This window comes from Rhipicephalus microplus, chromosome 2 (assembly GCF_043290135.1).
Source record: "Rhipicephalus microplus isolate Deutch F79 chromosome 2, USDA_Rmic, whole genome shotgun sequence".
NCBI classification, from domain to species: Eukaryota; Metazoa; Arthropoda; class Arachnida; order Ixodida; family Ixodidae; genus Rhipicephalus; species Rhipicephalus microplus.
This window is the reverse complement of record NC_134701.1, coordinates 75,203,096-75,324,991: the sequence shown is the minus strand read 5'-3', so window position 1 is coordinate 75,324,991 and position 121,896 is coordinate 75,203,096. Positions and strand designations below refer to the sequence as shown.

Genomic DNA, 121,896 nt, shown 5'->3' with positions numbered 1-121,896 from the left:
ACACTTTCCGTTCTATTACACAACAATATATCTTATTTTTAAATTACATACCGCACACTACGCGGTTTTCTTGGTGCGAGTAGACGGCCTCATGCCAGCAACAGTGAAGTTCGCTCGCTGAAGCCGTCGCGTGAATGAGGTTTGCCTGCGCTAGCGACTGATCGCGCGAAGACGATCTACGTCGCATCGGTCGTCGCTATCGCGTGCATTTTCGCGCTTATGAGGTTTGGCCCTCATTTCTTACGCTCTCACCGTTTTATCACACCCATCGTAGTGATGCACTCACCATGGTGCCGTAACATGCCGCGTACGCAACCTAATGGACATACAGCATCAACGCATCTGCGTGTGTTCCGGTGGCTATCTGTTACACACCACTTGATCCAATAGGTCTACTCTCCTGTGGTTGTGGCATCTTCAAGTGAAATATCTTTTGAGCATTTAAAACGCGGCTAGTTGCAGGCCACTCTACAGCCGTGAGGTATTCTTTACGTTTTAGTACTAGCGCTTGTAACACTTGGCCATGATTTTGCACTGCACGAACATCAATGTGACGTCGTTTAGTCGTTGCGCAGTACCTTAAACATTTTAAAAGCACTTCGAATGGTAGATATACGATGAACTTAGCGTAAATTTGTAAAGGAATCATTAAATAGTATATTGCAGTGCTCAGGATGGAGGAGAAAAGGAAGGACAGGGAGTTTAGCCATTTCTCAAACCGATTGACTACCTTGGGCCGGGGAAAATGGTAAGAGAAAAAAGATGACAAAAAAGAGGCATTAAAAACAATACGATATAGAACACTGTTTACAGTCTGTCTGAGAGGCCACTTGCCCGCAGAAGCGCAACAACGCTCTCAATGCCTAGCGTGGCGAGAATGGTCTCTGCCAGCGTCGAGACCCTTTCTTCCGACAATTGACGATTGTCAGGCGTATCTAGAGCTTTCAACAGTTTTTTTTATCAGTGCACTAATGCGAGGCCACTCACAGAGAAGATGGGCAAGTGTCTCTGCGCAGTCACAGTTGTTGCATGTCGGGCTGCTGGTCATTCCGCTTTGAACCGAATAAACATTCGTAAAAGCCACCCCGAGCCACAGACGGCACAAGAGCGTCTTTTCGGTTTGCAGTGCTGACAGCCTTGCTAAGCCGCCGTTATCTCTCCACCCTAAATCACAACTAGGCTGAGGCGATCGTCCTTGGTTATAGAGATTGACTCGTATAAGAGATACGGTGTCTCGCACACTTGACCCTCTCCTATACGGATGCGATCCCGATGCTGCGCAGAAAGGAAAGAAATCGGGGTTTTCGGAATAGTTACATCCGCGGTAACTTCACTTGCCAAGTGGGCGTTTTGGCACCTTAGCCAGCTTATCATTGATTCTGCTGGTCAAACAGCCGGTGATGCTGATAGCGTTCGTGATAAATTGTTATCTCGGGCTCTCGTCCTATATATACCGCGTTTCAATTGTACCGAGGGCATTTTCCACGGTGCTGTCAGAAAGTGACTGTCAGAAGAGCGCACAGAATATGAAGGCCCCTATTAAGGACGGCATTGTCTTTTCCCCGTACCCAGAAGTTGAACTCGACAACGGTTCATTTTTCGAGGCTATCAAGAAAGCCTGCCTTAACGATGGCGGAAAACCTATTTTGGTAAGTGATCACCTGTGCTTCCTGAAAAAAAAAATTTGTTTTTCACATTTCACGTGCAGCTGGCGCCCGAATCACATGTTGATAATTTGCGCAGTTTTTCAAATAGTGATAAGACCGCAATATGAACTAATTAGTTTACAACTCACTTCAGACAATTATTCATTTAAAGAGCCGATAACAATCAACAGTAAGTGGTCACGTGCAAAACAGTCGCACTTCAATGAATATCTTATAATATTACTTACCTAGCTTCTTTCCATACCTCTCAATCAAGTACTGCATATCGCAGACAAACTTTCTCTTACATCTGTGCGCGTATACAAAGAAGTGCTTATCTAGTGGCGTAGCAACGGAACAGGGGGGGGGGGGGGGGAGTTCAATCTTTTTCTCAAAAAAACAAAAAGCTTCTGGCACCGCTCCTATGTATACGACTCGCGAATCCAAGGTACGAACATACACCGCACTGTTTTTGGTTTAAATAGCACAGGTATGACCTGTTTGCTTGAATATGCGCTGTTGAAAGACTTGGCTAGACATGTCTTAGTTTAGTGATATTCAATTACTTAACACAATAAGCCTAAACGTTCGATTCTCTCACATTTTCTAGCACTTTCTTTCGTCCTGTTTATCACCAACCTACATAACGCACTGAGTGTCACAACAAATAATTCTGTGTATTGAAACTAGTGCAGCCAATAATATACAGAATATTGTTAAGAATTAAGTGCACTACCATACTAAAAGACCTGTGACATCAACTTCACGCATGTCGCGTTTTTTTGCGTCAACGCGTAGTTATTGATCCCATAATAACGATTCAGTGCTACTAATGCAACAGAGGGACGAAAACCATCTAATATTCAGTAGGACCATTGTAGAACCCAATTCGAAACGGGTGCAAAGCCCGCCAATCTTCAGCGCTGCCAAGCGGTAACCTCCTGCGGTCCCGCTCATGAAGGATGAGATCACGTGGTCACATGAAATGGTGACGCGGCCTTCGTTGACATTTTCGTCTGCTCGGCGCACACGTTTATGGGCATGTCTTCGCCACCCCATTGTCGTCGCCGCCGTTATTAGTGTCCACAAGCGACGATGAAATCAACGAGGCATATGGAATCGCGCTGATTCGTGCCAGTGGCGAATCATTTTTAGTTCTATCCCGTTCGAGCAGTAATTCTGAAATCAACGGCAGTGGCAAGGCAGCTGGAGACACGCGCCTTGGTCATGCTGGCTGGTAAGACGCATACGAACGCTGCGTGCGTGTTACTTGGTTGTGATGACCATAGCTTCTAATTGCCACATTCGCAATCACGGCTCCACGACAGATCAACTGAAGCGGCACAACGAAAACGCTGGATTCTCACGAAGGAAGTGCAACAAAGCAAGCGAAGCCGCTGCTAGGCTGCGAAGCGTCGCCGCTAGACGGTACCTGTAGACACTGCGATGCAACAATAAACAGGGCAAGCAATTGTTTTGCGAATTCAAATTTCGTTCTCTCCTAGTTAATGCGGAAGAGGAAGGTAAAATTTAAGTATTTATGACTGCAAGGCTCTTCTAATAGTGCAACGAACTTCTATGCACTAAATAATTCGAGACTCCTCATTAACGCCTATCTAAGATTGTTCATGTTTATAATTTGCAACACAACAAGCCTGCAAGTTGCTACAGTTTCTCCGCTATCAGCTTCCTTCACATTAGTGTTATTTATGGTTTATATGCGCCCAGTGGTAGCCATGACAAAATACTTCCTCTTATTGCCGAATGTTTCCAAAGCGAACAATGAAATCTACAGTGCGCTTTAATCGGCCTTGTTTCTCGTAAGCTTCACCTATATCATTTCTGCAGCAATTTCTTGTTGCTACATTTTCCCTTTACTGAACTGCTCTTTACTGGGTGGTGGCTCGTCCGACGGCCAGTCATGGTAACCACATTTTGATGAGGCTAAGAGGAAAGGAGGGCTGCGCACGTACACGTAGCTACACGTAAAAGAAAGTAATAGTAATAACAATATTTTAGCGTAAACAAAAAAGAATACAAAACAGGTAAGGCTGCAGGGTGCTATAAAACAAAAAAAAAGCATCTCGCGGCATGATAAAAGCCAGCTCCCTCTTAAAACAAATTATACAAGGCAGCACATCAGTGACCAACAAACAAGCGCAAATTAAGAATTTGTAGACTCCTTTAGATGACAGAACTAAAATATGGACGCATCAATTGCACTTATTGAATATAAGTTCAGTAGTTATGGCAGGCTATTCCACTATTCAGTTCCTTTACCAGCGGAGGAGTGCCCCGCTGCGGTGGTCTAGGGGCTAAGGTACTCGGCTGCTGACCCGCAGGTCACGGGATTGAATCCGGGCTGCGGCGGCTGCATTTCCGATGGAGCCAGAAATGTCGTAGGTCCGTGTGCTCAGATTTGGGTGCACGTTAAAAAACTCCAGGTGTCGAAATTTCCAAAGCCCTCCACTACGGCGCCTCTCATAATCATATGGTGGTTTTGGGATGTTAAACCCCACATATCAATCAAATCAACTAGCGGAGGAGTTTAGAGCGTGCGGCAGCAAGTACATAAGCATCAACTACACCGCGCGTAGTTCTGGTATCGCTTTGGGCGTGTAGACGTCTGCAGTTATTAATAAGGCAGAAGCGCCAGATGGCTTATCAATCGCAAAAAATGAAAATTAGTGATGTGAACACAAATAATAAAAAAATCAATGTCATGCGAAAAGGACACTCTATGATGACATAGTGACATCACATAGCGTGACGCGACAACACGATATTGCTGTTTGGTCCGCGCCGATCACGGGGCACTGCGAAATTACTTGAAGTACAATCCAGGATGCCAATCGAAACATTCTCATGTATGGGAAGCTTATCAAACCCAGGTTTCATGGACGACAGCTATTAGCACATGCGTCTTCCGCCACATGTCACATGGCCTTCTCTCTCTCTTTTTTTTAAAATCAAGAGTTGTGTCATGGCCAGAAGAAAGATAAAGAAAAGTAAGAATACCTAACTTCACCGAGTCAACTTGTCCACCCGCTGTTCGTGTTAATGGATGTGAACATAAGACCGAAGACCCACAGTTAAAAATTGCCCAGGCATTTCAGGATGTGATGGCAAATAGTCGTTTGACGCTTGAAAAACACGGCGCCCAGCTTTACCGGGAATACTTGAAGGGCAACCAGACGTGTTGAATGGCTTCGTTATAATTTGTATCTTTGACGTGATCATAGGCCCGCAACGGTAGTCTAGTGGTTGTGGTGCTCAACAGCTGCCCCGAAAGTCGAGGGATCGAATACCGATAGTCGTGGCAGCATTTGAGATGGCTTTCAAAAAATTTTCGCTTCCATCAAAAATATTTCGCACTCGTGCACTTCAATGTAGATGAGATTAAAAAAAAACCAGTTAGTAAAAATTTCATGAGCCCCTCCACTACGACATTCCTCGTAATCTTATCGGCATTTTGGAAAGTCAAACCCCAACACTTATTAGCTCTTCATTGCAATCAAATGGATGTTGTAGTGGTTGTTTTGAAAAATATGGGACCTTATCAATTTTACCCCACCCGATCTGAGAATATGGTTGTCGAAGTGTGCATAAGCTGCACCTATAGCACCTTTTCGGAAATAATGTTTGCGGAATTTACGTGTCAAAACCACGATGTATATTTATGAAGTATGCAATCACGGAGTGTTATAGCACTGTCGGCCAGCTGGTGTTCATTCAAATGCACCTAGCGCTAGGTAAACTGGGCTCTGGCGTTTGGTGATCAGGTGCGTCCGTTCGTCTATGTGTCTGTCTGGCCATCTATGGATGGATGGATGGATGGATGTGGCTGTACCCTTTATATCGGGCGGTGGCTAACGCCACCTAGCCATAATACTTAGTGAACTAACCATTACATTTATCTTTTTTTTTCCCTTTAAATAATGAAGTTGAGGATTCGTACTTCGCAGTGAAGGGTTTAATTTTTACTCGTGCCTTGACTTTAGCCACCAATCAGATAACCTCCTTCTAGTTAAGTCTACCCGCTTAAAGTCTATTTTGCCCTCGCTGTCCCTAAATCCCAGTGCTTTGAAAAACTCTGCGCCATCATCCTGAACTATAGGGTGAAGCCCTCTACAGAACATTATCAAGTGTTCGGCAGTTTCTTCTTCCTCTCCACACGCACTGCATACTGTGTCGACCCCTTCGTATTTGACCCGATATGTCTTGGTTCGCAGTACTCCCGTCCTGGCCTCAAACAGTAGAGAACTACCCCGAGTATTATCATAGATCCTTTCCTTGGCAATTTCCTGCTTAAAAGTTCGATAGATCTCTAGTGCGGACTTCTTAATCATGCCCATTCTCCACATGTCAGTCTCCGTTTCCTTCACTTTTTTCTTAACCGATAGTTCTTTTTCTATCTCACTCCCACTAGCGCCATCTGCTGAGAGAGTCGTACAACAAGGTGGTTATGAACCAGTCACAAAAGACATGCATGGACAGACCCACGGCTTTGAAAGCTTCACCTCTAAAAACGCAGTCAAATTTGTTCGGTATGACTCCCGAAATATTGTGGTGGTATAGTGTTCCACAAGGCCACTTGCTTCTATTTTCTGTTCCATAATTGTTCCTTGTGAGAGGATTGTTGCCTGATGTTTAGAAGAACACTTTGGTAGCAGCAAAAGTACGCCAAGTGCTTCAATATTGGTATCTCTTAGTCCTAAGGCCCGGTATAGAGCTGCGGGCATTAAATTCAATGTTTAGAGTCGTTGCCGTGACTTCCTCGAGGTACTTTTACTGAAAGTAAAATAGTTGTTTACACATCAACAGCGTTTTCAATGCCCATAGACTGTCATGCCGTCAAGCGAAATTCAGGAGCGTCCTCTAGAGGATGGTCAGTCTGCTATATCGGGCATTGTAGCCCAGTTTTAACACGTTAGCAAAAAAAAAAAAAAACGAGCACTACAGTTTTGTATGTTTCCTGAATCAATGAACAAACCTCGCTGTCAGTGACACAATAAATATGATTTGTTTTTGTGAGACGCGTAGTTTTTGTGGAGACAAGCGATAATTTGCGCTGCGAATGACAGACCGCACATATTAGCTTCGCCAGGTTTCCAGAAGCCACGTAAATTAGTTGAATGTTTCGTATAATCTTTCCAGCTGAAGCTTGCATTGTTTAACTTGCACATAGTCACAGTACCATCTGGCCATCTATGGATGGATGTGAACATAAGACCGAAGACCCACAGTCACACAGAACTAAAATATGGACGCATCAATTGCACTTATTGAATATAAGTTCAGTAGTTATGGCAGGCTATTCCACTATTCAGTTCCTTTACCAGCGGAGGAGTGCCCCGCTGCGGTGGTTCAGTATTCTTCAGTGCTTTTGTACTGCATAAATTTCATAAAACTTGCCGTGGAAAGTCGCGCGTGCTGCTCACCATGTGCTTTTCTCTGAAAGAGCAATCTCAAGCCGGCCAGCGCTGCAACGCTTGTTTTTGAGCCTTTGTTGATATGTGATAGCCCACAGGAAGAGCTTTTTTGTTGTGTAAATAATTGACAGCACAACGGGTCAGATACGAACGGAGAAGGCGCACAGTGCTGTACTCAGAACTGAAACTTACTTGGAAAAGTAAAGAACATACATAAAAAGCAATCCCGCATCAAAACTGTGAACATATGTTACAACACATGATTTATGTCTTGACTAGCAGATAATTATATTCGTTGGTTATAGTATTTATATAAAATTGATAGATGGAAGACTTATTCACTTGTTGTTGGATCTAATGAAACAATCATTCGGCTATTTCACGCGTGCGCTGATGAAGATATCTGTATCTGCTAGTTGTTTTCTGCAAGTGGGGCCCACGCCCGCAGGATCTGCAATGAGCTAACACAAATGACGGGGCTGCAACACTTCATAGCGTCATCTCATGTTCGCGTAAGCGCAATTTGACGCAATTCCCCGTTTGGCCATGGTATTCGCAGCTGCAAGACAGGGGAATGGCATATTCCACGCCAGTAGCACAAGACGCATATCTGTGTGCATGATTGAAGACACATTTGTTCCCTTTACCTGGCTGCTGACACAACACTGTATCCTCGAAATCACGCACATTATCCCATTTATTACGCGCTGAAGACAACGCAGCGAATAACGAGCACTAACGTTTTTCAAACCATGCGCGGTTTGTGTATGTATGGTGCAAAGGCGTGCCTCTCCTTGTAACTTCCGGAGCATTATAATCACGGCGGTGAACCTTCTTGAGCTTTGATATTAGTTTTTCCGACACGGAGCACATCGCGTCTCTCAGCAAGCCATAAAGCGTCAACAACGCCTGTACAGTACATAGTGCAGAACTGCTTACTCTTACGCGAATTTTCTGTGGCGCCGTGTGTTTTCCTGCTCCCTGTCAAGAATAAAGCCAAGGCTGCCGATGCACGAGTACTCAACCTAAGCCAAACGCCACTTCTCCGGTATTATGGGCTTAAGCTCGCCCCCGTGTCCAAGTTTTTCTTTTAGCGTCTTATAACCACATTGAAAATGTGTTGATGGTGAGGGGTGTTTCCGGCGCTGCCAACGAGGATGACCGTTTCAGGGGCGTCTCGGACTGCATGGAAACGGTTTTGAGGACTGACTACGCTACGCACAACAAAGACAAGCGGAAAAAGATAGTAGACTTTCTTTGTGAAGCTAAGTTGCATGTGTTGGGAAGGCTTCTTTGTAACTATGAATGACCTTGTATAATTATAAGGTAGCCGCTACTTCGCGACAAAGCTTCACGCGTGTTGATGAAAAAGTGGGTGAATAAGGGAACAGGTCCGTGCCTTGTTGATAACGCTTAATTTCGAACGCTTAGAGGCAAGTGCGAAGAAGGCGACCAACGCCAGGCCTGCGTGGAAGCCGCAGCACAGTCACAGCCAAACCTAGAAGAGCGGTCTATCAGAGCCTTTTCTGAACACTTATTGGGTAACTTCTGCAAGCACATTTGCTTGATACCCACTACGACATTAACAATCAAAATTTTTGGGTGGTAGGCCGGCATTTGCTATGCTATTTTTTGTTATTCTTTCGAGAAGTGTGGTATCTGCTAAACACTTGCACAGACACGTCTGTGCAATTGTTCATGCAGTGGCTGACGATGATGAGGAATTATGCCTGAAATGGGTATGCGCCACACTTAATAGCTGTACAAAAACAAGCTTTTGTATGGGTTCGAGCATTGGACGACCCACTCGTTATACGCTATTCACATTATGCGACGACTGGTTGTACTTTCGCTGTTTTAAAACTCTTCATAAGTCGGAATAATGCGATTGCTCTCGCGACATCAAGTCTGCCAACAAGTCCCAAGCATCGGCGTGGCTCAGTGGTAGAATACTGGGCTGGCACCCAGCGAACCCAGTGCACTTTCGCTGTAAAAAGCAAGATCTGTCTGTTCTCTTCTCGGCGAAGACGCGCAAGGTTGGAATGCTAGAGCAATAGTGTAAGAAAAAAATGACCACGGCAATAAATGGTTCGCGGTATATTGAAAGAAATTTTGAGTGTTTGAAGGTTTGTATTCTGCTAACAATTTCCAACTCAAAATCTGTCATCACATTACTAAAAGAACAGCTTTCCTTGTACCGCTACGTATTTATCATAGACGTGGACTACTTGTATCATTTTTTGCCCCAATGTGAATTGTTGAAGCGTATCAAGCAGTGCATAAAAGAGGATAACGATAATTTGTTGTATCAGAGCCAGTGTGGCATCTCTGTTGCGCTGCGTCTAGAGCTCGTGTACCTGAATTCAACTGTTGTGTTTTGGGAGGAAAATCTCTTTGTCCCATGATTTAGTCTTGTCATTAGCGATATTTGTTTTGGGTTTAGATAAATACAGCTGGAAAAGCATTGGAATGGGTTAGTGTCACACGGTGTTCAATATGTCAGGTTTCTACTGCCCACTAACATTTGCTCCGGACTGGTTGGTAATTTTATGAAGGTTTTTAAAGAATATGGGATGAGTCTGCAGTTCACTTTGAAGCTGCTAAAAAACTATGGGCTGCAGTTCTTGCACTTGAGAGTGCCTTTCGTCAAAGATCACGTTTGTTGTCAATACCAACTTAGATTCAAAAAGGTTGATGGTAAGTTTTAAATCTGGTCACTCAAAAACAGTAAAGAGGCATTGTGTCCACTGTGCTGGGTGCCACTCTTCGGCTGTCATGCGAGCACTTAATGGCGCATACGTTTGATACGCAGGTTGCTCGTCTTGCGAATGTTGGATTTGGAAGTGTCGTGATTTGCTTCTTCTCGGAAAAACTTATATGAAAGCTCAAGGGGATTCACTGCCGTGATTAGAGTGCCCCGGACATTGGCAAAAAAAAAATCAGGCATGCAGTTATATCATACATACAAAGAACCGCGCATTGTTTTAAAAACGCTGGTGCTTGTTGTTGAAAACAAAGTGGGGCCAGCCTCCCTCTGCGCTGGTGCAGGCGCGGCAGACGTAGAGAAACAGAACAAAGTAAGGAATGCGCAGCTAGCTCTGATCGAGTGATCATCGTGTTCCTGACCTACGGTTATCGTTAATGTTACCCATTTCACACGCGGCAACTTAAGTGCACTTCGTGCGAGTGCACTTAGCTGCTAGTGTCATTTGCGCGCTGTCACACGAGAAAGTGTATTGTCATTCGCTGCAAAGTACACTTGCCGGAAAGTGCGATCCCCAAACTCTTTTCGCTGCGATAGTGTGTAGCCTCGGTACCAGTGGCTCTCGCAGAAGTATATGCTGTTGCCTAAAGCGGCGCTCATATTATTTAACTATTTCGTTATAAGAAATTCTGCTATCTATTGAAACAAGTCGTAAATAAATAAAAAAATCTAGCTACTCTAACTTTCGGCCAGTTTGCGGCCACGTCCGCTAGGCAGACGCGGCAGCACATGCTGTGCAATGGCTGCGTCTGCCGCCTTGTTTACTTCCAGTATGGTCCCTAGTACTTCCAGGCACACTTGCACATGTGTAGGCGAGTCGTTATCTAGTCAGTTACAATGGCGTGTATCACTGGTGCTACTTTCACGAAGACAACGTGGTCCGACGATGAGACGCGGGTGCAAAAGTAACAAATATAAATTGCGCTACAAACCCAACAATTGCCACTGTCATTTCCAAAGTACACTTCGCTTTTTCGTGTAGCAGTGAACCGCCAAAATGACACTTTGAGAGCTTAAGTGCCCTCGTTCAAAGTGCGCTTAAATTGCCATGCGTGACTGCGGTATAGCACTCGTGATGGCGTAAAAAATGTTGTTTTCAGCGCGTAATAAAGCGGGTAATGTGTGTGTTTTCGTGGTTAGTATTGTCAGCAGCCACAAAAAGAGAACAAAAGTCTTTCTAATCGTGCCAACAGATGTGCGGTTGCGAATACGTAGGTCGAACGGAACATTGTGTAAATGTGCGCTTACGCGAGCATGCACTGAGCTACCGGTTGCTGCAGTCACGTCTCATTTGGCAGCTCCTTACAGACCATGCGGCTGTGTGTCCCACTTCCAGAAAACAACGGTCCGACACAGACATGCTGATCAGCACAGGTGTGAAATAGCTGAATCATTTTTCATTAAATGCAATAACAAGTACAAAAGTAATACATCTATAACTCTTCTAGATAAAGAATATATCTACCTGTTCGACAAGACACGAATAATGTTGCGTTCTAACATGTGTGCACATGCGCGCATTTTTGATGGGTCATTGTTTCCTACATATTTTATTTCTTTTTTTAATGCGAACCATTGCTTAACAACCTTTTGCGACTTTGAGCGTATCTACCCCCTTAACTGGGCGCGAACCAAAATAAGCATGGGCGGGTCGGATGGTTTGTTAAATATGACGCGCTGGTTAGGAAATGAATGTCAATATCCCGTCGCGTACGTCGTGAAACGCTTCCCGCCAGGCAGTGGCACATCCCCACAGGCGAGTATGTGCCGCTGGTTTGTGGGTATGTGCCAAACACTTAGTGTCTATCCGGGAACGACAAAAACACACATCGGTATTTTAACGTGCGGGCGTTAGCGAATACCCCACATCGGTAGCGTCGACCTAACGAATGCAAAGAATAAATGTCAGGGTCCCAGCTGAAATCGAATCCAAACGTTCTGCGTGGGACTGACGCGTTTTACCACATAGCTAAGCCACATCTCGGAAATAATTTTGAAATAGACGCTAGTCTTCGTGAAATGTCAATAGTGGTTGCAGTGCTACCTACCCAGTTTTATAAACATTATATATGTACTCCTTTGATACAGCCGTCGCGTCAAGCTATCGTCAATTGCGGTTAGTTGCCATGCGCAGAAGTTGATTTATATAGCAGTGTCCAGGGCCAGCATCCTCGCGAGCATAAGTGGTTCATATCAGCTTCTTGTGTTGCTAATACGCATGTTGCAGTTGGCATCGTTGCGCAAGGGCAAACAACTGGTTATGTAAATATCTGCAACTATTCAACGCATACCTGTGCGTGCAACATTTGCACATATATTTATCGTCACTTACTGACGCGTCGCTCAATAAAAAATGCAACATGGTCACCTTTCCTCCGCACGCTTCGCATAAGGTTGATTCCCAGGTACGCGAGACCTGCTGATTTTTCTTATTTATGAAATACTGTCAACTCTCTTGCGAGAGTCCTTACAGTTGGGTAACATAATCAAGTAAAAAAACATCATTAGCAAACACACAACTGCAGGTTAGATCAAGCGGCGGTATGAGTCCTGTACGCTTGCATTAGCCCTGTTGTAAATTCTTCTGCAATTCTGTTTACCTGGTCGTGGTAAAGTATACCTTTTTTGCCAATAATAAGTTTGCCCTTCTCTATCTGAAGTAATAGCTTCAGACAATTTTTGTGCCTGCGAGTTTCTAACCATTGCAAGCCAGAAGAATGGAGCATTTCTGTAAGTGACTGTGTCCTTGAATACCGGTATCATATAAATCGTACCACATACCTCTGAATTTTCTTTGTTTGTTTGTTTCTTTAAATAATATTAAAGAGGGCTTCATACCACCGACAAGTACTCAAAAACTGGCCCCAAAAAGATTTTGTAAGCAGCAAGTTTTACATCGGCTGTTGCGCCTTCCAGTTTTTTTCATCGAAACATAGCCTCCCATATGCCTTTGAACAAACATATGAATGTGCATGTTCCAGGAAAAATTTAACGTTATCGTTAATTGTAGATATTTAAATTGAGTAGTCTTTAATAAAAATTTGTCTCCGATAGCACATGAAAATAAAAGATGGCACTTCGTTGTAATGTGTGTATGAAGATTTCAAATACTTTTTTTCATATTTCATTTTTTGAACCATTTTCTCAACGCCTGCAATTATCTGCTATTTTTACTTCAGCTTTTTGTTTCGTACAGCAGATTAAAATAAATCATCTGCGACTACATTAAGTTGCGCACCTGGCTCCCTGATTGCAAAAATATCATTGATATACACAAAAAATAACAGTGGTTCCAGGACAGGTCCCTCCAGGACTCTTGAAAGCATGGACAGTGAGTTGGAGACACTACTATCCAATCTTACCTGCTGGTTGCGATTAGTAAGGTATGCCTTAATCCACTTACAATGGCACAAACTTCGACTGCTTCCAGCTTGTAAATTACCTTATTGTGTGGCGCCTTATCGAAGGCTTTGGCAAAATCTATGGCTATAGCCATAGATTTTGCCAAAGAAGGTCGGTGTAATAAATTACACCAACCTGCTCTCTCCATACCAAAATTTCCGTACCGAAATCTTGAATCGTCTGTATCAGTTGTGTGATAGTGGAGGGGCCCGTTTTGAATCCATACTGGTGGGTTCGAAAATTTCGGTTGCGAGTTCCGCGCTGTGTTCCTCACCCTCCATATCAAATCCGTTGCGGCTGTAAATATTCTACGATGAACATCTACCAACTTGTCAAACTCGTGATTCGACTTTTTTGTTGTTGTTGACTGGTTTGAGGGCAAAACGTTTCCCGCACACAGACGTAGTGATGCCAAGGGGCCCAAGTCGTTTGTCGGAAGAAATTCTTCAGATTGCTTTCAGCAGCAATGCTAAAAGAAACTACTTTGTCGGCGAGAATAGGAGGATGTGAGCGCATCGACAGATATAGCATGAAGGATCAGCTGCAAGCTTAACAAGAAGAAATTGCACTTCACTGCCATCGTGCAATAATGTTTTTCACGCTCATAAGTCACTTTGATTGTATACAATGTGTAATACCATTCAGTGAGACCAGAATAAAAGCATACTTTTTCTTGTGCATTGAATTTAGCGTAACTATTGAGGTAACTTGAACCGCCACATGATGTCATGGCGCTGAAGCTCAAACAGCGAAACGAAATGGTGAGAGTGATGAAACGTGCTGTGACGGCCACAATCCACGGTTCTGTGCGTACTATAGTGAAGTTCACTGGTGCGTTACGAACGGCGTTGTTGATCCATCGTATTTTTTACGTTGCGAAGAAAACATGCGTGTCTATTATTTTCGCTCTTCCTGTTTCGTTTGTGCATCAAACCTCCAATATCCTTGTGAAGTCAACATCCTTGCGCTGTCATGGTTATTGACCGTTCGAAGGGGCGCGGAGGACCGGACTGGCGGCTACGAGCGCTTTCCTTTTTTCTGGCTCGTGACAAAGGCGTGGCTGATGATTGGATGAGAGGCGTTTTCAAAAAAAAAATTAGCATGGTCAAACCGTGGTTTTTTGTTCTTTTATTTGGATGTCAGCCAGCGAGAGGTCAATGGAAACCACTGTGCTGTCTTTGGCTGTTCCAACAACTACAGATAAAAAGAGAACTGCCATCTGAATAAGCATGCGACTCGCTTCACCATATGCGGAATTTTTTAGGGTTGCATAATCTTCAGCGCACATCGTTTCCGGAATGCCCAGTGTTTTATTCCATCAAATGATAATCAGATATGGTTATATTATCAACCAACCATAGCGGTAAAGTACGGCCCCACCTGTTTAAGTGCAACACAGTTAAGCACCATGCGATTAAGCACCAGTGTTGTTTACACTTCGTTCTGCTATGTTTGCATACCATGTGTTTGGGCAAAACAATTAACCTCGTAGCTTTATTTAACACGGCGATTACTGCAGTTTATGTAGCTCTATTGACACAGATGCGAAATCTCTCACTTTGCAGCGTGGTAACTGGCGTGACACATTTAATGTATACTCTGCACCACCCTTGAGAATTCTGAACATTCACTGCACTCTACGTAAAAAAGACGCGGCGAGGTCCCTGTCTTGAGTGCACAACTTCCGTCATCTGGTAGAATGAATCGAGTACAATGTGCCATGGGAAGGAAACTGAATAGTGAAAAAAAAGTTGCCGTATTGTATGCAGATTAACTACCTCCGGAAGACAATTTTTTTACGGGATCAAGACTGTTTCCGACAAGTCGTGCAATGTTATAAAACGTAGTGAATTCTCTTCTAAGAGCAAAACAAAAATCGCCTTCCTAAGAGTTGACTGTTGGGTGAGTTGGTGCTTTGACATAGAAACCATTGTGAGGGCGCGACTAAGCACAACACACACGAAGAAACAGAGGAGCACAGGCGCAAACTACGAACTGACGCCATTGAAGGAATATCGACACCTTTATGCATCAGGGCCCTGCGCAGGGGCATCGCCACAACAGCCAAGAACATTCAAACCAGGCGAGAAAGAAATTATAATTCAGAATTGCGCTCTACAACCACCGTTGCGCTGCAGTGTACAATGCTGAATTCCAATTTCTTTCTCTCCTGGTCTAAGCTTTCTTGGCTGTTAGCCCCTGCGCAGGGTGTACATGCATAAAAATATCGATCTCCCTTCAATAAAGCCAGTTGGTAGTTAGCGCCTGTCCTCGTCTGTTTCTCCTTATGTGTTGTGTTTAGTGGCGCCCTCACAATTATTTTTACAGGAAAAAAAAAACAAGTTGTTGTGGTGATCCAGTGATCGTGGCTTAGCTTTGCGAACTACAGCCAGAAATTCGCTAAAACAGTACATCTGGTAAACGAAGTTACCAAAGAACTAAACACCTCTCATGCCGATCATAGGCTCAAGCTTCCACGTCTCTTTTCTCTCATCTTTCATCTCCCTTACCCCCTTCCCCAGTACAGGGTAGCCAGCCGGTCTGAGAACTGGCTAACCTCCCTGTCCTTCCTCTTTCAATTCTCCTCCTCTTCCTGGGCACGCTTCGTGCCTCACCAGCATATATTGCGACTGCATTCACTGTATTGCCGCCGAAACCTAATCAAACGCCATCACTCTAAAAAAAAAAGCGCGCCGGCATGTAAACAACAGCAGCACTTTTTACGTACCAGTCCCTCCAGATCAACTGTTCTGGTTTTGTCCACACCAGTGGGTCATGAGAGCTTGTAACCTAACAGTCGAGCAACAATAGTCAAGTTTGTGAGCAACAAACGGGGGACGTAACCACCGCGCAAGTATTAAAGGCATCTTCACATATTTGCCTACCATCCCAACGTGAAAGATTTAGTCCCGTGAAGCGGCGATGGCGTTACTCGCTAGCAGTCTAATACTACGACAAATCTGTCAGGCTGGCTCGGCACATACTACCATGGAGTACCGTTCAGCACATACGTCAATTTTAATTCAAGCAGTTTTCTGTAACACGCACAGGATTTCGCAAACCTTCGCTCATACACGGCAACAGACCAGAAATATTACCTTTCATACTGTGGCAATCAATTGGGTGGCGAGCTTCCATTGTTTGGGAAAATATCTTGCCCTCATAGATTTGGGAGCAGCTTATGACTTCAACCGGTAAAAGTGGCACGGCCTGTACGTTCACACGTCTTATCTGTTCTTAGGCATGGGTTGACTCTCCTTCAGGTGCCATCTTAAATTGTGCGGCGCACCACCCATTATTCGTAGATATCGTGAATAGTAGACAGGGGAGTTAGTTGGTAAGTATTCATTCTGAAATCAACATGGAAAGAGTAGCATGTTGTACCTTCAGAGTAGTTACTTGGTGTTTCTGGTGTCTTGGTTTCTTTCTTGCACATATGGTTACACGCGAAGTCCTTAACAGAATGTTCATACTGGTTTCTTAGTTCAAAAACTTTGATGTTGGCGTATGCCAAGGGTTATAAAGCAGCTTATTCAACATTCGCGCAATGAAAGTTTCGTTATATGGAAGGAAACAAGACAAAAGAGTTTATGAAGGAGCACGGTTGAATTGAACGCCATGTTGAATGCCATACGGAAACATGTCGTTTCTTGATAGAACACGCAGAAGAGTCAAGAAAACTCTAAAATTGGCGAACTTTTCTCATTAGTAATTTGTTTCGTTAGCTCGTTGGGAAAACGAGAAGAGCTTGTAACAATATAAAAGCAATGATGCCGTAAATGTAATTGCTGCATTCAAATATTGATTTACACAAAATATAATTTGTATCTGACATGTTTCTTACAGATCGATGATTCTGTCACGCTCACAAAAACTGAGTTTGTCAGTCTTCTGCGACGCTACGCCGCGGGTTTGCAAAAGCATGGAGTGCAGCCTGGTGATCGCGTCTGTGTGCACATCGGCAACAGTGTGGACAACTTCGTGGCAATGTGGAGCTGTGTCGTTGCTGGAGCGAGCATCACCATGGCCAAGCCATCGCTCACCGAGAGTGAGTTACGGCAGCTCCTATAACTTGTTGCTTCCGAGAGCACATACCTTTTGATAAGCGCACTCAAATAGTGCCGCATTACGGTTGAAATGACGTGCAGTTTGTTTCAATAGCTAAATGGCCCCAGTAGCTCATACGGCACATATTATTGTCAGTTGACTGCGTTAGTTGTGTGCATCTATAGGACAGGAATCTGTTGACGTGAGACTTCGACACAGGGAAATGGGGCACTTATATCAATGCGCTTACAACTTTATACCAACATTATTTCAGAGGTATACATACAGTAGAATTGGTCATGACTGACCAGTTGGTAGTAATTCATCTTGTAACTGGCACGGTGGTTATCGTGGTCTACTGTCAGGTCGGGGGATCGAATTCAGGCCGTGGCTGCCGCATTTACGACGGAAGCGGAAATGCTTGAGGACCGTGTTAGATTTTGTTCAAGGTACAGAAGCCCATGTCCAAACTTCCGGAGCTATCCACTACCAACGTCTCCTATAATCATGTAATTGTTTGAGACATTTAATCCCAGCAATGGTTATCATTAGTTCTTCTTGTAGTCGCAATGCATACAACAGCAATACCATACCCAGGGCACATACCGAAATGCCCAATGTTTTATGTCACGGGATGGAATTCCGGTGGCGGTGGCTGCAATTTCGGTGGAGGCGAAAATGCTGTAGGCCCGTGTGCTCAGATTTGGGTGCACGTTGATGATGATGATGAAAACATTTATTATAAAAGAGAAAGGTACGGGGCCAAAGCATGACCCCGCTACATGGTCGGCGTCCTTAGTCCGGGATACCGCATGACGAGGCCCCTACTTGCGCCCGTCTTACCAGAGCCCGTTGACTCTAGTGATGAGCAGTTGAGGAGGGCAGTCTCCCATGCCTCTCGGGTAGGGGTAGGGGAAAGGGGTAGGTGGGGATTTTTCGGACATGCCCATACCATGTGGAAGATATCACACGTCTTCCCACAGTGTTGGCACCGCCCATCTGTGTTCGCATCGAAATGTTTTAGGATTGCAGGACAGAGTAGAGTATCTGTCTGCAGGCGCCTTAGAGTTCACTCTTCCGCCTTACTCAGCCCCCATTGTAGGAGCCGGGTAAAGGCGGTGAGTGTCGCGATAATAGGTCAGAATTTCTTTGAACCGCAGCAGTGGTGTATTGGCCTCCGCGTCATAAGAGCCAAGGTGAGGTGCCCGGTGGGTAAGCGCTCGGGCGGCAGCGTCAGCGGCCTCATTACCTCGTTATTCCTGATGGCCAGGAGCCCATAAGATGCGTTTCGTGGCTGGATCAGCGAGAGCCCGTTTTAGAAGTTGAAGAACCGCAGGAGGTCGAAATTTCCGAAGCCCTTCCTTACGGCATCTCTCACAATCGTATGGTAGTTTTCGGATGTTAAACCCCACGTATGAATCAATCGTTAGATTTTTATAGAGAACCTGTAACTATTAAGTTCTTAATGCACTTGCATATGCTTTTGAGTCAGTGCGCTAATAGGAAAAGCTGCGGCAGTGTGAAAAATGTCCAAGAGCGAGGACCTGGTACAATTTAGTTTTGGCCAGTGATATACATGACTTTTACTTGAAGAAAGCGTGACAAAAAGTGGCCCCGTGTATGAATATTACACTGCAAATCTTGTCAAAAGACGATAGTCTTGCATCTATAGAGAGAGAGAGAGAGAGAGAGAGAGAGAGTGAACGAAACGTTTATTTGGTGTTCTGCGCTAGAAAACTGGTGAATGGTATTCTGGAGGCGCTGCGTTAGAGTGCCTCGAGCGTGCAGCGGAGGCGAACGACCGCATCAAGTCACGTAACACGTGAGACACGAGCGCTATCGGGCAGTTATCTTGGAAAACCAAGCACAAGTGGGGCTCTAAGACGGGCGTGCGCCTCTCTCAGAGGTGATAAGGTGTCGAACGCAAGGCGACGGGTAGGTGCCACCACTGTGTCCTCTTAGCAAAGCGTTGGAAACCCTTGCCTTTTCGTGCAAGCGTTTCATGGTCAGCGGAGCGGGATAAACAACATACTGCGGTCTTGAAAAGACTAAGCAGGAGAGGCACAAAAATTAAGTGGAAAACACACGTAAGCGTGATAGATGAATGATGTGCACAAAATACAGAAGATAAGTACTATATACAGAGATATATAGATGAGCTTAAACACAGGTTAATACGAACTTCAGAACAACGGAGATGGGTCTATCTCCATATTATACATTCACAATTACGATAAACAGTAAAGCAAGTCGAGTACAGACTACAGTACAGGCAATATGGCACGCTCAAAATGTCAAATAGGCAGAGATGTGAAAACTACTTCAGGCAGTGAATTCCATTCCGATACTGTACGTGCGAAAAACGAAGTCTTGAACATGTTTGTGTGGGCTCGATACAGAAGCAAATTGTGCGTGTGCCGACGTCTCGTGCGGCGCGATTGAAATGGCTGAATGTATACCGATGCATTTACCATTGTGGAACCAGTAAAAAGAGCAAACAGCAGTTTCAGCCTATTGATTTTTCGTCTATCTTCCATGGTGGAAATGCTATTCGCCAGCATTAGAGAAGTTGGTGAGTCGGTGGTCCGATATTTGTTGAAAATGAAGCGTATAGCGCGTTTTGCACCATTTCAAGCCGGTACTTATCTTTTTTTGAGGAAGGGGTCGCATACGACGCTACGGTCCTTAAAATTACGCATGGATGTCTTTTCTAGTAAGAGACTCGCATACATAATATATACGAGTTGTTATGGTGCCTAAGATATGCGCAATAATTGGTTTTCAATTGACCGTCGCACAAGTATGAACGCTGAATATTGAGCAATATGCCCTTCTTGCCGGTGGCGTCAATGTTTCTCTGCAGCCCCGCCGTTGTAATCTAGTGGCAAAGTTACTCGGCTGCTGATCCACAGGTCACGGCATCAAATTCCGGCTGCGGCGGCTGCATTTTCGATAGAAGCGAAAATGATATATGCCCGTAGGCTCCGATTTAGGCACACGTTAAAGAAGCCGTTACCCTTCATGACCAGCGGTTATCCTGCCTGCGCATGACATGTCCGGCCCATGTCCATTTCCTCTTCTTGATATCCGTAACGACGGTTTGTTCCCTGACCCACCCTGCTTTCTTCTGGTCTCTTAATCTTGTCTTCTTCTCTCCCAGAGAAGGCAAGCTGGTTCGGTAGAGACAGAAAGTTAGAGAGTATAAAATGTCATCAGCAAGAACAGGACCGAGTTGACTGGTGGAACATGGGAGAGCCATTTGTCCTGCAGTGAACGTTGTCACGATGATGATGATGATGATGATGATGATGATCATGAAATAATCGGAGGTGGTCGAATTTTCCGGAGCCCTGTACTATAGGGCGTTTCTCATAATCATGATAGTTTTGGAATGTTAAAACCCCACATCAATCGAGGTTACTTTGTTCTGGGTCCTATCTCATGTGGTAATCTAGAGAAACTAGCGGGCCAAAAAAAACTAGCCGCCAAAAGAAGCATCACTCCGCCTTTTCTGTGTGCCGTGCCATAGTCGCCTCACACTTTCGGAGGCTCAGATTGAGGAGGCTGTTGCTACGCTGCCACCCTGACGATCGCGTGGTCGGGACGGAGCCACTAACCCAGCTGCCTGACCGGGCTTTCGCCAGGAGGGAGAGGACCCTTCTACTTCACTTACGCATTGGCTGCTCCTGGTCTGCGGCCCGGAGTCATCGGCTTGGCAGAGCTTCATCCTCTGCGTGCACTGCGTGTGGGGCAGATGAAATTATCGAGCACCAGTTGTGTTTGCCCAGCGCTTCGCCCACAATGAGATGCCTTGGTCGTCGCACTCCATCGCCATTGTCTGCCCGTGGCTATACCTCCTCTTCCCTGCACGGCACTACACCCAGGTCTTGAAAGCGGTTCTTCACTTTCTTGGTGACATTGGGCTGAATAACCATCTGTACAAGCCGCCTGCCATGTCCTTGGTCATGGACGCCATCTCTCTCCTTTCGACATCTTTAAACCCTATCCGACCTCTACAGACGCTGACTGTGCTACCGATTAGAGCTGCATAAGTGGAGTCTTCTTCTTCTCTCAACTTTTGTCTGCATAGACTGGTGCATGAAGCCGCCGGCTATTAATCCTGTACTGCATGCGCGCGCCTGTTTAACGCCGTGGAACATGTAAAAAGGAACACCGTTCCCACTGCCGTTCCGTCATAGATGTAACCGTTATATTTACACAGATCCTGAATGGAACGGTTGTGTGCTTTCCAAAAAAAACAGTAGTTCCTAGAACCTTGTTTCTTGGAAGGCCGTTCCGTACATCACTGTATCAAATATCGAAGCATAACTAGACTCAAAATAAAATCATATCAACCGCCACAAAATTGATTAAATGTAATAGGTTGAATTCATACAACAATCGCGACAATTTAACGTGACACTTGGCCAGGCATATCTCAACCATGGGCTTGTTTTTACCTTGTCCAGATGCGTGCTTGCAGTGCCTGGAACACGAAGTTAACTCGAAGAATAAATACCGAAGGGAACGCAAATAGCATTACAAGGCAACTGTCTTGCATTATGTCCCCCCAAAAGTAAAAAAATAAGGTCAACATATAAACGTAGTATAATTAGCTTCATAACCTCTAAACCAAGGATCGGCCACCAATGGCCCTCAAGACAGCATTATGCGACCTTCGGCATGAAGTCCAAACTCTCCCGCTTCTCTTATCACTTCTCACATAAAAGCCGGCATGGTCGTTTCGACCAAAAATGGCATTTTTGCTGCCTACTATTTTTGATTGCAACTTTGTGATATGCATGCTGAAAAACACGTGATCTATAGTACAGCTTGGCGAATCATTGTCAATTAGCTGAACTTCTTTGTTTTTGCTTGCAAAGCCCTCCTACACCCCCCTCCCCACTGGCCGTCGTGCGTCGTATACATGCAAATTTGTCCCTCTGCTTGAAAGAATTGCCGAACCTTGTTCTAAGCCAAAAAACCACGAAATGTTCTAGTACCCTGTAAGCATCGGACAAAACAGAATAGGAATAAAGTTCAGGAAGGGAGGGGCACTATTTGTTTTCCTATGGTGTGATTGTAATCATATACTTTTCTTTTTTTTTTACCCGCGGGTTGTCAGTAGTCTAGCCGATCAACAAGCGCCCCAATTTGTTCCCAGTGCGAGATCTTGCACATACTTTGTAGCTGTTGTCCCTAAAAGATAAATACATTAAATTGCAATTCGATCCCATCTGCAAATTATTTTAAATGTGCAGGAGAACTACGGTACCAGATCACAGACAGCGACAGCACGCACCTTCTTGTGGAACCCGAGCTTTCAGAAAAAGCACGGAGGGCATCGTCCGAGCTTGGACTAAAGGTAATTTGGTAGAAAAATGCATGTATATGGCAGCAAGTGATAATCAAGATTCCGTAGCCAAGACATGACACGGAAGTAGAGCAGCGTAGGAGTGCATCATCGTCCATGTCGAGTTGGATGCTGTAATCCTAAATCGCGGATACGCTGTAATAAGAGTGAGGGAATTAAACGTGTTTGCAGCTATGAATGCAGCAGTTAATTGAGTTAGAGCTCCCGGTTGGTTAACTAATTGCTTTCGATCAGCTTCTCATAATGACATCTAAAAATGGCCACTGCGTGGGAGATCACGCTTCTGTGCCATGTTTTGCACTGTACCTGAGCTTGAAAATTCACTATACCTTTAGCTCAATATTCATACAGTGTTTTCGTACGTGGCGCCTTTAATAGAAATTGGAAATGTTGTTTTCGGGGAAGTACCTTCTGGAAGGAGCTAACGGTACAAATGTTCACAAAATATTCTTGTTGTCTCCAGGGCCTTTTCACAACGCGGTCCACTGAAGGATTTATTTCGATGGCACCATTTGCCGACATGGCAGAAAGTGAATTCCAGGAAGTAGCCGTGGATGACCCGCATGAATCTATCTTGGCTATTGTATACACCTCAGGTACCACTGGTCTTCCCAAGGGTGTTCAAATTACGCACTACGGTTTTCTGGCCAACATTGGAATGTCAAGGTATGACCGCCTTCATTGCGTCAGAGACGGTGGTAAATAAACAAATAGGGGTCCGATTAACAAAGTTTCTCCTTTGTAAGTACGTTTACCGTTGGTCTGCCGGCTACACTAATAATATATCTCGCATCGATCGTGTTTATAATGTAGTTTTTAGCTTAAGACGTTCTCGGGGTCATAGTCTGATACCTTTTCATCATTCTATGTGATTGTGAGAAAACCAGGAAGGATAGTTCGATGATTTTGTCTGCCCGTTGCTGTCTTACTTTTGGAAAGTAAATGCACTATCAACTTACAAAACATCAACTCGTATTTAAGAGCAATCTGTAGCTGGAACTATCTACAGTGCGAATAGCCCGGACGAATATAGTATTAACATTTATGCTCCATGAATTTCAAAATCGCATGAAACGCAACCAAATCATTCAAAACACTTATTGATAGCCTCATTCGTGGCATAAACGATCCATAAAGATTTCTTCAACTCTGAATGCAGTATCTAAGTTTCATCTTCATATTAATCTCTAAAAAAAAGTTAATGCGGTGGGTGGATGAAAACTCGCTTTGCTGCAAAAAAGTTCGAACAATAACAACAAACAAAATTCTGCAGATTGCGCGTATCGTGGGCAGGAAATATATGTGAAGCATTCCTCGAGACGTTTTCTATGTGGCACAATTAAAATGAGAGTAAAGTTACGAGGTGGACAAATGTAGTACTCGGTGAACATATGTGGACGTTTTATGCGCATAGGTGAATGTACAAAAAGAAACGGCAAATGTGAGGAATGGTTGTTTATATAGCTGTTTAATGACACGCGTGTACTCCTAACGTGCGGAGTATCCTAACACCGGTGGCAGAGATAGGCTGAAATGTTCTTGTATTAGCCTGTGTTGTTGGTTAAGAGAAGCCGAATGCTGAAGCGTGCACTGAATTTGTTTGTCTTTTGTAAAAAGAGAAAGCACACGAAAATAAATGGAGGAATGGCTTGGACGCCTCTCCCGGGTCACAGTCCCAGAGTCGCGAGAGCATGGTGCGTGGTGCAGCGGCTCAATTAAGAACCAACCCTTGGAAGAATATGCAGGAGGCACGGCTGTATGCGAAATAAGGCTTGGCTTCTTGATAGAGGGAGCCTGTCCTGTTGGGAGAGGAAATAAAATTGAGGAGGAAAGTGTCGAAGTTGAGGAGTGTTGCTGCTTTCTGTAATAAGGGGTTCTCTATAATCCTCATTGGCAGAGGAGGGCTCGTGGCATGGTGACTCAGCTGAGAGATGGTACTTTCAAACATATATTCTGAGGCTTTATCGTACGCATGGTTGTACTGGGACATGCGAGATTCAGACTCGACTCAGATTTGTATCGTTGACGTATAGCCTGGACGTCTCGAACACGCGTGGTGCTGCAGCGCGTTCCTTGTGTGAATATGGCGATTTCGTACTAAATTGAGGAGCATTGCTTTTTTATGTTCGTGCAAAAAAATGTTTTCGTTTTCCCAGCGTTGCAAGACTTGTGCGTCTAGGTAGCATTTGACGAAACGTAAAAACTAATGAACGGCCACACAACTTGGAAGGCAGCCAATGCCAGCGTTCACTCGGCCACTGTTCGTTGTCTGCTTTTTTTTTTTGCGCCGTTTAGTTATGCCGTAAACGTGTGTGGGGTTTTATTTTAGAGTTTAATACGCGTGATTGAAGCCCCTATAAAAAAGCTCTGTTTCAGAGAAGCTTTATTTGTAGCCGTAATCGATTTTTATTGAAAGGCTCACTTGACATCGGTGTACTCGAGCCTCGCAGAGACGATACCGCCATTCCTATCTTTCCGATGACTCCTTTTAAAGGGACACTCAAGATCAATAAAGTCTTTGTCTTATTAGTGAATTACTCTACTGGAATTCTAAAACCATCACGCTCGTCGCGAAAAGGCACTAGTAAGCGAGAAAACATACAAAAAAGATAAGGGAGGGGACGATGCTACATTGAAATTCCTGCACCAAACACCGTGTTGTCATGAGTTCTGACGCATTTTGCTAAGACTAAGTAGCTCTTCATAAAAATGAAGTACATTGTCTGCTGTTGGAGCCAGAGACTTAGCATACCATGTTTCGACAAATTTCATCGAGCCAGCGTAAAGAAAGGTTAAGTCTACTTTGAAATTCATGACGTCACGTGTGGTGTTCCACTTTGGTGTTTCTTTTAAGATATTCGCATAAACGGTAGTGCCAGATTCCCCTCTAGCAACTATTGAGGGACTACATTATTGCCAGCTATTATCTTGTGTCTAGGCTTTGCCCTGGCACACACAGATGACTGTGCTAAACACAATTGCCCACTATTGCTCGTCAAAACAAACATTCTGCCCTCGTACCTCGAAAACCTATTTTTGAATTGCAGAACAATCAGAAAGCTCGCAACAAAACCTACCTCTGTACGTAAGACATGTTGGTGTTATGTGGTCGCGCTCACATGCTGAGTGTTATGAAGTGCTAAATGTTGAAGTTTAGTTCGCCAGTACTAGATGATAAATGGCAGATCAAACACTTGCGGCCACTCACTTTCTCTGGCCTGAAAAAGTGCCGCCGTTAGAAGCTCTTAGCATTATATATCAAGCGTTTCATAATCTATATTCTAGAAGCGGCCATAAGCTTTTAAAATTGATGACATGATATTTTACGCTCTCTTTATTAATCTATCTTGGGCAGTTTGGTGGAAATGGTAATTGTACTATCGTGAGCAATACGAGTCCGAACACGCGAGCGCGTGTGGAATAGCCTCGAATCCTACATTAGCTGATTTGCCACTGTCGAAAGAAGTGGAGCGGGTTCCGCGCCACCGCTGGCTGTTGGCACTCAAGCCTCGATATCGTTGCTGCACAGAGGGTGCTTGTCAGTGACCGTTATCAGTGATATAAATTGACTTCAATGAGCCCAGCCTGACGCAGTGACTCATCAGGGTATGTAGCAGCTGAGGTATCGCACGTAACGAACCGTGCCATCATGAACAGGCCATACTTGTATTATAACTATGCGATACTGACTGTAGATTTTCATATGCCTCTCCTACTTTTATTTTGTTTTCGTGGAAATTGTTCTTAATTGCGTTATCATTGCTCGTGGTTGATGACACGCACTCAGCAGTCGTTTTGCGGCAACACTAGCGAATTGGGACTGCCGACAGTAAACGAAAGAGTGTCCCTCCTTTCCCCTCATCTTTGGCAGCGCCATCCACGTATCACACTATCTCGGTTTTGAGGCTATGAGCCACGCGCTCGCGAGTTCGAACTCGTATTGCTCTCAATGGGATAGTTTTTTTTAGATGCTAAGCTGCCTTTGCTCAGGATTGCGTCTATCCTTCCCTCACACGTCCGCTCCCCCATTAGAAATGCGCATCCTTTCTCTTTTTCCTTTCCTATGCTCCTACCTCCCTCTCCCGAGTCGGCTGCGAAGGACACGAGTTGCTTCCTCAGTACACGCGATCACTTAGTAGCCGTTGATCGTCAGTCTTGCGGCGCTCCACGTTTCCGTGAGACAGAGTGCGTCTTTGGTTAACACGGGATCCCGTTCGATATCTCTGGCGTATGCCTTGAGAGACCGGCCGTTTAGAACTGCTATAGTCATGTTTTTTTTTGCGGCCGTCGCCGGCATCAAGCGATGGTCTCCAGCCGCATTAGTCTGGAAGAGGTTCTGAATTGTGGTGCACCTGCTTCAGGAGGCGTAGACGAGTTTATGTGGGTGCCATTCACCCCCCCCCCCCTGCCTCAGCACATCCACACATGCCTTTAGTGGAAGATGCCGTAGCATTTCTCAATGGCTTCATAAATAAATATTGCGGAATAGCACAGGATACATCATGTTGAGCCTGTTCACGCATAGCTACTTGAAAGACGTGACGTGAAGTTACGAATGAGAAGCCCTGTGTTTCTCTTTTTCATTCAAACCTTGCAACATGTCTTTAAAATAGTGCGAAGCATATTTTTCGTTGAATGCTACGATGCTGTTCTTTTATCTCACCAAAGCAGGGCTACAGAGTGCGCCGCTCTTTGCTATCCCAGGTGGACCTGTCCGTGGGACGAGCATGACGTGATCGCCCTGCCGACTCCGATAACACATGGAAGTGGGCTAGTCTTCATTACGATCGGCGTGCTTCTGGGTACAACGTGCGTCATTATCCCGCCAAACTTGAGCCTTCCTGATATGGCTAAGGTGGTGGAGCAGCACCAGGTATAGAAAAAGCAGTATCACATTATCTCGTACTGATGGACTGAAATTCGTTTACATTTTGTAACACTTGTTATGACAGAAGTACAATGGCAGATGAAGCGATGAGTATGAGCATCGAATGTCGCCTGCACATATTTCTCACTTATAGTTGGAACATGATCTGGTACCATCAACAGGCACCAACAGGTGCTGCCACCAATGCTCGTATTGCAGATAAAGTAGCCATTGGGTACCCAGTATAGCACAAACTTGGAAAGCACAGATCACAGAAAAGAAGTAGGAAGGAGCAGAAACGTCGGGCGCTCTAACCCTACTTTTCTGCTTCCGCCTACTTTCTTTTTCTGGTCTGTGTTTTCCCAGCTAGGGCTACTATATGCCCCCTTAACGTCAATAAAATCACTTAAAACAAGGGTTACTCAAAGTGGCCATCTTTCTAAAGTGGACAAATGGGCGCGTTTTTCTAAAGTGGGCAAATGGGCACAAAATGCTTATTGAAGTTTAGCTACTACAACACACGCCCACAACGTGTTCAAGCGTCGCCGCGTGGGCAGCCTAACCGATTATTCTCGATTACCAATGCAACAAACTCCACAAACTATGTGAAGTATGTTCGTTGTATGTAATGTGTTCAAAATCTGAGCCAACGACTGCTCATCAGCAAGAGGGGATGCATTCATTGTATTTTATAGCCCGTTGCCGCTAAAGTTGGTTCGTTCAGCATATTAGTAGTCACGTGTACATTTCCTTAGCATCTGAAAGTCTTGAACACCTTACAGATTTTATTCGCAACTTACATGTTCCGTAGCGCCGTTGAGCGGTACCGACTGGAAGCTCTATTGAGATGATTGCTTCAAACAGCAGACGCCTCAGCTTGTTGTCACGCGTTTGTGGTCATTTTTAAACGTTGCGAATGGTCGCGATATTACTGTAACCCTTTGAGTTTCTCTAGTTGAAGGGAACGTAGAAAGAAAAAAAGTAAAAGCCGACCAATTTCCCGGCGAGCCTCGATGCTCACGGCCTATATATACCGCTCAACGCTTAGCCTACTGTGAATGGGCGGCTTTTACGAAACTTGTGACAGTATTGTACCGAATAGTAGCCAATTTCACAAATCCTAAGTAGTAGGGCATTGCGCGGAAACTATCTGAACTGTGGCGCTTGCCAAACATCAGTTTCTATCAAAGGGTCTGAAAGAAAGGGAGAGGGGCAAAACTTTATTCTACGTTCTTGCTGGAGGAGGGGGTTGGGAGACTAGCCCCACAGGGGTCCCCCTTCGTCATACGATGGCCAGACCTTAGGTCTTGGCGACGTCTTCAGACAAACGGACCGCGCAGAACTGGTCATCCGGGAACGCGCAGAGCAACACAGCCTCCCACAACCCTGGCATGACTGCTTTATGTTGGATGTCACTGCGCGACACGCTCGGAGAATCTGGTCGAGGTTGGCGTGAGCCGCTCTGCAAGCCTTGCATTGGGGTGTGTAAACGTCTCGGCATATGCGGCTAGTGCCTGGGTGTAGGGTATGTTCGAGTTTGTAATTGTCACCATAATAATGAATGGTGTTTACTTAGCGGCGTGTTAGGAAGTGTGTAATCTATTCTAGCTTTAAGGTAGTGCAGCAGAATTTCAACCTATGTGCCCATTCTTCGTGTGGCCTCACCGAGGCTCTTCGTCATTAGCCTGCTGAGTTTGTCGGGATGGTAGCTGCTCTGACGATGTGTGACGCACCCGGTGTGCTATTTCTCGGGGAGCATCGTGAGCGCCTGTGTTCCGGCAAGGCCCGAATGAGTCGCTGCCCAGATGAAATAAACTTCCTGGCGACGAGGTGGATGTGGTTCGCTTGCGGTGGGATAAAGCCTATGTTAAAGTTGTGGATAGAAGTCTTGCTGTCAGTAGCGATGAAAGAGGTGGTAGTCGTCGCGTAGGCTTAAGTGATGGCACCTTATTTGCCTCCTTCGGCTTGTGGAGTGAGTAAGGAGCTTATAGTGGCAGCAACATCATGCTACTCCGTGACGAGAGCGTCCACTATGGCTGGTTTTTGCGGAAACTACGCTGCCTTGACATGAGCTACAAGCGTGACCCCTTGTAAGTGGATTTTGTTTGTGGGCTCCAAGATGGCGGGTGCGCAGTATGTTTATCTCGGGCCATCCCATCGCAGCGCTCCTCAGCAAAACCAATGTGCTACACCTCGTGCGCCCGGCTACCGCAAGAGGGCACATATACTGCGGATTCGAAGAGGTAGTCACAAATATTTCATAGGATATCTATAAAGGTAGCAATGTAGTTATAAAGTGGGAAAAACGGGTATCCAACCCTGTAGAGGTAAAACGGGGGCTTAGACAGGGGTGCCCCCTGTCACCTTTATTATTCATGATGTACCTACAAGGATTAGAGGCCAAATTAGAAGGAAGTAGACTAGGCTTCAACCTCTTTCGTCAAACAAGGAAAACTTATTGAACAGACACTACCAGCATTGATGTACGCAGATGATATAGTGCTAATGGCTGATTGATTGATTTGTGGGGTTTAACGTCCCAAAACCACCATATGATTATGAGAGACGCCGTAGTGGAGGGCTCCGGAAATTTCGACCACCTGGGGTTCTTTAACGTGCACCCAAATCTGAGCACACGGGCCTACATTTCCGCCTCCATCAGAAATGCAGCCGCCGCAGCCGGGATTTGAACCCACGACCTGCGGGTCAGCAGCCGAGTACCTTAGCCACTAGACCACCGCGGCGGGGCATAGTGCTAATGGCTGACAACAAGGAAGATTTGCTGAGATGGGTGGGCATCTGTGGTAATGAGGGAGATAGGTTAGACTTCATATTCAGTAAGTAAAAATCAGCAGTCATGATTTTTAATGACAATGAAGGTAGTGAGCTTAGAATACAGGAGGTCACACTAGAGATAACTGATAAATACAAATATCTGGGCGTATGGATAATCAAAGGGGCCGAGTACCTAAGGGGACACGAAATATACGTGTCGACTAAAGGTAACAGGAATGCAGCGGTGATGACAAACAAGGCACTGTGAAATTACAATAGGTATGATGTTGTGAGAGGAATATGGAAAGGGGTCATGGTTCCTGGTCTGACGTTGGGCAATGCGGTCTTGTGCATGAGATCAGAAGTTCAAGTAAGATTAGAAATTAAGCAACGTGGAATGGGTAGGCTTGCCTTAGGAGCTCACGGGAATACACCAAATCAGGGAGTACATGGTGATATGGATGTACATCATTTGAGGGCAGCCCCGCCGCGGTGGTCTAGTGGCTAAGGTACTCGGCTGCTGACCCGCAGGTCGCGGGTTCGATTCCCGGCTGCGGCGGCTGCATTTCCGATGGAGGCGGAAATGTCATAGGCCCGTGTGCTCAGATTTGGGGGCACGTTAAAGAACCCAAGGTGGTCGAAATTTCCGGAGCCCTCCACTACGGCGTCTCTCATAATCTTATGGTGGTTTTGGGACGTTAAACCCCACAAATCAATCAATCAATCATTTGAGGGCAGGGAAGCTAGCAGCTAGATAAAATTTGAGAAGCGATTGAGAGAAATGGGGGAGGAGCGTTGGGCTAGGAAGGTATTCAGCTACTTGTACATGAAGAATGTCGATACAAAATGGAGGAAGCGAACCAGAAAATTGACTAGTAAATACTTAGAAGACAGCAGGGGGCCAAACGAAAAAGAATTATCGGTTAGGAAGGTGAAGGAAGCTGAAACCAATATGCGGAGAATTGGCATGATTAAGAAGTCCACACTAGAGATCTATCGAACTTTTAAGCAGGGAATTGCCAAGGAAAGGATCTATGATAATACTCGGGGTAGTTCTCTACTATTTGAGGCCGGGACGGGAGTATTGCCAACCAAGACATATCGGGCCAAATACGAACGTGTAGACACGGTATGCAGTGCGTGTGGAGAAGAAGAGGAAACTGCCGAACACTTGATAATGTTCTGTAAAGGGCTTCACCCTATAGTTAGGGATGATGGCGCAGAGGTTTTCAAAGCACTGGGGTTTAGGGACAGGGAGGGCAAAATAGGCTTTAAGTGGGTAGAATGAACTAGAAGAAGGTTATCTGATTGGTGGCTAAAGTGAAGGTAAGAGTGAAAATTCAACCCTTCACTATTACGAGTGTTCAAACTCGCTATTTAAAGAAAAAAAATCTGGTTTTTGGTTCACTAAGTACTACGGCTTGGTGGCGTTAGCCACCGCCTGGTCTAAAGGGTACAGCCATATCAATCCATCCATCCATTGGAGTTCAGGATGATGGCGAAGAGTTTTCAAAGCACTGGGGTTTAGGGACAGGGAGGGCAAAATAGACTTTAAGCGGGTAGAATTAACTAGAAGGAGGTTATCTGATTGGGGGCTTAAGCCAAGGCACGAGTGAAAATTAAACCCTTCACTGCAAAGTACGAGTCCTCAACAGCACTATTTAAAGGGAAAAAAATCTAGTTTTTGGTTCACTAAGTGTTACCGCTTGGTGGCGTGAGCCACCGCCCAATCTACAGGGTACAGCCATATCGATTCATGCGTCCATCCATCCATCCATCCCTTCATTTATTACTAAAATCGCCGATTAGATGACGCTAGGGGCGCTCTCTTCCCTCCGATGCGTTAGGGACGCATGCCCTTGGGTTTCGCGCTCTTGCGTGCGTTCGCTCTTGGCGCACTTCCTCTTTGCGGCAGTCGCTGCGCTTGTGCACCTCGTAAAAAGCGAAGACAAGGCGGTGGAGTGGATGGCTCTGAAAGCGAGCGCGGTGTGCACTCGCCCTCTGCGAAACGTCCACAAAGGCAAGCGGATCCGGAGTTGAGAGCCTGAGAGGCGGCGGGGAAACGCGTACAACGACACGCAGATCTCAAGCTGAGAAACCGCGAAGGTTCGCCTTACTCAACATCATCCACTCCATGAATATGCTGCGATTTTTTAAAATTCAAAGCATTGCTTAGCGAACTTCGGAAACTTTGAGCGTATCTATCTGTCTGTCTGTCTATCTGTCACTTTCAGCTCTCCTGGCCGTTTAGATGATAGTATCGACACCAAAGTTGGCATGGCGTAACCTGACTGTATGTAGAACATATTTGACTAGCCATGACATGAAAATCTTGATATGCGTGTCATGTAAGAACATGACTTCACATTGAACCTAGCTTCACATATACCAAACTTGGTATTACGTGACGCGAATGGACGACATAGGTAAATGACACATACAAACATGATAATCACGACATGCATGTCATGTAACAATGCTACATGCCACACGCATGATGCGCTCGCGGCCGTTTTGCTAGCTCTACATATACCAAAATATGGTGTAAAGTGACGTCAATGGATGCAGAAATATATCACTGGTGCAAACATGATAATCCTGACGCGCATGTCATGTAGGAACATGATTACATACCACGCTCATAGCGTGCTCGCGGTCGTTTCGCTAGCTCCATATATAATAAATTTTGTATCACGCGACGTGAATGGATAACGAAGGTAAAGGACACATCCAAACATGATAATTATGAGACGAAGTCATGTACGGCATCATTTACCTCCACCTCGTAGTGTTGTGCTGAGTTAAAATGACATATTAAGCTTTCACGTTCGTGTGTAAAACGCTTCTAATGAGCAGTGAAACTATGTCGCGGTGCGGTTGCGATTATATCACTACGTCTTCTAGAGTTTTTAAAATGGTGGTGCAATGAAAAGCAGCGCTACTTCCATGAAACGAAAGAAAAAGGCACCCATTTAACAGAGTGGAACCCATTAACGGAAAACGTGGCCCTCTTTTAACTCTACTTGCAAATCGGGCTGTAGTTTTTTTTTATTTGCCAGTGACCCTCCGCAAAATTTGACGTGTAATAATTGTCCAGCACACGCGGATCTGTTTAGAAGCATCGCCTTGGGCATTGGGCTTTGCGTGGAACGATTTCGTTGTAGTTACTGGGCGCACAAATGTCGCCGCAATCACTGCAATATTCGTTGGCGAAAAGCGCGCGCTTTGCAGACACAGAAGTAACAACTTAGACGCTTATTCGCGTGCATCTGTATACCTGTTAATGCGTTTCTTGCGTCTCTTGTGCGTGAGAAACGCGGGGCACGTTTTGATTTGCTTTCTATGTTGCACGTGATCGTGCAATTTCTCGATATCGTGTTCATTGCTTCGCTTTGCGGTAAAGTTGCGACTTTTTTAGGGCATCGTGTTTTTATATGGTAGTTTTGATGGTAGCTTCAAAACTTTCACTTTTTAGCACGTAGGAGAAATAGAGTACATTGTAGCGTATTGAGAATTTTTTTGCAAAAGGCGATTATACATAAGGTAGATTAATCGCTTCTGTGAAATTATTTATAGGCTGTATTATTTTGACTTTTATTTTTTGCCTGCGTGCGGCGCGTACGCTCTCAAATATAATCCTGAAATTGGCAGAAACGCCACATTGGTCTATGTTGAGACATCGGTAGTACCCCAAGATTGTCCAAGGAAATATCAGTGGAATATCCTATGTGATTAAGGGTCATAACGACTTCGTTCATGGACAGTTAAAAAAGTCATTTTATTTTTGCGGAGGAGTTTTTCTTTTAAAATTTAGTCTGCCATTGCATTCTTTCCCGTAGGGCCATACAAAGCAACAGCATTCGCTAGATTAGAAAGAGTGGATATGACTTGCAGCACATAGTTCTAAGTTATTTTTGTTAATGCTTTATCTTGCACGCTACTCATCATAGTGAAAACAAACAGCGCTAAAAATATAACAATGCGAATGGGTTAGATACCACTATATTCCCCGCAACAAAGCGGTTACGAAAATTGGCGTAAAAAGAACAACAGAACGTTCTTGCAGATTTGAGGAAGTAGGCGTTAGCTTGGTGATGTATAGCTGATCTACACGAAATCCATCGACGTATTCCGCAAGGAAAGGTGCACGATGTGACCATGCACCATGAATTCACGCTTTTTCATCATTGTCGACGACCGGAGTGGTTGCTGGTAGCATGCCTGTTCATTAAAGTAACGTTTGTCAGTCTTGTAACTGTACTGTTCTGTACCTGTTATGAGGTCACAATAGGCAATTTTTCTGGCGTAGTGGTCGGCTAGCCCCATATGCGCGCAAATGCAAAGGTAACACGAATAAGTATTGGGAATATAGAGGCAGTTGGCTATCGATATCAATGCCACAACTTACAGAAGTCCCACAAAGCAGACTTATCATACGATGAGCCACACAGTTAGTACGCCCAAGCACCTTCTGTTCAGTGATGATCAACGTATAGGGGAAAACATGAGGAGATGCCTAGCTTGTCTGATGTACTAATCCAATGCGATGAACCATATGCTATTTAAAATAGAGCCCTGTTTGAGCTTACGTGTGTTCTACTTCACCGTCGATATTCATTGGCGAGAACCTCTTTTTTTAGGTACCAATGATTTTTTTTCGTTTTCCAAGACGTACCCAATTTTCATGTGATATTTTCTGACGATCGTTCTATGACCTTTTTTCAGATGCTGCTTCGGTAGTCACAGTAGAAAACATTTCTAAAAAACTTGTTGGGCTGTTTCGTAGATTCTTTCTAAAAGCTTAAATTGAACGCAAACACGCGACCCACACACGCAGGCATGAAACACGCACAGGGCACACTTCCAACTAATTTATTCATAGCACACAGGCCAGATTATATACATGTCGCACATGCACGCAATAACATCAGAGAAGGCAAACAGCACACGCTATCAAGACATAAAAGTTTCCCTCTCACGGCCTAGAACTGATAAACTGGCATTCCCTTGGAAACAAAACTAGGGAAGAGACGCTTATTCAGTAGTCCTTATTTTTTTTCTATGAAAACACCCCGCCTCCTGTTTTTTTCTTCAACTTCTGCTGCTAATTCCTGTGTAAGAGATTCGTGCGTTACAGCCACACAAATCTTTTTGTTAGAGGCATCCGCAACAAGGTGCGCATACTTGTAGTCTCGTTTTGGTAATTTTTGGGCGTGCTTCCATATTCCGTAATTCGCACATATTTCTGTTTTACCGATGTACACCTTGCCGCAGGATAAGGGTATCGTGTACATGGTCCCCGGAAGGAGCACGTCAAAAATTAACAAAACGAGATGGCAAGTATGCGCACCTCATTGCGCTTTCTATGTTGTGTGGCTGCGATGCATGAATCTCTGAGACAACAATTTTTGGCAGAAGTTCAAGAAAAACAACACCTAAAATCTTGAAGACTTTTTTCATAAAAAAAAAACTTGGACCCCCTCCCCGACGGGAACCTTGATCGGATGCGAAGCAGCAGCATTGCGGACAGGTGGCGTCATCGGTTGAACAGCGCCAACACGTGTGCTGCGGAGAGCGTTGGAAGATTCGTTTGAGGGGACTAATGGCGTAGGTCTTGTAGGTATAACGTACAGACATGTTTTAACGCGTAAGTTCTGCGTGAGTCAGGTTTATTGCGCGTGAACAGACGAGTCGGTGAAGAAGCGAGCGGTGGTCGCGGCAGGTGTTGCGGGCGAACAACCAAGGCGGCAGCTGCGGGGGGCCACGAAGAGCACGCAGCAAGCGAGCGAGAGTGACGTCAGCGCGCACTGCGAGGGGAGCGTGACCTCAACGCGCAGCAGCATTGTGACCTACTTGGCACCGCGCCAACAGCTGCTGTGGGCGGCGCGTTCACATGGAAGCGCAGCGTTACACAGGCTAGCCAAAAAGCTTCTTCGAATCTGAAAGAATAACTGTGTAAGCGCCTCTTCACTATCTTTGTTTCCCGGTGAATCCCAGTTTATTAGCTCTTGGCTGTGAGAGGGAAAATTGAATGCCTATATTGTGTGCTGTTGGCCTTCTCTGATGTTCAAGGGCGCATGTGCGACATGTATATAATCGAGCTTGTGCGCTATGAATAAATGTGTTGGAAGCGTGTGCTGTGCGTGTTTCATGCCTGTGTGTGTGTGTGTGTGTGTGTGTGTGTGTGTGTGTGTGTGTGTGTGGTGCGTGTTTGAGTTCAATTCAAGCTTTTAGAAAGCACTCTTCAACACTTCGAAGCTCATTGACCTTCATAGCATAAACGTGTTATTTTCACATTCTTGTATTTTAGCATCACTCTCACTTGACGTTGACGGAACTACCATACATAACTCTACATGTCTCGGTCATAAATTCATGGTATATGCATATTCTACGCTTCCAAACAGCATGTGTTCTAAGGCCACTTTGCCTACATATGTTACCTAAATTTAAACCATTAGTGGTCGTATACACCACACTATTTGTAATAACGCATCTTCTTGCACACCTGTTCACGTCGGTGAAAAAGCAATTACGGTACTCGAATGCTGACCCAAAGGTCGTGGGTTTTATTTTAGCCATGGTGGTCACATTTTGATGGAGGCGAAATGGTGGAGGCCCATTTACTGTGCAATATCAGTGCACGCTAAAGAACATCAGATAGTCGAAATTTTCGGAGCGCTCCACTACACGTCTCTGTTAATAATATTGTAGCTTTGGAACGTAAATCCCCAGATACCGCTATTTTTGCACACCTGGGCCTTTCGCAATCAAAAACCACTTATCATCAAGAGCTCAAACTACAGCGTTATTTGGCCTATGATACACAAAAGGCCGACCTCCTGCGCGACAACTAACGGTACTACTAATATATCCCTATGTACCATGCAGGTAACGGGAGCTATTTTGTTGCCTTGGCACCTCCGGACAATCGTGAGTGAAATGCAGAGCACCGGAATACGGCTCGGAGGACTACGACGTGTGTGTACAGGAGGTATGGTGCTCTCTCCATCTCAATACAAGGCTGTTCAAGAAGCCTTCGGGGAGGGACTGGAGGTGCTTGCGAACGTCTATGCCATGACTGAAGCGGCATCGCTGCTGTGTTCTCCGTCACGGGATCACGCAACCGGTGTAGACATGGGCTTCCCAGCCCCCGCGACGATGTTTAAGGTATGCTCGAGCATTTTGTGTTAGTCTCTTTAGTGTGGTTAGACATAGTTCAAGTGTTCCCGGATTTTGTCTTCAACTGAATGCAATTGAAGCAATACGCACGCGCTTCGTATTGCTCCCTTTCCCGCTGGCAGGGTAATTGAATTGTGCGATGGTTTTAGGACTATGTGCATACTACCGGCGCTTTATAGGCCATTCTTTTTGCCAATTGCCGAACCACTTGGTCGACTCACCACAGACGACACACCGTTCGTTAGGAGCTCAGAACAAGACAGAACATTCACCGAGCTGCGGCATCTCTGGGCATCGCCCTCTGTTTTTAGACACTTCGATGATGAAGCCGAAACAGAAGTTGATAAATACGACAATAACATCGGTTTGGGCGCACTACTCATACAGCGGCAGGATGTAGTCGAAAGCGTTATCGTTTACGTTAGTCGCACCAACTCACGCCTGGGGTGCAACTACAATACCGCGGAGAAGTGGTGTCTTGCTGTTGTATCGACACTTGCTAAGCTTCGACCTTACCCTTACAGCCACCCATTCAGAGTAGTGACTAATCGTCACTCACTGTGCTGGCTGGTGAAACTAAGATACCCTTCCGAATGACTATACCAGTGCCACCTACTATTTAAGACGTACGACGTCACTATCGTGATTAAGTCAGGTCATGCGCACGAAGATGCAGACGCGTTGTGACGCGTGGCACTGGAGCCTGTCATTTAAAACCTCAAGACTACTGCCCTTTGCGTAGAGCCGTAAGCACAACAGACATAGCTACAGGGCAGTGAGTAGATGATGAATTGTGACCTATATTTTAACATCTAGAGGGCGGCAACCTGTCTCTGCCTCACACATAGCTTGCACATTGTCATCGTTTTGTCCGCGACAGCACATGTCGCAGAAAAAAATGCGGCTGCCAGCCACAACACTTCACTATTGGTCGTCCCAGCTGGGATTCATCACGAAATTTTGTTTGCCTGAGCACTACGATACTGGATGTCACCACCTGGGCACCACCCGAACTCTCAGTGAGAAACTCGAGTTTTACTACTGGCCGAAACTTGCCGCTTGCGTTAAGCAATACGTTCAAGCCTACCTACCAGGAGTGTCAGCGCTGAAAGTCCCCATCTGTTAAGCCTGCGGAATTACTTCACCCTATTGAGCCACCCAAAACACCCTTCCTCGATCACCCTTGCACCCAGACCTTGATCAGGTCAGCATGGACCTCTTGTGTTCTTTTCCCTAGTCGTATTCATAAAACAAGTCGATAATCATTGCTGCGCATTATTTCACCCACTGCACCGAAATAAAGGCAATTCCAAAATGCACAGCTTCTGAAGTTGTTCAGCTTTTTGTGGAGAGCGTTTCCCAGCACCACGGCGCTCCATCCTGCGTCATCCCAGACCAAGGAACAACGATTACGGCGCGGCTCCTTAACACGTCGTTCAGTCAAGTTGTTACATGATGCATCGCAACCACTGACAAATGGACTGACCGAAAGGCTGAACATAACGATGACTGATATGTGGCTATGTACACAGACGTACAGCACAAGACGTGGGATGAGGTACGGTCTTGCGCAACATTCGCGTATAATGCCGCTATGCAAGAGACCACTCGCTTCACGCAGTTTTACCCTCTGTATGGTCGTGATGTCGAGACAATGTTGGATACAATACTCCACGCGATGTAGACAATCTTGAAGAAGGTACCGAGTGTTCCGTGCAAGGAGCCGAAGAAGCACGCAATCTCGCTCATGTAAACGTCATTAACGAATAGGGCATCGACAGATTGTGCTACAAGGTCTGCTACAGACAAGTCGACTACCAACCGGGTGACCAAGTGTTGGTTTAAACCGTTGTTTGCAGCAAAGGTCTTTCTGAAAAGCCTTTTGGTAGGCAGTTGGAAACTTGCAAGGTCCTAAGACGAGTGAGCGCAGTTAACTACGAGGCCCTTCCGGACAGAATGTTAACCACCACGACGATCAGAGCCGCGACCAGAGTGCTGTATCTGTGCACGTAGTACGGTTAAAACAGGATATTCATTGTTTTCGGAACATAAAGTGTAAATGCGAAGCATTTGCTTGCGTACTGCAAGCACTGTCGGCATGTGTCTATCTATCTTTGTACGTCTGGGTGCACTCGTCATCACCCCTTTAACTTGGGGCAAATCAAAATTATTATGGGAGGGTAAGGTAAGATCGTTTGACGAATACGACTCGGTGATCATGACATGAATAATGTGACAATACTGTCGCGTACGTCGTCCAACCCTTTCCATTAGACAGTGGCACATACCCGCGAGCGGTTATGTGCCACTCGTATGCGGGTATGCGCCTCTGGTGATTGACACTCCGCATCTATACAGGAACGGTGAGAATACACACGGGTATTTTAGCGCGTGAGTGCTAAGGCAAAGTTGACATTGGTGGCGTTGACCGGAAGAAAGTAAAAAAAAAAATCGCGGCATATACGTGCAGTGACTTATCATGAGTGAGGCGTAGCGTCCGTCCGTCCATCTGTCTGTCTGTAAAAACATGCTGGACTGGCTACGCCGCCGGATAGACGCGGGGTCGCCCTAGACCATAAGGAGCTTCGCCTCTAAAATGTCAATGTTCCAAGAAGGATCGAACCCCAGAATTTTAAGTGGCAGCCAAATATTCTACTACAGAGCTACGCCTGGTCTCGCAACTCCTTTTCGAAAAGACCGAACTGTTCTTGAAGTGTCTTCAGTGATGGCTACCCAATTTAATAAACATTACACACGTACTCCTATGATACAGCCACCACGTCTAGTTAAGATCAACTGTAGTTAGGCGCAATGCACTGCATGTGAATTACACTTTATGTCAACCAAGGATTGGTGTAAACAAACATTGGTAATAATTATTCGAGAGCGTTTAGTGCATCTTCAGAAAGTGAATGACGACGAGTCGTTGCAGCTATAGGTTATAAGGTCAATATTGTATACGTTACTCACCGACTAGTATAAAGGGTGGACGAATGCACGGACGGGTGGACAAATGCACGGACGGACAGACAGGTCGAGAGGAGGATGGTTGGATAAACAGATGAATGGCGCGGGTGATCATGCATGTTCATGCATGATTACACATGTTTTTGTTTTTGTTGTGCAGGTGTTGGGTTTTAGTTTGGATTTTATGGGGCGTGGTGAACGCCAACCAGATCGGCCCTAAGGAGAATTGCCCCTAAAAGCTGGCATCACCAGCGTTGACCTAACGAATGCATAGAATAAATATCATGGTCCCAGCATGAATCCAGCCCCAGCATTCTGCATGGCAATCACCTATTCTACCACAAAGCCATGCCAGGTCTGGGAACCACTTTTGGAATAGACTGTAATGCTCGTTAAACGTCCATTGTAGTGGAAGTTCAAGCTATCGAAAATTATAACTAGTACATACCTACTCCCATCATTGCGGCTTCTCGTCGGGTTATTGACAATCGTAGGGAAGCGCCATCCTCTAAAGCTCATTTATGTAGCATTGTTCAGGGCCACCATCCTCTCTGGCAAAAGTGCAAGATATCAGCTTACCACTTCTTATGTTGCTTATACCTATGTTGCTGTTGGAATCGTTACGCGAGAGTAGATATGCAACTGTTTACCATATGTCTGTTCGTACAATATTTGTGCATGCCTTAGCGCCATTTCTTGACGTTTCGCTCACTTAAAAGATTACACTACATTTATACCTTCTCCGCGTGCTTCGCGCAACATCAATTTCTAAGATACGTGGGACTTGACAAATTTTTTGTTGTTCATCATTACCGTAGCGCTTGGGTTAGCATCAAGGTGATGCTGTTGCAGGAGGTGGGGAAATGCCACGGGCTTAAACAGAGGCAAACAAAGGCGCGGCAGTCCTCGGGCCAGTGCCTTTGTTTTGTCTTTGCTAAGACGATTTTTTTTTTACTTGAGCATTGTACCGCCACCATATAAACGTCGCGTTTGGTTTTATCGTCAGAACCTCTGCGTCGTGACTACAATGCTCCATGCAGATTAGAAGTGTCTCTGCCGAATTATGGGCCTTATGTCTCGAGGATAGCCACAGTCGTTTGCGGTGTTGGCCAGGATGCCCCTACTTTTGCGACTGTCACATTCTGCTGCAGTTCAGGTCAACACTCCCTTGTTAATAATCAGGTCTTTACTGCGTTGTGTCGGAGGGATGATGATTCTTACTGTACCGCTTGTGCATGGCAGAAGTGAAGGATCATTGCGTTTCTACCCGGTCACTATTGCAAGGTAATGGTCGTGCAAACCTGTGTGTACCTATCCGGCAGCCCAACAAGCCCTCCTCCAGAATCCGTACCAATCAGAGGTGCCTCTTTAGAAAGTGGAATGACGGCACTCTCATTCGCGTTTTTTGCGGGAGCACAGGTCGCCACCCCTCGGCCATCGACCTCTTCCCATTTCTCAGTGGCCCCATAACATCCTTTCTTCACAAGGGCGAAAGCGCCATGCTCATCCCCTTTGCAGTTTCTTTTTTCCCGAATGTAGTTACCAACAGCGGCATGCCAGACAAAGCAATATGACGGGGACAGTCGACTACTGAAGAATAACATCACAAGGCGCCTGTGACAAAGGTAGATCTTCTCATTGAAACACCAGCAAACATACCTGAGGCAGTTCCTCCTGCTCATTGATCCTACGTAAACTATGCATTTCAATGCGTTGGCTCCCAATTTGATCTTGTATTATCGTCAGCCGCAGTTTTCTAGTGCTAATAATGCTCTATAGACAATCCGCAGCCACGACAGCCCCATTTCTGATAGAGGTGAAAATGTTTCAGGTTTCTTTTAATATTTTGCTCAATATTTAAACATGAAGGTCGCTCACTTCAAACTAAGCTTTATTTGGAAAAATTGGCTACCTGTTCTCCTACACCAAAATGTGTGCATATTACGCCCCCCCCCCCCCTACAAATTCTTGTTTTTGCCATCGTTGCATATTCGAGCTGGTAGTTCTTTAATCTTTTAAGTTACTGTGCACGCTTTCGTTTGCCTGTTGCTTTCGCCGTGTGGTGCAGGAGTAAACCTGGCGGCTTCTTATAAGTCATTTGGGTCATTTTCTAGTCATTCTGCATTTTGTGTTTTATGCCCACAAAACCTTCTTGGACCTTATTGGTGGTTGCTGAAACATTTAGATAAAACACCTAAATGACGTTGCATTTGGGTGGCTTTGTTATTGATCGCGAGAGACTGGAATATGCAGCACTCGGCGTTGGTGTCTATCGGCCCATTGACGGCTACGGAAACTGTCAGCGGAAGGGCAAAAAGACAAACTCCTTCCTCTCTAAGAAATAGCGCTTCACAGGAAACCTGAATATCCAAGTCACAGCATGCGGCTACGAGGCGCAAGGAACTAAAATTAGAAAGGCGGGCCCCGTTAATTGCGACTGCAAAACCCCCTTTCTCATCCCCCTTAGCCTGGTAAGGAGTATGTGCTTGGCGGGGGGGGGGGAGGGCTAATATGCGAGCGTTGTATGTAGAAGGGAGAGGAGATGATAGAACGGAAGAACGAGAGGCCGCAAACAGCTAATAGGCGAGCTGGGAGAATTCAGGAGATGCTTTCAACGCGCGAAAGCATTAAAATTGACAGGCGTTGTTTTTAATACATGAGAGTGCAGAGCGAGATGATTTTAACAAATTATTTGTCTTAACATCTTCCGTGTATGCTAGGTGGTGTCTCGGTTTGAATCGGTGGTATGCAAAACAGGCTAATTCGATTCTCCGGGTTGAAACGCTTATCGCGAACTTCACTAGTAGATCCGGAGCGGCCACCGAAATTCTGGAGCGAGCACTCGAATTGCGCCAAGCCAGATCTGCGAGTGGACCACGTTAATGCCCAGCTTGAGGTCGCGCCGGAAGGTTTTTCACATACGTCACTAAACCAGTCCTGAAAACTTTCTCGACATAGCCGATTATGTTCGGTCGAGACTTCGGCCATGCACACGGCGGGAAATCACGCGCGGCTCGTCCTCGCTGTTGCTACTAGTGCTCTCGCTGTCGCTCAAAGCGAAAAGCAAACCAGCAGCAGCACATCCAACAACATCAAACAATGCCGTTTGAGAAATGTAAACAGCGCAGAAGGCACCACCTCGAAAAGGAAAAAAAAACGCTCATGGTAGCTGCAGGCAACAGCACTGCCTTACTGTGGCGGAAATGACAGCAACGCATTCTCGGAGTTCCGGCGAGATCTGTCTCTGCGAGACGGAGCACGTGGAATGCTCCATCACGGAGTGAGTTGTTCTTAATCTGCCAGTGAAGCACGAGAACACGCTGCGAATCTACCAGTGGAATGCAGTTTCTCGGCCGCGGAGCATGCTCCCGCTCGACAAGTAGAATTCGCCATTACATTTCAATCCAACGCACATCGTCCGGATACCGTTTTGTATTCGTTCAAATGATAGAACCGGGCATCCACCCGTCTGTTCTCTGCACATCGCGTCGCTATTCTCACGTCTTGGTCGTGCAAATCGCCATGACTGAACCGGAACTCCCTCTCGGTCTTACGTTCTATCCTTCCCTCCGTTCTGGATAGACGGCTTTCAAAGTAGCCCCCCTACACATTCTATGCACAAAGCTCCGTGGTGGCACGTAGCGGGCAGCGGCCGTCTCCAACGGCGCCCTTGACTAATGGCAAATTACATTGAGAGAACAGGAGTAGAGGGGCAGGGCAGTGAGGAGTGGGGGGCAGAGCACTGAGAGCAGGGCCACCCAACCTGCCACTGGAACACGCCGTGCTCCCGGAGGGCAGGTGAAGGAAGAGGGTGATGAGTGGGGGACCATGTGACTGAAACATTCCAATCCCTGGCATATTCTTTGGGGGGCAGTGGGAAAATACGCGTGAAATCGGTCAGCCACGTGTTCATTATTTTAATACCTAGTATGTTTGCGCAATGACGCATTCGGCAGACGCCCAGCTGTCATTGTAGCCACCCGTACAAAACAGTGGTGTCAAAGTACACATAGTTGCTACCATTGCCGCCACGCTCGCCGGCTGAAGAAAAATTCGGAAACCGTGACGTTCAAGGGCCACGTGACTAGTCTAGGTACTCCGCTTTTCAGCTGCGAGCACTACAAACGGCTCCTGGCTGCTCTTGGCGCAGCAAAAGCACTCTCGCTCTACCGATGGATGACAGTGCTCCTGCACTTGTTCGACCACTGAAACACGCCGGCTCTGAAGAGAGTACTTTCAGCGTGCTTTTAGGTGCTCCGGCTCTCTCAATGGAAATCGCCGTAAGGACCATAAGTGTACGCAGGGTTTTCCTTCAGGAGGAGAGGGGAAGGTTCGTCGCGCCCCCCCCCCCCCCCCCCGTTCACTCACCTATATGCCCAGGACAGCCACTGAGGCGCGCAGTAACGCTCTGGCGAATTTCTGGACAAAATTGTTTACCACCCCTACCCCCAGCAGTGTTTTAAAGCAACTTGACTGAAGTCGGCTACGAACGTTACTTATAAACGGAAAGCGATTATGCGGCACTTAGAAGGAGGACAAACCAATAAAATTAGCGATGAGTGAAAAATCGCTCACTGATGTCACAGAGCCGAAACCATAGTGTCGGTTTAAAGTTAGCCCTGCTGGCTATATGAAGCGAGAGGCACCTCCGCATCTGGCTTCTTGAACGGAATTCGAAAAGTCGCTCACCATCATTTTAAATTGCGCTGAACCCATAAGCGCCCCAGGAAGACATTGGAAAAAGAGACTGAAAGCACGCCATAAATCTGCAGAAAAAAAAAAAACAAGACAGGCGCAACCAACGCTGCCAACGTGTAGAGGTCGCCCTGCATAACACCGCAATTAGAGCCAAGAAAAAAATAAAAAAAAACAAGCCAGAGAAAAGGGTGCCATGCACATATGACGGAGTTCGGCCAACTCGGGGAACCGAGCGTATAGACTTAATGACCCGAAGAAGAAAACGGGAAACTTATTTATAGTTGAGGTCACTTTTTTTTCATTCAGAGGTTTTGTCAATAAATCTGCGATAATGATAGTGTTCACGTGGAGAGCTTCACTGAGCCGGATCTGTGACGTCATAGCTAGGTGGCTCTAAGGGTGTTGCTGATGCCCCACTGAAGTGGTCATAATCTTTGCGAGAGGCAGGTGTTGCGGCGGGTGCAAAGTCAGCCTTCGGAGTGCTCGTGCTTTGCTGTAGAAAACATGTACGACAAACGACCGATGCTGGTTGCAAGCGCAGTAAGGCTCACCTTGTGGCTACTACTCCAAGTAGATCAATAATCAAGGTCGAACAAAGCGGGAAGTATTGAAAGAGATGCCTCAGCGTCTCTCGTAGATGCAAGAGCCCCAAAGGAGACGTCCTTTTGACCTTAACGTTCTAGAGAGACGCGAAAAAGCCGAGTCTCTACATTGCTTATATCGCTCGTCCGATCTGCTGGATTGCAGGTCTCAAACACGCGGGCCTCGAAGCTTATACGCTTGCGGCTTCACAATTCGTACTAGCCTTCGTGACTTCGATAAATGGTATTCAAATTATTTTCTCACCTATTCTGGTCAATAGCACTTTGTTCGAAAGAACAACAGAAACAAAACTAGTCTGGGGCATTTTTTAAATGCACGCGATGCAGTCACTATGGGTTGGATCATTTGTGTAAATCGAATTCGACAGATCCTACCTAACTTGGGAATCGATGTTATGCGAAGCATGTGGAGTGAAGGTGACAGTGTTGTACTTATTTTGATCAAGCGAAACGTTACGAAATGACTCTACAGGTATGAACAAACGTTGATCGTTGATTTGCTGTTGATTTACTAAACAGCACTTTTACTAAACGATTAAACAATTGAGTTACTGTTGTTCAACAATTCCAATAGGAGCATGGGCATTAGCAACACCAGATGCAGTAAGCTTGTATGTCGCGATGTGCCAGCGAGGACGACAGCCCTTGACACTGCTAGATGAATGAGCTTAAGTGGATTGCGCTTCTCTACAATTGTCGTTAATCTGACGTGACGGCTATACAATACTTTGATAGGGGTACACGTGTACTTCTTGTAAGTTTGAATAGCCAGCACTGCAATAACAATTGCTATTTCACAAAAATTACGGTCCACTTCCAAACCAGTTCTGTAACCAGGCGTGACTCTGTGGTACTCCAGAGTCACGCCCCCTAGTATACATGGTTGCTGCTCAAAATGCTTGGGTTATTGGCAATGGGGGTTATTGGCAGGCAGGGAGCATTGAATATTAGAGATGACCGACGCAGTAGCAGTGCACAGACTGTGACGACATGGTGGAACGAGGTTAAAGATGTGGTAAGGCCATGACCACAAGATGGCGGATTATACTTTGATGTCAGTATAACTCATCCCCTGATGAAGGGAGGACCCCTCCCGAAACTGTTGTGAAATAAATATATTTATCCTCATTGACAACGCTCCCGTTGTGCTATATCCCATACCTTCACGAAGACTAACTGGCCCATTGAATTATTACTCCCACTATATATATATATATATATATATATATATATATATATATATATATATATATATATATATATATATATATATGCGCTTTTAAAGAGGACTCTCGCCTGCCCCTCTTTCTTCTGTTAACGCTCATTATGGCACACGCCTGGCTAATTTAGCTGACGTCACTCGTAGCACATATTCAGCCATTTATTGCCTTTGTGAGGATCTGCCTCCTGAGTAATGTGTCACGAGAGCGCAACCCCCATTCCGCAAACAATCTTCAATGATCTTTGGCGACCGACGATTGTGAAGACATGTGATATATACACTTAACGTGGCAAGCGCAAGGAAACGGAGCATTTGGGAAGCTAGAAGTATTCTCCACTCATGCATCATTTAAATTCGTTACTGATTACCTGCAGAGAAACGTACGAATGCCGCCTGCGTTCACAGCCGCTACATAAATTTCGCAGAAGAAAGTTAAAGCCTGAAGAAGCAGCGACATAAAAAGTGAAATTCGAGAGGTACCGAACGCTTCATAAATTTGTATTTATCGTTCATTTCGGTGGGAAGTATAAATTGAATTCGCTACGCCGAAGTTATCTTATTTTAGCGAGAACATCCGCACGACAGCTCAACGGAGCGTAGCACCCTGCGACAACCACATGCCGACACTGAAATCGACATCGACGGCTCAATGGAGCGTAGCACCTTGCCACATTGACATAACTTCGACATGGTCAGTGGGCCACCAGACCACTCGCCAGGTGCTGAGTGACGATGGACCATAGTTGTGATAACAGGAACGATCTGAGCGTTGTCATCACTGTGCCGAATCGTGCAGGTTGCTGGTAACATCTTTACTTTCTTTGTGTTGCTACGCTCGAGTGAATTCATGAGAATGCGCTCGTGGAGTAAGACAAAAAGTACACAGATGTGCATTTCATGTCTTCATGTTACGTTGCTATTTGTCAGCGGTGCGCACTAGAATTCGCAAACAACGTGATATTTAGTAACTCAACAGGTGTTACGACACATTGCTTATGCATATGGTTGACGCAAACACAACAGCGACCATTCGAAGTGTTTTAGCAGTACGCAACGTGGGGTATAGATAGGTGTCATCGCGAATAAGTAACACGCGTTCATGTACCTCATACAGGCATTACCAACCAGCATGATCCAAGCGTGCGCCTCAAGGGGCATATTTCTCGCTGCTCAGACGAGCACTGGTTTCAGAATCGCTGCTTTGCAGGGGTATGAAGCAAAAATGATTCTTGATGGCGTGAACTGCTGCAATTTTATATTTTTCTATTTTTTGTCACTTGTAGATGCTGGTAACGGTGCCGCCTATGGTAGTGGTGACGAAGACATGACTGAAGAGGTGAATATGCTAGCAAAACTCAGTTCAACAGACTTAATGCAGCAATATGGCGGTACAGCAACAAACTTCGGAGGAAGCAATGGGCAACGTTTTGTGAGAGTTTAAGCGTATTTACTCCACTGTCAAGGATATGGCGAGTAGTAAATAGGGTCGGAAGCACGTTCGAGCCTTCTAGACCATTTATTGCCCTCGCGTTATTCAAGAATACATCAATGCCGTCTCTAGCTGAAGAGTTTGCTGACGTGTATGTATTTGGAAGAGAAAATGAACCACCTTACCCACTTCCGCCTCATTCTACATCTGCCATCGACGCACCTTTCACGCTGCGGGAACTTACGTCAGCCATCAGTTGTCTTCGTCGACGCTGTGCTCCTGGACCTGACGAAATTACAAACCAATTGATCTCAAATCTGCCTGCAGAAGTGAAGATCATGCTTCTGATGCATTTCAACTATGTTTGGGAGTCGGGAAACAATCCTCAAGCCTGGAAAATAGCCTGGGTCGTGCCAGTGCTGAAGCCAGGTAAAGACAGAACAGAACTGGCCTCATACAGACCAGTATCAGTAACTTCGTGCGTAGCGAAGCTGATGGAGAAGCTGGCCTGTGTTTGGCTGACATGGTTGATGAAGAATCACAAGATCCTTCCAGCATGTATGACTGGGTTTCGGCAACAGTTGAGTGCACAGGACAACATCTTGGACTTGGTGAGTCACATAGAACACCAAAGAGCATACGGCTTTTCAACTCTGGCAATATTCCTGGACGTTTCAAAAGCATACGACTACGTGTTCCAAGGTGCGAAAATTTGTGGTCTTGCATCTATGGGAATAACGGGGAACCTTTTACGCTTTGTTCAGGCGTTTCTTAGTGATCGCTCGATGCAGGTGAAGTTAGGGACAGTGCTCAGTAGCTCAAGGAAAATCACCAGAGGAGTGCCACAGGGCAGTGTCCTGTCTCCGATGTTGTTCAATGTGGCCATGGCTGGTTTACTTAATGCTCTCAAGACTGTGAGCAAGACAGTACAAATATCAATTTATGCCGACGACATATGCATTTGGCTTTCTGGATATCAGCATAAGAGATTGGAAATGATTGGCCAAAGAGTTTTACACTCTGCACAAACCAATCTTGAATCTATTGGACTAACAATATCAGCAGAAAAGTCTCAATTCATGCTATTCCCAGGTATGCGAAGACGAGAAACAAGGATGAAAATATTACTTCCAGGTGCATCAGTCAAGCCATGAGGTTCCTTGTATGTTCCTTGAGGAAGTCCATGAGGTTCCTTGGAGTCACACTTGACAGCAGGATGAATTGGCGACGAGCAGTAGACAAGACGATGTCGGCACTGACGCCCCGTGTAAACATTCTTCGAAGGATGGCAGGAACAAGCTGGGGGAGTCACCCAACATCAATGATAGTTACACGAGGCAGTAATTGTCAACCGTGTGCTTTTCCAATTGCCCCTGATCTCTCCGAGTGAGTCACAGTACGAACGGCTTGAAAAACTTCATCGAAAAGGCCTCAGAGTTGCTTTGGGAGTGCCAAAGTTTGCAGCGAGCATAAAGGTGCTCCATGTAGCTCGTTTTCCACCGTTACGTCTTCTAGCCTCTCAACGACTGCTGACACAGCTTTGCCGACTTGGCGAATCAAGCCCAGGACGAGCACTACTCAGTCGCCTTCGGTGACGCACGGAATCCCGAGCTTTCGTGGCCCTCAACACCCTTCGCCATCTTATCATTGATTTCCCCAACAAAGACAACTTCGACAAGACCCACCTTGGTCACATGAAGATGTCGATTGCCAGGTGACGATTCCACGGATGCAAAGCAAGCGTTGCACATCCACAGCAGAAATACTTTTATTGGTACTTGAATATGTTGAAGAAAAGTACGCCGATCATTTGAAAGTTTTCACCGATGAATCAGTCGACATAGTGCGCGGAGCAAGCGCTGCAGCGTTTGTGATCCCATCTCTAAATGTTTCCTGGGCAGCGAGACACGAGTGCGTTGTTTCATCGACAGCACGTGAAAGCGTGGCAATTCAGGCAGCCCTGAAAAAACTGAAGTTTTGTAGGCAGCAACAAGTTGTGCTGATCTCGGACAGTAAGCCCGCTTTGCAGCGGCCAAAACATGGATTGATTGTGGTTCGATGCACTGAAAGATCACTGCGAATCCTTAAAGACCTTCATGGCATGGCTATAAACATTACGTTTCAATGGATTCCATCACATGTGGGTATAGCGGGTAATGAGGTGGCTGACATACTTGCCCGGAGTGCTCTGGAGGTTACACCAACGAAGAAGGCTCCAAAAGACAATCGGCGTATCTTACGAGAAGCGGTAATCAAGCATTTTCACTCGTTATGGCTGACGCCTCATCAGCCATGTGTGACACAAGGGCTATCAAAGGAAGAGGCCTGCTTGCTTCATCACATTCGCACGGGATCAGCGCGTACACCAGCATGGCTTCACAAGATCAGACTGTCCGCGACGCCCTTGTGCCCGAAGCGCAAGTAAAACGGTGATATAGAACACTATTTGCTTAAATGTTGTGCGCTTAAGAAGGAACGGCAAGGTTTATTTGAGGAACTGCAACAGCTAGGCTCACCATGCGACAGCGTGACTGATATTATGTTTCCGCGTGGTTCCTCGATCTTCAGGAAACAAGTGTCGCGACTTCTCTTGAAGTTTTTGATTGCTACAGACCTCGCATGTGACTGGTGATAAGTGACAATTATGTTTGATGTATAGTTCAGCGAGATAGAGTACCGGCACAGTACTGCACGTGGAATAGCACAAAGGCCGCTGTCTAATGCAGGCTTACGTCGCGCTATAAACGATTTTTATTTTAAGAGCCTGCTCGTGATAAGTTAAAGAACAAACAAAGGACACAGCTTCATTTAGTAAAGAGGAAACCGGGCGGGGCAATTGCCTGCAAATTATGCAAGGCTAGATCCGTCGGCTACCTACAACATCTTTAATCTTAACCTTGAAGACATGACTAGAAGTGTGAACCTAGCGCACAAGATGTCAACTAGGCCTTCTAGCGTCGGCACATGATCCCATAGGGGGCTTATGGGGGCGCGACCGTGGCATGTGACCAAGTTGCAGCGCTGCAAATTGGCCGCCTTTGCACCCATATTCACTGGCGCTAGATACCGGTCATGCTAATTACTATTACATGTATTCGTAGAATTGTTGCATTAACAGTAGTGATGGGACTCCTCTTTTGACACTTGTGAATTATCAGCAACCCACAAGCTCTAACAGTTAAGTTATTAGGAAACGAATTTAAATCTCGTACAAAGAGCAACGTATTAACTTCACGCTGTTGTTACGTCCTCTGTGGCAGCTTACGCTTGTACTTGTCGTGAAAACTTTACAAGTGTTAAAATCTCAACATTATTTGTAAGGGATTTGATTTTACCTTAAAAGAATGCTGTTAGACACTAGATGTCCTGTTTACGCACCTATACACCAAGAGATGTGCACATGGCACGCTCGCTATTCGGACTTGTTGATGCATAATTTTCTCAGAGAATAGCGCTGGGCGAACAAATACACAAGAATAGAGGCAACACACAACACGAGTGTGATTGTGTGTTCTTATGTCTCTATTAGTCCAGCGCTGTTATACCAGCTTATATATAAACTTACGTATCATGCATATTCTTGGCCATTCTATAGGTGGTCGACAAGTTGACTGGAAGATGCTTGGGCCCCTACAAAACGGGAGAGCTCTTGTTCAAAGCACCTACAGTGATGAAAGGCTACTACAAGCGACCAACGGAGACGGCAGAGTTTTTCGACGAAGAAGGGTGGTGCAAATCAGGTACACGAGGCAAACATTACTAGCTCTTCTAATGACCCAATGGACGTTTACAACCGAGTGCTTTGCATAGCAATTTCTATTCCGCATCATGTCGTGTATATATAAAAACGGCAAAAAGCTTGCAAGATGAGCAGCAGGTTAAGTGAATATACTATGCTATGTTCAAGTGTACCTGGGTGGCCCGTTTTAAAGTTGTTCGTATATTCGTTCTTGAAGGTTATTTTTGTTTATTTCATCTCGCTTCTCTACATTCCCTTTGTCCATTGGTAAACGTAGATGATTTCTGTATGTACTCGACCGACATGCAACCCTTGTGTGCCACCAACGTATGATGTGATTCAAGAACGAGTATACAGTCAAACTCACTAATAATTATACTGCTTTCAACAATGCATCTTTAATAACAATAAGAAGGTGGGGCGCCGTTAACATTGGTGTGTTTTCTTTGGTGAAATAACCCACCTATAGCAATACCCACATGTCAGCTTACCGGTTTTACCAATAAGCTCAAGCTGTTAGGTGTTCATGCCGAAATATAGTGGAATGTGAAATCCTTGAAAAGAAATGAGAAAAATTGGCCCCATATTTGCATGTTTCACTGAAAATGTAGTCGAAAGACGATACTATTGCGTATGGAGAGAGTGAAAAAAACGTTTAGTTGATGTTCTGCGCCAGACAATCGGTGAATTGTAATATGGAGCCGCTGCGTTAGAGTGCCTCGATCCGTGCAGCGGAGCCGAACGAGCGCATGGAGGCACGTAAGACACGAGCACTATCTGGCAGTTATCTTCGAAAACAAAGGATGGCGTGTGCGCCCGCCTCGTAGGTGAATAGGTGTAGAATGCAAAGTGACGAGTGGGTGCCACCATGTTGTCTGAGCTGAAGAGTTACTGTATATGATAGAGTAACTCTTGTCATAGCAAATCATTGGAAGCGCTTGCCTTTTGGGGCATAGCATTGCATTTTCAGCGCAGCGTGATAAACGCTGCAGTTCTTAGAATTACTTATGTATGCCTTCTTAGAATTACTTATGTATGTATGATGAATGTATATGACTGGTGCACACACCGTAATCATGAGATGCGTGTCATAGAACATGATGACATGCAACGCTCATAGCACGCTCACAGCCGTTTCGCTTGCTCCAAATATACCAAATTTGGTATCTGGTGACGTGAATAGATGACTATGGTAAATGTGACACGTCAAAACATCGAAATTATGACATGGAAGTCACGCACGGCATAATTTTCCTCCGCCTCGTAACGTTGTGGTGCCGATTTTAAAGCGACACATCAACTTTCCTCATTCGTGCTTCGCGAATCAATTCCTACTGTACGTGAGATCTGCCAATTTTTCGCGCTAATATTATCAGGACCAAATTTGTGTGGTAATGAAACCGTCATGCTCCCTTATACTAATTTTGGCCTACGCGAAATACGCGGTCTACGCGAAAGGGCTGAACATAGGAGCACCCATACGTAGGCGGATAGGTGGACAGATGGATACGTGACGGGGAACAGTATTAAAGACATCTAATATTATTGTCAAATTGAAAGCGGACATCCAATAGGAGTGTCTAAAATGTACGACGCCATTTTATTTTTGTTTAGTTTTTTCGCTCCCATTTATTGCCAGCGCGTTTTTTTCCTCGCTGAAGCGAAACCATTTAGAGATGAAGACATCACTGTAAAAGTCATTTGCGAGTCATTTACACTTGGCTGCACCCCAAAGTAACGCAACGCGGCTCCGCAAAGACAAAACGAGTGGAACCACTATGTCTTGGGTGCACGTTAAAGAACCCCAGGTGGTCGAAATTTCCGGAGCCCTCCACTACGGCGTCTCTCATAATCACATGGTGGTTTCGGGACGTGAAACCCCACAAATCAATCAATGGAACCACTATGACAATAGAAGAACAAGTGCCGATGGCTGGGCAAGATTTGGAATCTTGGTAGAAACAATGATACAGCTATACGAGAATTGTTGGAAACCTGTCATACCAGGAGATTAGGCATTTCGTGTATCAGCAACACATCTATGTTGCTATTCCTTACAGAGTATCGTTTTTTTAGAAAGTGTAAAGACGGTGATGTGACGCGTAAAGGCATGCTGTTTTGCACGTCGTGCAGGAATGTGGTTGTCATATAGCCTATGTACTTGTTGGGATAATTCAGTCTCGCATTGCCCCTCTGCGTTTCTATGACTCCTCTGCCCTTCCCTTTTTAGTCGGTATGTGCTCAGCATCAAATCGCAGCTGGTGAGCAGCTAAGCACCACTATGCACTTTTGGCGGTCTTGGTCTTGACTGTCTCCGTACGCTGGGTGTGCTCACCTTGCATCGCACACGATGAAGAAGGAAGGGTACATACAAGACATAGTAAAGAAATTGAGTTTCATACATCGCTAAGCAAAGGGGTATAGAGAGAAGCCGGGTAGCAGAGCTACGTCAGTCCCGAATACATTATGGTCCCCGTCAAATCTGCACTCTTCCAGTCTTTCCTCTTAAAAGGTTCAAGACACTTGTGCAACGTCAGGTTTCACTCTCGGGGCATGCTCTAATTTAATAGGAGACTGATAGAAGGTTGAGAAGGTATATATATACCTGATAGAAGGTATATAGAAGGTGATAGAAGGTGTATATATATATATATATATATATATATATATATATATATATATATATATATATATATTAGTGGGAGCAATAATTCGATGGGCCTTTTAGTCTTCGCGAAGGTACGGGATATGGCACAACGGGAGCGTTGTCAACAAGGATAAATATATTTATCCTTGTTGACAACGCTCCCGTTGTGCCATATCCCGTAAATATATATATATATATATATATATATATATATATATATATAAAGAAAAAATCAGCAGCCAACATCATCAAAGAGCAATCAGCAACCACCAGCAGCCAACAGCAGGCGTCTACAGGCCAGCTCGTCACGGGAGGCACAACGGGGTGGAGCTCCAACCCAACCCAGGTACGACCTCCGGGCACCTTGCGGCTCTATTCGCCGCGTCTGTGCAAAGTGACATACTGGCTGTGCGAGTGGGCAAACACCGTCCGTTTCAGATGAACTAGGCCATAGAACGGGTCCAAATGTTCTTAAACTTAGAAAAGTTCTTGACAAAAAAATACGGCACGAACTTCACGTGCAAAGCCTCGAACAATATGTGCTGGCGGGTACGGCTCCGAAGGCGCTGCGCTTGTCGCTAACACCATCGATGCATAACTTTGCCGAAGGGGAAATGAAATGGTGGAATAAAATTCTCGATCACGCCACACAGGAGCTAATTAAGGTCACCATCGAACACTGTAGAAAGACTCTAAACACACTGACAGACGAGGAGCGGTATTTAAGAAATAACTTTTCTCTTTCGGAGTGGGAAGCTAAAGAACTCGACGTATTTGAGCACAAAAAAACAACGGAGGAAATTGAAAAACTTAAGAGAAAGAAATTTGCGTGGGACAATGTGTCACAAGCTATATCCACTGCTGCTTACAGAAAAAATACCAAACCATCTCACGTTCAAAAAAATTTGCCACCACACCCTAAAGAGCCAAACGTTATTAACCTTTCCGACAAAGAACTTAGCAAAGAAGAATTGAGTATACTATCACGCGGACTTGCATTCTGCCCTGGCAACGGAAGGTATGATGAATTCACGCTCCTAAAAGACCTAGACAACTTCGCACGAAATTTACGATTGGAGGAATATTTCTTTGATAAACCCGAAAAAGATAACGCACTTTTTTGTGGGGTAATCGGACGGCAATGGACCCCAGACGCCAACAGAGATCGACATCTGGATCTCTATATAGACGCGGTTCAAAAAGATGTTATACATGCGTACAAGGTGCACAAACCAGGCATGAATAACATATCAAAAAGAGAAAAAGAGGCACTACTCACGTTGAGCAACTGCGAAGATCTCGTCATTAAACCAGCAGACAAAGGAGGCGCGACTGTTGTTCTGAATAGATCGAACTACATTGAGGAAGGCAAGCGACAACTAAATAACAAACAATTCTACAAACACCTCGACTTTGACCCTACCACGGAGCACAAAAAGATCATTGTAACAACCCTAGAGGATCTCACACGTGAAGGCGCCATTGATTCAAAGCTTAAAAAGGCACTTATCACGGTACATTCGGCGCCTGGTCGTTTTTACATGCTGCCGAAGATTCATAAAAAGAATAACCCTGGCAGACCCATTATATCAGGCACGGGAACGTTAATGAAACCCATTTCCAGTTATATTGATTCTTTAATCAAAGACATACCACCCACACATGAGTCCTTCTTGCGTGACACAAACCACTTCCTTCGGGAAATAGCAGACGTGAAAATTCCAGACGATGCATTTCTCGTAACATTGGATGTTAGCTCACTCTACACAAATATCTCACATGACGATGGTGTAAGGGCGCTTGTTGAATCGTATGGCACACACAACCCTGTCGCTTATCCAAGCAAAAAAAGTAATTGAAATCTTCACAAGACTTGTACTCGATTTGAACAGCTTTGAATTTAACAACCAGTACTATCTTCAAATCAGTGGCACGGCAATGGGTACAAGAATGGCCCCAAACTACGCTAACATATTCATGCACCACATAGAGTCCAATTTTCTTTCATCTTGTAATATCAAACCATTACTCTATAAACGGTACCTAGATGATATATTCATAATATGGACACATTCGAAAAACGAGCTCCTCAAATTCATACTGGCATTCAACCAGGTACGCCCCAGCATTTATTTTACACACTCCTACTCTAACACTGAAATAAACTTTCTTGATGTACTCATTCGAGTGGACGATGGTGCGTTGGTAACTAACGTATACAGAAAACTTACGGACAGGCAACAATACCTGCACTTCAAAAGCTGCCACCCGCGACATTGTAAGACCAGCATTCCCTATTCCCAAGCACACAGATTCCGACGAATCTGCTCCCGCACCGAGGACTTCCACAAAAACAGCACACATATGCGCGAAGTACTCTTTAATCAAGAATACCCGCCAGCTATCAACGATGACGCCATCAAAAAAGCTGAAAATCTGGACCGCCAGATTCTTCTCAACCAGCAGAAAAACGCCGACCAACACCGCAACAAAAACTTGCTATTAACTTTCACGAGCAACCCACCAAACATAAACAAGGTCCTAAGAAAACACTTTAACATATTGGAACAGAGCGTGCGACTATCAATAATTTTCACTTCTCCTCCTTGTGTTGTATACAGACGGCCAAAAATATAAAGGATCATTTAATAAATTCAAAGATAGGTGTGAAACCTCAAATTGGGTGTCACCCTTGCGGAAAAAGCAGATGCAAGGTATGCAAACACATGCAGACAACGACAGTGGCGAAAAGCACCCACTCGGATTTTAAGCACAGGATAAGAGGTGCACTAGACTGTGACTCAGACAACGTCATATACCTCCTGGAATGTGGGGTATGTAACAAGCAATACGTGGGCCAGACAGACACTCCGTTTAGATTTAGATTCAACAACCATCGGGCACATGTACGATCTCTGCCAGGCCTTCCACTTTCAATACACTGCACATTAAAAGACCACAGCTTTGATGACATCAGGGTTACACTACTAGAAAACAACTTTCGAACAATCAGAGAACGGGAACAACGGGAATCTTATTTTATCTACAAATTTAACACGATAAAATCCGTAATAAATGAACACCCAGGCACTCTGTCAGCGTTACGACCGCTAAAAGACGCAAACGCTTCTCTTTAATCAGTCCGGTTTCATTACGACAATAATATTACCCGCTAACAAAGCTTTTGGCCTATGCATCTGACAACACAGAAATGATTTGCCTCATCAAGCACAGCCGGAACGCACAGATAAGTTGTCCCGGATGTCATACGGTCCCCCACCCCCTTTTTTCTTCTTTTTTTTTTCTTCTTTAAGTTTTAACGCGCATTCTGTTCCTTCACTGACAAGGAGCTGACAGCTAGGTGGTTTCGTTGACTTTTTCATGCATGCGCCCATGTCTTCCCAGTGATCCGCAACTGAGTGGTGACTGTCCGGGATGTCGTACAGTCTCACTCTCCCCCCCCCCCCCCCGTTTTTCTACTTCTTTTTTTTCCTTCTTTAATTTTTAACGCACATTCTGTTCCTTCACTCACAAGGAGCCATTGCATATAATGAATATCGATGGCGGTGCCTCAATCACCGGCTTTTTCATTCCTCCCGACGCCACCAGCACGCACTCGACGCACTTAAGCCCTCCCCATTAACTTATCCTAAACTTCAAAGAGGAACGAGCCGCCAGCGGACTACACGGAAAGGTGAAATACAGGAACGGCGGCTCACTGCCCACTTGGGGAAGAGTGGGTGCGGGGGAGGTATTGTTGACAATGATGACAATGCTCATCTACCTCTGCCCTACTCTGTTGAGATGCGGCCCCTTTCTAATTACGCCGTGTCGGTCTTGCTGCTTCTCCTAGATTTTCTATATTTTATTTAATGTTTGTCCTCCCGTTTCGCTGTTTCTTCTTCTCCCTTTTTTTCTCTCTTGCTCTTTTCTGTGTTTTTTCTCTTTTTTTTACTTTTCTTTTGACCCCTTCCCTCCTGTCTCGAGAGGCTATAAGAAGACACGAAACATGTGTAAATAGTATTATGCCTTGAAAAAGACGGGGTTCCCGTCGAAACGTCGGCACAATAAACAGTTGTTATCTGAATGCGCATCTACTTTCATATTTATAACCTTGCGGCAACCAAAGGTATTCTTCTATATATATATATATATATATATATATATATATATATATATATGGCGCGCCTTGTTTCTCTTTTGCCGGCCTTCGATACTGCTAATCAGCTTCAAGTATGAACACCGAAGAAGCCAAAGCACCGGAGCGCGAGTGTCAACTAAAACTATCTACAGCTCGACTATCGAAGCGCGCTGCTCAAACACAAAGGGGGGTGTATCAAGAGAACGCACAAGCATATGCATGACAAGTGTGAAATATCAACGGCCCCACTAGTTACTTCTTTGTGTTTGAGCAGTGTGCTCCTTTCACGATCTGAGCCACTGCGGCGAGCAAAGCGACTTTCGTGGGATCGGTAGCATCATGCAAGCTTTGTGGTGAAAACACAGTATGGACAAACCAACACCCTCACGAGATGGTCGTTCTTGTGCGCGGTGACCCTCTATGACAATGTGCACTTGCGTAAAGCGCAAGGAGCCGAGTAAACACTTTGAAGGACCACTCCTTCGCGAAGTTCGCGTCATCTTGCTGGAGTTGACCAGAGCGCGCTTAAGTGCTCATGAGCTTTGTGTACTGTCATCGCTAAAAGAAGTATATAAATCACTCGCGGTGAGTGTGCTGAACAGAGTACGCTCTGTGGCCGAGTTGGTTAGCGCCATAGAAATGTTTATGCATTTGAAATTGAAAATTTTCATGGAAGATAACTTGAAACGTCGCTTGCCTGGAGCTCGGATCTCCACAATATTTGAGTGGAATTTAGCAGCTAAAAGGATATCTGAGTTTCCACTCGTATATCGCTTGACAGAAATCGACTTGAAGGTTCATATCGCTTCTTCGAGTATTTGATGCAACACAAGGGAGGTGCACGTTACTTGTCTTTTTATTCTTATTTAAGTGATAGCAACTTCATACGAACATTGCTAATAAAAAAGCTACACGTAGTTAGTCGCCTAGGCTACTTACCCCAAGGCTCCAAACCTCCGATAGACGATAGAGGGCCCTTCGCCGTGCACTGTTTCGCGAAATCGCTCATATATGTATTGATTTAGTCGTAAGAATAATTTTCACAAAAGCATCTGAAGGAATCGGGCACAAGGCAGGTGCTTCATTTTTGCACACTTGAGGTTGTGTCTTAAACTGACGCTTTTTTCACTCAAACCAAATAGCTGAAATTATTACCAGGTATACATTCAACATTATGCTGTGTATAATACTAATGCAAAAGCAGAACAAACAGCTGTCACGATCATAAAAATGCTTTAAATGAAGCAAGATGTGTCGGCTCCCATACTGGAGCCTTGTTCAAAAGTTGAGCTCTGTGTCTCGATTTTTAAAAAGTGTTTTTACTAAGGCGGGTGTTTCTTATGCAAGGACTCCTCCCCACCAGACGGGACTTCGTGAATTCCTGCAATTTAAGAAGCTATGTGTAATACCATAGGATTTTTTTCAGCTAAGGCCCATAACAACGCTGGTTTTTTCTCAAACGCAGTCTTTTATGTGACCTATAAAAAAAGTTTTCGTATTAGACGTAAATGTCTTCTTTTGGTAGTAGATGTAAATGCCTCACATAATTTCTCTGTGGGGTCTTTTTCGTGTGTAGTCAACAGTGAATCTGCGCATGCTATGATTTTCGGAAAATTTTCTTTGCAGCATTGCCGATTGTACATGACGTCATTCACAGAATGAGCAAACAGCAGTGATATACCCGCGCCCGCATTAGTCGTAACGTGGTCCCCAGTGGCGTCCTTTGTTGGCCATCATCGATGGCTTTCATATGGAGCTTGTCCTATATGTATGGTTTATCCTGTGCGCTGTGACTAATGCTATACTTCGGAGTCACATGGCAATAACTGGTTTCCCAGGTGATGCAGGGTACTACGACGAGGACGGACGGATTTACTTTGTTCAGCGGTTCAAGGAAATGATCAAATGTATGGATAACCAAGTGACTCCTGCCGAGCTCGAAGACCTGCTGCTGCGGGAGCACTCGAGTGACATTGCTGACGTCTGCATCGTCGGCATACCAGATACAGTCTACGGTGAAGCACCAGCTGCCGCTGTCGTGACGCGGTGTACGCAAGCGTCGAAGGACCTTGCAGAGCTGTCCAGGAGGATAAAGAAAACAATAACCGGTAGGGTAACTCTTGTTTAAGCCCCTAAAATTGCAACTGTAACTGAGGTGCATTAGCATTACGAATAGAATATATAGAAGAAAACGCATTTTTGCTGACAGCGGATTTCTTCTAGTTCTCTTCGTAAAGTTGTAGCAATGAATTGATTCAGTATGTTATTAAATTTGATTTCACAGTGCCTTGCAATTACCAGATTTTTTGAAGATGTTGAAGTAAAAAATGAAAGATAGTGTGATCGGGCCTTGTGCGCCCATTAGACATGGCGCAATAGTTCTTTAAATTACTTCATTCGATCAACCTGTTCTGTTTGTTTTCTATGCGAAAAGGGGGGGAGTACTAACGTAGGATGACTAAAAAAAAGAACGACACAAGCAATTGATTGATATGTGACGTTTAGCGTTCTGAAATCACCATACTTTAGCGATGCTGAGGCAGGCAGGCTAAAAAAATGGCAGCATATCCACGGAGTGAATGATGGAGAGTGGGGTGAAGAATTCATCCGTCTATTCGTTCTTGCTTCCGTCCGTCCATGCGTCCGTCAGTGTGACCGTCCATGCGTCCATCAGCCCGTGCGTGCGTCTGTTCATGCGTCCGTCCCTGCGTTCGTCCATGCAGCCGCCCCTGCGTCCGTTCTTGCATCCATCCATGCATCTGTCTATGTGTCCGTTCGTCCATCTATTCAACACTCCAAGTACCACCATCTGGCATCTTTTCATCATATATTTCCTATATAGAAACACCACCATCCAGCGGACATTCCAAGGACTAAACGAGAGGTGGCACACGCACACTTTCTTACGGCTTGCGCTTCGGGTCCACTTACCACCTTTAACCACCTCGAGTTCATGGTATATACTAGTTCACTGTATTCATGGCACTGCGGCCGAACGCTCGCTAAACCTTTCGAAAACCAAGGAGGTTACGCCCAGTGAGTATAACGTAGCAAACTTTTTCAGTCAGATAGTGCTCAATGTACATGCCAATGGCTGCTAATGGAAAATGAGAGGCGGAGAATCCGGCTTTTACTTTCTTACGGCTTGCGCTTCGTATCTACTTCCCATTTTTAACCACCTCGAGTTCATTCATGGTATATACAAGTTCATTGTATTCATGGCACTGCGGCTCAACGCTCGCTAAACTTTTCTAAAGCTAAGGAGGTTACACCCAGCGAGTATAACGTAGCAACCCTTTCTTGTAAGATAGTGCTCAATGTACATGCTAATGGCTGCTAATGGTGATCGCAGCCTGCGCGTTAACTAAAAGCCGAATGCTCCTGTCTCTCATTCCCAATTAGCAGCCATTGGCATGTACATTGAGCACAATTTTTTATTATTCAACAACGCACAGAAGTTTCTCACCGGCACCCTCTTGGAGGTCAATATGTTATACTTGTTACATACTACGGGGGACTTCGCTCCTAAAAACAAGCGTCTTTATTGGGGCGAACTCGTGCCCACGAGTCTAATGACTATGGTCGTCGAGTCCGAGTAGCCGAAGACACAGATTGCCCTGCCGTGGTGGTCTAGTGGCTGAGGTACTCGGCTGCTGACCCGCAAGTCGCGGGATTGAATCCCGGCTGTGGCGGCTGCATTTGCGATGGAGGCGTAAATGTTGTAGGCCCGTGTGCTCAGATTTGGATGCACGTTAAAGAACCCCAGGTGGTCGAAATTTCCGAAGCCCTCCACTACGGCGTCTCTCATAATCATATGGTGGTTTTAGGACGTTAAACCCCACATATCAATCAATCAATCGAAGGCACAGATTACACTATCTTCCTCTTCTTTGTAGCCCAAGCGCACGAACGCTTGGCGCATGCCAGCCGGGTCTTGCTGGTGCTCCCGCCACGATGATTGCGGCGGGCTACTTGAACGTGGCCAACCTGTCGCGGCATTATCCCTCTCCTCAGACGCATCATCCCGATACTTGAGAGAGTGAAAAGATACATGCACACTCTCACTCGTTTTTTGACGAACTTTCATGATAGGGCTTCACGCGGACTACGTGTACCGCTTCCGCGGGATCGCGGCGTCTTGAGCTCACGTGTCTCGCGGATCTGACTTCATAAGTGACGTCGCTGATATAGTTGAGTACTTCATAAGGGCCGAAGTATCGACAAAGAAGCTTTTCAGAGAGTCCGTGACTGCGTACTGGGATCCATATCCACACTTTGTCACCGGGATGATAAAGTGCGTCACTGCGTCGCTTGTTGTACCGACTAGAGTTGACGTGCTGTTCACGGCGTATTCGGTATCTTGCCATTTGTCGTGCTTCTTCGGCTCTTTACAAGAAGTCATCTAAGTCAGCTGGATAGCTTTTTTTGTCCTGTTGTGGTAACATGGCATTCAGTGGGGTGGTCACGCTTCAGCCGAATACTAGTTCGAAAGGGGCAACGTGGGTTGTTTCTTGAACGGCTGTATCATATGCGAATGTTACGTAGGGTAATATTTCATCCCACTGTTTATGTTCAACATCAACATACATTGATAACATGTCGGTCAGAGTTCTGTTGAGGCGTTTGGTTAAGCCATCTGACTGAGGGTGATACGCCGTTCTTCTGTGACCGGTATTTGTCATGCGCATCAGACATTGCATAAGGTCTGCAGTAAATGCAGTGCCCCGATCCCTAATAACGACGATGGGCGCACCATGTCTGAGCACTATGTTGTTCACAAATAACTTGGCGACTTTGGCAGTTGTCGCACTGTACAGAGAGTCAGTCTCAGCATAACGGGTCAGATAGTCTGTGGCTACGACAATCCATTTCTAGCATGTACACGATTTCGGGAAAGGTCCTAGGAAGTGCATGACGACTTGTTGGAATGGGGCATCCGAAGGGTCTATTGGCTGAAGAAGGCCGGCTGGTTTTACGGCAGGAGTTTTACGCTGTTGACATTGACAAGTTTTGACGTAGCGCTGCACTGATGCGAGCAAGTTAGGCCAATAGTATTTCAGGCGAATCCTGGCGAATTTTCGGCTCACACCCATGTGTCCAGATGTTGGCTCGTGGTGGCATGCATGCAGAATTTCCTGTCGCAAGGCTGTGGGCATGACTAGTCAAAACGTTTCGCCATTAGTTTCGAAGTTCCTCCTGTAAAGGACACTTCCTCGAAGGCAGACCATGGAGAGCCCTCTGGAGAATATGCGAGGGACTTGAACGTCGAGACCCTGCAGGTGTTGTATAGGCTCCAGCAAATCCGGGTCATCTCGTTGTTGAGTGATTTCGGATGCGTCGACAACGCCTATAAACTGGAAGTCTTCCTCTTCAGGTACACTTAGATCGACGGGAGAGCGTGACAGGCAGTCGGTATGACTGTGTTTTCTTCCAGATTTGTATACGACAGTAATGTCATACTCCTGCAGCCTAAGGCTCCATCTTGCTAGTCGACCTGACGAATCCTTGAGATTTGCCAGCCAGCATAGAGCATGGTGGTCACTGACAGCTCTGAACGGTCTACCATAAAGATATGGTTGAAACTTATTTATTGCCCAGATGACTGCGAGGCACGCTTTTTCAGTTGCAGAGTAGTTTGCCTCAGCTTTTGAGAGTTTGCGGCTGGCATAGGCTTACACTTTCTCTTGACCACTTTGCCACTGGACCACGATGGCGCCGAGGCCGACATTGCTGGCATCGGTATGGACAATATTGTCGGCTGTCTCATCAAAATGGGCAAGTATTGGTGAACCCTGTAGCAGTTTTCTTAATTCATCAAAAGCTTTTTGTTGTTCGCTTCCCCATGTGATGGGCACGTCGTCTTTCGTTAGTTTTGTAAGAGGTTTCGCAATCTTTGAGAAGTTTTCCACAAATCGCCTATAGTAGGCACAAAAACCCAAAAATCGACGCACTGACTTTTTGTCTTTGGGTGTAGGGAACCTTTGAACAGCGGCTGCTTTTTCAGGATAAGGACAAACACCGTCAGAACTAATGACATGTCCAAGGAATCGCAGCTCTTCGAAGCCGAAGTGGCTTTTTTCGGGTTTGATTGTTAAGTTTGCTGACCAGATGGCTTGTCATACTGTGCGCAGTCGCTGTAGATGTTTGTCAAACGTTGCAGAGAATACCACCACGTCATCCAAATACACTAGGCATGACTGCCATTTCAATTCCGCGAGGACAGTGTCCATCATTCGCTGGAACGTCGCTGGCACGGAACAGAAGCCGAACGGAAGCGCTTTGAACTCGTAGAGGCCTTTTGGTGTTACGAATGCCCTTTTCTTACGGTCCCACTCGTCGACCTCTATTTGCCAATATCCGCTTTTCAGATCCAAGGAGGAGAAAAACTTTGCGGATCGCAGCCGATCTAGTGTACCAACGATACGTGGCAAGGGGTACACATCTCGTTTAGTTACACTGCTGAGTTTTCGGTAGTCGACACAAAATGTAAGCGTGTTGTCTTTCTTCTTAACGAGCACTACGGGGGACGCCCATGGACTGCGTAGTCTCTTCCTTTTGTACTGTAAGTTTTAGCGCTTCTTTTTCAGCATACAAGCTTATCAGAGTTCATGTTGGTATACGAGTTTTACGCCAACAGGGCCTGTTGATTCATCTGTCGAAACTTCAACTTCGAAACTGCTCGCGGCTTTGTGCTCCTTTGTGACACAATTGCACGAAACGGAATCCTAGGTGTGTGCGTTTTCGTCATGAAAAAAAATCTACTTTAGTTTTGAGAGTTTTCTTACATGTGTGGCGAGTTTTTCCAGGTTGTGCAGTTTAAAAAGAACCAATGCCCCCCCCCCCTTTTTTTTTTACTTTCTGACGCTTTGCGTCCACAAGATCGAAGTTCTTCTTGACGAATGCCAGCTCTTTGTGTGAAATGGCAATCCCGGAGGCGACGACGAAGACGCTTTCTTTTCACGAATTCATCATCTGTGATTCGTTATTTACAGAATGTTTGACCGCGCCTTCGAAATTTATGGTTCCTCATCGTTTCACCTGTCGTCCTGCTGTCGCGTCCACACCATCCGCGATGCACTACGGACGTTCCACCTCCGACACCCGCCCCAACACATGGCAAGTTTCTCCGGTGGTGCGAACATTGGCTCGCTGCAGAACTTAGGCCCCAGTCATATAATTTTCTTGTGGTGGGTGGGAACACTTTCATTTCCGAGCAAGATCACGCTCGTTTTCGTCCCATTGGATTTCTTCCGTGTAGGCTGTGCAGGACGTACATTGTTCCACATTCACTCGGCCACTTGTCTTGAGGGCTGGCGGTAGTCAAAATAGACCCTTGCGGGGGAACTACCATTGTTCTGAGAGGCGCAGTTCGCAAGCCCTGAATCATGCAACACTTATTTCCAGTGAAGGCTAGATTCATAGGCCGTAAGATAATAAAGGCCTGACACCTGGAGGAAGTTAGACACGTTCATCAGCGCTCCCTCTATCAGTCTCTCTAAAAAAATTCTAATATCTGCGTTCCACGTGCTTCAGGTAACTACGCTGCGGCGATTGTTTCTGGAATCCTTGACTAGTGTTTTTCTTGGTTACGGTGCTATTCAATGACAGGGACAAATCATCCATGTTGCGCCTATTTACCGTTGATAAGTTTTGTTTTTTAATGCACTAGTTGTGGGCCTGCCCAAATTTGTGGTTTATATCTTTTTCTGGGGTTCCGTCTTGCCACGTAGTTTTCGGATGTTTAATTGTGAAAATTAATACTGGTAAGCAGCCATTGGGCAACCACACGAGCGTGTGCCCACAACTCCACGAGGAAGATATCTGCTTCAGCGGAGCGCTCACTGAGACAGGCACACCTACACGATGGCCGGCTAATGGAGACCTTCTCTTGAGATGTTCCCTCCATCAACCCCAAAAATTTGTTTCCCTCACTCTGAACCTCACGTCGGCCCGTCTCAACCTAAACGGTCTTCTATGGAGTCGTGTGTATTGTTCTGGGAAAGCTGCCGCACTGCTCCATCCTTAGATGCAGTTTCCCTACCAAAATTATTGGTAGGGTTGCGAAGAATGTTGCGCATAAAAATTTTTGATTGCTCTTTTTAAGCCTCGTTTTTACTCCGATTCGCAGCCACTGGTCTACGGCTCATGCGATTTCTTATTTACTAGCGTTGTTTCAGAGCTAGTTTTGTTAGGGTATATTAGGTTATATTTTGTTAAGCTATAGTTTTAAGATATTTATTCTTAATTTTTTTTGTCTTCGCGTTGCCACTACACACATTTCGCCTCGTATATAACTTCCTAATGCAAAACAGAGGCGAAGCAAATTAGGATTCACGTTTTGAAGCTGTATATCCTGGCATGTTGGAAAAGGAGTGTTTGAAATCAAGTTAAGGAAGAAGCCAGGCCATGTGCTCTCGTTTGTGTGAGCCCCAGCCATTGAATGTACAATACTACAAAAAATAGCCTTGGTGAATTTCTTGCTGCAAATACCGACAAATAGGCTGCGCGAAGTACCACTTAAAAATAATAAAACGTCGAATAACAAATATAAAAAAAAAACGCTGAATACCCACGGAGATCATGGGGCGAAGCATCTGTCCTTCCATTTCTTCTTGCTTCTATCCGTCCTTGCATCCATCTGTGCGATCGTCCGTACGTCCATCCGTCCGTGTATGTGCGACCATACATCCATGCGTCCGCCCACCCGTCTGTCCACCCACTCGTGCGTCCTTCCGTGCATTTGTATGTGTCCATTCGTGCATTCGTCCGTCCATCTAGTGAACACTCAAAGTACTGCCATTTTGCATCTTTATCATATGTTCAGCATATAGAAGTACCACCACCCAGCGGACATTAGGCGAGAGGTGGCACTCGCGCACTTTATACAGCTTGCGCTTGGTGTCTATACTTCCCTCCTTTCACCCCCTCTAAATCATTGCTATATATATATATATATATATATATATATATATATATGTATGTATGTATGTGGCATCGTGGCCCGACCCTCGCTATACCTTGCTAAAACCAAGGGGGTTACGCCCAGCAAGTTCAACGTGTCAACCCTTTCTGGTCAGATAGCGCTCAATGTATGTTCTTCTGTTAGAAGTTTTTTATAGGCAGCACCGAATTCGAAGAAAATTCTATTGGAGATTAAGACGCCGATACTCGTCTCTGTAGGTTATTTCACAAGAAATAAGTGTTTTTATTTATGACTACCGCGCGCGGGTTTCCTCGTCAATTGAAAAGGGTGTGTGTGTGCCGCTCCTCTAGTCCGGCCGTGGAGGTGGCTACCTCCTACTACATTTACATACATCGCTGACGTACGACCTACGGCATAGGGAGCTTCACCCCTCAAAATTATGGACCATCTCCTCGAAAAGAACGCTGATGGAATGCAAAGCAGCAGCGTTGCGCACGGTGTTAACTACGTTGAAACAGGTGTCGGCGCCGGTGCTGGTAGAGTGGTTTGTAGCGTTTGCTCAGTGTAGCGTTTACTCGAGTAAACGCTTGTTTGAAACGCAAGGACACTGGAGGCGGGTTGGGTTTTGTGTAAGCTTCATCACAGACAAACGAGCCGGAAGTGTTCACACTCGTTATGCGGTCGAGCGTTGCGGGCGGTGGAGAGGGCGAGGTGAGAGAGAAGTGTGTTGCGAGCTCGGCAGGAGCCAGCAGCTTCGGCGGGTTACGTCGAGAGTGGCGTCGACGTGCAGCTGCGAGTATACTTGACATCAATCCGGCAACTGCGGCGAGAGGAGTGTGGTGCGGCACGTTGGCACGGAGACACGGATGAACAGCGTTACACAACCTAGTCAAATAGCTGCTTCGCATATAAAAAAGAATCGTCCTGACGGAGCGCACGAGTCACCGTATACGCGCACAAGTTGCCCTAATGTTTTAAGGAATTGTTCAATAAAAGCGTTGATAACTGGGAGTTATCAACGGTTACTTAGGTATACAGCAGTAAATGCGCATGAACTGTGGCAGTGCGATCGCCACATCCGGGCTTCGTTCTGGGGCGCTCTATCTCGAAAGGCAGGCAGTCTCTCAGAGGCTGCCTGCCTTTCGCCGAAAAAGCGTGTTTTAACAACCAATTACGGTGACCAAATGTAATCTGCGCTCACTGAACCCATTTTAAAAACATTTACGCACGCAAAGTTTTGTTTGAGTTTATCACTTCGACTTTAACAAGTTCCTTCGTCTAAAAACTATGATAAAAATGTGGGAACCCTTTAAGGGCTAGACACGATGGACACAAAAGCACATACGCTCGCAGACACACAATTGCCTTTTCATTCACTAGTTTGCCTTCAGTAATCACTTCTCGTGGAAACCAAAACTGTCCCCCAAAGAGAGTCAAAATGCAAGTGCCCTTCGGCTCGTGCCTTGATTGCATCTACTTCAAATTTTTGCGCACGCCCAACGCTGCTTCTCGATCACAACAGAAGACGCCACTGCCGACATCAGAAATTCTGCGAAACGACTTGTTTAAAGGGCCCCCAAACAACCTGCGAAAATACAAAGAGCAACTGCGTTATCCTCTCTGTTCGTTTCCCGTCTTTGCGACACAGCTCGTGACGCCGAAAATTTGTTTACGTGATGTCAAGACAAAAAAAAAAGTCTTGAGTAATCAATACACCAGACGTATCTGTTGTGAATTGTCACTTACTCTGCTTTGTCATGCAGTCACCGCTCCATCGTGCCTTGTCACTAACTTCGTTTTCAGCGTTTGCGAATGCGCAGCTGTGTGTGGTCAGTGTGTGGTCGGAAAGCATGGAATCCTGACTGGCTCAACGCTGATGACTGACAGTCCTCGCGTTTTATAAAAGTATAGGTGGCGAGGAGAAGACGAAGCTTGCAGGAAGGGTAGTGAAGGCGAGAAGCAAACTGTGTCGCTTTTGAACTTGAAGTAGTTTAAGGGTCTTTTAAAGGCCAACTCCGGTGATTTTTCGACCATGTCAAGGTAGTGGTGTTTTTATGTTCCGAGACACTCTTGTCATGAGGCCGACAGCTGAAATGCTCAGGAAATTTGACATTGATTTTTAACAAGAAAAAAAATTGTGCAGTGACAAAACCGAAACATAAGCTGGCGGCCTGTATGCGTATGACGTACTATTTGGTAATAAATGGAGGCCGTTTACTGCCATGATCCCGCCAGCGCTGAGTATAAAAACTGAAAGCCAGACACCATAGAAGAAGGAAGAGAGCTTTCCCATGCTATACTCGTGCCGATCACTGCTGCCATCGCCTTGTGGCCAGCACACTAAACTCTGTAGCAGACAAAGTAGTGATACCACCGGCTTCGTCTCTTCTGTTTACATGCCAAACTTGACGTAACACAGACGATGTTACCAATAATTCTGGCAAGCGAGGTGAGCTTTTCGAGTCAATCATTAAAATTCATTTGTGAACAATCAGTGCATCTCTCAAGCCTGTAATTTAACATAAATGACAAAAATGTGCAAAGGAACATATCCAGCAATTTTCAGTGAGATCCATTAACCTCGAAAAATCGTCGTAGTTGGCCTTTAATGGTGTCGCATTAAAATCTAAAGCATCGGGTTCTGCCAGCCCCACTGATGAAGAGCACGCCGGCATTATCATGCGAAGCACGTGAACGAGGGGCATTCGACAGGGGATGGCTCCGTATCTACTTGCCCTGAATGGCTTCACAGATAGCCTGGCGCAACAATATTTCAAATCCATTTCGTATGAATGGAGCTTTAAGAAGTTCTCGCCATGGGATCTGAATGACTAGTAGTGTGTGAATGTGGATAGTAATGTGTGGTAGTGTGAATAGCCATGGTAGTGTGTGATAAGCTTGAGCAGTTCATCTTCTTTTATTTTGTGTTGCCATGTTGCGTACACTTTGTCGTGACGTTATTCTGACGGCTCTGCGGCCACCACGGGGAGGTTCACTGCTGTGGTGGCGGCAGCTATTTTTCTGCGAAAATTTGGCTGTCGCATTGGTGCGTCGTTGAGCATTGCCGTAATTATTTCTATAGGACAGATGTTACCGACTCAGGCACGAAGGGCTGGAAACAGCAAAAGTACAGAACGCCGCATGACGGCTCTCATAAACGCACGAGGCAACCAAACGATCAGCAGCGGGTCGTTTATTCGGAAGGGAAGAAGAAAGCTAACTTACTTTTCTAGTGTTTCCAGAAGAGCGCGACCTATTACACAAGCAAAAAGAATAAAAGACGCATCACTACAAAGCGAAACTAGCGGTTATATGTGATATATCAGTTCACTCGAAACAGGGTATCACCATTACCGAGGATGTTTTTGAAGTATCTACGCACACACATGTGCTACATAGGTCGCATTTGTTTTGTCCCGCTTCGGTAAACTTGGTAAACTTGCGCTAATGGTTATTTAAGATATCTTGCACCGATAAAGCCAAAAGTCAGCCCTTCCTAAGTTCATGTTTTTGGATCGCGAAACAGCCGAGACCGTGCACTTCTTTTTGTCCACGATGGCGTTCCCTTTGGCTACATAGCATGCAGAGCTTATTAACGAGCGACTTTTCGCTGTTGTACCAGATACACCACAAACACTCTCCACTGCGCAACGATGTAATATTTGGCTGGCATGTTCTCAGAAAGAGTGACTGCTGGTGGGCTGCGTTGTTTTAAGCTCAGTCTTGCAGAGCCACAGTCGTGACGAGGTCTACTGGCAATATTTACTAGACATTTTCGTTTGTTGAAATATGGCTATTTAACAATAAAAAGAATACATTCTTGTACGAACAAGTTTGAGTAAGCCACAGTTACACTCTAGCAGCTAAAATCTCTTGCTTGGCGACAACATTGCACTGGTAGTGTTTGAGTTATCACTGCTGTGTTGTTGAAGATGGTTCAAAGTTTTGTGTCTATATTTTTACAGATAACTGTGCAGTGCACAAGCACCTTTATGGCGGCGTCTTCTTTGTTGACTGCATTCCAAAGACCGAATCGGGAAAGACGGACCGGCCAGCTGTGCTGCGGAAATGTTGCTAAATATGAAGGAATCGACCAAGCTTCCGAAATGGCTGCTTCTTGAAGATTATACCATTAGCGTCGATTAAATAGTTACATTGTCAGTACCTAATAAAGAAATATTTATTTTACATTTAGTTATTTATTTACACTTGCTGCTGCCTTCATGAGCTTTCACAGGAGCGAGAAGTGGCAAATATACTATAGAATCATGTAATGGGTAAAAATATCAGCGATTGAAAATAATATACACTAGACTTGCATAGTTAAGCAGGGGGAAGCAAACGGAAAGGGAAAAGGCTGGGAAGTTAACCAGAAATACTACTTGTTGGCCACCGACATTGAAGGGTTGGGGAAGTAGAATAGAAAGAGAAGAAATAGAGAGGAGAGTAAAGAATGAAATAAAAGAGAAATTGAGGCATTACAGCGTGTGAAACTGCACAAGTGAAAGGCATTCACACAAGCCAGTCGCCCTCAAGATGCACAAGAGGGCTTTCGCTGCCTTGCACAACATCAATATGTGGATGGGGCTTTTGAAGTACCTGCACAGAAAGTGGCCGATCATCCAGTTGTCGCAATGGGTCGGGAAACACTTATCTGCGAGGAAAATAGAAGACAGTGGCACAGCAGGCGTTCGATATTTTCGTCGGTGCCACAAACATCTCATGCCACACTGCTAGTCACTCTGATTAACGTTGTATATGCTTCCTTGGAAGCAACTCACCACCGAAGACCATAAACTAAGCTTCTAAGCAAGTGATAAAGATGTTATATCGCCAGGCGAAGCACACCCCAAATGATTAGACCAAATGAATAGTGTGGACAAAAACTGTAAACACACAAATCTGGTGATGAACAGAAAACATTTACATCCTGATGATATCAGGTTAATAGAGATTCAGCCGGTGTATTGTAGTTCCTGAACACATCAAATTGTGGAAAGTAAATTAAAATATGAAAGTAATACGGAGGGAAAGTAATTACAATGCGGAAATTACAAAATCGTCATCATGACGTATGTGAACTTCGCCTACTACAGCTGCCGCACGGCAACTTCTAAAGTGGTTAGGCGTGTGACACAGCCGCCATTTCTTTCCGAACCAGGCTGGACATTGTTTGGGTTTGCGCCAGCAGTTGCACCGGTGACAGTGACGTTTATTCGCTTGTTTTCCTTCCTTTGAGGTAGACGGGAGCCTTGAAACAGTATTGGCACTCTCTTCGCCTTTACGCCACACTTCGTTTCACTGTGCTACCGTCTCCGCTGCCTTGCACATTTTCTCTGCTTTTTGTAACGTTACCAGGTTGTGCCGCAACAATTTCTCACGTAGCCTGTGACTGCTTGTGCCAAATACGATTTCTTCCCTTATCATCGATTCCTGCAAAGTGCCAAAGTTACACTGTGCTGTTTGCTTTTTCAAATCACGAATAAATTATTGAAATGGTTCTCCGTCAGCTTGCTTTATCGCACGGAATAAATATCTCTTGTGGAATTCATTGCCGACATCGGCGTAATAGACTTCAAGCTTTGTACCACGGTGCTGTAGTCGTTCTTGTCCTTGTTCGGCCCGAACTGGAGGCTGTAAAAACGCCCAACGCGTTGTACCAAGCAATGCACAGTAGCAGCGCTGCTTCGCTGCTTCCATTTTCGGCTACGCCTGTTGCCGCCGTCACCTGCGGTAAAAAAGGCAGATGTTACGTACAGTGGCAGTCAAAATTATGCGAATGATGAAGGTTGATATGCCACATCAAAAAAGCACAACGTTAGAAGGTGGACGTGAATTATGCCGTACAAGATTTTCATGTCATGTTTATCATGTTTCAACGTGTCATTTGCCTTCATCATCAATTAACGTCACGTAATACCAAATCGGGTATATCTTGAGCAAGGGAATGGCCCCGAGCATGCTACTAGCAAAACATGCAGTCACGTTGTTACATGACACGCATGTCATGATTATCATGTTTAGACGTGTCATTCACCTTAATCCTCCGTTCGCGTCACGTAATACCAAAGTTTATGTGTGTGAAGCTAGCGAAACGGCCGCGAGCGCATCATGAGCGTGGGATATAGTCATGTTGTTACATGACACGCATCTCATGACTATCATGCTTGCACCAGTCACATACATTCAGCATCCATTCATGTCCTGTAATACCAAATTTGGTATATGTGAAGCTAGCGAAATGGCCACCAGCACATCATAATTGTGGCATGTAGTCACGTTAATACATGACACGCATGCATGATTTGCAGCCCCATCGTAGTGTTCTAGTGGCTAAGGGGCTCGGTAGCTGACCCGCAGGTCAAGGGATAGAATCCCGGCTGTGGCGGCTGCATTTCCGATGGAGGCGGAAATGTTGTAGGCCCGTGTGCTCAAATTTGGGTGCACGTTGAAGAACCCCATGTGGTCAAAATTTCAGAGCCCTCCACTACGGCGTCTCTCATAATCATATGGTGGTTTTGTGACGTTAAACCCCACATATCAATCAATCAATCAATCAATCAATGCATGATTTCATGTTCGGGTCGGTCGCTTGTGTTCGCCATGCAGTCATGTCTTACCATACCAGTTTGGCAACATGCCACGTGAATGAAATCACCGCAAGAGGAGCAAGACCATGAAATGTAAATCCTGACATTCATGACATCCGTGTCATGATTTTCACGTTTTGACTAGTCCCTTATGCTCATCATACAGTCACGTTACGCGATATTATCATAAAAATTTTGGTATTGATACCAACATCAAAAGGGCCGGAAGAGCTAAAAGTACTAGGTGGCTAGATTGATATATACGCTCAATATCACCTAAATTCAATAAGAAATGCTTCGCATTTCAGAACTGAAACTTCTGCTTAAACCGCTTCCAGTTTTCTGCGACGTCAGCCGCAATAGCTCCAGAGTCTTCAGGTGATGTGCTAGATGCGGGAACGATTTCCTGCGGCGTCAAAGGGCCGCTTCTGACATCATGTGCTGTGGTAATCAAAATTTTTGGACCGCGGGAGTGCGTGGCGAACAGCTCCGCAGTGCCTTCTCAGGACTAGAGAAGAAGCTCGAGGGCACACACTGCACAAGCGCATCCTTTTCTACCTGCCAGACTGCATTCTCGCTCCCTTCAACTGCGCGTACACGGGAACACCAGAAAAATCGCAAGGTGTCACTATTGAAGCAGCCGTGGAAGCATCGAGTGATAAAATCGCGACAAATACGTATCTAACTTGTAGCCGCAGTGTACAGTGCGCCCCCCTTCTGCGCCTCGGTTCCAGATGCTCCGTGGCGGCGAGAGCACGCATATTACGTCAGTTTTTTTAATCGACAAAAGTGATAAGATTACGCGCAGTGCTTCCTCTTGGCGAAGCACTCCTTAAGGCTGGTGCACACCAGCGACTAGCAGCGGTCGCGCGACCATTCGCGACTGGTGACCAAAAAGCGACTGATGCTCACACCCACGGAGTAAGCAAAGGTAGGAAAGGCCCTGACGTTACTCGTTGTGAAGCCGCGATGAAGCCGGAGGTCGGCCATATTGACTTGGCAAATTCTCCTCTCTTGTTTACATCCGAATGTAAAGCAGAAGGCGCGACTCTCTCTCCGGCTCGAAAAGAACGTGGGCTGCGCAACGCGTGTGTCGTGACGATCCGAAACTAATGAAACGGCGCTCATCACTCTGAGCCAGCGGGACACCTTCGGCGAAATCATTTCGTCCGAGTAATAACAAGGAGCAACGACTCGTCGACAACGAAGCAACTACAAGAGAATGCGCGCTAGATGCACTGACAACGGCGAGTGTTTTCACGTCATTAATTCAGCAACTGTACAGACAACACGATGGGTCTTGCACCTTCTATAGCTGCGTTCTGCCACGCGGCCGACGCAGCGTCCGGCCACTGTGTCCGTGTTCCGCGGGAAACTCACCGGCGTCAGCATTCTGCGACCATGGTATTTTTGAGCACGATGCAAGTGACACTTGAACGTGGTTGTCATTACGTTGAGATTACATGCAATGCTGGTGGTGAGTGTACGGAGCAGAACAGAAAAGGTGTTTTAATACGCACATGCATGTTGTTACTGTACACACACAACGCGAAACTACGTATGTGCACATGGTTCTCCTGGCGTCTCGCTGGACTCAACAGCGTCGTCCGATGTCACAAGCAGATGCACTGCTCAACCGTCTTTGACCTGCAAGGAGTTCGTCGTCGTACAGCTTCGTCATGGTGCCCAACGCAATTTCACTGAACACTAACTGCTTCATCCGCGTCATCCGCCACACGACACATGGATATGCACTCGTTCTCCGCACTGTTGAAACCCCGTGATGGACAAAGGGATTTGTAAACGTTGCTAAGAGTACAGTAACTGCCAGGAGAACATTGCGTAACCAATTACGCGGCGCAGAGCATGGATATTGTGCGCCACTGCTCAGCACGAGATCTGGGGAGGCACACATGCCACCGCCAGCCGCGGCCACTCACTGCTAGACCAGCTCCACTGCGCAACACGTAACCATAGCAACACCGCCATTGTGCCCAGTGAATATGGCCGCCATGATGTCATTTCCGTCACACTTTTTACGCCGTGCGCCGGCTGGGCATGCCCTTTCTTTCCCCCCGTGTTCACACCGGTAGAGGCTGCATCCGAGCGACCGGAAGTAGTAAAAACGGAGAGTCACTTCCTGATCTCGTTATCAGCGAGAACTCTGGCGACCGCCGCCGATCAATCGCCGCCAGCTGAGTGAGCGGAGCAAACTGAGCGCGCCGCATTTATTGCTTTCAACCGTTCTCGCACAGCGTTCCCAAGACTGTCAAGGAGTTCGATTCAAGCGAACAAGAGATGGTCATGGTGCTGAGCGCTGTGCCATGGTGTCAGTGGTGGCAGCACAGATGCCTCCAAATAAAAAAAAATGGCAGCATATCCTAGGTGCGAATGATGAAAAGTGGGGCGAAGCATCCGACCGTCCATTTGTTCTTGCTTCCGTCCGTCCATGCGTGCATCTGTGTGACCCTCCAAGCGTCCATCCACCCGTCCGTGCGTGTGCCTGTTCGTGCGTCCGCACGTCCATCCGTACGTCCGTCCCTGCGTTCGTTTATGCATCCGCCCCTGCGTCCGTCCATGCATCTGTCTGTGTGTCCGTTTGTCCATCTAGTCAACACTCCAAGTACCACCATCTCGGATCTTTTCATCATATATTCCGCATATAGAAGCATCGGCTTCCAGCGGATATTCCAAGGTCTGAACAAGAGGTGACACACGCACACTTTCTTGCGGCTGGCGCTTCGTGTCTACTTCCCACCTTTAACCACCTCGAGTTCATGGTATATACTAGTTCACTGTATTCATGGCACTGTGGCTCAACGCCGGCTAAACCTTTCTAAAACCAAGGAGGCTACGCCCAGCGAGTATAACGTAGCAACCCTTTCTTGTCTTCTGTGCGTTGTTGAACAATGAAAAATTTGCAGCGTGCGCGTTAACTAAAAGCCAAATTCTGCTGTCTCTCATTCCCCCTTAGCAGCCATTGGCATGTACATTGGGCACTATCTTTTATTGTCCAACAACGCACAGAAGAAATCTCACACCGGCACCACCTTGGAGGTCAAAATGTGACACTTGTTATACACTGCTGTTACGGCCATAGAGTAACATCGTAAACGTAAAGAGCGGACACTCCCATTGAACCATGCTGGTCCTGCCGTTTTGTGTTCATCTATGAGAGACGTGTAAGGCTTGTTTTCAGGCCTGCCTGGTATTGGTAGGTTAATCTTTGTTTAGTACTCATACAAATACCTTGTAAATACTATGTAAATATCTGACATATTGATCTCTACATTTCATTTGTGTGTTCTTCGTTTACCATGTATTGTGCATATGTAGACATTGTTTTTGTAACAATTCCTGTTTAGTTAGGTAAGTTGTGTATGTTGTGTTCCGTTCACATATGTACACATATTTTTATAACAACTTTTGGTGTGTCTGTGGATGTTGTGTTCTGTCGCATTGTTCTGTTGGATTGTAATTGATGTTCACTGTCTGTGAGAATAAATTTCTCTAAACACAACCATGTGACCCACATGACTGCTAGCACTCCTGGCGGCCGGCATTAAACTGGCACAAGGTTCCTTTCCCGGCCTTGCCATCGCGACAGTGGTTTAAGTTTCGGTTTGAGCATTTTTGTGCGGAAGTCGGGTGTTTCTTCTACTGTTATTTGGGAGTGTTTTCATCAGCTGTTTTTTAGGGTAGAACAGGCTGAGGTCACGGCTAGTGCATATATGTTGATCTGTTGTCAGTTCTTTTTGGTAAAAAAAAAATGCACGGCCATTTTACAAATGAATCGTGTTTATTCAGACAGCACTACTTATCAACTATTATAAATAAACTAAACAGGAGTTTTTAGGTAATCCATCACCTCCCCTTTGGAAGTTCGAGAAATCAATGCATAACGTTTAATATTTATACAAACTGCACTGTATTGAGCTTTTTCGGAAATAACATTGCTATGTAAAAAATGACCACCGCTTTAAGCAAGCCGTAAAAAAGGTACAAAATATTCGCAAGCATATTCACTGTCAACACAAAAATTTCAACAGATCTGTAAAAAGTCAAAGTTTTGTCAAAATTTTAGTATTTTATTTATTTATTTATTCACTTATTTTTTATAGCTACTGCTGGTCGATTGAGCCGTACAGGGGTGGGACGTAAATCTAATCATTGTGTACATGAAATAGCAAGGAACATCTTATGCAAAAAATCTAAAAACCCCAATGTGTCATTACATATAGACAGAGAACAAATTCAAATTCTGACATAATAACTATCATGTCAAGCGTAAAGAAGCAATGCAATGGCGAAAAAATACAAACATTTTTCATCACAATATTTTGCTCCACCACCTGCATTATCCATACATCAATAACCACAGATAAACCATCACAATACATGTCACACGTAATTTGTGTGATTCAATACATTCAATGAAATTTAAAAAAACCTAGCATTCACAAAGATTTACTTTCAAAATTTTGTATAGTCTTGAATCCGAATTTTTTTTTTAGCGTTTCACAATTGCGTACAGTCTTTTACGTAAAGGTTCTAGGAAACTAAAAGTATGCTTATGTGTTCGTAGGAGATTCGGGGATTTGAAAGTTGCTGTGGTAGTCACTTCGTACGTCCTGAACAGGTTGCGGAATGAGGTACTGTGCTACATCAAAGTTAAATGTATTTTGAGAAAGCAAAAACAAGTGTTTTTTTCGGGCTACACGACGCTGCTCAAAAGGCGGGTAAGTTTAGTTGTTGTAACATCTCTGTCACAGAATTAGTTCGAGAGTATCTTGAAAGAATAAACCTAGCCGTTCTTTTTTGTACTCGCTCAACTTGATTGATTGATATGTAGGGTTTAACGTCCCAAAACCACCTTATGATTGCGAGAGACACCGTAGTGGAGGGCTCCGGAAATTTCGACCACCTGGGGTTCTTTACCGTGCACCCAAAGCTGAGCAAACGGGCCTACAAAATGTTCGCCTCCATCGAAAATCAGCCACCACAGCCGGGATTCGATCCCGCGGCCTGACGGTCAGCAACTCCCTCCACTTGATTGACTAGTTCTTTCTGATAAGGGTCCCATATGATACATTTATATTCTAATGTAGGTCTTACTATAGCTAAATAGGCTGTTAACATTACTGGGCCTTGATGCAAGATTCAACGTGGATAATCAGACAAGCTGTAAAGAAAGCAACATGAAAACCAAACTCCATGAGTATTTCTCTTAAAAACAATCTAGCTCTCACTGCCCATGACACCAAGGTTATAGCAATGTTTGATGGTGTAGGCCTCGTCGTCCACACAATGAACTCCTACTTGTTGGCCATAGGTGTGCTGTAGCTCCTTGGCTCCATGCTTCCGGCTGGTGAGGTGAAATTCAGGGTGGGTGTTTCTCGGTAGATCTTACATACATCTTCGGAAGAAGTTGATGTCATTTCTTCTCAGTATGGTGAAGCGTAGTGGAGTTGTTGCCTGATGCCGTGGCCATTTTCAGCGGTGGTGAGCCTGCGGTTTGTTGATGATAAGTGTGCCTCAGTTAATTTATATATGTATGCTTCATTCATTCGGCGGGAACACAGAACTATAATGCTTAGGAAGATTACCTTCAATATTCTAGGTGTTGATATCACCATTTTTCAAAATGTTCTACAACACTAGGGCGCACGGCTGAGCCAAGATAGCTAAACAATAAACACGCTACCACGGAAAGCTATCGCCCGTCAGCGGAAGCCAAAGAGAGAGTGCCTTTTGTGTGCCCAGCCGACGCAGAAGGAGAATAGATTGGAGAGCGCGTTATATACACTTACTCACGACACGTTCGGTTAGTATTCCATAGGAGGAGAAGAGGAGAGGAGAGTGTCTACTCATGACTTCAGCCCTTCTTTTCCGCTCCCTCTTCACCTGCGCGCAGAGGAGGAAAGAATAGGAGGAGGAGGTCACCATGTCACTCTATTGGCTATTACGAATCACGCCACGAAATCGCACGCGCCCGCGGCCAATGACAACATAAGCCGTGACCGTTGGGAGCAGTGTATAGATGTTCGTGGTTGGGAGCTCGTTGAGAACTCGTCTGAGCGGTGAACCCGGCACCCGGCTTGAAACGTGAGATGTTTTTTTTTGTTTTGTCTCCAGTGGTCGCAAAGCGACGAAAAGCAAACGGCTAACATGGTGGGTACTTCAAGCCGTGTGTCGCCAATTTCACTATGGCGCTTCTGCGAAACAACCATGTGGCATGCACTGTTGCGCTGGTGCCCGCATCCATTTATAGAGTGTGCTTGGTGTATTTGCAACTGCATTCGCGCTATCGTATATATGCTGCAGCGTCGTTCTTGTTGAAAGTTCGGTGCCCGCCTTCGGGCGTTTGTTTTGGCTGCTGATGGAGTGGTGATGCCGCCTGCAGTGAATATTATGGGCCTGCTTAGAATTTATATCGGCTCTATGAATCAAGGAAGAGGGGCTCTGTACTCGGGATATTAGGTGCCTTGTGTGATATTGATGTGTGCGCTGTTCCGTTGATTATTCAAGCGCGGAGGCCGATTTGTGAGTATTCAAACTTGAACGCTCCCACAGGGGCTGATTCAGATAGGTGATTTGGGAAAACATTTTATTTTGCGAAATACTACCGACTTTTTGATCACAGTGCGTGTTTTTTTTTACTCTCAGTTTTGCGGGTGTTAAGGCGAAAAATATTCCGGGTTGATCGTATTTCACTGCTCCCGTGCTACAAGCGTATTTTTACCATTCTTAAGGAAAAAGTCGGATTGTGGTGTACTTGCGGAAAGTGGCTTTTGCTTAGAAAGAGAGATGAAGAAAAAGACTGATTATTTTAGCTGTCAAAGTTTTCTAAGTTTACTATGTCCCGTTCTCCCAGCAGTATGTAATGCATGTCTTGGGCAAATTTGACCTGGCGCTGCAGCGTTCTAATACCAGCTGTCCTTGTGGGGGCGGGGTCGCCGTGGTGTAATGAAAAAATTGCGCTTCACTCGCCATCGTTGCGTGCGTCTATGCAACTTTGAGAAAAATGCGAAGGGTGTCTTTCAGCTTTTTTGTTTACGTTGAAAAAAAAAAACAGAGATCATAGTGGTGTACCACGGTATGTTAGATCTACTCTTCTTAGAAAAATATCTTAATACTGCTCGTTGTTTCTGTTCTCGACTTTACCAGTCTTGAAATGAATCAGCTGTAACTGCACTTCTATGGTGAAATGATAAATTTTAATGAGTTCTAGTTTCGAATGTGGGATTCATGTTAAGCATTGTTACGGAAGATGGCGACGCCAACACGGTCCCGAAGGCGCCACTGCTCCGATCTCCGCCGACGCGGTCACCAGCCGTTTGGTAGCGTAGGTTTCTCAGCTCGCGACTGCTTCTGCGCAGAGCTGATAGACGAGCGGACGAGACGTCGGTGAGTTAAACAAGGTTTATGTGCAGCATATATACAGAGGCGTTACAAATTCGGCACTGGGGCCGACAGCTTAGAAACCCGGAGAGCCGAGCTCTCTTCTCTGACACACATGTCTACTGCTAACACATAACTCAAAACTCAAATAGGTCTGCTGCTCGCGAAGCGCCGCAGGGCTTCTTTTATATGCACCGGGTGGATTCTTTGAGTAACCAAATGTCCAACCAGAAGCGCCGCTGAACGTGAAGGCAGACTCCTCCAATGGGGCCGCGTCATTCTCATCGAATCTGGAGAGGCTGCGCTGCAGGTGGCTGCACCCAAGGACGAGTGACGTCGCCACGCATTGCGTCAGACCCGCCAGACAGGAAGGTGCCGACTCGCTGGCTGAGGTGACTCACTGCACGTGCGCAGCAGAAAGGCGCCGTCACGTGATGACGCCGTTGAGTTGTTCATCGCGTCAGGCGGGCTCGCGTGCTGGCCTTGACACAGATTGCCTTCTTCAGAGGCATGGACGTTGGCTGTGGACTCGCAGGCATAACAGCATAAATAAAAGTACACTTCATCAACTTCTCTAACAATTAAGTTACGATTTGGAGATGAATAGTTATTTAGATTCCTGGTGGATTACACAATCCAGAAAGGAAGCGTGCTAGACAAGGGTGACTGAGTTAGCTGTGGGTGGAATGTGGATCATGTTCTCGCTTCACACGCACGCCTGAGTAAACATGAATTGCAAGTGAGCACAAAATGCTCACGAAAGAAGGTTAGGAGGCGTTGATGAATGGAAGGGGAGCCTTTGTCCTGTATGAAAAAAGTGCTCGCGAATTTACGATACGGTGTTAGGGCTAGTCACGGGAAACGCGTTTGAGTTGTTGTAGCTTAATTATTTCTTGTTAGTATATAGGTAGTGGTTACGACCAGTTTTTATCCGAAACAGTAGTTGTCGGTATGCTTTATGTGTTATTTCACAATAAAACCCGATTCCTTGGTTTGAAAGGTGTTGATTTTTTGGATTGCTCGACGTGTAGCAGCGACGCAGTCATACGCGATGTAACGCTTACTCGAGGATACAGCAAAGCGCTTAAAAAAACGCTTTTCATCACGTATTTGTGTACTTGGGACTAACTGTAGTAGATTACTAGAATGTAAGTTATTTCGATTTGCTTACCTTTTCTTGTTGAATGCGTAAAATGGGTGTACCGCTGTGGCCGGTGGGAGAGAACGACGCTGTGCTGATGCAGGGGCAACAGGACGCCCAGGTACGGTCAGGCCTAGCAGCTATGCATGCGAATTCGCCATAGCCAATGTAACCTTTTTTTTATATCTGAAGAACTATTCCACCCACAAATTATTTCAAAATATTACTTTTATGGCGTAAGTAAATTATTAGCAACGTCGTGATCGATCGGTAAACATTCAGTTTTTGTGTGCGCCACCTAACAGACGGCAGGAATCCTACGCCCTTGGGCTGCGACAGGCAGCCATTCACCGCTCTTTACGTTTACCATGTTACTCTAATCTACGGCCACGAGGGACGAATGGGTGCAGCTATAAGGAGCTTCGCGCCTAAAAAGCAAAACAAAAATTGAGCATCGCTGACTGGTTCCAGCAGCTTTGCGACTGCAGTCGCGTGACTGAAAAATCGGTCAAGAAGCGGCTAACCAAAGCAGTCGCATTGCGACCGTTTGCGACCATTCGCGACTGTTTGTGACCAGTCGCGAATGGTCGCTCGACCGCTGCTAGTCGCCGGTGTATACCAGCCTTCATATATGTTTTCGCCGTCGTGGAACGCCAGAACGAAGGCGAAGAAGCGGTAAACACCGAGTACTGGCACTACAACTTAGATACGAATTTGCCGCGATATTACCATTCGGTGCTTCCACAGCGGCTGCAAAAGTGACACCTCGAATTTTTTCAGCCGTTCCTGTGTACACGCAGTTGAAAGGAGGGAAAGCGCAGGCTGGCAGGTAAAAAAAATTGACGGCAGATCCACGAGGTGAATGATGATGAGATTGGGTGAAGCTCCTAGAAGTGATACCGTGAAATTTTCTTCCGTTAATTCGCCTGGCGATATGCGTGCTTCCTCGCCGCTTCCCATTGTCGAACGTTTTCAAGATCTGCTTCGCGACGTTGACGTGCTGCCTCGGCTTCTCGTTCCCGTACGGAAGCATCTTAGCGACGCTGACTTGCCGCTGCAACTTCTTGTTCACGTATACGGCGGGATCTTGCCGACGCTGCCTTGCTGATGTGGCTTCTTGTTCCCATACAGCAGGATCTTGCCGACGCTGCCTTGCTTATGTGGCCTCCTGATTCCGTACGGAAGGATCTTGCTGACGCTGCCTTGCTGATGTGGCATCTTGTTCCCTTACAGCAGCATCTTGGCGGCGACGTCGCGCAGCTTCCCGGCGCGCTTCTGCCTCGCGTGCTCTCACTTCAGAGTCCTGTCTGCGAGTGAGCGCCGCCGCTGCCCTTCACGCCCACCTTTCGGCATCCTTATGCATATGAGCTCACACCGACGACAACGAGCATTGGCAACTACAAACCTATATCGATATGTATCGATATGGATATAGAACCATTGCTTTAGAAAACACCTGGAGTCTTTCGTTAGAAAAATGTGGCGTCTTTCGTTGGTTTATTTCATCAATCAACGGCGTTTCGAACAATTTTTTTTTATTTTTTAATCATGCACAGGAGAAATCTCACCACGCACTACCTTGGAGGTAAACATTGGCTGCTACTGGGAATTAGAGACAGCAGAAGTCGGCTTTTAACACTTATACTTCTACTAACGTTTCCTACTGGAACATGCCAATGACTGCTAATGGGGAATGAGAGAATTCGGCTTTTAGTTAACGTGCACGCTGCGAATTTTTTTAATTGTTCAACAACGCACCGGAGAGATCTCCCACCAGCACCACCTTGGAGGTCAAAGCGTAAGACTGGTTACGCACCACGGCTACTACTACGACTACGAGAGACGAACAGGTGCCGCTATAAGGAGCTTCCCCCCTAAAAAAAGAATGCGCTTGACACTGCGTGCTTTCGAGCGTCTTTGGTAGCGATGAGAATGCACCGTGGTGCAGTTCGCCACGCGATCCCGTCGTCTCTAAAAATTTCATCACCAAAGCACAATCAAGGAGGTCATATTGCCACGACATGGTGCCTGCATTCAAACAACGCGCCCATCACCACGCGCACAGAGACATACATGGGCGCCGTCTAGTGTTGCGCAGAGACGATGATGATAGCACGAGAACCCAGCTGGCCCCTGCTGATGTGTGCCACGCGCTTGGGACTCTTCTTAAAGAAGTAGAAGAAGAAGACATCTTGCCGTTCTGCTGTAACGTGCTACGACCACAGTCCTTTTGAGTTGTGGGCACAGGTTCGCCCTTTAATAAATACGTTTTATTATACCCCGACTCCTTCAACATCGTTACATTTCTGGTGGACGTGCTGGGTAATGAATCAAAGCCCTACGAACGCAAGACAGCGTAGCCCCGACCACCAGCCAGTTGATACTGCGGAGCCGACACCTGTGCATCTGAGGACCAGTCGCCGTCTTCGAGGTGATTCACCAGAATTCAGCCCACTCCACTTTACGCCAAGGGGAACTCAGTCAATGGACGCCGCCACCATGACAAGTCATGTAACACCAGCCCAAGTGGTGATAAATCAGCCTCACCAGCCACCAGTATTTCATGGCGACTCGTATGAAGACGTAGAAGATTGGCTGAACCTCTTTGAGAGAGTGGCATGTTTGAACGGTTGGGACGAGAGAGAGAAGCTCCGCCGCGTATACTTTGCTTTGGAGGACTTCGCAAAGACGTGGTATGAAAACCATGAAACCTCCTTTACGACCTGGGATGAATTTCGGCGACAAGCTCTGGCGACTTATGCCAGCGCGGATCGCAAAGAAAAGGCGCAGGCTGCGCTCGAATCCAGGAACCAACTCACCAACGAAAGTGTCGCAATGTATATCGAGGACATGATCCGCCTGTTCAAGCGCGCAGATACCCATATGACCGAAGACAAGAAGCTACGCCACCTCATGCGTGGGGTGAAGCAAGAGCTATTCGCTGTTCTCGTCCGCAACCCACCACAAACAGTTGCGGAGTTTCATACGGAAGCGACAGTCATAGAGAAAACGCTAGAACAGCGGGCTCGACAGTACAATCGAGACATAAACTATGCACCTGCCAATGTCTTCTCTGGACGCCAGCGAAGTGACATGGACGCTCTGCGAGAACTCATCAGGTCGGTGATCAGGGAAGAGCTCAGCAAGTTGCAAGCACCTCACACTACAGCAACACTGTCTGTAGTCGACGTAGTACGAGATGAACTGAGGCAGATGATACGTGAGCCGGAGCGTGCGCCACAGCCGATCCAACGCATACCAACGTACTCTGAAGTACTCAGACAACCCGCGGCGCACACCAATGCAGCAGTTACGATGGCCTCTCCTTGCCCAGAAACGGTACGCAGCGCACCTCGTCCACTGGAACCGACGGCTACCTACCTGCCACGAGCCCGTGGTGTAGCTCGCTACGTGGATCAAAGGCCCCGGAAAAGTGACATCTGGCGTGACCATGAGCGCAGGCCTTTGTGTTTCCATTGTGGGGAAGCAGGTCACCTGTATAGGTTCTGCCCTTACCGACAGGCAGGATTAAGGGGCTTTCCGTTGTACGCACCATGCCCTCGAAACGGTGAACGGCCAACCGAGATCGAAGAGTACTTGTCCGCGCGCCAGAGCCCACTCACTCCACGCCAACATCAGCCAAGATTGCCGTCGCCCAGGCGTTACCGATCACCCAGCCCACGTGCTTCTTCCGCACGGTCTGGGCACCGTTCTACAAGCCCACACCAGGAAAACTGAAGCAAGCGACCTGTGGAGGTGAGGCCGCTGATAACGACAGTTGCGAAAATCCTCCATTGCGGTTTCAAGGTGACGATACTATGTTTACAGAGGATAAGCGCAGCAGTGCGAAGAATACTTCAGATTTGCGGTTGAAAATAGACGGATACGAGCTGAATGCTTTAGTTGACACCGGCGCTGATTATTCGGTAATGAGTCACAAATTGGCAAAGAAACTGAAAAAGGTTGTAACAAAATGGAGTGGGGCACAGATACGCACGGCAGGTGACCACACTATTACACCGCTCGGCAGATGCACCTCAAGGCTCGGAATAAGAGGCTTTACTTACGTTGCTGACTTCATCGTGCTGCCGGACTGTTCAAGGGAGCTTATACTAGGAATGGATTTTCTGCAAGCCAATGGAGCCATAATTAATCTGCGCAGATCCAGTGTAACGTTTTCGACAGAACAAGCTATGTCGGTGGAGGAATCGGAAAAGCGACGTGTTACTGCTCTGCGCGTTGTTGATGATGACGTCACAGTGCCACCTCGCTGTAGTGTAATGGTGCTTGTTGAAAATAAGGCTTTTTGTGACCACGAAGGAATAGCGGATGGAAACGTAGAGCTATTTTTAAACAAAGGAATTTGCGTGGCAAGGGGTGTTGTTCACTTAACGAATGGCCGCTCAGTTGTCCTCCTTACGAATTTTGGGAATGAATGTCAGCACATCGCGCAAGGTATGGCTATCGCCTATTTCCACGAGTTCTGCATGGCGACTGAACTATGCAGTTTAGCGACAACGCCAACCACTCCACAAGAGACCTGCAACGTCGACGCATCAGTTAACGTCAACCATAGGCTCCCAGAATATCAAAAGAAACGATTGTTTGCCCTTATAAAAGAGTTTTCGGACTGCTTTTCGACGTCCTCTAAGGTGCGACGAACGGCTATTGCAAAACACAGGATTATAACAGAAGAAGTCACGAGACCGATTTACCAACACCCATATCGAGTATCGCAAAAGGAAAGAGACGTCATCAAGAAACAAGTGGAGGAGATGCTTTCAGATGACGTGATCCAGCCTTCCAGCAGTCCATGGGCGTCTCCCGTAGTGCTTGTTAAAAAGAAAGATAACAGCCTTCGATTCTGCGTCGACTATCGGAAACTGAACAGCGTAACAAAACGGGATGTATACCCTCTTCCGCGTATCGATGATACACTCGATCGACTACGGAGTGCGAAATACTTCTCCTCCCTTGATCTCAAGAGCGGATATTGGCAAATTGAGGTGGGTGAGCGCGACCGTGAAAAGACGGCATTCATAACCCCAGACGAACTCTACGAATTTAAAGCGCTTCCATTCGGCCTGTGCACAGCGCCAGCTACGTTTCAGAGAATGATGGACGCTGTCCTCGCGGGACTGAAATGGCAGTCCTGCTTGGTGTACTTGGATGACGTTGTCGTATTTTCCGCTACATTCGACCAACATCTAGAGCGACTCCGCACAGTATTAGAAGCCATTCGTTCAGCAGACTTGACCATCAAGCCAGAAAAATGCCACTTCGCTTTTGAAGAGCTTCGATTCCTCGGACACGTCGTCAGCTCCGACGGCGTTCGGCCAGATCCCGAAAAGACAGCTGCCATCGCGAAGTTCCCGACACCCAAAGACAAGAAGTCAGTACGTCGCTTCCTGGGTTTATGCGCGTACTATCGGCGATTTGTGGAAAATTTTTCGAACATTGCTGAACCACTTACTAATCTGACAAAAGACGAGGTGCCCTTTAGGTGGGAAAGTGAACAACAGGAAGCATTTGATGAGTTAAGAACACGCCTGCAAGCCTCTCCAATCCTCGCCCACTTCGATGATACTGCCGAAACTGAAGTTCACACTGATGCGAGTAACGTCGGCCTCGGAGCTATTCTAGTCCAGCGGCAAAACGGCCAAGAAAAAGTGCTAGCGTATGCCAGCCGCAAACTTTCGAAAGCTGAGACAAATTACTCTGCAACCGAAAAAGAGTGTCTCGTGGTCATTTGGGCCATAAGTAAATTTCGGCCGTACCTCTACGGTAGACCATTCCGAGCAGTAAGTGACCACCATTGCCTGTGTTGGCTGGCGAATCTTAAGGATCCCTCTGGCCGACTAGCAAGATGGAGCCTTAGGCTACAAGAGTACGATGTTACTGTGGTATACAAATCTGGGAAAAAGCACAGCGATGCCGACTGCCTGTCACGCGCACCAGTGGAGACGAGTGAGCCGGAGGAAGAAGACTTCCCGTTTCTAGGCGTCGTCCAGGCATCAGAAATCGCTGAACAACAACAAAATGACCCCGATTTGCTGCCGCTTATACAGCGTCTCCAAGGACTCAACGTTAAAGTCCCGCGCACTTTATCCAGAGGGCTCCCTTCGTTCTGTCTTCGGGAAGGGGTCCTTTACAAGAGGAACTTCAAGCCTCATGGTGACAAGTTTTTACTCGTTGTACCTGCACCTTTACGAAACGAGATTCTGCACGCATGTCATGATGAGCCAACATCTGGGCACATGGGTGTCAGCCGTACATTCGCCAGAATTCACCTAAAATACTACTGGCCAAAACTGTTATCATCAGTTCAGCGCTATGTGAAAACTAGCCGTGAGTGTCAAAGACGCAAAACTCCATCCGTGAAACCTGCAGGCCTCCTCCAGCCAATAGAACCACCGCATGCCCCATTCCAACAAGTTGGTATGGATCTCCTAGGCCCGTTTCCGACATCGACTGCACACAAGAAGTGGATAGTCGTAGCCACAGACTATCTCACTCGCTATGCTGAGACTGACTCGCTGTACACTGCAACATCTCTTGAAGTTGCCAAGTTCTTCATCAACAACATAGTCCTCAGACATGGTGCACCCAGCGTGGTAATTACAGATCGTGGCCCAGCTTTTACTGCAGACCTAATGAAATGTCGGATGCGAATGATCCACACAGACCAGAGCATACCATCCTCAAACAAATGGCCTAACGGAGCGCTTGAACAGAACTCTGACTGATATGCTTTCAATGTATATCGACGTCGAACATAAACTGTGGGATGAAATATTGCCCTACATCACGTTCGCATATAATACAGCCGTTCAAGAAACAACGCGAGTGGCGCCATTTGAACTTGTATTCGGCCGAAGAGTCACCACTCCACTGGATGCCATGTTACCACTGAATGATGAAAGCAGCAATCCACCTGGCCTAGACGACTTCCTGCAAAGAGCCGAGAAAGCACGACAGATGGCGAGATACAGAATACGCCGCCAACAACGTATCGACTCCTATCGGTACAATCAGCGTCGTACCGAAGCGCATTTTCAACCAGGTGACAAAGTATGGATATGGACCCCAGTGCGTCGCCGCGGACTTTCTGAAAACTTTTTAGCCACTACTTCGGGCCTTACGAAGTACTCCATCGTGTAAGCGATGTAACTTACCAAGTCAGATCCGCTATACACGGGAGCTCAAAACGCCGCAACCCTACAGAGGTTGTACATGTAGTCCGGATGAAGCCGTACTATGAGAGATCACCGGAAGACCAGTGACGCCTACGCCTACCACGAATCTATTCATCGCCTGACGCATCGGGACGATGCGTGTGAGGAGGGGGATTATGCCACGACATAGTGCCTGCATTCAAACAACGCGCCCATCACCACGCGCACAGAGACATACATGGGCGCCGTCTAGTGTTGCGCAGAGACGATGATGATAGCACGAGAACCCAGCTGGCCCCTGCTGATGTGTGCTACGCGCTTGGGACTCTTCTTAAAGAAGTAGAAGAAGAAGACATCTTGCCGTTCTGCTGTAACGTTCTACGACCATAGTCCCTTTGAGTTGTGGGCACAGGTTCGCCCTTTAATAAATACGTTTTATTATACCCCGAGTCCTTCAACATCGTTACAATATTAAAGCTTCTGGAGTGGTGGTTCTGGACACCCACCGATGTATCGAAGTGAAGCCTCGGCGGCCATATTACTCAGGGCAGAAAGAGGCGGCGTATGACGTGTACCGTCGTAATGCTTTGTGTGCTTGCGGCTGTGCGTTTCATTATAGCTATTATAAGAACTGTTCATTATTTTTAGGAGGCAAGAAAACGTGGGAGTGACATTAATGCACATCTTTAATTTTTCTTAGACACTCGGCATTTTAAGCGTGTTAAAAAAGAACTCAAGATATCAATTTATATTTGTGTATGCAGTTGCCTCACAGCAGTAGTAGTTGCCAACAGCAGTAGCTGCAAAAAAACAAAAACAAACAAACGAACAAACAAAAAGCGCCAGGCCTGCACGTGAGGCACAGCATAGTCACAACGAAAGCTGGAAGAGTAGCCTTTAAGAGCCTTTTCTAAACACTCATTGGGTAACTGCTGCAAGCACACTTGCTTGATACCCCCTATGACAATAATAATGAAAATATTTTGGTAGTAGGCTGGCTTTCGCTATGCTATTTTTCGTAATTCGTCCGAGAAGTGTCATATCCGCTTAACACTTGCAAGAAATTTTGTGCCATTTGTTAATGCAGTGGCTGATGACGATGAGGATCTAATTATGCCTGAAGTGAGTACCCTCCTCAGTTATTAGGTGAACGAGAACAAGCTTTTGTAATGGGTTGGAGCGTTGACGACCCACTCGTTACGCTATTCGCATTGCGCGATGACTGGTTGTTTTTTTGCTGTTTTAAAACGCTTTATAAGTCATATTAACGGGATTGCTTTCCCGACATCAAGCATTTCTTAAGGCAAGTTTGCCAACAAATGCAAAGCACCGACGTAACTCAATTAATAAAAAAAGGCAGATCCCACGTATAGTGGGAATCTACATGCGATGCACGAATGAGAAATGTCGATAGGTCAATTTAAAACCAGCAAAACGTTACGAGGTGAAGGGAAATGATGCCTACATGACTTCCATGTCACGATTATTATGTTTGGATGTGTCGTTTCACTTCGTCATTCATTCACGCTACGTGATACCTAATTTCGTATATGTGGAGCAAGCGAAATGACCGTGAGCACACTATGAGCGTGGTATATTGTCATGTTCTTACATGACACGCGTGTCAGGATTATTATGTTTGCACCAGTCGTATATTTGGTCATCCATTGACGTCACGTAACGCCTGATATGGTATATGTGGAGCTAGCAAAACAGCCGCGAAGGCATCATGAAGGGCCCAATATACTCCAATGTAGTGTTGACGCCAGCGCACGCTGGGAACAGCAACGCTACGTTAGCAAAACGCGAGGACTCTGTAGTCTGACGCCAGGCGCGACCAGCGTCCGTCGGCGCGGACCGACGGCAACCGGCGCGAAAGGCGACATGCTGCATTTTGCGCCAATGCGTTACCCAGACAACGCTGCGTCTCCCTTTCTTCGTGACGGAAGGATGCCGGACGCGCTGAAACAGTTGAGTTGAGTTGAATAAACTTTATTTGCCCAACGGTTGTTGCTGGGCCCTGGGCTAGCCTGCCAGAGACACATCGTTCGAGGAACATCTATTGAGGTCCTCGGCGACGGCCCTGGCCAGCTGGACGGCCCACACCTGGTCTTCGAGGGCCTCGCTGAGAAGGGCGGCTTGCCATCGCTCAGCAAGGTGCCCCATTTCGGTGGGTCCCCCATTGACGTCATCCTTTCTCGTGGCCTATCTTCATCTCTTTCGCATTGCCAAAGCATATTGGCCATATCGGCCCATTCGTGCGCGCACCACGGGCAGCCAGGCGACGAGAGCAGCGTGGGTCAAAAGCGGTGCAGATGATAGGGGTTGGTGAACGTGCCCGTCTGCAGCCCTCAGGTCCACCGCCTGTGACCTGTCCAGGCGCACGTGGGGTTGCGAAAATTTCTTCCGGTCTTTCCTATAGTGCGCAAGCACGTCGTGGTACGTGGCAGGAAATTCTTCTCCGTAGCAGTCAGCGCACCTCTGTTGTCTCGCCTCTTCTGCACCAACTTCAGTTGCTGCAGCGATCGACGTGGTGCAGCTGGTAATTTCAGCATCGCCAGTGCCTGTGGCCACCACCGTGCCTTGGCCGGTGCTCCTCCAAACCACGGTGGCGGCTACTCCCTGGGTGGCTGCGTCGCGGTGGGTAAGTTGCCTCGCGACGAGGTGGGCGCGCTCGTTATGGTTGGGTGGGATGCCTGTTAGTCTTTGGCTGTTGGCGTTGTTGCGGCTAGTTTTACGGCTGTTGTTGTTGATAGTTCCACTGTCCCCGATGTGAGCGGGAAACCACTTGAGGGCCTTGTCAGTAATCTTGCCTGACGCGAAGTCCCCAGCTCTGGCATTAGGCATGCGCGCCACCTCCTCGGACACCCAGCCTTTGATATAGCTCCGAATCGCTGATTTAGAATCGCTAATAATCAGGCTGTCGTCTGCACCGCTGTGGAGTACCGCTAAAGCTATGGCCATTTCTTTTGCAGATTCGGATGATGGTAGCCGTGCTGATGCCGTGACCCGAACCTCTCCTGTTGTATCCAGGATCGCCATAGAGAAAGCAGGTCCCTCCGCCGCTGACCGGACTCGCTGTTGATGTTGCCGCTGTCGCTGCAGTCGTTGTTGTCGTAGCAGTAGCAGTGGTGACAGGGTTAGCGCCTCGACTTTGCCTCGCTCGTTCACGGGTAGCGGCGGGGGTTCCGAGTGTCCCCCATCGCCCCCGCCAGCTGACAGTGAATACCTGGCCGCATCGACGAAGAGGACACCCTCTTGGTTTCCATGCGCCTTAAGGATTGCTGCAGCTCTGAATCTGCGTCGTTGCAAGTCGTGAACGGGGTGCATGTTCCTGGGGATGTTTTTTGTCAGTATGGCATCCCTGATTTCTGGTAGCAATGCTTCCTTCAGCCCACGCGCCTTGTGATATCGAATCCCAAGCAGATCAAGAATGCGTCTTCCCGTTCTTGTGCCAGGCAACCTCTCGAGCTGCGCGATCCTCTGCGCTTCTGCTATCTCATCGAGGGTGTTGTGCACACCCAGCTCCAAAAGCCGACGGGTTTCCGTGTACTGGGGCACATCCAGGGCTACCTTGAATGCTCGACGAATCGCTGCGTTCAGCTTCTCGGTTTCGCTTCTGTTCTAGCCGGCATAAGCGGCGACATACGCTATGTGGCTCAGCGCATACGCATGTATTAACTTCGTCACGTTGGGTTCCTTTAGCCCTTTTCTTTTTTTCGCTACCCGACGCACAAGGTGCGTTGCGGCGGCCACTTTCTTTTGCAGTCGTGCTACCAGCTCGTGGTTCGCACCGTTGTCTTCCAGCCACGGGCCGAGCACTCGTATTTTGCACACCGTTGGTATTTGGGTCCCCTCCTTCGTCATGACGCGGATGCCCGAGAGACGAGCGTCCAGTACAGCCTGTGGGTGAGGTCCTTTCTTGCGTGGTCTGTTGTCACAAAACGTGCGCCCAAAAAGGGCGCGCCGCCAAATTCTTTCGACAAAACGCCGGAGTGACGCCGCGAGGTCAACGATAAAAAAGAAAAGAAAACAAACATCCGAAGACTCCCCGGGCATGCATCCTTCTCCCCTCGGAAGCGTAGGTTCGCCGACGAACCTCCTCACCCCACATCGGCGGCCGAGCAAGCCGTGAAAATTTCTAGATGGAAAAAGGCGTGTTGATGTCGGCATGCGTCATCCGTCGCAGACAGCCCTAGTACCGTCTCGCGCCTCCCCCCAGCCTTCGCTGCGCATCGCGTCGACGAAATGATGAGAACTTTCTGGAGTCTCGCGCGGAAGGTATTTAATCGTGCAGCCGAGATGGGAGATCAGGAGAAGAAGGAAGTTAACGCCGGAGTGCGTAGGTTATCCCGCCGCGTCAGTCGGTGAAGGTTTCGTCCTTAGTGACAAAGCTAGAGAAGAAGAAAGCATGCGCCAGAGTGTGTAGGGTGTTCCGCCTTGTGGGCGAAGCCTTTTGTCTTCCGTGACAAAGGAGGAGAAGAAGAGGATTTCCACCTGAGGGGTGAAGGCTCGAGCTACAGGCAAGAGTGTGCGTCTACCACTATCGAGCGAAGACGCGTGGCAACAGGTGCGTGTGTGAAGCCGACGTGTTTCCGGCGAAGAAGTTTGGAGCCTGGAGAGCGGCCAATTGAAGACGCGAGGTTTCCTGGAAAAGAAACTTCGGGGGCAGCGGAACGACAAAAACGCTGGACTTTGAGTGAGTGATTCTCGGAAGAGTATCATTCAATCTTTTGTTCCAAGGACTTTGGACTCAATAAGTTTTCGAACTCTTTAGTCTTTAAGTGTCTTGATTGTTCGATGCATGCGACTGCATTGTAGTGCGTATTGTTGTCTGTGTCCGTTGTTTCGAGGGTGGCTGATTGTACTGTGTAGTACATTGTTTGATTGGTGACATATTGTATTCAACTATTGTCGAGTGTGCATATTTGTGTATCGTTTTTATACGCCATTATTGAGAAAATAAGTTTCTTTTGTTTACCGACTCTCGACTCTGACTTGTTCTTTGGGCCACAGCCGGCGTCCGCTGGCGCGCCAAAAAAGACCACTTCTAAATTGTCCACGCTTTCGTGGTGCGGTTCGGGGGGCCAATACTTCGGCCCTTGGAATTAGCCCGGCAATTGCCTCCCGAATTAACGGGACCTGTGACAATTATTCTGGCGTCCGCGACAGGACCTTATGGTGTACAGTGTGTCCAAAGTAGTGAGAAAGAGCCTCGAGTTGTTGACAGTGCTATCGGAACAATTTTGTGTGTCGCTCAGTGTTCTCGTTAACGAGTGCAGGAGAGTGTTCCGATATACTGATTTAGGCATATATTTTTGCACGCGGCAAGGTTTTATTTGCGAGACACAATGGATCTCGAAAAGTTAGTCGCTCTTGATGAGAAGATGGGTCTTTCTGGCGCGGAACTATGGAAGTGGGTCACCCAGAAGGAGAAAGAAGAAAAAGAGAGGGCCAAAGAAGAAAAGGCAGCTGAGCTGGAAAAGGAAAGGTTGGCAGCTGAGAGAGCCAAGGAAGAAAAAGCAGCTGAGTTGGAGAGAGAGGGGTTGGCAGCTGAGTGAGCGAAAGAAGAAAGAGAGCAGCAATTGAAGATGGAGCTGGAGAGAAAAGTTGGCAGCCGAAAGGGCGAGAGAAGAAAGAGAGCAGAAATTGAAGTTGGAGCTGAAGACAGAAAGACTGGCAGCCGAGAGGGCAAAAGAAGAAAGAGAGGAAAGGGAACGGCAGCGACAGCACGAGATTGAACTCGAGCGGCTCCGTTTGGAACAGCGAAGTGAAACTCCGGTCCAAGCTAGAGTTGAAAGCAGCAAACGGGAAGACCACAGCTTCCGCTTGAAGCCAAGTAAGCTGCTCGTAGCGTTTAATGAAAGGAAGGACGACCTTGACGCGAACCTTCACCAATTTGAGACGATTGCAAGGATCCAGAATTGGCCGGAACATCAATGGGCAACTGCTTTGAGTACTTGCTTGAGTGGTGAAGCGCTCAGTGTGTACGGCAGGCTGACGTTGACCGATGCAGCCAACTATGCAAAGGTGAAAGCTGCTTTGCTGAAGCGATTTCGATTTACTGTGGAAGGATTCCGGGACAGATTTCGGACAGGAAAGCCAGATGATGGTGAGACTGCTGCGCAGTACGCCGCCGGACTTAGCCATTATTTCGACAGATGGATTGAACTTTCAGGGACAGCGTAGAGGTACGATGAGCTTAGAGAGCTCCTTATTAGAGAGCGATTTCTCACTAGTTGCCACCCAAGCCTGTCGATGTACTTAAAGAGAGGAAGGCTGAGTCACTTGAAGGCATGCTTCAATTGACTGATCAATTCTCGGAAGCGCAAGGTGGAACTAATTTGGCCAAGGTCAAGAAGGAGTGTCCCGAAGATTCGAAAAATTCGGCACCCGAACAAAAGAAGCATGCACCGGAGAGTGTTCCGCGATATTTTCTGTGTAACCGAGTGGGTTATCGCGCTAACAACTGTCGTACCAACTTCACGAACCCTACGATTGTAAAATGTTTCAAGTGTGGTCAGACTAGGCACAAAGCAGACGCTTGTCGTAACGGAGTGAGTTAAACTCACCAGGTATTCTGTGTGCTAGCAGCACCAAAATTTGATGGTGATGCCGTCACCGACGGATTCATAGAGTTGAAAAATGGGGAGAAACTTCCTATTGTGGGTGCTGTAATGACAAAACAGCCAACTGGTGTTACGAAGGGAATGCCAACGCTGCCTGGAAAAGTTGCGGGCAAGAAGGTTACGGTGTTAAGAGATACCGGCAGCTCCACTGTTATCGTGCGGAGAAATTTGGTACGGGAAAGTGAGTTAACAGGCAAAACGAAACCAGTTTGCCTAATTGACAGTACGGTTAGGATGCTTCCCGAAACAGAGATTGAGGTTGAAACCCCGTACTTCAGCGGAAACGTTAACGCTCTATGCATGACGACTCCCCTGTACGACCTCGTCATCATAAACATCGACAGGGCGCGAGGGCCGAACGAACCAGAACGTTTGGGGGAAGACCCGAAGATGGAGCCCCCGCCGACACAGGGACCACGAGATACAGTGGAGAAAAAACCCGTGAAGGATCTCACTCGAGCCCAAGGTGAAGCCTGGGCGCAAGAGACCGTGAATGAGAACATGATCGTATTGAAGGAGTTTACGTGCTGGGCAGCTGGACTTACGTCGGCCCGACCTCAACCGACCGACAGTGTAAAGATGACGGAGTCGGCCAGCCAGGCCCAATTTCGTGACTTGAACAAGCGGGAGAATAACCGGGCAGGATCAGTTGAGCGTCATGACCCGTTAACGATGTCGGAAGTAACAACGATGGCTGAGGCGCCGCCTCAGATACCGCCGTTGGAAGGGGCTCGCCGGAACAAAACGAGAAAAAACAATCAGAAGAGATCGAGAGAGCACCGCAAGAAAGGGCGCAAGCGCCGCTCGAAAAACACAGGATAGGTGTCGAGGTCGATTCGGAATGTGTTTGACAGTGCTTTATGTTAAGTTAATGTGGTTGTTATCCTGTGTCACAAGTGCATGTCGAGTGAGTCAAAATGTTTGTTACGGGGATGTGATTGTACAATTGTTGTAATGAGAGAGCTTTGTCCATTTGTATTGTCTGAAATATGTGATGGAGTTTTGTACTCATGCACCTGTGGTTATATTTCATGTGTTGTGAGATTGAATTACAATGTACAATTGTATTGAGTGATCTATTGTGAATGTGACGTGTCATGAGCGACGAACTATGTTACTGTCTCTGAGAGTGTGGGGACTGTTTGCGCTCGTTTGTGTGGTTTTGAATCCGTCTTGCGCTTTCCCCCAGCCGTCGCTGCGCATCGCGCCGACGAAATGATGAGAACTTTCTGGAATCTCGTGCGGAAGGTATTTAATCGAGCAGCCGAGATGGGAGATCAGGAGAAGAAGGAAGTTAACGCCGGAGTGCGTAGGTTATTTCGCCGCGTCAGTTGGTGAAGGTTTTGTACTTAGTGACAAAGCAGGAGAAGAAAGTATGCGCCAGAGTGTATAGGGTGTTCCGCCTTGTGGGCGAAGCCTTTTCTCTTCCGTGACAAAAGAGAAGAAGAGGATTTCCATCTGAGGGGTGAAGGCTCGAGCTACAGGCAAGAGTGTGTGTCTACCGCTATCGAGCGAAGACGCGTGGCAACAGCTGCGTGTGTGAAGCCGACGTGTTTCCGGCGAAAAAGTTTGGAGCCTGGAGAGCGGCCAATTGAAGACGTGAGGTTTCCTAGAAGAGAAACTTCGGGGGCAGCGGAACGACAACACTGGACTTTGAGTGAGTGATTCTCGGAAGAGTATCATTCAGTCTTTTGTTCCAAGGACTTTGGACTCAATAAGTTTTTGAACTCTTTAGTCTTTAATTGTCTTGGTTGTTCGATGCATGCGACTGCATTATAGTGCGTATTGTTGTCTGTGTCCGTTGTTTCGAGTGTGGCTCATTGTACTGTGTAGTACATTGTTTGATTGGTGACATATTATATTCAAATATTGTCGAGTGTGCATATTTGTGTATCGTTTTTATCTGCCATTATTGAGAATATAATTTTGTTTTGTTTACCGACTCTCGGCTCTGACTTGTTCTTTGGGCCACAGCCGGCGTCCGCTGGCGCTCCAAAAAGGACCACTTCTAAATTGTCCACGCTTTCGTGGTTCGGTTCGGGGGGCCGATACGTCGGCCCTTGGAATTAGCCCGGCAATCGCCTCCCGAATTAACGGGACCTGTGACATCTGTGCAGCAGTATTTCCTATTTTTCGGGAGAGGAGACGAGTCCCGTGCCTTCGAGGTGCTGCTCCACGGCCCGAATGGCCTGCTGCATTCTCTCTTGCATTTCACCAACACTCGTATTCACTGTAGTCCACACGGTCACGTCGTCCGCGTAGATCGTGTGATTGATGCCCTCTATTGCGTCGAGACGGTCTGGTAGTCCGATCATGATGATGTTGAAAAGCATGGGAGAGAGCACCGAGCCCTGTGGCGTACCCGCACCGCCCATGTCAACTGTTCGTGGTGGGGCACCGTCGACCTTCACCGTCGCCTTGCGTCCGGTCAGGAAGCTGCTGACGTACCGGTGGAACCTTGAACCAATACATAGTTGGCTGATCTTGTACAAAATGGCAGCATGTTTTACTGTATCGAAGGCGGTTTTGAGGTCTTACCGAGCAGGGCGCGTACGTGCGTGCTTGGTGCGTTAATGACCTGTTCCTTGATTTGCAGCATAGCATCCTGCATCGTAAGTCCTCGCGGAAGCCGATGATGTGAGTGCCGAAGGCATCCCACTTCTCGGGAATCGTCGTCACCCTGTTGAGGCAGGCGTGCTCCATGACTTTCCCGACGCAGGACGTCAGAGATATCGGCCTCATATTTCGAACCTGAAGTGGTTTACCTGGCTTGGGTATTAGTATGACATCCGCTGTCTTCCATTCTTGTGGAATACGGTCTTCCTTCCAGCATGCGTTGATAAACTGACGTAGCTTCTCGATGACGTCTTCATTCAGGTTCCTCAGAATTTGGTTGGTGATGTTGTCAGGACCGGGCGCTGATTTAGTTTTCAGTAGCTGGAGGACTGCTCTAATTTCCTGCATAAAAATTCCGCGTCTAGTTCCACGTTGGGAGCCCCACAGTATTCCATGTGACTCTCACCTGCCGGGCGAGTGAGGTGCGTGTGGATGATCTCCTCCATGAAGGCCTGCGGGTCGTCTTTGTACTTGTGTCACAGCTTGGCCATCGGGACACGAGTCGCCGTTCTCGTACTGGTTGGATCCAGCAGGTGCCTGAGAATCTTCCATGTGCACCCTGCACTCATGTTTCCGTCCATCGTATCGCACAGCTCCTGCCATTCCTGTTCGCACAGTCGAACGCAGTGGGCCTCAATCTCTCGGTTGATCTCGGCAATTTTCTTGCGTATCTTTCTGTTCAGTATGTGCTGACTCGCTCTTCGCTGCATAGATTTCTTGGCCTCTACAAGATGCGCAAGCCGGCTGTCTACCCTGGACGGCTCGGGAACGCTGTCGTCGACGCTTCCGCGGGGCCTGTCGCCACCTTCAGGCTCTTTTCGCCTGTCTGGCCATTCGATTTCTTTTGTAGCTTTTTCTACGTCCGCGAGTAGTTCCCTGCACCTTTCCCCGATATCCTCGATCGGCTCTTCCTGCTTCTCTCCTTCTCTTTGATCTCGTAACTTGTCCCAGTCCACCACTCTAGCTCTTTGGCAGCCGTGCATTTTGCCTCTATCATCTTCCATTGTCATGCACAGGACTCTGTGGTCGCTCCCCAGATCCTCAAAGGTGTTCGACCAGGTGATCGCGCCCGCGTCTGACCAAATGCAGAGATCAGGGGACGTGTCGCGGCACGCGCCCTGTCCAATCCGGGTGTGTGATTCCGGTTCGATGAGTAGAATCAAGCCAAGCTCGTCCATCAGTTCGGCTAGCCTCTTCCCTTTGGGCGAGTCGGCTCCGTATCCCCATTGCGTGTGCGGTGCATTGAAGTCTCCGCAGATTAAGAGGGGACTGGAGGCGGCCTTCGCCATCGCTTCACAAAAAAGGGCACCAAAGTTGTGCGTGAGGCCCCTTTTTGACGGGGGGCTGTACACGTTAAGCATGAATAGGCCGGTCTTCCGGTTTCCAATGCAGGGCACGACCTCAATCAGGTTGTGGTCTATGTCCGACTCCTCGCCGATATCAAGTGAATGGTCGATAAAGGCCGTTCCTCTCTTAACTAGGGTACTCACCTTTATGTCCTTCCGCGTGCATTTACATGGAGAGCCACATGCCACATAGCCTGGTAGTTGGGCCCGGTCGAAGGGTTCTTGCAAAGCAATCACGTCGGGAAGTTTGCTTTTCGAGAGAGTTTTCATATATTGCACCATTGTAGCTTCTTTGTTTTTGAAGGCCCTACAGTTCCATTGCCAGACGGTGCGTCTGCCGACAAGCTTGCGGGACGCAGCCATGGTTGCTATTCAAAGGCATTGGGAGACGCGACTGTCCGTGCGTCCCTTCTTTTTTGTGTGGGTGGTGTTGACATTACTGCTTCTGTTGAGAATGGTCGATGCGTCCCCTCCCAATTCGTCGTGGCCTTGTCCCTGTTGCTGCAACTGCGCCGTCCCGCCTTCCAGATATTCGATGCGCTTATTCACGGCCGCAAGTTGGATATTGACCGCGGCATACTGTGCGTTCCTTTCGGCGTCAGACTCGTTCAGCCGAATAAGGAGCGTCTCAAACAGTCGCTCTGTCTTGTTGGTTAGTTTGTCTACCATTTCTTCAATCACGTCTATCTTTCGGCCTGCCGGTCGTGCCCGCTTCGGTTCTTGCGTGTGATTTTCAGCGCCTTCAAAATATTGAGAATCATTTGGGCTCTTACGCTTAAAGCCACCGCCACCGGCGCTTCATATTCACCTTTACAGCCCATGTCCGTGTCCCCGTCTCCTACTGCTGAAGTTGTGTCGCGTTCATCGGCAGCTCCAACGGACGAGGAGGCGCCAGAGGATGGGGTCTCTGTGGGGTGCCCTCCCGTTCGCTTGAGGATTTCGTTCAGTGTCTGTTGTAGCTCCTCAATTTTCCGCGTTGATTTTTCATTCTGCTTTCTGGCTTTGGCCAACTCTTGTCTAAGCTTCCTATTTTTTTCTCCATATTCTCCATCCTCGCTGCCAGGCGGGGGTCGGCGGCTGCCCGCGGGCGGCCGGAGAGAGGGTGACCCTGTGCGGAGTCCGCCTTTGTTCCCGTGACTATGTCACGCCAGGTGACTTTGTGCGGCCCTTTCCGTTTCCCACCAGGTGTGGCCCCTCCTATGCCTTGTTGGGGGTGGTGTCGGTTCTCGCTGCGGTTTCAGCTCTGACTCCGACTTCTGCTCGTATTACGACTTTTGCTCCGTCTTTTTACAGGCGAGGGGGATCCGGATCTGGTTGAACGACCCATGACCTGTTGGGAGCGGGTTCTGGATCTCGAGCGACTAGGGCGGCCTCCTTCCACCGCACCAGCATTGCTATACGATGGGGACGGGGTTTGCTCTTGAAAGTCTCTGAACCTGGCTTCCCACTTTCTCTGCTTCAATACGTGCGGCACCTTGTATTTGGCCTTGCACATCCGGTCAGCCGTGGGGTGCGCCTCACCACATATTCGGCACTGGGGCGTACACTCGTGTCCATTGATGGGGTTCTTTAATCCACAAATCAGGCACAGTTTGATATCTGGTCTTGGGCACACGTCAGGTCTGTGGCTGAGCCTGCCACATTCCTTGCAGAAGTCTATCTGTTTCCGGTACAAAGATACTCTTATCGTAACGCTGTTGAAGTAAACCTATGAAGAAACTCGGTTTCCTTCATAGAGCAGTATCACATTTGTTGTACTACCGAGCCTCTTCGCATGCGATAGAGAGGGGTTTCTAGTATTCACCAGTGCTTCCACGAGCTGATCTTGATTATATTTAAGAAGTACATTCCGTATGATTCCTTTTGTCATATTTTCAGGCGTTAAAACATATGCGTTCGTTTCGTACCTCTTTCCGTTGATAGTCAAAACCTTCATCTTGGCGATTTTCGTCGCTGTGCTTTCCTCCGGTGTGCTTGTCACCAAAATGTTTTGCGTGGGGTTGGGGCAGATTGTGATCATCTCGTCATCGCCCACTCCTGTTCCGTTGCGTATAGCCTCATCAAGACTCGCACCGCACGTGCTCCTTACATTCAGCCCATCCCTCGGTCGAACGATTACCTTGATATCGTTCTGGGCAGTCTGGGTATCTTGCTTGCTCGTAGAACCTTGCTGACAATGCTTCAGCGGCATTGGCACATCGGGCTTGGTGAACGGGCGTGTTCTTTTCTCACCACCTTGTTTTGGCGTGCGCGTCCTCTTTTTTTTTCGTGTAACTTCAATCCAGCCATCTGTAACGCTGTCAGCGTCTTCGTCTTCACTCGTGGAAACGCTTCTTGTTTGTTCAGTTCTTTGGTCCGTGGCTTCCCCTGTCCCTGCCTCGTCTACATCCATCTCGGCTGTTCTTTCAGTCTTCGAGTTAGACGCAGTATGCGCCAGGCCCAACCACCGTTAGGCTTAGACGCTCACTCGTATAGTTCTTGCAGTTTACAAGCCTTAAAGCTCGTAAAGCTCACGCTCACCCAAAAAGGTGGTATCCATGGGTTCGCGATGACTTGATCTTTCCGATTGTGTGCCACTTTCAAGGGTAGAGTTCGAAAAACCTCCGGAAACATTCACAAATTGACGGAGCCGATGAGACATGCGTTTGCTCCCACTGGCGACCGTAGCGCCTCGCGCTGAAACACGCATGTGTCAAAGCAACGCCGCGCGGCGCGCTCCTGCGAGTACATGGCAGGAGTGGCGCCTGGTGTGGCAACGCCGGCGTGATGCGACGAAATAAACGCTGGCGTCCCGCCGGCGACCACGCACACCACGTCACGTCGAACTGTATTGGCACCTTGACTGTGGCATGTAATCATGTTCTCACATGACACGCATCTCATGATCATGTTTGCACCAGTCCCATACCTTCGTCATCCATTTTCGTAGCGTGATACCTAGTTTGGTACATGTGAAGCTAGCAGAACGGCCGCGAGCGCATCAAGAGCGTAGCCTGTAGTCATGTTGTTACATGACACGTATCTCGTGTTTATATTCTTTGCACCATTCATTCACGCCCTGTAGTACCGAATTCTGTATAGGTGAAGCTAGCGATACGGCCGCCAGCGCATCATGACCGTGACATGTAGTCAGGTTGTTACATGACACGCATGTCATAATTTTCATGTTAGGGTCTGGCGCTTGTGTTTGCCATGCAATCACGCAATACCATGCCAGTTTTGCAGTATACCATGTGAACAAAAGCACCGCAAGAGTTTCAGGACCATGAAATGTAAATCATGACTATTATGACATATATATATCATGATTTTCATGTTAAAACTAGGCAAATATGTTCTTCATACAGTCATGTTATGCCATAGCAAGTTTGGTATCGATACCAATATTGAAACGGCCAGGAGAGCTAAAAGTCGTAGGCAGCTAGATAGATAGATAGATAGATAGATAGATGGATGGATGGATGAATGGATAGATAAATAGATAGATAAATAGACAGACAGATAGATAGATAGGTAGAGATAGATAGATAGATAGATAGATAGATAGATAGATACGCTGAAAGTCGCCGAAGTTCGCTAAGAAATGCTTCGCATTTAAAAACAACGCGAAAGCCACGTATGCTGCAATGCGCCCGTCCGCGTTCTGCCCTGAGCATTACGGTGGCCATCGGCTTCAGCCACGGAGCCCCTCCGCCACTCCAGAAGTTTAGTATAACCTCCTTGAGTACACCTAATGCAATGAACGTAGGGACGACACTGGCAGCCTGATGGTCAGAGGAAGAATAATAACGACGTTTATCGAGCCACAGAATATAAAGGCACACGTGAGTGCTCTGAAAATAGTGCGCATCACTGCTTCGCAATGGCGCAGGTCTTATAGGTACACGCTTCCGATACACAGATTGGTTCTAGTTTCACAGTCTATCCTTCAAGCAAAGTGCTGCCCGGTGTTTAGCTCATCCACCTTTGTTGGTGAGCCGCATCTATATGAAGTCATCATCATTATGTTTTGATTGATATGTGGGGTTTAACGTCCCAAAACCACCATATGATTATGGCAAACGCCGTAGTGGAGGGCTCCGGAAATTGTGACCACCTGGGGTTCATTAACGTGCGCCCAAATCTGAGCACACGGGCCTACATCATTTCCGCTTCAATCGGAAATGCAGCCACCGCAGCCGGGATTTAATCCGGCGACGTGCTGGTCAGCAGCCATGTACCTTAGCCACTAGACCACCGCGATGGGGCATCATCATTATGTTTGTCATCAGAAGCAGGCAAGTGTATTCATTTCTTCGTGGTTCTTTTCCTTGAAACCAGTTTTTCAGATTGGTTTTACGTTCATTACTTGAAGTATTTGGCCATCCGGTTTTTGGCCCATCCTCCTTTGTAGGTGAGTGCCATCCATATGAAGTGATCATCATGATGAAGTACATTTCTTCTTCGTTGCGCAGGGGCCGCTTCCTGACCATGCCTGTGAAGCAATGCGGATGACTTAGAGGTGGATGCCATTGGGGACGGAGGCCAAGATGAATTCATTGCTGCCTCTTTGAGTTAGGACCGTCGCCGGCTTTTCGTTCGTTTTACTAGCGTACAAATATGCGCTGCAGTGAAAACATCTAGAGGTGAGCTCATCTTTTGCGTCTCGCCATCACTCTCCTCGCCAGATGCACACCGGCCTATGGCCGGTATTGGGAGTGGTGGTAGTGGTTGCCATAATCTAACAATCGGAGAGTTCTAGTTAATCATTGCGATTAACTTAACCACTGAAATAGAATAATAATAATTGGTTAGAAGGGCACCCTGCATTGATTTATCGTTTATAAATTTTTCCGTCCTACACGGGAACAGATTTATACAAATCGAGAGGTCTTGTGCCTCGCGTAATGTGTCTTCATGACAGACATCACCGGGGGGCCGTATCGGTTTATCAAAGGCGTGTGTCCTCTGAAGACAATACAATCTTTCACCGTGCGACCGATAGCTCCATGCTCATTTTTGCTCGCAACCGTTCCTCTCAATGTCCTTGTGTAGCTGTGTATGTGAATTTATAAATAAATGAAGAAGTAAATATATAAGGAAATAATCAGGCAACTCCGGCATGGCACGCAAGGCAAATGGCCCCGTGTGCGCACCGCTAAGTTGTTTTCGACAGATAAGAGCATGCTTTGAAACAACTACGTTCTCATATACTTTTCTACGATGCGGTGTGAAAACTCTGGTGCTATGAACAACAATTGTCAACTGCCCCGGCTGAAACTGCATGTGATCATGCATAGATACGCGTCCACGAAACATTTTTATATAGCCATGGTGCCATTGCTGGTTCTCAAATAATAAAAGTAATTTCTCGTTTCGCCGTTGAACAGCGTGTTTTCAGAGCATGGCCTGGTGACTGCCTATAGCTGCCGCACGGCTGTGCCTGTTGAACTGCGTGATAAGCCTGGAGATAGACAAGAGTGATGGAGGCTACAAAAACTTGCTGATATCAATGTACAAGAAAGTGCCTTACAACGAGACCATCGTGAAGAACGTCTAGGTGTGTAATATTTTCAAAATATTTATGCATACAATTTTGCAAGACAAAGAACCTAAACCTCATTGTATTGACTTAGAGACAGGAAAAAAACTCACAGGGTCCCCTGCCTCAGCCAGTAGTCCTCTTTACTTTCTTTTCAGCCAATTTACTGATGCTCCCACGCACCCCTTCCAGAAGTTTTCCGCAAATAGCATCGTTCTGCAATGCCACCAAAAGGCACGGTAAACGCTGCGCACTTCAACACGTTTTGCACTGCCTTCGAGGTCGGTACACCTTTAACCAAGTTGTGCTGTGATGATGTAACAAACAACATATTGTCTTCCCACCCTTTCACATCTCTGACCTAACAATGACGTTATATGGTCGCACCATATGACGTCCTAATCACGTGATGACCTGGTTTTTTTTGCATCACTCGTGTTGACGCCGCCGATGCGATGACGTGGGACGCCGGCTAGTTTTATTATGAATTTACAGTACATGTGATGTACAGACATGATAATATGGTTTGGACAATATCTTACTATGCGGCGCATAAGTTGACTAAAATGACTCAAGTGAGAAACATCAAGCTGAAAAACTCTCTGTGCATGCCCATGCAATGTGCGAACCTATCAATCGGGCATTCGTATCTTTCTTTTTACATTGGTGAGGGTGTAAGTTACGCCAATGTTCGATGAGTGCATTTTCTTGTACCGGCATAGGAAGGATGAAACGCGTCTGTTGATTGAGGTGTGGCATATCGATAATGTTAGTAGCGGATGCGTGAGGCAACAGTACAATAACTTGAATAAACATGAAATCAAGTGCCTTAACAATCGTATCCAACGAAGACAGTCATGCATGCGAGATTGGCATGTTGGCATATTGCATCGGCATGCGCAGCTAAGTTCTCATGTCTTCTTTTTTTACGCCCTTCTGCAGATCTTCGATTGTTAGTAGGCGTTTAAGGCATCCTGAGTGCTTGCTTGTGCTCATGTTTTGTGCCCTGCCTTCACAAAATACACAGGAAACCTTTATGTGCACGTGTTTCCGTGTTTTAGGATGGTCACGGCTTCGATAATGGTCGCTTACAACTGGCTAAAGAGCCACTATACTTGAGGGGCCACCGTGCTGGTTTTTAGCGGTCGCTTATTTATATTGAAGAGAGCGTGTGTTTCGACGAGAAGGGGGTGGTTTTATTATATATATATATATATATATATATATATATATATATATATATATATATATATATATATATATATATATATATATATATATATATATTGTAAGGACGAGAAATAAGACACAACGCCTTTGCTGCAGGCCGGCTGTTCTTATTCTCCCTTCGTCTTCCTCCTCTTCCTTCCTAGCATGCGAGTCTGTGCCAGAGAGAGTTCCAGTTTCGGTTTTCGTCATTACACTCGGCCATGACTGCTAGCATTGTCGTTGGGCCAAACGACAATGTTCTGGTAGGTAAGGCTAGCTGCAGCAGTTGACAGTGCTTCAGGTGGGCGAGGTTGGCTACATCGTCGTGGTCGGTCTCGACCACGCTGGAAGTTTGTCGAAATTGGCTCCGGCGGCCGACACTGGCTATGTCGTCTGGGTCGTTCACCGTGTCGTGATGGAGACTGGGTCCTGTGCGCGCGCGGAGCTGGCGGTAAAGTTTTTGGTGGGTGGGCTTGACTTTGTCGCCGTGGTCGAACTCGTCCATGATGCAACGTTTCCTGACAACTCGTAGAATGCAGTTCAGGTGGACGGCCCTGACTGTTCCGGCAAGGTCGCAGAGTAACCTGGAAACGCTGGTGTTTGTCCCACCGTCGCTGGTGGACTGAACTGCAGCGGGATGCCCTGCGAGGCAGCCATGATGACGTTTGGGCCATTTCTTGAAATGAGATGGGACGCAGCTCATGGTTGGGCATAAATACCACAGCAGAACTCCCAGACGTAGTCGAGCCGGTGGCTTCTGGCGAACTGTCATGTGCAAACATCGTATGCTGGGAGGAAACAGCAGGAGGGCTGGTCCTCGGCAAGTTCTCGATGGCAGTGGCCTCAGCGTAGCTAGGTATCTGGGCTTTCTCGAAGGAAACGTTCCTTGGTAGCCGAGTGTCTGCGTGGCTGAGCATGATCGTGGTCTGGTAGGGTTCAGTTGTGTCTAATACAATAGGATTGAGTGCCTCGATGTCCTCAGACGACGAGCGCGAGGGCCGTATCTCCGGACGAAGGTCTGGTGGGGGTATTTTCAGGTCGAATACCGATGCAGAGTCCGGGACCTGTAGTGTAGGATTCCAGCCACTTCGGTCAGGGTCAGCAGCAGGGAACTCCTGGCAGCATTCCGTTGACGAGCTGCAACGAACGATTGCAGCCTCGAGGCGGGGCGCTGCCTGGGCTCCATCCTCGGCCTCGGGGAAGATCGAGCTGGACTTGCTGGAGTCACAGGAAATCCGTCCGAAAGCGGCAATCAGGGCTGCACTCCATTCTGCCCAGGACTGCTGCCTGACGCCTTCGTACCTGTGCCATGCTGCGGCAGCATCCCGCAGGCGATCTATGGCCATGTCCCACTTCTGCTCTTCAGTCGTTCCGAGAGCGTTGACGGTTGCCACCCATTCCTCGGCGTCGTCCTGGAAGCCGCGAAATTCCGGTAGCGCGAAGGAAATCGGCGATGGCGGGACGGCGGGCAGAACTCCGAAATGTGCCCCCGCCAAGCAGTTCACTTGCTCCGATACCTCCGCGAGAGAACGCCGGAGATTGCGACGGTTCTCGGGCGAGCTTACCTCGAAGTTTTGTGCGGCGGCCGCAGCCAACATGGCATTGAGTGCGCACAATGTTGGCAAGATGGCAGGACATAGCTTGGAACTCGACGCTATGAGGGCGTTGGTCGTGACACGGAGTTGCGCGATGGTATGCTGCAGCTCCGCTGCGCTGTCGTGTGATCCGCACGAAGAGCCAAGGCCCGCCTCTGCGGAGGATACAGTGACTGCGGTATTCGAGGTGGTACAATTCTTGACCAAGGACGCGTGGACGGCGTCCCTTGGAAATCCAGCTGTGGTCGGATTCGTGGACATGGGTTCCAGGGCGCTGGAAGCGTCAACGACGTTCCCAGGCAAGCGGAACCCGTGTGATGAGTTGTGACCTGGTACTGTGGCGTAGATGAAGCGGTCTTGCGCCGCCGGGTAGGCCTCGACGCCGTACACGGTGGGTGCTTGAAGCGCCGACAGGTTGCCAGGTATGGAGGAGGCATGTACGCCATCCCTAGGTGAGAGAGGCCCGTGCGCATGGTTGCCGCGACGTGTCGCGTCCCAGGACAAGTTTCCCGGAACCACAACGGAGGCCTGGACGCCATCCGTCGGTGCTGGGATCGATGCTGGCCGCGACGGACGCCTTGCGGGTCCCATCAGCGAAGAAGCGTGACGGCGAGGAGGCCTTGACGCCGTCCCCGAACGGTGGTGTCAGTAAACAGCTGCCGAGGAGGGCTTGACGCCGTCCTCAAGCGACGCTTACCGCGGCTGCACGTCGGCGGGCGTTCTGGATGACGAAACCGAGACGTAAGCCGTTTTCTTCGTCGACTGCGCCATTGTAAGGACGAGAAATAAGACACAACGCCTTTGCTGCAGGCCGGCTGTTCTTATTCTCCCTTCGTCTTCCTCCTCTTCCTTCCTAGCATGCGAGTCTGTGCCAGAGAGAGTTCCAGTTTCGGTTTTCGTCATTACAATATATATATGTAAAGTTGTGAAAGCTGAAGGGATGTTTTCTGAAGTTAGCCGCCGTTTTGTAGAACAGAAAAATATGTTCGTTACTCGAGTTTTTATAAAGTACCGTAAAAACAGTTTGTTTCTCCCATATGATAGACCCACCTCACTGGTGGAGTGAGGATATTTAGGGAGCCTATATTTGCCAGGGGGAGAACCTCGATGTGATGGCGAACGGGCTTCAATGTCTTTGGCGCATTCATGAAGCGAATTCACCTTTTCACTGCAGACACCTCAAAGGCCTTATCGTGCAAAGCTCGAGACCGTGCTGTATTATACGACGGTACCTATAACGGCAGGGAAGGTTGTTCTTGGTACAAGCAAGAACAACCGGGTAGCTTGCGATTTTCTCTGTAAATCACATAACTCCGCTAGCCTGTTTCTCATACCCTAAATATTGCTTTTGTCCGTAATATCATTTCCGGCAGCAAGTTTAGTTCTGTGAACGAATCTGTACATTGGACTGCTTGAAACCATGACAAGTTGTAAGTATTCCCAGAAAGCAGTAGGGCACTCCATCATATTACACCGACGCTCCTCCTCCCCCCGGAAGCCTGTATATTAGGCTAGAACAAAAGCAAAGGGAAGCAACAAGAGACAATTGAAGTTTTCCCAGGTCAGATTTTATTGCAAACATCATTCAAACAGCATCTGACCCTTTAATTCCTTCGAACCGTTCTGTCTCCTTTGCTGGAAGCTTGTGTCGTCGTTGTGGGCCTCCATAAAGCAATAAGGCGTTACGTTATGCACGACGCCGACCACATATACGGTGTTCATACGCCTTTTCTCTACAAGCACTAAATAAAAACTGCGTTAACAATATCAGATCATGTTTTTCGTTGGTTGTGAAACAAGAGAATGACCAAAATAACGATGCAGCACCAATCTCTCGTAGGGCATCTTTGAGTTATGGGCCAACAACTGACTTGCACATGTACTGCACCGTCTAGGACCGACAGACAGACAGAAGGACAGACGGACACGAACAATACATTTGTTGTAATCTATATTATGAAAGCTAAATTATTTTTGTTGAGGGAGTTTTGGTATGGTTCCACGTGTCATTGAAAGGAAAAACGAACACGTCATGGCAAGCCACACAAAATTTAGTCGTGTTGCAATTGTGCAAGTCTACAAGAGTCTACAGCGAACGCGCGTTCATCGGCTCCTCTGATGCGAGCATCCTTTGGTGGTTTAGGGGGCTAACATTTCCAGCAATAAATGCGGTGACGGCTTCAGAAACCGATGAAACGCAGACAGTGAAGAAGGCGTTGTGAGCGCGCAACTGTATAGGTCGTGCAGCACAGTGGCTCTGACGATTTTCGATCTGAACTTCTGACTACCTCTTCGAACTTCCGAGAAAATCTCACCACCGTCACCGGAATGCGATCCGGTTCTTCTGGATACCATGTTTAGGGAGGTAGGCCTTTCTACGTCTTTCACGGGCGACTTACGTCTCGACGACGCCGGAGGTGTCGCTCGGCCTAACGGTCATGGTGCCTTCCGGTAGAATGGGCGGCCGGCGCCACACTACAGCCACAACCGTGGCGGACACCCAAACTGAATATGATCCTGACAGCATGATGTAGACCACCGTCCTGTCTTCCGACAGCAGACCGGAGCTGTCCCAACCCTTCAAGAGCACCGCGCTTTCTGCTGCGGTCGCTCACCGAGAGCAGGCGAGCAACGCACACATGGTGGCCTCCGCCAACGCGGCGTCCCTGGCCGCAGCTGCCGACGCTGATGCTGGCGCCTGCTCCTCAACACTTTCACCGCCTGCGACGTGCTCTGCGGGCCTGCAGCGGGGACACAAGAGGCCTGTGTGGCAGCCTCAACCCCTGCTTAAGCCGAAGGCAACGGACTTCGTTGTTGTGCTCAAGCCTAGGATCCAGCTGTCCCTCGCAGCCATTTTTCTCGAAAACGGGGCCGGTAGCGCGCTCATCGCCCACCTTGGAGTGATCGCGAAGCGGCTGGTCACCATTGTGATATTGCAGGACCAAAACCTCATCTTGGTGTGCACCTCGAACCCGCATTTAGCGGACAAACTTATCGGTGACTTTGCGGTTCCCTCACCTGTGGGACCAGTGCCCTTGTTGGGGTACCTGCGTGCGGACACTCAAGACACATGTTAGGGTGTAGTGACAGTGCGCAGCTCCAACACCGAAGCCGCTCTTCGTGAAAGCCTTTACTGGCACACCCGATGGCCTCTACCATTTCAAAGTCATGCCTTTCGGCCTATGTAATGCCCCCGCAACCTTTGAACGAATGATGGACTCCCTGCTCCATGGATTCAAGTGGTCTACGTGTCTTTGTTATCTGGATGACGTGATCATGTTTGCTCCCACTTTTGAAGCGCACCTTGAGAGACTGTCGAAAATTCTTGATGTCTTCCGTCTCACCGGCCTTCAGCTGAATTCATCCAAGTGCCGGTTTGGTCGCCGTCGCATTACAATACTTGGACATATTGTTGACGCTTACGGCGTACAGCCTGACCCAGAAAAAGTTCGAGCTGTGAAGGACTTTCCTGTGCCAAAAACTGCCAAAGATGTCCGCAGCTTTGTGGGGCTCTGCTCCTATTTTCGGCGGTTCATCAAGAACTTCGCGGAAATTTCTCGGCCCCTAACAGATTTACTCAAACCAGATGAGACGTTTACCTGGGGTTCTTCGCAAGCTGCAGCATTCTCCGACATGACCACTTTGCTCACTTCTTCTCCTGTGCTGGCTCACTTCAACCCTACGGCACCAAACGAAGTCCGCACCAATGCCAGCGGTTACGGAATAGGCGCTGTGTTGGCTCAGCGACAACGTGGGCAGCATCGCGTGATAGCTTATGCCAGCAGGCTGCTGTCCTCCTGAGAGCGTAATTATTCCATCACAGAGCGCGAATGCCTAGCGCTGGTGTGGGCAGTCGCGAAATTTCGCCCTTACTTATACGGCCGACCATTTATAGTTCTCACCGACCACCACGCTCTTTGCTGGCTCGCCTCCCTGAAAGATCCCACAGGTCGTCTCGCCCGCTGGGCATTCCGCCTCCAGGAGTATTCTTACACCGTAGTGTATAAATCAGGAAAACTGCACAAAGATGTGGATTGTCTGTCACGCTACCCTGTGGCCGACTGCGATCCTACGAGCACTGATTATGTGGGTTGCGTCCTTTCCATCTCCCAGCTGCTTCATCTCGGGGACGAGCAGCGTCGCGATCCGGATATCAGCCGCCTAATACAACAGCTCGAATCTTCACCGCAAGACGCTTCTGTTCGCATGTTCACCTTAAAGGACCGCACCTTATATCGGCGTAATTTATCGCCCAATGGTCACGACCTACTTCTGGTAATACCAAAGCACCTGCGCTCCACAGTACTACGCGAGCTCCAAGACGCGCCAACCGCCGGTAACCTTGGTGTCTCTCGCACATATGACCGTGTGCGCCGCCGCTTCTACTGGCCTGGCCTTTCGCGCTCTGTACGTCGTTATGCCAACGCTTGTGAAATTTGCCAGCGTCGCGAAAAGCCATCGGGACTCCCTTCTGGATATCTTCAGCCCATCGACATCCCATCGGAGCCATTCTTCCGTGTTGGTTTGGACCTTCTCGGTCCCTTCCCAACATCCGCCTGCGGAAACAAGTGGGTCGTGGTGGCTACGGATTACGCGACCCGTTACGCAGTTACGCGAGCCATGCCAACAAGCTGCGCTACAGACGTCACTGATTTTCTACTATGCGACCTCATTTTAGTGCATGGAGCCCCTCGTCAACTGCTGACAGACCGAGGCCATACGTTCCTTTCGAAAGTAGTTGACGATATCCTGCGTTCCTGCTCCACCCAACATAAGCTCACGACATCGTACCATCCCCAGACAAACGGGCTTACAGAACGTTTAAACCGCACCCTGACAGACATGCTATCGAAATACGTCTCGGCGGACCATCGTGATTGGGACCTTGCAATACCCTACGTGACGTTCGCATACAATTCCTCCCGGCATGACAGTGCTGGGTACTCGCCATTTTACCTTCTGTTTGGACGCGAACTAACATTGCCGTTGGATACCTTCCTACCAGCCGTTGCGCAGTCTACTTCTGAATATGCACGCGACGCTATTACCCGAGCTGACCATGCTTGTCAGCTTGCCCGCAGCAGAATAATGGCGTCCCAAGACTCACAGAAGCATCGTTACGACGAGCGGCATCGCGACGAACACTTTCCAACAGGTTCCCTCGTTCTTTGGTTCCTACACGACATGCAAGCCTTTCAGAAAAACTTCTCTCTCGTTTCACAGGCCCATACCGCGTGCTTCGACAAGTGACCAACACTACATATGAAATTGTCCCTGATAATCCATCGACCTCTTCTGCTCTGCTGTCAAGGGACATCGTCCACGTATCAAGGCTCAAGGTTACCACACTGCTCCTGCTGTGGCCCCGTAAACTCGCCGGGTGGGCGCTTTTGCCGCCGGGGGTCGTGTTACGTGATTTAAGCTGACTGAAACAGGGCATAGTGGGACATACCCAAGAAAGGTGCCTCAGACTGAGAGTGAAGAAGTGGACGTTGTCGGTCAGCTGTGCTGAGGCTGTAGACTGACTACTGTTATTTTCCACGTAACAATATGTTTAGCGATTGCGTGCTCCTTGATCTTGCAGCATACAGAGGTTAATGATACAGGGCGATAGTTGCTTGGATGCATACAATTTCCACTTTTAAACACGGGTATAACAGCAGCGCAACGCCTATCCTGTGGAACGGAATGACTACGTAGAGATTGTTCATAAATAATTACCAGATAGAAAGACACCCACTCGGCGTATCGCTTTAAGAATACCGTTGGTATTCCGTCGGGGCCACAGGCTTTCTTTGGATCTAAGTTCAACAGTTGTTCAAACACGCCCTCCTGATGAAACGAAAGAGGCTCCATGGGGCATGCGCAGGAATAGTTTATTTTGTCTGCGACGGAATTTTGTGCATCTCTATTAAAGACTGAATGGAAAAACTTGTTGAAACCATCTGCTATCCTTTGTACATCTGTCACAGGAGCATCTTCTATACTTATCTGGTCTATTTTTGATTTCTCTGCTCCCAAAAAACGCCAGAATTTGGTGGGCGAGCATTTAAGGAAGTTTTTCAGCGTCTCATTGAAGAACTTTCTTTCTGATAATGCTGTTTTTAGTCTACTGCGTGCCTGTGATAGTTCAGTTGACTTCGTTGGCTGCCTGCGTAGTCTTTTTATTCTGCGTTTCATGTGAACATTATCGCGAGTTATCCATTGATTTTGCTGTTTCTTTGTTTTATAACGATTTGGTCCAAATCTGTCCGTGCAAGTAGCAATGATGCATTTAAAGCGCTCGCACAATTTCTCGACTGTCTCTGAGTGGGAGGCAATTTCAAATTCATTAAATGGTTGTTTTAAGTAATCTAAGATCGATGCATCATCCGCTCGCTCGTAATCTTTGACCAACAATCGTTCTTTAGACTCTAAGTCATCAGAAGGCTTGCTCGACAATGGCAGTATGTTCACCAAAATCATCTTATGATCAGATATACCTTCCTGAATTGACAGGCTATAATCTTCAATCCTGCTGGACAAAAAGACCAAATCTAATAATGATCGTGATTCGCGTGTTACCCTCGTGTAATCGTTAACAATCTGTCTTAAATTGTGAAAGAAGGCAATCTCTAATAGCTTACTTGCACTCATTATCTCAGTATGTTGACTAGACAAAGCCTCCCAACCAATCTGTCCCAAGTTGAAATCACCAGCCAATATTAGTCGAGTAGTACTGTTGGCATTAGCGCAAAGAAATTCATTCAGCTCACCTAAAAATTCAGCTGGAGTCGCTGGTGGTCTGTAAACTACACCAATGAGGTACGTAATGTTTTCAAAAGTTATTTTACACCACACTGACTCGGACATATCGCTGTTCACCGTTATGGCCCGACAACAATCCTTTACAATAATAGCAACGCCCCCACCGCGTGCATCTCTGTCCCATCTGAACATGCTATACCCTGGAGGTGTAATACAATCACTGGTAATGCAAGTGGTTAACCAAGTTTCCGTTAATAACACGACATGGGGACTCTCCAACAGCAATATGTATTCCAGGTCAGTGATTTTATTAACGATAGTACGAGCATTCAAAAGAATCAAGCGTAGCTATGCTTGAGGTGGCTTATTCCTTGTCGAATGCCGCGATGAGCCGGGTTTAGAACCTCTGCTTCCATGGCTTTTGTATGGGCGGTACTGATACGGACAACGCTCATTTTGCACTGTGTCCCACGCGTAAAGTTGCTCGTCTATTTTAATCTTGTCACCGAGCAGAGTTGTTTTTTTGCCATTTGCTCTGTCCGCAGCGGCACTCTTCCACAATTTTTTGCGAACTGCGACAGTTTCCTGCGCATAATCGTTGCTGATGCTAATAGAACTTCCTTTCAGCTTTTTGCAATGATGCAGCACACTTTTCTTTTCCCGGCTGTCATAAAATTTCATTATTATGGGTCGGTATCTTGCTGCGTCTTTTCTCCCGATTCGGTGGATTCTTTCTATCGACTTTACTTCAATGCCCAGATGCTTTCCAAATATTTCATTCACAACAACTTTCCTCAAATCGGCCTCAGATTCTTTGTGCTGCTCTTCAACACCAAAAACTAGAAGAATATTTCTTCTGCTCCTATTTTCTAAATCTATTAATCGCTCAGCCTGGCACGTTACCGTCTTTTTGAGATTATCAATTTTAGCTTTCATTTCCTGGACTACTTTAAGAATATCAGATAGCTGGTTTGTTTTGCTGTTCAGGGCCGAGATTTCCTCTGTTATAGCATTCAGTCTGCCGTCTGATTTAGCCTGGTTGTCCAAAATAGTCTGCAACATCTGTTCTATTGGTGGCCCAGGATTCACCTCAACGTCTCCCGATGTCAACAATAATGTCAATGTAGACCAAACATCAATCAGTATAGCACAGTATCGCCGAGGGCACGGCAAGACCAACAAAAATCTATCGTCGCTACGGTAGAAAGCAGTATGACTCCCAGAACTAACCTGGGAAAGCAATGATAGCCGTTCATTCATACTGTCCGCCAGATATTTGCCGTGCCCTCTGGCATGGTCAATGTCTTGCCGCTCCCTTTGCAGTCTTCCAGCCGATGACGTCACTGTCGACGCCCTCTGGTAGGAGGATAATAGAACCATCAACACGGCGTCATGCCGATGAAGCAGGATTTTGTCGTACATTCCATGAGTGATCCGTACTGTTGTCGCCGCAATCCAAAACCACGGCACAATCTGGAAAAGCAATCATAGCCGTTCATTCATACTGTCCGCCAGATATTTGCCGTGCCCTTCCGGCAAGGTGAAGCCGCGTTATCTTATATGACGCCCTGCTTATCCCGGTGCAGTCTTACAAGAAAACTGTGCCAGCCTGCAGTCGGTGCGGCTCCGTTGGGTATCGACCCGACGCCTGTCCCGGCCCTAAGCCAGACGTTTGCGGCATCTGCGGAAAGGCGGTGCCACTCACGGATGGTGCCTGCGCTCCTCGCGAATGCACGCCCAGGTGCGCTCTGTGTGCTGGACCCCACGTCACCGGGGACTGGTGCTGTAAGTAACGCTACAGGGCGCCGCCACGCAAGCCGCACAATGCTCCACCGGAAGGTCAAGCCGGCCCCAAGAAGAGAAAACGTCGGCGCCCACGGAAGCCACGGAAGCCGGGCTCTCGGGCACCGCCACAAGGAGCTCAATCTTCTACTACCAACCCGCCCTAAACCAAATGACACGACTCATACCGTACTTTCTCTGTGCACCGGGCCTATCCGGGAACGCGAAGAAATCCGCGTCTTAGGGCTCTTCATACACAATAGCCCTGAAAGTCGATACCACCCTGCGCAAATTACGTACGGTCGGGGATCAGGTGGGCCGCCCGGTCCGCCGAGTCTCGAACAAGCGAGGAGGTCTGAGATGCCGCGATGCTCTACGCCTCGCCAATGCTTTTGTGACCAGTCGAATTCTTTATTCGACACCCTACCTACGTTTGCGCAAATGCGATGAGAACACGCTGGACAGCATTCTCCGTAAAATATACAAGCGCGTCCTAGACCTCCCGATCACGACGTCTAACCAACATCTTGCAGAGCTGGGCATAAGCAACACGTACGGGGAACTCAAAGAGGCCCATCTCGCTAACCAGTTCGTGCGGCTTACCAAGTCGCACGCTGAGAGTAGTCTCTTATGCCGCCTCCATATCTTTTACGCCTACAATGCAGAGGAGTGGACCACGATCCCAGAAGACTGGCATGGAGGGTTGGTTATCCAGCCGCTGCCCCAAAACATGGCTAGGGGGACTCACGAAAGCAGGCGAACTGCGCAGGTTACAGCTTTGCAGGGACGCTATGGGTCCCGTCTTGGAGTAGTTCTATACAGACTCATCGGGCCCTTACCATGGGGGGTGGTACATGGCGGCCGTAGTCCATCAAAACGCGCCTGTTCAAGGGCTCACATTTTGAGCCACGGACATCACTCATGCGGAGGAAGTCGCCATAGCTCTCGCCGCAGCGGACCCCGCTTCTCGGTTTATCATTACCAATTCGCGGAGCATGTGTCAGAATCTGGCTAAATGTCGAATCACCATTCGCGCTGCTCGAACCCTTAAGCGATGTGATTACATGGACCACCCGAATACACGTTTCGTCATCTGGACTACAGCTCACACAAGACTAGGTGGTAACGAGGCTGCCGATGCCTCAGCCCGCGCGCTTGATTTCCGGGACCCACCTCGCCGTTCATCGCCTGATGATCTAGAACCTAATCCGGTAACCTCCTTTCGCAAAACTACAGCGATGTAGAAATCGAACAGGCTCCGATTTCCGCCCCCAGCACCGGGCTGGACTAAGTCTGATGAGCACTGGCTCTTGCGCCTTTACACCAACACACTATTGTGCCCAGCTATACTTAATAATATTAATAATAATGTTTATTTTTCATCAATAGTTTGATGAAGGACAGCTGCAGGTAAAAGCTGCTCTCTAAAAGAGGCAGCTTGACAAAGGCCCACAGCTACCTTTTAGCGCGAAAGCAGTAACAAACAATCAGCAGTGCGAAGTGAACAACAATAACAAAAACACCAAATAATTAAATAAATATAATATAAATAAAAATATAAAAATGAAGTCCAAATTCCAAAAATAAAAATAGCAACCATTATAATACAGCAACTGCAAAGAAATCTTAAAAACAAAACATGTGTATATCGCGTAGCTGAATCTGTGTAGAATGTAGAAAATCTATGCCAGCTTTCACATATTTATTAAGTAACGTAGGAACTATGTAGGATAACTTGTCTGAGGGGTAGTTAGTTCTCGAAGTTTTTATTTGCCATGTTTCTTTATTTCGTGTTTCGAACAATGTAACATTTGGCTGCAGTTTCGAGAGGTCATACAAAAAATGTCGACTTTCTTTCAATTCACGCCTGATTGCCAATGCAAACTTAAAATTATAGAGACAATGTACGCGTACTATTCCAGCCTGTTAAAACAATTCGCCTGTGTGAGCATCATACACAAGTTAAAAATGATTCTAATATACTTCTTCTGCATCAGGTACAGTTTTTGCAAGTTCGTGTAAGTTGTAGTCCCCCATACCATGAAACAATAGGTAAGATGCGAATTGAAAAGTGATTTATAAAGTAAGAGTTTTACCTTGCATGGTAGAACAGTTTTGCCACTGCACACTATACCCACTACGCGGGATAACTGACTCAGCACACTGTCAATGTGTTCAGTCCAAAGCATATTGCTCGAAAAAGTTACTCCAAGAATTTTCATACTATTTACGTGCTCAATATAAGTATCGCCATAGTTGAGATGTATATTTTCATTAACGGGCTTATCTTTAGGTCAGAATAGTACCACCTAGTGTTTATGTTTAAATTATCACAGCATGACAAGAGCTTTAGTTTCACAAAAAATGGTTCATTTTTTCCTCAAGCGTGATACGTGATAAGCACTTCAATCCGGCCTTCTCCGGGGAATGCCCGCACTGTGCCCGTCCGCTTGCGGATACTTTTCACATGGTGTGGGCATGCCCTTCTAACGCGGCAGTCCCCCCAATCACTTCCCCTACACCCCCTACCCGAGAGACCTCGGAGGCTGCCCTGCTCTGCTGCTCGGCCTTGGCGGGCCAAAGAGCCCTCGTGGCCAGGGCGCGTGCCACCGCAGAAGCCACAGGGGTCCCAGACTAGGGACTCTTCCTAGAGCTTGTAAAGGGCTGGCCTTTAAGGTCGTCCCTCTTTCTCAAATGTAAATAGTTTCAGTAAATGTTTTTCACCACCACCAGACAGTGAATACATGGAGGACCACACCTTCGACTAGTCATACCATTCGTTTAGTGAACTGTGTTCGACTACGAGGATAAACAGCATACTCAAGTTAACGAGCTTTCGCTCGCCTAACCTGGCGTAGCCGAACGAAGTTCGATCAGTTTATTTACTGTGTAAGTTCAATTTTTTTACTGTGTAAGTTGTGTTTACTTTGCTCAAACTGCTTTTCATCGCATGACTAAGTCAGCCATTTCACGAAATATGCGGCGATATGCTCAACTCACTCACAAACAACGGGAGAAGTGGTTGGTTTCAAGCAATTTCGCTTCACGTGTGTAATCCAACGTTTCCGTTAACTAGAGCAAGTCGGGAAGCGGGAGAGTCTCCAGGTGGTTTTGCATTGCGGCACGTTATTGTAGGGGCGTTTAGGGTGAGGGTGGTGTCGTAGCAGAGGCTAGGCCTACGGTGTAGTCAAACGCAGCTCACACCGAAGCTTGCACGACGGTGCCAACATGAAGCTGGTGCATGGTGGTGGAGCAGGAACGCCTGGTTGCGTTCCTGGCGCTTGTTGCCAATGAAACCAGGACTGGCAACATTATGTTTAGCGGGCGTGGGCAAGTGATGGGTCAAAAGCTGACACCACCTTAGAACATGGAGACACGCGCACATCAAGACTCTCTAAGAATCAAATATTTTCGTTGCAGCTTAAGCTTGTATGAGAGCACAACACTGGTTAGGCGCAGCGCTGTACTCCCCTCCCCCCCCCCCCCCACCGCCGCTGCCACCAGGGCCCGTAACCAAGGTCGCGCGAAGAAAGGAATAATAGTGAAATAAAAAACACCGATGACTTATAGGATGGGAACCCTGGTCCACCGCGAGCAAACCCAGTATTCAATGACTGAGCCACGCCAGTTCTCTTTGTTTGTTGCCTTCTTGACTACGGGTTGAAATAGTTTAACAACACACATCGCACTCGTTTCATGTGTGTTAATGTATCAAACAAGATATGACATCTTCAACGCAGTCGGTATTCTTATACACATCTTGCACTTTAAGAACAGCTTAAACAAAACACTCATGAACAGATCGACCTCTTACATCACAGTGTCTGTACGACGACATACTACGCCAAACCGCATGAAGACCACGTAAGAAAGTAACATCCAAAAGTTGAAGAGAACATTCTCGGGGCAAAAAAAAAGAATTTTGTGTGGAGAAAGGAGTGAAGTATTTTTGAAGTCCTCTGTACATTTCCCAAAAGAGAATATATATATATATATATATATATATATATATATATATATATATATATATATATATATATATGCCTCGTCTTTTACGTTTTCCTTCAGATTGTTGCTGTTTTTCGTTTGGTACTTGCTTGTACTATCTGCGTTATCGCTACTGCTACGCCGTTTTTGTTGATGTAGTTGATATATAATCTATTTCTGCATAATTCTGCCAATTACTGCAATTTAGTTGTTGTATTTATTTATCTATAAAGTGTTTCCATTTCTGATATGTAACATGCCCCTCACCTCTATAATGTCTGAGGGTAGGACCCAGGCTGC

General features: G+C 46.9%; 1 protein-coding gene across 1 annotated transcript; it reads left to right on the top strand.

The window, feature by feature from the left end:
- Positions 1 to 1,468: 1,468 nt before the first annotated feature.
- LOC119170844 (uncharacterized) lies at positions 1,469 to 72,045 on the top strand. Its single transcript, XM_037422115.2, has 9 exons — positions 1,469 to 1,649; positions 17,091 to 17,292; positions 22,553 to 22,656; positions 23,129 to 23,331; positions 27,370 to 27,538; positions 37,199 to 37,477; positions 52,003 to 52,147; positions 60,773 to 61,042; positions 71,823 to 72,045. The coding sequence occupies exons 1-9, from the start codon at positions 1,527 to 1,529 to the stop codon at positions 71,933 to 71,935; spliced, it is 1,608 nt and encodes a 535-aa protein (XP_037278012.1). The 5' UTR covers positions 1,469 to 1,526; the 3' UTR covers positions 71,936 to 72,045.
- The last annotated feature ends 49,851 nt before the right edge of the window (positions 72,046 to 121,896 follow it).

Bases quoted from the DNA above. Each gene is read 5' to 3' on its own strand.
- LOC119170844 (XM_037422115.2), top strand. From the start codon at position 1,527: ATGAAGGCCCCTATTAAGGACGGCATTGTCTTTTCCCCGTACCCAGAA. The intron at 27,539-37,198 runs GTATAGAAAAAG...TGTACCATGCAG, and splicing joins AGGTGGTGGAGCAGCACCAG to GTAACGGGAGCTATTTTGTT. The intron at 37,478-52,002 runs GTATGCTCGAGC...GCCATTCTATAG, and splicing joins CCCCCGCGACGATGTTTAAG to GTGGTCGACAAGTTGACTGG.